Source organism: Cygnus atratus, chromosome 9 (genome assembly GCF_013377495.2).
Source record: "Cygnus atratus isolate AKBS03 ecotype Queensland, Australia chromosome 9, CAtr_DNAZoo_HiC_assembly, whole genome shotgun sequence".
In the NCBI taxonomy this organism is placed as follows: Eukaryota; Metazoa; Chordata; class Aves; order Anseriformes; family Anatidae; genus Cygnus; species Cygnus atratus.
Window position 1 is genome coordinate 24,245,220 of NC_066370.1, and position 114,419 is coordinate 24,359,638.

At 47.4% G+C, this 114,419-nt stretch overlaps 3 protein-coding genes across 11 annotated transcripts; 2 read left to right on the top strand and 1 right to left on the bottom strand.

The window, feature by feature from the left end:
• The first annotated feature begins 7,271 nt into the window (after nt 1-7,271).
• PPM1L (protein phosphatase, Mg2+/Mn2+ dependent 1L) lies at nt 7,272-94,204 on the top strand. Of its 5 annotated transcripts, none has more exons than XM_050712641.1 (4): nt 7,272-7,756; nt 67,647-67,817; nt 81,655-81,816; nt 84,593-94,204. In XM_050712641.1, exons 1-4 carry the CDS (start codon nt 7,354-7,356, stop codon nt 84,937-84,939), a joined length of 1,083 nt encoding a protein of 360 aa, XP_050568598.1. In that variant the 5' UTR covers nt 7,272-7,353; the 3' UTR covers nt 84,940-94,204. The 5 variants fall into 5 exon arrangements, with proteins under 5 accessions (XP_050568598.1, XP_035413065.1, XP_035413066.1 ...); XM_035557172.2 differs by lacking the exon at nt 7,272-7,756 and adding an exon at nt 54,936-55,081 and having other exon boundaries at nt 67,643-67,817; XM_035557173.2 differs by lacking the exon at nt 7,272-7,756 and adding an exon at nt 62,709-62,821 and having other exon boundaries at nt 67,643-67,817.
• On the bottom strand, nt 91,554-113,760 carry B3GALNT1 (beta-1,3-N-acetylgalactosaminyltransferase 1 (globoside blood group)). 5 transcript variants are annotated; one of them, XM_035557178.2, is made up of 3 exons: nt 113,685-113,741; nt 110,196-110,356; nt 91,554-96,229 (listed from the first exon to the last, which is right to left on the bottom strand). In XM_035557178.2, the coding sequence occupies exons 2-3, from the start codon at nt 110,219-110,221 to the stop codon at nt 95,179-95,181; spliced, it is 1,077 nt and encodes a 358-aa protein (XP_035413071.1). In that variant the 5' UTR covers nt 110,222-110,356; nt 113,685-113,741; the 3' UTR covers nt 91,554-95,178. The 5 variants fall into 5 exon arrangements, 4 of the variants coding, with proteins under 4 accessions (XP_035413071.1, XP_035413072.1, XP_035413076.1 ...); XM_035557179.2 differs by lacking the exon at nt 113,685-113,741 and adding an exon at nt 111,395-111,437; XM_035557183.2 differs by lacking the exons at nt 110,196-110,356; nt 113,685-113,741 and adding exons at nt 97,634-97,719; nt 99,504-99,634.
• Nucleotides 99,819-102,651, top strand: ARL14 (ADP ribosylation factor like GTPase 14). The gene is made up of 2 exons (XM_035557185.2): nt 99,819-99,967; nt 101,841-102,651. The coding sequence occupies exon 2, from the start codon at nt 101,986-101,988 to the stop codon at nt 102,568-102,570; it is 585 nt and encodes a 194-aa protein (XP_035413078.1). The 5' UTR covers nt 99,819-99,967; nt 101,841-101,985; the 3' UTR covers nt 102,571-102,651.
• Nucleotides 113,761-114,419: the final 659 nt, after the last annotated feature.

Consider the following 114,419-nt stretch of genomic DNA (forward strand, 5'->3'; position numbering starts at 1 on the left):
CACAGCGCTGGGCTCGACGGCAGCGAGAGGTGACTTAGCTGTCTCTGGTGCACAGACGACCCCAGCGTGCTGGCATTTTCCGTCCTGCTGCCCCTTTGCTCTGCTTTGCAGCTGGAAGCTGTTTGGGAGAGCAGAGATGCTGACCAAAGCAAGGGCACGATCCTCTCTGCGAGCTGAGCTCAGACCTGCTGGTGTGAGTGGGTCTGCCAGCTGGAAGAGGTGGGATCTGCTGGGCTGAAATCGCCTGGTTGTTGCATTCTGGGGTTCTGTAGGAAGCAGTGACCAACTATTTCAGCCTGGAAAGATACAAATCCCTGTTCTTTATTTGGGTAACATTACTCATGGATAAGGCATTGCACAGGCAACTGAGAGACAGAGCCCCTGAATAAGGAGCTGACAGTACAGGCAACTGATCAGATTACCAGCTAAGTGTCTTCAACTCCCATATAAAATAAAGTTGTGTTTATTTTCTTTTCATGCACGAGATTTACTGGTTATTCTGGATAACACTAGCTAGCAACAGCAACCCGTAATGACAATGAGGTTAAAAAAAGCAGGAGATACAATATTTTATAATGGGTTCATGATTTAACAATGGATTCCGCTGTGGGTTTTTTTTTTTTTGGTGTGCTTTTCCTTTTTTTTTTTTTTAATTCTGGTTAAAATTTATTTCAGTTACTTGGCAGAGAAGGTTTCCTGACTGTCAACTTAAAAGTAAAGGTCGGCAGAGAACAATGTTTTTGGAGAGGTCATTAACTATAAATAAAGCGGTTCGTAACATCTGATAAACAGCCTCCTGCAAAGGGATCCGTGAAAATACATTCCAGTCCTTCTGTGTGCTCCCTCATCCTTTGTTCGCTTCTTTCTCCTCGACCGAAGGCAGCTGCCAGTCATTGTGCACTCTCTAAACAGACACTGTGATTGTGGCAAATTTTGTGAGCTGTGAGGATGCTGAAACCACGGAGCTTGCATTTAGTGCTGCCTTGCTATCACCAGCTTTTCCCATACGCACGTGCAGAAATGAATCCTCGACGGCTGGAAGCAGCAGTAGGGAAGCCCGCAGCTGTCTGAAACTCATTTTCCCATCTGGTGTCAGCTTCACAGTCTGGTGCCTCAGGAGACTTAGGATTGATGTGGGAATTAGCGGGAAAAAAAAGTAGCTATAAAAGAAAATTAAAACAGTCATAAAATTCTCTTGTAGTCAAATGATTTTCCCCATTAAAATACAGCTCCTATGTGGCAAATCTGCATCAGGGTGAAGCAGATGGTGCTGTGGTGTGTGTATTTCACCAAGTGGGAAAGAGGAGAGACAGTTCTGACAGCTGAAGGTACCAAGCCATGCAGCTATTTTAGCACAAGCTGTGCAGTTCGGATCTTACCAGACATATTGCCCAGGAGAAGATGGAGAACAAACAAAAAGAAATGGTTTTCACTGCAGACACACACGTAGAATAGATAAAACATCCTGGAGTAGGAGTTGTGTTCAGGATTGTTTTTGACTTTTCTGACTGCACCCAGTTCTTATGAACCCAGGCTTTCCTGTAGGATTCAGTGGAGTGTGGAGATCTAAATATCTCAAAGTAGCTTATCACTAGCACCTAACAGGATTTTAAAGTCTTCTTTTGTGAGTATCACTCACAATTAATTTCACTGTTGTTGTTCTTTGTTTGTTTGGTGGTGGTGATGGTGTTTTCCCCTATTACTTCTGTATTTCTTGAGCTTTTGTATCTCTCTTGGAGGAGGATTACGGCTGCGTCCCATGGACATCAGCAAGGCTCCTTCAGTTTTCTGTCGTGGCTCTTTAGAGGAAGTCTGAGTCTCTTCCTTCCCCCAGCACTTACACAATACACGTCCCATTTGAGCCCCAGGGGTACGAGTGCTTCAGCTTGATTTATCGAACCCACCTCAAGCAAATTCCAAGCACTGGGCACAAATTAAAAAAAAAAAAGTAATTTTAAAAATCGTGAAAGTCTTACATTCTCTGTACCCCAATAAAAAAAAATCAGCTGAGTCCACAGTTAATCTTCACTTCAGAATAGACGCAAAAGGCACCTGTAACCTCAGTTCACCTCTCAGTTTTGGTACAAGCCTAGCTTGGCTGACCTAAGGATCCGCTCCAGACTGCAGCCCGTAATGTTGTGCATACAAATATATCCGAAAGAAATGAAAATGCAAACTTGGAATTGAAATGTGTAAATCAAATTTGTAGTCTCTTGCTTAATACAAATTAAATGGTCTACAACATAAGACAAGAAACATCTGCTAAACTGAGTAAAAATTAATGAAGAAGAAAATTAAGGTTCCTTTGTTATTGATTTTTATCAATTTGTGTTCAAATCTCAGAAAGATTTCATAAGAAGGCTGCCAGTTCATCGCTAATTCAAAGTGATTCTAAATTGCTTAGTTTCTATTTATATTTTGCTTGCGTATTTTGGAGTTCTTCAAGAAAGCGGTAAGTTCGTGAGGCATTAATCTACCAGCGAATACTTTACAAATATTTCCAGATATATCTTCAGCAAGCAGCGATGCAAAGTTCGGCTGCTATTTAAATGAAAGAACACTTCAGATAGCAGCTTTGGCAGTCAGGATCATCTTCAGCTTTATCTGCTGGGCTTTTTTGGCAATATTTCAGTCGTGCTCCAATTCTCAGTGAATTAATCTCTGGAAACTGACAGGGAAAAAATGTGGTTTGAATAATTATGATACAGAGGAGCTAACCAGGGAAACCTCGGAGTAAATCAATGAGAATTTCCAAGAGCATGTCACGTCCTTGGGAGCTGGACTCAGAATCAAAATTCTGGGACCGTGCTCCCACCGAGGTCCAAGGCAAACGCTCGCTGACTTCAGTGGGAACAGTTTCATCTTTTGGCCCGTATTTCATCGCTGCTGTCGGTATTATAGTTTCTTCGTGGGTATTTCGTACGTACCTGGATCATCCGGTATCTGTGAAATTACCCAAACCGGATTTCAGTATCAGTTAAAATCGGGGATTTCAGTTCGCAGGTTCTCTCTCTGTATAGCTGCATACATTTGACCTTCCCAACACACCTGAGATGGGCTTCAGCTGCGCAGCAGTACTCTGCTTCACTGCTCTGCTCCGGTGCGCTCTATTCCATCCCAGTCTTATGTTTAAATAAAAGATGTTGCTAAAACACCAGTCTGTTTTCCAGGAATCTCCCCACATCCTGTGGCCCCCATTCTCACTGACACGACGTTGCCGGGAAATAAACAAAGACCAGACTGTGCACGGGAAGATGTACTGTGTAGTGGGGAGTGGGAACTGAGAGTCATGGAAAACAGAGGAGAACAACTTCTGTGGAAAATTGCTATTTTCACTCCACATCTGCAAATGTTCCTCTTCAAGGGAGACGCGAGATGAGCAAAATTTCTATAATAAGATTTCTCCTGGGTTTACCAGAGGGAAGGGAGAATTTACCTGCAATGCTTGGCATTTGCTGCAACATAAAGCTCTGGAAACAATATTATAAAGTGTTGTTTACGTCAACTAAAAGAAAGGATAAAAAATTTCTCCTGACAAACTGGATCTTTATTTACCTCTTATCAAAACTACTGCAGAAAACAGTTTATGATATTTTTATACTGCTCATCCTCTGGAGAGCTGTGTTTGTCATGGCCAAAGAACATCCTGAGTATTCTAAAATTCCTTTCTTTAAAACATCTGAGACGAAAAGCAAGAGATACTTTGCTGCATTGCCATTTTGTTCCTCACATGCGAAAAAAGACAGTTTTGTAGTTATCATTCCTCCTAGTTTTTCTATCACGATGATATATATTAGCAGAAGAAAAGGGAGCTGACTCTGTAGGCTTCGTGGAATATTCTGGTACGTGTCCTTGTTCCCACCTGCAACGAGAGGACTGACCTGCCACCAGTTACACCAGTGTGCTCTTCTGAGCTACTCCAATAGTGCTGTTTGGATCTGAAATTCCTGAGAGGGCTTTGCAAACAGGCACCACAGTGCAGTAAACAATAACAGACACTTGTTCCACATTTTAGCATCCCAGATGCTACTACAAAATAGAAAGTTTGTAGGTTTGGGTAGTATCTTTACAGGGAGATTTCCATCAAACAAGACCCTGCACATCAGTGAAATTATCTAGTGGGACTGAAGAGCCAGTCATAGTCATATCTTCACTGTTCTTGCCAAGGGTAGAGTATTGGTAAAATCGGTTTGCATAAAGAGTAAATGAAATAAATTACTTTTTTTTTTTTTAAGTTGTCCTTGCAAGTATCTTCCTATGAGGCTTCTTGCAACCAAAACCATTGTTTTTCTATCACAAGCAAGAAGTTATAATGCTGAGAGTGTTGGTGGTGTATAAGCTAACAAAGAGCGAGTGCTTTTTCCAATAGCTTACTCTGCATTTTAATTCTGGGTACCATGAAAATTACCCGTGAGTAAAAGTTGTATGTTGCTGGTTTGCTCTGGGCCCAAAAGAATTTCCCATTTTATTCCCTGTCAGGCAACACAAAACCATTACCAGCGTATTATACCACTAAACATACGATCAATACCTCAGCCGATAATATCAGCCGATGATTTGTTTCTGTAGCCCTTGCTTGAGACCGAATTATGCCTTCATAGCTTCATGATACATGGCAGCAGTAGGAGGAGCTGTTGAGCAAGATATGGTTTTTTTCTACATGCTCGACTCATTGGACAGTGTGTAACCTAAGTTCGTTTGTGAAGCACTCTGTGGTTGCTTTCATTTCTTTCACAAGTGAACAAATGCCAGAGCTCTCCCCCCAACAAAAACGACGCCTTTCAGTAACAGCTGATATGCCAAATGCTTCTGAATCTTTTGTTTGGATCTTGAAGTTCTGCCCTTCCCCTGGGAGATTTGCTGGCGCCAACAGTGTAGGATTCGGCCATGCAGTGCATCACGAAACCCTCCAGTGAGCTCCTTTGCTCGCTCTGGATCTGACTTTTGGGTTGTCTCACTGGTGCTCAGAACCTCCTCACTGTGCATTTCTGGTACCTTTGCGCAGGACTTGTTCATAGTATCTGCATTGCTGACATTTCATCAGCAGTCGGTTCCATTTCAAGGGTTGAGGGAAAGGAAATTCTCTGCAGCATTTATACGGGTTGCTTGGAGATGGCTCTGTCAGAATGACGGCTGCTACCTCTCGCATCTGTTCGGCAGGACAAGATCTCGCCCATACCCTATTGTTCCCTACTGTTGTACTTTATCTTTCATTAAACGTAAAGTTAAATAGAATTTTTAAAAAGCGATAATACAATTGTCATTAAAAACAAACACAGTCATTCCAGAGCAAATTTTGCTTAGTGGCCACATACGGCTTCCAGCCAGCGCAACAAATACCTCCGAGGGGAGCTGCTCTAGCAGACACAGCAAAAAGCCAGGGAGAAGGAATTAGCTCTAAGGCCACATATACAAATTGACTGTGCAGAGGGATCTGTGCTGTACCGCAAGTGTCCCAGCCTCTCTAAGACATCACTTAGATAGAAAAAAAAAATAGCAGAGGCTTTGTTTAAACTGAGAAATTTTGCAAGAAAGGCTCTGATTACAAAATGGGGACCCAGCCTGACCGAAAAGCTCCAGTGTAGGTGCTGTTACAATGTTTGCTGAACGAGCAAAAATAATTCATTGGTACAACATATTTCAGCCTCTGTTTGTCCCAGTTAGTCCCAGGTTTCAGGAAATACTCAGTAAGTTAGCCATCCAGTTAGCATCAAACGCTTCCAAGCCTTTGCTGTTACCGTATTACCGAACTCATGTGTGTGTGTCTTGGCCTTTCAGGTAACGGGCTCACGGCTCAGCTCAAGGGGACAGCAGCACGTGGGACGATAAAGGTAAGAGAGTTTCCTCAGGCCTGAAACGTTCAACTTTATATAGTCCTTTAAACTCTTACTGAAGTGCCACATACCGCTAAGATTTAAAGCAGTGTCACTGATATTTACAACGTGTCGCTAACTTTCCTGCTTTTCAGAGTTGCTTGTAAGAATCGGACACACAGAGACAAAACCATTGCCTTTGGGTTAACCAGGTTTGGGTCTGTGCCATTTATTTAAGTTGATCTTTGACAAACTAGCGAAAACTAGTTTATGTATGTTTACATGGTTCTGCATTGCCTAACGCCCTAAGGAAGCAGAGCGGCTGGGAGGCAGGTGCTCCAGCACCCAGCATGGGCTGAAAGGCAGTTCTAAGGGCGCGTTTTTCTCTCAAAATTTCAGGCAGTTTTTGTCGTTTCCTAATTCAGGCTCAACCCCACTCCTACGTGCTTGACCATATCGCCGCTCCGAGGCTGGTGATGAGCTCTGGCAGCTTTCAGAGCCGGGGCTGCCCGCTGGCTGAGCACCGCTCCGCATCACCTGCAGCTCGGGCAGTGTGCTGGGCGGGTTTAGTCCTGGCAGCTTCAGCTCATGCTGTCACAGCTTGCCATTTCCGTCGATTATTGGTTATCAGAAAACAGCCTCCAGAGGTGGGGCAGGGAGAGAGGAGCCCCACTTGGAGTCGCTTATTTATATTTTTCCTTTAAATGTCGCCTGGACAACCTCTAGTTGAATATTCGGGGCTTTCCGCTTCAGCTCCTTGACGTGGGTGTGAGGTCCCCGTGCCCGTGCCTCACCACCCCCACACGGCAGCGGCTGAGGCCCTGGGGGCGCGGAGCCGTTTCCCCGTCCCCTCCCCGCCGCGGGCTCCCCTCGGCGGCCGCCCAGGCCCGGCCCCGCCGCCCCTCCCGTCGAACTACGACCCCCACAATCCCCCGCGCCTCCCGCAGCCAACCCGCGCCCGCTGCATCCCCGCGCGGGGGCCGCCGGGACTCGTAGGCGGGCGGCGGGGCCGGGCGCGGCGGAGGCGGCGGCGCCCCGCCCCGGGGGAGGGCCGGCAGGCTGCGGGGGGCCGGGGGGCGCGGGGCCAGGTGCGGCCGCTGCCTGCCCGCGGCGAGCTGCCGGAGCGCCGGCCTCCCGCCGGGCCCGGGGCGGAGCAGCGGCCTAGGGGCGGGATCGGGCGCCGAGGGGAGAGCGGGGCCGGCGGACAGCGACCGCCCGCACCGCGCCGAGCCGGGCCGCGCTGCGCCGAAACGAAGCGAGGCGGGCCGGGACCGGGACCGGGACCGGGACCGGGACCGGGACGGGGCCGGGACGAGGCCGGCTGCGGGAGGAGGCAGCGGCGGGGAGCGGGGCTCGGGCTGGCCGCCCGCCGGCTGCGCCCCGGCCGAGCATGCGGTGAGCCCCCAGCCCCCAGCCCCCGGCCAGCCGCAGCCCGCAGCCCCCGGCCCGCAGCCCCCGGCCCCAGCCCGCCGCCCCCAGCCCCAGCCCGGCCGCCCGGGCGCGCGTCGCATGGTGCGGGGATACCCGGTGCCGATAATAAATGATAGAGGATACAATGACTTTGCTGTCTCTGCTGGGTCGGATCATGCGTTACTTCTTGCTCAGACCGGAGACCCTGTTCTTGCTGTGCATCAGCCTGGCCCTGTGGAGTTATTTCTTCCACACGGATGAGGTGAAAACCATCGTGAAGTCCAGCAGGGATGCGGTGAAGATGGTGAAGGGCAAGGTGGCCGAGATCATGCAGAATGACAGGCTCGGGGGGCTAGACGTGCTGGATGCAGAGTTCTCCAAGACCTGGGAGTTCAAGAGCCACAACGTGGCTGTCTACTCCATCCAAGGCCGGAGGGATCACATGGAGGACAGGTTCGAAGTAATCACCGACCTGGTGAACAAGACTCACCCCTCCATCTTCGGGATATTTGATGGGCACGGAGGAGAGGCAAGTGCTCAGCTGGAAAAAAAAAGGGGGGGGGGAGGAGGGTTACAGGGCAAGGGACACAGACATGTCCTTGCCTGTGAGATTTCGGGGTTTGTCTCAAGACATCGGGGGGTTTGTTCCTTTCTCCTTCAATGGTAGTGTGGGGGGGGAAGATTCTCTGAATACAGAGAGAGAGATACTCCATTTGCTTTCTCTTTCATTACCACTTCCGCGATCAGCTTGGTGTAAATATGTTTGCACCCCCTCTGCCCATTGCAGTAGTAAAGGTTTAATTGAAGTAAAAGCCGTTGAAGGTGGCTCTTACGTGCATGGAATAACGATGATGGGCACGAACTCCCTGGAGGCATCTTTTGTTACAGCGAAGTGTGGTGTGATCTGATTTTGGCAAAGGGCTAGTCTCCCCCTCCTGTCAGGAGCTGTGCTCATCCGCCGCGTTAGGAAGGAGCGTCCTCTCAAAGCAGGGCATGTGTGCAGCCTTCCTTAAAGCTGGCGTGCGTGCGTGTCTTCTCCGCAATTCACCCTCCCTTGAAGACCAGCAAGTCACTGAGGATGAGCATTGTGTTTATGAATTGCATGTGGTTTTAACGTAATTATAACTGTGCTGGCATGCTGCTCCCCTTCCGAGTGGGAAGCCGGGAACGCTGTCATTGGGAAACTTCGGGTGTGTAACCTCCAACTTCTCCGGCAGTGGTTTCCTTGAGGTTGTGCTGTGGAACGAGGGTTAGAGCATGAGGGGGTACCTCACTCATTTCAGATGACAAATGTTGAAACTCTAGTTTCCTCTTCATTTAGGAGCGTGCCACTTAGCTTGTTGTGTAGCACAAAGCACATCCTTCATAACTGTGGCAAAGAAATGCCGAGGAGGCGGCTCCCTGTCTGACATGTTAGCTCCAGCATCCCTTACGCAAGGTAGGAAATTACCTTCGGGCTTTTGCTAGGATGACGGGAGACGGAGAGGAATGGGGAAGTTTTACACGTAAGTGCTCCTGCCGAGGAGAGGGGTGAGGCTGCGTGTGCTGTACAGCACGAGAGCTTGGGTGTTCCTCCAGCTGCTTTCACAGATCAAGCAGATAAAGTCCTTCCCGAAACAGCCCTGGCAGTGACCAGATGCTAATGGAGCACAAGGATGGCAGCTGCTGTCCTTCTGAACCTCTGGGTGCTGCCTGAAGGATCCAGGCCTTAGGCACGTAATAAAAAAGCTTCTCTTCTGTCGCCTGCGCAGTTGTAAAGGGAATCATCTGTGATACTGCTGTCCTGCAGTGGCTAGCATTCCGTCCCCTTTAAAATAAAGCAAACATGCTGGACGCTGGAAATAGTCAACTTCCTAACCATTCTGGTTGTGTTTGAACCCTGGTTTCCTTTTCGGTTGGGACACAGTTGTGCCAGCTCTTAGTGGATCCGGCTCTCGTGCCCGATCACTGTTCCTTGGCCTTTGAGGAATAGTGGTAGAAATGTGTGTATATATATCGCAAACTGAGACGTATCTGCTCTCCAAGGAATATAACCTCTGCTGCCTGTACTTGGTACATCTGGCTTTTCGGTTTTCGGAGGCTTTGGGAGGGAAGGTGCTCGTGTTCTGTCTTGTGCTGCCTTCCCCGTTGTTTAAGTTGTCAGCTTTCCTTGTCTGAACTGATCAGCCAAAACAAGTTTGCAAGAGTATCCGTGTCATGTTTTTCAGCGATATTCTGAGATGGTTACAGATAGCGGTACAACATAAACACTTAGACTTTGGCGTTGTGGAGGAGCGATCTTCTTTATTTTATTTTGTATCATATGCGTATCTGCCCCGTACTCGCGTACTCAGGATATCAAATAACCCCAAATTAACACAGAATAGCTAGATGACGAGCATGTGCTCCCTCTATGTGTATGTATATGTATCTGTATATACACAGAAATGTTTTGTTATGGAGCTTGGAGTCACATCCGTAAAAGCTGTTACAGTGTTAATACCAGACCCGTGGAAAGCTCAATTATCTTCTGTATTCCGAATCCTCAGAGAACTTGTTCTGATTGATTCAGTGGCAAAGTGTGAGGCTTTTAGAAGAGGCCTGTCATTTGAAGGGCTTTGCAGATCTTTCTCCAAATCTTACTCAAGTTCATGTTTTTAAGATGTAAGTTGTAGCATCCCTCGTTTATGTTTCTCAGAAAATCTCCAGATGTTCTTAGTGGCCTTCACAGTCACTGAGAGATAGGTGTCTAATCACCGGGGACATAACTAGTTTCTACTTTTAGATTTTATGCAAAACTGATCAGGAAGGCATGAACCGTGTGCTTTCCGTACGGCAGAAACAAATTATGGAAAATGGAGTTTTATCTAAGCAGGTTTTATAGTTTCCAGTAGGAACGAGGGGGGAGAAAAGAAAGACCAGCACTGAAGAGTGTTATTTAACCCGCAGTACACAATACTAAACTTCAGGCCTCCATTTGAACTGGTTTTCTGGATGTCTTGTTTTATTTTTATCTTTGTAAAAGAGATAAATGACTCTGTGGAAGGCTTTACGTTCATGTGTAGCAAAGCCTTTGTAAAGAATAAATTTTCACTGCGCGCTCCCATTAAATGTCTCTGTGTGTAGATAAAGAACAAAGACCGGCTAATCTGCGGAGTAGCATGTGAAACAAATTGTTCTATATGTGGAAAAAATGTTTTCCAGACGGACAGTGCCGCACATGAGATGCTAAATGAATACTTCCCAGCGACGTGCAGGGGAACGTGTCCTCATTAATGAGTTCCTGCCGTACCGGGGTGAAGGGGAGAGAAGCGTGATTCAAATAATACGAGTTACGGCGTCGTGCTAACTTTTGAAGACTTCGGGGGGTTGCTTAAGTACTGCCAACGTTTTGCATAAATTCTACCCTTCTCTTATGTCATTTGCTCTCCCATCTTACAATTCCATCTTGAATAGGTTGGCAGCCATTTACTTCAGTTTGTGGCTGCCTTGGTAAAGTGATAGACAAAGGGAATTACAAATGCTCCGTGTTCAGCTAAGAATCTGACGAGCTGCTGCAATTACTTGTTACAGGGAATCGTGTTTTAGAGGTGAAATTTGATGCATGGTGCATAGCGCAGGCTTCCTTTCTTACAAAGTCGGTTTGTCTTTTCCTTGAAGGTTGGGCAGTACCGACGTGGTGCAGGTAGAGGGCAAAGAAGCAGGCTTGGGAGGAACGAAGAAAAGTTTCTGCCTGTTGTCTCCCTGAATGATTCTGGTCAAAGGAATCTCTAAGGTGATGTGACTTGGAGTCAAATCAGAAAGGAATAAAGCATTGGGCTGTTATCTCATCAGCCTCTTTGTCTTTTTCCTTTCTCTATCTAGAAGTCTTGGGGCTGTCTAGAGTTGGAGAAGTAGCGAACTAGATAAATGATAAAATAAAACCCAATGAGCTTGAAAGCTGAGCAGCCAAAGGGAAGGGATGCTTAATCAGAGTGATTTAACCACGTTAACTAGCATTTACCGCGGGGTCCTCTTTGGAGATATTCAAGGCTCAAGCACCGGGTTGAACTGAGGTTTCAGTATTGGACGAAGTAGCTCAGCTGCCATCTGCGGTTTTATGGCTGTGGCTACACTGCAGATCGTTTTATCAGTCCCACGAGGTGAAGACTTCTAAAGTAATGCTACTGACGGTGCCTTCTGTGCTGCCTGTGCTTGTTGCAGCTGTAAACTGACGTGGATCATCACGGTGAGAAATTAAAGATGAGTAATTGGCTCATAAAAAGTGCCTTGCTCTTTCTCGTAGCCTCCATAGGCAGGGACGTGGCAAGGCTTGCTCCTTAGGAACCCGCGCACGTGGATTAGGGCATTTTGCCTGATACAGCCGGTTTCAGAGTTGCGGATATGGTGTTGCAGTATGGGAAATGCACCTTTTTACTCACGGTGTAGGGAAGCCTAAATGTGAAAGGAGAGAATTTGCTGTATAAATGGCTCAGGTTTCTGACTGTACAGAACCTTGCAAAGTCTTTTGTGCCGCGGGGCCTTGAAATCGGTAGCGCCAACCGGTGGCAGAAGGCTCTGGTTACTGATTAACTTACCAAAAGAGAAAAAAAAAAGGTCAGAAGATAATGGTGAGAGCCCTTCCTAATGTTGTCTGGGACTATGGAGACGAGAACGCTGAGGTAAAGCCCGGAGCAGACGGCACCGCTCCAGCCGCGTCGCAGCGAGCCCGCCGCGCGCCCGCCAGGTGGGTGAGGTTAGGGGAGAGCTGAGGAGCCCCAGGTCGTCCTCGCAGAGCGCGGCTGCGGCTCCTCTTGGCTCCGCACGCCTGCGAGTCGCTGCTTGTGTTCCTACCAGCGCACGGGGATTTTTCACCCTTCCCCGGATTGATGACCTGAGCTCTCACGTGCAGAGGCCATGCTACGATGAACGTCGTCTTTTCAGGCACTGATGGGGGGAAATTTATTCTGCTTAACTGGAGACGGTAGTTGCCGGCTGGAAGGGAATGCTCGCCTTCTACCGAATATGAATTAACAACAAGTGAACGACTTTATCTTTGTTTGTTTTTTTCTTTGTTTTCTTTGTTTTGGTTTGTTTCTGATCCTAATAGCAAAAGGTATTTATGCTGGGAAGAGAAAGCTGAAAATTCTGTTCTTTTTCTTTTCTTTCCTTTTTTTTTTAATTCAGGATCCTTTAACTAACTCAAAACCCGTTCCTCTGACACTGAACTACTTAAGCAAACTTAGCAGTGAAAATGTGTCTGTCGTACTTCTGAGCAGAGGCCATTGAGGATTAACGGCTTGATATTTAAAAAAAGAAACATAAGAATAAATGAAACAACAGCTTCGAGGTTCTGCGGATGTTGTAGCCTCGTTGTAAAGGTGAAGTCTTTGAAGCTTTGCAGTTTTAAAAAAGACACTGCTGGGGTTACTGCTGGTCTTCCTTTTGGAGTAATTTCTTTCAGTTTCAGAAGAACGCTCTGCAAAGCGCCCAAGCGTTTGAATGGATATTTACAGAGGTGAGGCCATGTTGATACACAAGTTTCAGATCTGCGTGTAAATTCCACACAAGCGGCCTACAATGTAAGCCAAAATGATACATGGGAACACTTCCGTCATTTTGCTTACTTTATCCAAATTTTGATTCTTGGATGTCGCCTTACAGGGTTACGATTTTCACCCAGCAAGACCACGGTTATGTAATTTTTAGATCTGCTCTATATTCTTGTTTACTTTGCAAAAATGTGACTTAAAATTGATGAAAATGGTGTAAAAACGTGTAATTGGAAGCAGGGAGTCTTCCCGCTGTCATTCACGGCTGTATTACTGGGCGTGGAATTGAATCTTTTTCAATTTTTATAGAAATCAAAAAGTCAATTCATCTTAAATGTGGTCTGCCAGCTTAGCTTGAACCGGTGCTTCCCCGTCTGGGCACGGAGGCCGCCAGCTGATCGCCGCTGATTTAATTACACCAGTTTTGATCCATAGATGCTTCTAGATCATGAGCAGTCGTTTAAGTTTCTCGGTGAGCTGGAATAAGGGGGACCGGTCCGTGGGAAGTGTTCGTGTGCGTGCTCCTGCTCCGGGCTGAGTGCTCAGCAGCTTGTCCATCGCCACAGCTGCGGGACGGGGATGTTCAAACAGTTTTCAGTGGGCCTGATGCTTTTTAACTTGAGATCCTGCAGTAACGCTCCTGGGCCCGCATCCGTACACGTACAGGCAATGTCTAAGCGCAGAGCAAGGCTCAGTAATGAGCGGTGTCTTAAATAGTTTAAGAATGTGCTAATTTGTACTACAGATAGTGCTTGCTATGCACCACAGGCGATGGTGAAGACTTGCTGGCTCGTCCTGCTTATCCCAGAGTCCAGCCTGGATGGATTAGAAACAAATGGCTCTGGAGCAGTGGGAGTCTGGTGGAAGCAGTTCTGGATGCTTTTGTGTTTGAGTGCGAGAGGAAGAACGTTGACGCTGGTCGTGGGGGTTGGTTCCAGCAGATCGCTTGGTCCGCACTTGCCTGTTTTCAGTAGCGCTGTCAGACCGGAACAGCGTTTCTCCTTCCTCCCTGATGTTAGGGAGATCCAAATACTTACGGTGTAAATTGTATCTTAAAGCTGGAGGTGAGCTCTGGAAACAATCCGGGCGCGTGGATGCTTTGCTTTGCTGCCGCCCAGTTCTTCCCAGTCCTGCAGCTCGCTGCAGCCGCCCTGGCCCTGCAGTAAGGCCCCGTGCTGGTGGCTCTGTTCCCATGCACTCGGGCACCTCTACTTTTTCCCTTGCTCTTGAGACCCTTCGGAGCCGTTCAGCTTCATCTGCCCTGCTCTGCATGCTTCCTCAGCACGTGCATCGTGCCTTCGGCGCAGGGAAGCTGCAGGCAGTAGCTTGTCACCCTCGTGTCTTGAAGTGCCTTGCCCTGGCACCAGCAGCCTCTGAATCAGATCTTGGGAATGGTGCTGGACGAGACCAGTCGTGTTTTGTGACCCAGAAGGCATTAAAAAGGTGTCTGGCACTAACAGTTTTGGTCCTTGAACCTCAATGTTCAGGGCTCGCCCTTCATTTTAAGCACATCACAGACACCGATGGATCCAGAAAAAGGAACAAAGTGCTTATATTCCGTGAGCTCTGGTTTGAATCCGCGGCCTTCAAATGAGAGCTCCCAGAACTAGTTTAAGGGCAGCAGCTGCTATAATTATGCACTGAAAGTCATTCGCCTCTGGCTCCACTTCTCTAAAATTCATTAAAGCCTTAAGGTTGCAGTGAACTCGCCAACCCAAATTCTGCCTTTCGGACCCTACTGCCACCCCCTGCTCGAGGGAAGCATCCCGGCTCCCGCTCGCCGCTCTCCAGATAACCTTGTGGCCGTGCCTTTGTCCCACGCGTCCCTAGCATCCCGTGAAGCTTACGCCTTCACCCGTTTAGGGGATGCTGTACCCGTACTCTGCCCGTGGCAGCGACGTGGGGCCGTGCAGGGGCAGACCCCGTGCGTGCCCTGCTGCAGGACCGGGCGGACGCGGGAGCAGCTGCGCAGGGGCCCTCAGCAGTCGCCGCTTTTGCCGGGGTGCTCGCCCGCCCCCGGGGCAGCGTGCCAAGGTGAGGCGAGCTGCTGCCGCTCATGCCACGTGGCACATCCGTGCTGCTTGACGTGATCTGTGTGTTCCTAGAAGCGCCTCGATGCGCGAACCTCCGTAACGAGCTCGGGAACGCGTTCCCTGCGTGCCTTGGCAGCCAGGCAGCAGGTGACAGCGAGGCTCTTCTTGCTCAAAGCCGGCTTCGGTGCCTGCCGTCCCTTCGGCTGCTGACCCCTGCTCGTGTTCGCGGCGTGATCGTGATCGATGTTCCCTCGCCAGCCCCGCCGCTTCGCTAGCAGCCCCGCGGGACGGACCAGTTTCCCTGGCTGGTGGCCAGCTCCCTGCCCAAGGGATCTGCGCTGTAAAAGATCATCGCGAGGATTTAATGGCCCTCGGTTTTTGTTAGCCCTGCGGAGCTTCAGCTCACCCTGAACGTAATCGTGACAACAAAGACGACGTAAGACAAGTCCAGAAGGAAGTTTCCGTGCTGACAAAGACGTACCTACAGGCAGCTCGTGATCTCAGGCTGCTAGGAGTTGTAGGCAGAGTCAGCAGCTGCTGCAAGCCGGAGAGTTTGTGGGTTGGGCAGTTGGTGTGCTTTCACTCCTGTCATTTAGCTGAAACACTTCAGCTAGTGGTTTTATTCAAGCAGCTTAAAACTTACTGCTAAACGGAGAGATTTATTTGAAGGCTGTTTAGCTTAAAAAGCATGTCATTTTTGTTACAATTTGGAGGAAACAAAGGTTTGGAGGTGCCAGAATAGTAATAAATACTTGAGCCAGGGTGAGTAGGTGACACTGGTGAGAGTGCAAAGGGTAGCTGAAATAACTGCCCTTCTGTGCCAGCGTTGCCTGATACTTAGGTGGCAGAGCTGTTCCTGACCTGGTCCAGGTGAGCTATCGTGATCACACCCAAGAAATAAAAAGAACAGAACATACTTCTTGAGACCAGGCTTTCAAGTTTAGAGTCACGTGCGGGCTATGAAATAATCTGCGTGGAAAATCAGACTGTTTTCTGCTCTCGTAGAAGTGTCACTCCAGGAAGGCAGCTGACGTGTGGTTGCAGCTGGTGCTGAGCTGGGTGCAGCGCAGGCTCTGGGCAGCTGAGCGCTGAAGCAGAGGACAGGGGAGGAGGTAGCACCGCTGTGCCCGTTGGGTGCCGTAGCGAACTTGAGGGCGCAGCGTGGCAGCGCCAAGTTCCAATCCCGCTGCTGCTGACACAAATTGATTATGATGCTGAAACATTGCTGGCTCTCATCATCTCCGACCTTGTCTGATTCACAGCTGTGTGAGCAGCTGACATCGCCAGCCAGACAATCGAAGGACGTGTCTTAACTGCTAAACCGAGGCGCAATTATCCGCAGCACGTCATGTCGGCAAACCTCAAAGCTCCCCTGGAGAAATGAACATTTATTTGCATTTACTTTCGGTGTTAAAATGTTATCCCTTGCAAATTTTCTCATTGTCATAAATGTTGAAAAAGCTTTCTTTTTTTTTCCTTTTTTTTTTTTTTTTGTTTCCCAAAGCCCCCTTCAGGGGTAAACACTTGATTTTATTAAGTTCTGCTATAATAGCTGAAACTGTCATACAGTAGCGCTTTCAATCAATACACTTTTAAATGTAATAAATCTCTTTACTTTTTCATTCGCTACCAGACAGAAAACTGCTGGAGGGCACGAAACATTTCTTCCGCCAAGTGAAAGTGCACGGGCCGTAATACAGTTCTCTGGTGTGCCACGGCTCACCTGCACTTCTTTAAACTTGCATTTTAAACGGGAACGTGGTTTATTTGCAGGTCGCGTACGTGTGGACTGCAGGATTGCCTAAACTTTCCCTGAAATGTGCGTTTCCCCCAGACACCTACTGAAGCGGAGGCATTGAGAAAGGGAGAGCAGTGTGTGTGTGTGTGTGTGTGTTTGCGTCAGCCTGCCCTAGCTGCAGGTTGCTGTAGGGCTGGGTACGTTTAATAACACACTCCTAGCACGGCTGTCAGGCAGCCACAGGAGAATGACTCTCACTTTCAGTTGCCGCTATTTCTATGCTGCCCGAGTTCCAAAACCTGGGAGATGTATGTGTGAGAGTAATTTCGGGGGGTTAGGATGAATGCTCTTTTCTCTCTCTCTCTTTCTGTGCATGTTTGAGAGGAACAGAGAACACGAGTGTGCGTTTTGGCTGCGTTTCTTTATGGCTCTTGCAAGAGCACTAACAGTTTTATAACTCTGGCTGCTCTGAAAACTAAACTTTGCCCTCTTTGTTTCTGCCGGTGGTCATTGGTTTGCTGGCATGTATTGAGAGTCCTTATTGCTCAGGACGTAGAGAACAAAATGTGGGACCAGCTGCCTGTTTCGGAGTGCCAATTGGCACGGAAACGCCGGAGAAGAGCTCCAAGCTGCCCCTCCTTTTGCTTACGTTTCATGCATAAATAGAATGTGAGGTGCTGCGTTAACTCGCAGAGAGATGGATGTGGCAAACTTTTCCGTTTGGCAAAAGATAAATGTTGTGTGCTTTCATACAAAATGCATCACCCAAGTTTGACTCTTTGTTTTTAAAGGGGGCTTGTCTCACAACTACTATTCCAGCAGTGGTTTTGAAAGGCAAAGCAGAGTGATTGAATTCTCAGTGGATGAATGTTACATAAAAGATTTCCAATCTTTGGCAATTAGAAAATTGTTGCCGAGGTTAATGACGATATTATTTTTAACATTGAGGGCAGGAGCAATCTCCTGCCTCCAGGATGGAATTATTTCAATCAGTGCTTTAAATGAGCACTTTCTGTGATGGTTTTAATTGACAAGCATTTAAATCATCAACTTGAACTCTTTTTTTGCTTTAGTGTTTATTTTAGCAATTACATCTCCTGATATACTTCTTCACATCATCTGTATCTTGCATTGTTTGGGAAGAGGGGAATGGTGCATGCTATCAATTTCTTCTTTGAGATTTTTTTCCCCTGTTTTTGTGTGGATATCATAACTGTAAATAGAAGCAGAAGAAAAATAAGAGACCAAATAATGTATCTGCATTTGTTAGGAGTTACAGAATGATTGCTAATAGAACTAATTGTGTTAAATGTTTTAATGCCGTGGAGCGTGAATTGATTTGAGACATACTTTGGGGACTTTAAAGGTTGATGTGGTGTTGGAGGTGTTCTTACCAAGCATCTCTTCCTGAAACCTGGACTTTGTGGCCAGACCGTGGGTTACGAGGTCAGGCAGTGTCTCCTCAGGCTCCATTTCTCAGTCGGATTACAGCAGGACAGATAAGAATTGGAAGTACTGCTCTGCAGTCAAGCTAACCTACCACCTCTTCAGAGAGAATGATCGTAAGGCAGCCAGCAATTTCAAAAGCCCCAAACATTTTCCTGGTTCGGAGAACCTGCCGTCCCGCAAGGTATTTGCTGGAGCATTGGTGTGAATCTGCTCGAAGGCTCTGTCCCGGTGGCTCTGGTAGAAGGTGGCACCTTGACACTACGACCTCAGTAACCGTTCTTCTCTCTAACCTTCAGAGGCAAACATGTACAGTTCATAACCTGTTATTTCAATTAGCTGTCTAATTAAGGCGATAGTTTCTCTTCTCAAGCATGTTCTCAAACCAGAAGAGCAGCGCTCGTCTGCCTGCTAGCGGTGCCCAGCCGGGCAGGATGGCAGCTGCGTCCTGGCCCAAGTCTGCATCTCACTTCACTGGAAGGATGTTCTGAGTAGCTCAGCGTCGCTCTTGGGATGTGTTGGCTTTGCTCTCCTCGCTTTAAGTTCCCCGAGCTGGAGTTTGTATATTCTAAAGTGTTCATGTAAACTTTCAAGCCTGGCAATTGACATAGCTGCTTCTAATAAACTAAACAAGGCTGTAATGCCAAGGCAGAAGAGCCAAAAGAGAGTGTATCCAGCTGCATATTGGAATTAGTTGTTTCAAACCTAAGTTTTAAAAGCTTTTTTGGCATGTGGGCTATGCATCCCTTATTAAGGGAAAACCTGACTGTGAAGGAAGATGAGAATCATGTTGATGAATAATAGGAAAGGACACAACCTCAAACCTATTACGGTGCAGAGAGATTTTTACTGGAATGTTTTGTTACTGAGCTTCCCAGCACTCCCAATTGATTGGGAGAGCAGAATGCAATTTGAGTGACAAACGCTGTTTAACGTTAATTGAGATTATTTTTATATACAAGTTGCAAACTTAGTAGTTTGTCTGTCCCGGCGGCTTTAAGTTTACCTGGCTGAGCTTCTGATCCAAAGTATTTCAAAAGTATATCGGGAGAAAACATTATACCTCTGTGAACAGGTGTTTTCGGATCGCTTTACAGGCTTAAATTTCTGTTTATGTCCCTTGGCTGATCTGCTACAAGTCAGCAATACAACTGAAAATAGAACTTTGTAGTCCCCCTGCTTTTCTCTCCCAGGTGCAACTGAGCCTTTTTGCTCTGTCAGGCACCAACATCATTAACTGTGTAGCTTCCAGGTTGGTTTGGTTTTTTTTAATGTAACCTGCCTGCTGCTTTTTGCAATCTTCAGCTTCTTTTCTCTTAATGTGGTTACCAAGAGAATAATGGCGCCTAAGACCTGGGAGCGTCAGTGCTTTCTCCACATCAGCACCACGGATTGTGAGGGTCACCTTTCATACCAGAGCACGGTGCTGCTGTGTCCCTGCCCTGTGAGCAGCTCTGATGTAAACCTGGGGCTGCCCGAGCGGGCTGGGGCTTCTCGCCCGGCACCGCTCAGAGCCTTAGCACTGAACTCTCGTCGCCACGGCTTGATTTTACAACACAGAATGAGCAGTACGGAACAGTGTGAATAAGCAGGAGATCCCCTCCTCTGCCTGTATGCTAACACTAGTGACGTCGGATTAAATTTCCTGAATTGTTCTGTCTAGACAAACAAGAAGAAAATACTTCAAATAAAAAAGGAATGTTTGTGAAATGCCAGAACATTTAATTTTGTCGTATTTTAAATGAATTCTTTCAGCGTTTTGTTTTGAAACGGATTTTTTGGCGTAAAAACTAATGGAAATAACAAGGCACGGATGTGCGAAGCTGACCGGCTCCGTTAGACGGGACGAGGGTGAGGAGCGCAGCTGTTCCTCTGTAAGTGAGCTCCCAGCCCCCTGGCTGACTTTGTAGCTCACAGTGGGTCCCCCGAACTCGTCCCGTGTGGGAGCTGTGAGGCTGGCACCGTACCGGTCACTTCTGGAGCTAGAGGGGGTCTGCCTGGCAGTGTCAGGGGCTGGGGTGTAGCTGCCTGTAATCCCTGCTACCTAACTGGGGTGGCTCGCAGAGCTCCCAGGCCTTCTCTGCGGTGCTGCCTAGGGGGAGAAGCTGAACTGCACCGTGGTGCTCACCTGCTTCTCTGGAAGGGAGCCGCGCTGTTCTCTGTCCTTGCCAACCCGAGTCTTTCAGTGTGGGGAGCTGATGGCAGGGCTTGAAAACTTGGCAGAATGTGCTCTCTCTTGAGCAACATAAAGGAGAGTCGCTGCAAGCAACTGCACTGCTTGCAATTTAACGACTGCAGGTGTTGCAGCTTGGGCTCCTGAGGCAGTACTCCTCCTTCCCTCCAATTTTCTGGTGCTGAAAGGAGAGTTAAATAAATGCCCTGCAGGAGTAACATCTTCTGGAAGCTGCTGCTTTTGATCCAGGAGACCAGCTTCCAAGAGCCTGGGTTGTGACCGCAGCAGCAACGTGGAGCCTGGAAGGAGTATGGTTAATGTGATCTATTTGGTTTTGGTTTTGGCTTTTAGTTATGTTGATAAAACACTCAAGACTGACCTGATGTTTACTGAATTAAAAGTTCTTTATCGCAAGAAGATCGCTCTAAGCAGTGAGGAGGGTTTCAAGGAAGAAGGATGGGTTGAGAACAATAAAAGGGAATTAAATTACAGTTGCGGATGAGGGTCTCTGCTCTTATCATGCAGATAAGAGCATGCATTCCTCCATATAGCATTCCCTCCTCCATATAGCCACATGAGGAGGGAAATCAAATGAAGCAAATGACAGAAGCATGCGTGTATCCCAGCTGATCGGGGCTCTTACTGTTCCTGAGGCCCCTAGCTTGAACAGCTCCGTGCCAGTGGGAAGAACCTGCAGGTGTTGGTTGTGTGCAGCCAGAGATCAGTGAGGTACTGGGCGGGAGGGAGGTTGAAAGAGATAACGAGGGCCTGAAAGACGCAAATATATAAATATTTTGTAGAGGGAAGTTGTTAGTGGCCTGGGCTGTGGGCTGCCAGGCAGTACAGATGCTCCGCTACACAGCTTCAGATTGTCCCACTGCTGCCGTGTCTGCTTCCAGCATTAAGCATCACGCCGTTAACACCCAAGAACTTACTTAAACGGTGGAGTTCAGGAGCTCGCCATGAAGCTGTCTTTGTGAAGATGAGGCACGACGCTCCCGGGAAGCTGTTCTCACTGATGTGTCTCTGCAGAAGCGGGGTCCTGCAGGGCACGGCTCCCAGCGACGTGCTTTAGGGGTCCGAGCACCTCCTCGCATCCGGATTTTGAACGCTCTGGCCTCTGATTCACAGCGGCGTGCACAGGTGCCCAGACGCCTGCGGGGAGCTGTAGGAGTCTGGTGGCGCTGGCAGTGCTCCATAAGTGCTTTGCATTTTTGTCCTCCAGCTGTGGTGCCGTAGGTTGACAAACTAGGGAAGAGCACGGGCTGCCTTGGGAGCTGTTGGAGCTCCCTGCGCGTCAGGAGGGCGCTCGGAGCCCCGGGATCCACAGGGGCAGCTCGCCTCCTTGATGTCCAACCGTCCTTTGCTGATCCCTGTTCTGGGACATTCTTATTGCACCTGCAATAATTTCCAATGTTTGAGACAATTTGAACCGGTCGCAATTAGTAAACATGTTAATGATCTCTTATTTGCATGAACTTGGAAAAAAAAAGGGGAACTAATTAAATGACAGCTGAGTTACAAAGGGACCAAAGTAACGATGGGCTTAACTGCGTGGTGCGCGGCTCGCGCAGCTGTCAGGTACGTGGGGAGTCACAGCTGACGGACCTGAAAGGGGAGACATAAATGCAGCCTTTCTTATGGCCATCTTCCTCTTTCATTAGGAGAATTTACAGCGTTGTGGGACGCTATTCATAGCTTAAAATCTCAATATATCGAAGAACGGGAACTGAAGATCTCATCGGTCCAAAGTGAGAGTTGAGGGAAGGTTTAAAAAGTAAGTGAAACAAGGCAAGTTTTTTTCCTTTCCGTCACAGAGAAAACCAGTCCATTAGCTGCTTTCTTGATTCATTCCAGCGAGGCTGAGAACATCTGTTCCAGCTTGCAAACAAAGGTTGGAACAAGGGTCAGGAGAGGACCCTGGTGCCGAGCCAAGTTACGGACGCTGGCTTTGCTGTGCACTCGTTTGTGTGCGGAATCACCGTGGACACCGACTGCTGCTCCTGCCCCCGCACCTCCCGAGGCCAGGCACCACAAAGAGAAGTTTCTGAGCTTTCGTAGGCGGTCATCAGTCCTGCTTGTTTCCCTTGCGTTGTTTCCGAAGCTCTCGATGTTGAGCTGTTTGCTGTTTGGGCCAGAAGTGAAGAAGGAAGGACGACTGCTCTGTGAGCAAGATGCATTGACTTCTAATATCGTTCTGTGCGTTACTGGGTATTTTTGGGTTGCGCCGAGAGAGGTGATACAGGAATGAGATGTAAACATGCAGTTGCAGAGGTTTCGGTATCGCTCATCTAATCGCAAGGTGCTGCCATAATGTACTTAAGGGGCTGCACAGAGCCAGCTCCTGCTTTGCTGTGCGAGTTCTTAATCGGGAAAAAGAGCATCTTGCACAGAAGCCTGAGGCAGTAACAGATCTACCACTCATCTTAAATCGTTCTTAAGAAGAGGAGGAATACTGCGATGGAATACGCGGTCGTATCAGGTTACGGTGGTTTGGAGACCACAGGCACTGCTGTGGCTGTGACGTGTGTTAGCTGCTTTGAACTAGCCTGGGCACCGTGACTTGTGCGGCTGCCGCGGCGCTCTGAGCCTGAGAAAGCTGCGCCCAGTTAGCCGCAGCGGCTCTCCGTGCTACAACAGGCACACGCTAGCAATATGCAAAGAAGCCACTTAAAATTGGCACTTCGGTGCGGCAGTGTAGGTTATCTGCGGTATAAATACTTCTTCTGTCTCCTCCAGACCTACTTCATTCCCCGTCATTTTACTCAGCCCCAAAGTTGAAATGTTTAACTGCTTAAATAAAATATTTGATAGCTATTACAGGGCTTAATACTTGATGTTTGCGCATGAAACCAGATCGCAGCTCATTAGGGTGAAATGGAGATTTCTAGCTAATAAGAGACGATAAAAGTGCTGTTTTATGTTCTGCTGTACGAGAGAATTTAGTGCTAATTTTTTATTCTGTGGGCATTAGGTTTGTTATTTTACATACAGCTTTTAAAGCACAGACTTTAAATCCTGACGTCCTGCCTTGAAACTCGGTTTCAGTCTGAATTTGACAATCTGGATTTAGGCGCTTTTGGAAGCCAGAGAGGCTTGCAAAGCAGTAGCTAGCACTATATCTGGATTTCATCAGTGCTAGTAATTCCTCCCGTTTTTCTGGACAAGAAATCTGCATACGTACTCGTTCAATAAATCAGGCGTGGGCAGGAATGCACGGCGTGGTTGCCCATAGTGCACACGTAAACAGCGTGAGGTCAGACTCCAAAGTGCTGCTGCTCTGTTTAAGTTGAAAGCAGATAATAGCCATAAATGTTTTATACACCGAAAGTATATTTAGTGGAGGTTTTATTAATAGCTAAAAGAGGTCATCTTTAAAACAACAGCTCTCGTTACGTGCGTGTATGTTTAAGACCAGTGACGTTCTGCTGTCATTGCTTATGGGTATGCAACTTGGTGATTTGACTCTGGCAGCTGGTGAGCTGTAAGCCTCGGCGTCAGTGCAAACGGGATTTAACGAAGGAGGAGGTTGGAGAGTTTGTTGGAGTAACTATTTACTCCCGCTTTAGAAAGGGTGCTTCAAACTGCCCTTAAAGAGAAGTTCATCAATTTTTTAAATTGCCCATCCAGTAAAAATTGCAGATTTATGTTGGCTGAATAATTCATCGCTCCCTGGTTGTAATCCTGGTGTGACTGCTGCCTTTCCAGCTGCAGATTAACGTTCTCGAGAGTTCTTCAGTTGCCTTCATCTAGATGAAATGGAAACTGAACTTTGAGACCAGAGAGAAGACTTGCGGTGTACGAGCCTGTAAAGACCGAGATGAGGAAGAACAAAAAGAGGGTAGGAATTGTGGCGTTGTGCAGCTGTATCAAACTCCTTTTGGCTTTTTGTTAGGTTGTCCAGAACTAGCGGGCTGTCCTTTCCTGATTCTCCCAGCTGGTGTTTTCAGCCCTTGCTCGGCTGCCAGAAGACGACTGGAATGACAGCTGTTTGTTGGGGCAGGGAGCGCCTCGCTGGACAGCAGTCTCGCTCCGCGGGAGCCGGTTCAAAGACTGTTGAACTAATGTGCACTACTACAGGAAAACAGCCATGAAACCCACTTAAAGTAGGAGATATGGCACAATTTTAAAAGTTTTATCCCGACTCAAAGAAAAGATGGAGATTTCTTTAGCAGAAAGATGAGAATACTTGAAGGAAACATCCTGACATTTCACAATCTGAAAAAGAACAACATCTCACTGGAAATCTGCGGCTTGAGGGCTACAGCCGCTCGTCTACAAGATTTGTCCGAGCTAAGTGTCAAGAATGGAGTGGTCAAGAAAAGATGTCTAGAGGATGAAGATGAATCTGAGAGCATTACTGGCCTTTGGGTCTTTATTAGACAAGAGGCTCCTGAAGATTTGTTAGTTTAGATAATTCTGTGTGAAAAAATAGGAAACTTTTAACATATCTCTGTCCTGTGTTAGAAAGTATGTCAGAGCTTGAGCATCTGTTGTGTAAATTGAGCCACAGAAATGGAGCGGTGATGTACGAAAACTTGTTTTGATAATTCTTGCATTGTGGAAACTGCATTCTGCTTACAAAACATTTTGAGTGTCTATTGTAAATGTGCCTTTTAAAAGGATGTTTGTGTTATTACTGGATTTATTAGTCCCATTTAAAGTTAATCCCGTCTTAAGAAAATTACTTCTCTTTAGAGAAGATAATGCTGTTTTAAAATCTGGATCCAGTTATATTTGTGCTCTGTGGTTGTTTCATTTTCCCCGGTCCCAGCAGATGATTGTTTTCCACCGTGATGCTTCAGCCTGCTTCGGAGGTAACGACCATCCCGTGGCAACCACTGATTGCATTAGTGGCCTCCCGAGTTCAGCGAACGGTTTTGTTTTCAACAGTTCAGTTTGAAAATCTGGCTTACATCTTACAGAAGGCAGAAGAGGAAATTTTGCCCCAGGCTAAGGGCTGTTTACCCCGAACAACTACAACTTTTCAGTCTGAGCCTGCTTGTCGTTCATTGCACCAAAATGTGTACGTTTGTAATTTCGGAACCACTTGGCAGAAATCAGGCACCAGGGTCGTTCTGGTTGGGAGGCTTTGGATGCTGAAGGTGAGACCATTTCTTTATTTTACCACCTGAGCAGCTTTATTGCAAGAAAGCATGGCTGTCTTCTAAGGTTGTGAGAGACAAGAAAAGCACATCTGGGGAATGCCCGCTACAGCTGCGCTGCAAGCTGCAGGATACTTGCTAGCAGAGCAAGTGTGTCTGGGAGAAGAAATTAAAGTAGTTTGAATTCATTTTGTTGCTCTAGAAGAGAAAAAAGCAGTTGAAACGGAACTCATCTGTAATTTGACGATGTTTTGACTGGTCACAGGCAGTTTTCTTCAGTGCTCTACGGTTAAATAAAGAAGAAAAAATAGTAGTCATGTTCCAGGAGATCTCAAAATATTTTCCATAGCTACAACAGCGAAGAACCAATAGGCACAGCATAATGATCGTACAACACTGAATTCCAAATAGCCAGTAACTGTGCAGATTTTTTTCATGCATGCTTTTTTGTTTGAACATCTTCCCCTCCAAGCCTGCCTCTAGTCGCGTGAGATGACCGCGGCAGGACAGCTCTCAGGGGCGGTCAGCTGCCAGCCTCTCTTGCTGCCTGATGTAACGTGGCGTTAACTCTCTGTCTGCTTTTTCTCCTACGTCAAACAAACAAACAAAAACCTACTTTGCACTCGAGTTCTGCTTATAATCAGGCAAAAATGTCTTACTGTGTTCCGGGAACGCGACTGCACAGAGGGGCAGGACCGGGGGACTACGCGCTCGAGTGATTGGCCTGAGCAACCGTGCCCGTGGACTACCCTGCGAGGAGGATGGATTTTCTTTCTTTGTGACGCATGGAGCTCCAGTTGGTATTCTTAAGTATACAGGAAATTAAATATACATTTCTTCCAAGGCAGGATTTTATAAGCGTTTGGACATGTTTTCCAAGAAATGGTCCTCCTTTGCCTTATCGGAAAGGCCCCAGCTATTATATGCAAATGGTACAAGTAAATGGCAGCTAATCCTTCCTCTGTGACAAGCCCTGTACGCGTGCAACCAGCCTTTCCTGCCGCTAAGTTAGAGGTGTGTCGGGAGAGAAGGAGCGTCCAAACTGGAGGCCCTGCTTAAACGTCTGTAGCACTAGAAGAAATTCATTCACCAGGCAGCTTTCTTGGGACACGCGCCTTTTGATTTAGTCTGCTAGCAGTAACAGGAGCAGGACGGGTTAGGTATTTGTATTTGCACACGTACACACGGGCTCAGTATTGTCAAGTTTAAATGCAGAAATAAAAATCCTCGATGTGACATTGGACGCTAAATGTTTGCATGAGACTTCATCTTAACGCATCAGAAAGTGGCAACAGTTCGTGGAGATTTCATGCTGAGTTCCGGTGCCATTTTGGCAAGAAGGAAATACAGCAAGCTGTGATCGCACGGAGCCCTGGAACACACCAGAAATGTCCTAGAGGCACAGTGGGAATTCTCACGTAGCAGTTCTTGGCCCCATTAAGCGGCTGGGAAACAGAATCAAACTCTGCGGATTAAAACTTTGTGAAACAGGTGTTAAAAGTTTAATAGGTTCTGATTAGTCCTAGGGACTGGGGGATTAAAAAAAAATAATTGACCAAATGGTTCCTGAGTTACATATTTCCAGCTGATCAAAAACTCTGCACTAGACCGTTAGCCTGTCAGAGATGCCTCTGTGGAAGAAAGGCAGATGTGGTAACCGCCGGCATCAAAGAGCAGAGAGAGCTCAGGAGTCGTTTGCTTTTCGGGTGCTCGTCCTGGTATTCTCTGCCTCTGAGAAGGAGAAACACCTGCAGCAGGAATACTTTTATAATAGGAAAAAGAAAGATGCCCTAATGGGTCCGAAATGTTGTCTAAACATTTGTTGAAAATCTCTTAGAAAACCTTCGATGTGATCAATACTTTTTTTTTTTTTGACTATTGTGTGTCTTTTTTTTTCTAAAAAAAAAAAAAAAAAAAGCAGAAAACAATTCTGGCAGAACATTTCAGTTTCTGGACGTGGTTAAAAAGCACTGATCTCCGGTGAGTGATGGAGTGTGAAGTCAGAGCGGGTGTTATCAGGAGATTTGCCATATGTAGTTTCCTGCTCTTTCTTTTCAAATTCATCAAAACCAGCTCGAACCAGGCTTCCCCAGGCTGTAGTCTGTATTTTCTTAGTGTTCAGCTGTATCCAGAGGTGCTGGCGGATTGACATTTACTTTGTTTGCACTAAATTACTTTACACCAACATACAGGTCCTAAAGTCCTGTAGGGTTTCCTGTTTCACCCAACCCAGTGCAACAGCGAGCTGCCAGCAGGAGGGGAGCTCCCGGTCTCTGTGCTTCTCCTCCCTCTTCCCCAGGTGTTTTCCGTGGTCCTGGGGCCACACAGCCGCGGGCTCCTAAATGTCCCGTGGCCCTGCTCTTCTGCCTGACACCAGAGATGCCCAGCCCCTAAGGGATCAACTCCTTTTGTTCGGTCCCAGCTGCTGTGATTTTAGCAGGTCCTCAGTTGTTGCACCTACCTTTTAACAGGCATCGCTACCTTCTGCTTACCTCGCTTGTTTTTGTCTTTTTCCGGACCCTCAAAACACCGCAGGTCGAAGTTCTCTGCCTCACCGTTAGATGAGCTCTCCGTGGACTTTGTTTCCTCCACAGTTTCACTGCTAAAATAACCAAAAAAAAAGGACATTCCTAATTGCACAGCTCCCCGGAGGTGCTGGCCTAGTAAGGACTTAGCAGCTTGTCAGCTGCGCAGACTGAAACGAGGCTGCTCCCTGCAGCTGGGCTGGTGGTACCTCCCCCAGCAAAGCAGCCTGTGGTTTTGTGGGGTCTGCTTTAATCGCTAATAGCCTGCTCTGTCCCGGTAAACAAATACCCTGCGGAGCTTCTCCACCGAGATGAGCGTACCTCTTCTAACAAGCTTTGTTCTTTCCAGCGAAGTAGCCAACGCCAGCCGGCGAGTTCAAAGCCGCCGTCCTGTGTTCGTCAGGATCTGGCCCCGGGGAAGAGCCAGGCAGACCAAGGCAGCGTGGTGCTGGGCCCAGCCGCCTGCAGCTTCTCTTCTCTGCCGTCGTGCCCAGCTGTGCCTGTGCTCTCAGCTGCTGTGCCGTAAGGTGCAGAGACGGTCGGTTATTCCGGAGGAAGACGGAGCCTGGGAAGGTGGCTTTTAGTTCTCCCCCAGGCACGTGTCTCGCAGCTCACCCGCTGAATGCTGAGGTGCTCAGCGGTAGGAACCAGGATGCGGTGGCAGGGTGGCGGGCTGATCTGAAGGAGGCCGTTTCCCCCTGCTGCTGGCCCAGACCTTGCCTTCCTCCTGCCCTGACACTTGACTGACTGTCAAGAGCGGCTTCAGGAAGCTAAATGGGCAGAAGCTTTCTTTTTTTTCCCCCAGCCGGTGGCTGCAGGCTTGAACTAACGGTAGAGCCAGCGTGAAGGGAGGAGAGGGAACGTGAGGCAGGGACCTCTGGGTTTCTCTGTACAAAGATTGTACTTTCAGACACTTGCTTTTCTGTGCAACCCTGGCAGAAAGATCCTGCTTTGCCTTCTGAAGGCAGTGCCTCAGGTTAACATCCTTGTGATAAAGTATTTCTGTGACTCATTCTCTGCGTTTCAGCACCTGCTTTCTACCCCACCCAGTCTTCCATTGTATTTTTTACACCTGTGACTTGTTGGTAGTGTTTTTCCTATTCAGAAGCTTCTTTTCCAACCCCTTCACTGACTCCAAGGGTAAGCTTAGCTCCTCTGGCCTTGGTGTCCTAACTATTTGTTGCTGCCCCCCGTTCTCCTTCCTATGCCTGGTTTTGGGTGTTAACCTGCTTGTGGTTTTGAGTCCGTCTGTGAAACTATGGGAGAAGTAATTGTTCCTTTAGAAACATTGCAGAGGTAGAGGAGACAAGCAGTGGTGCTTTCCTGCACGATTTTCAGCTGCGGCAGCGTAAGCCAGCCGTAGTTTGTGCCTTGCGGAAGAGCACGTTTCCTGGGAAGAAGGTAGGATCGGTAATTAACATGGTGCTGGCACGCACGGGCTGTGTGCACCCATTGTACGGGGGTACAATGAATTCCTTGTCTCTGATATGGTGAACTCTTACTGCAGGTTTACAAGTGCTTCAGAATATGCTAGGGGTAGTAGAGACAGAACAAATCTCCTCTGAGGCACTATTAATATTCATTGCGGAGTTAACAGCATCGCAGCGCTCCAAAACAGACAGAATACAGAGAGGAGAAACTTTGTGGGGGCTGGATCTGAGGGCTCGGAGCTAAAAGTAGCTGCTGCACTTTTGGAGCTAATGCGCGTTGGCAGCAGGAGCAACAGCACTGCTCCTCTCCTTCCAGCCATTAAAAGGCAAGTAAAATATAGCTTTGCAAAGCCTTTATATTTGGAGCTCCATAAATCCAACTGGAAGAGATACGCGGCTCTCTTGGCACCGGCTCTAGGCTCTGTCAGGGAAGCTACAGCAACTCCGGTGACGTGCCGCAGCCTGGCACCTCTGGGGTGTCCCCGAGCTGGCGTGCCGAACGGCTTCTCGGTGAAATGCCTCCCTTGGCGCGTGTGCCTCTCCTGTAGCGAGCTAAACCCCGTGTAACGCAGCCGTCGCTCTGCTAAGGAGAAAGCTGTGCTCGCTGTTTGCGAGACGTGGAGTTCGTGCAGCATTCTTCGTGTTAACAAGCGGCTTATTCTTAGCACTGCTCTTGCAGAGAAAGCAGTCGCGTTTTACAGACAGGAGGCGGCAAAAATGGAGCTACGTGCTCCTAGAAAAACTGTGAGGTTAGAATAGAAAAGGGACTGACTGCCCACCTGGGACTGGAATAGGAGTTACTTGGCAGAACTTGGTGGTGTTGGTTTGGTTTTTGTTGTTGTTTGGTTTGCTTTCCTGGATGTGACACTGCGATACACTGAGGTAGGAGCTGAAGCTAGAGATCAGGTGCTGCCTTCCTGTGAGCCAGCACTTCCCACAGCAGCAAACTTCAATCTTAGCGAGATTACGTGTAGTTAGATTCCTTGGGTAAGGTGGCTCCTGTTGTCTTGGCCTCGCTGACTGCATTTCACAGATTCTCGGTGTTGTGATTTGTTTTCACTTTGCAATTGGAACCGTGTGCGATTCCAAATTGGCTTTCGTGCAGCTTGACCTGCCTGGCATCCTCTCAGCTGCAGTTATGAATTTCTAATTCCTTTAACGTAGAAGCAGACGTTCCGTTTGATGTTTGCTTTGTGTCGCCTCTTCGGCTTAGCAAAACTAAGCGAGAGAAGTCAGGGATTATCTAATAATAGCCGCAAGTTTTAGGAATAAGGCCACAAACAGCGCATTGCCTTGCACCACGGGAGGTGGGTTAATTGGTCCGCTCCTCCGCGCCAAGGGAGCGGGGTGGTGGGTGGCAGCCAGCTCTGCTCTGCTGCCTGCCTGGCTCAGGGGACCGGGGCTTTCGAAGCATTGGTTTGGGGGTTGGTGAGTTTTAAAGCAAAAAATTGTCTGGGCTGGGTCTGGTACGGCGCGGCCTTGCCTGTCCAGGTGTGGTTAGTGCGATCTGGCTCTTCGCTGGAATCGGTCTGAGCGTAACGCAGGTCCAGGAGTAACTCCAGAAAGTTTCTTTAGACCAGTGCTGGCACTTCGTTTTAAACCCGTGGTGACAATGATCCAGCAAATTTTGTAGGCTGGTGGTGGATTATTTTTCCATACAGATTACATTGTCTGCCTACATTATAAATGTTTAGCTGAGGGAGCCTGGTAGGTCTGGTTCAGACCACTCGTCGGTCCACAAGTAAGTATTAATGTAACTTTGAAAGGAAAAAAGGTTGCTTGTCACGTTCATGAAAATAAAGGTGAGTGTCTCCTCTGGCTTTGTTTTAAAAAACGCAAAGACAGACCTTCTGGGATGAGCGTACCTGGGAGTAGCACTTCATCACCAGCTGATTTGGAGGAGAGCTTGTGGAAGTAGCAGGGAACGCGGCAGAAGTGACTTTGTGCTTCCATCTGTTGAGTTAGCCACAAAAGAGGTGTCTGGTGTAAAATCCGCATTGTATGGCAGAAGGCATTCAAGCTGTTAGAGAGAAATAGATAAACAAATTGATGAGAATTTCTTGCATGCACTGAAAACAGCCTCACATGACAAACTTGAGGGCTGAAACTCTGAAGATGTTGCAGTTATAAAGGCTCAGAGAGATTTTAGAGTAGCAATTTTCTTAGGATTCATTCAACCTGCTCCGAAGGCAACATTTTGAAGGGGTTAAGACAAGAAACAGTGAGCCTGTAATTTTAAAATTGATTCCATGCAAAATGAATTATACTTCAAAGTACGCTATTCTAGAAATAATAGCATGGTTTTGTTATCGTTGCTTTAGAAGTTTTGTTTCCAGAGCCTAAAGAAGCTATTTTATTTTATTTTTTTCATATAAGCCTTCTAGGAGTCTAGTCCTGCTTTTAATGGGTTGCTTGTCAATAAGGATTATCCATGTGGTAAGCATATAATTTTATAAAGAATTTGGAGAGCGAGGGATTAAGCTGCGTTGCTGGAGAACCAGAAAAGAAATAGAGACAGTGGACCGAGGAACTGAATTAACCTTACGAGAACTGTTTTAAATTAGTTCTGAAAAAATCATGAATGCTATAAATGGATCTGAAAATCTCAGCAGAGGAGAAACTGTTCCCAGCGCTGCATTTAGATTCATGTGTTTGTCATCCATTTACTTGTTAGTTTGGGTGGAGCGTGCTGTCCTTTGGAAGGAGTGGAAATCCTAATGTGTAGAACTGAAACGCTGACTGTCTTTCGGAAGCCTGTTTGCTTTTTTCAGGTCTCCTTGGAGCTGTAGCATTGCTGTGCTGGGAAATGGCATAAAACAGCCCCCGACGCGATAAATAGGAGTTGGTTCTGGCGTAGCTCAGCCAGCCAAAGCTGGGTGCTCCCCCTTGCGAGTTACCTTGTCCCATCCCAGCATTGCCTAGAACAATTCTGGGACCTGTCTCTCACTTAAGCAGGAGGTGATGCCAGGTAGGTAAATGCCGATGTCTTTGGTGCACCCGAAGAGCTGTCCAGTGCCACCAGCGCTGCTTGGTTCCTTCGTGCTGAGTGCCTTTCTCCGCCTCTATTTTGGCACCAGTCTATCACACTTGAGTCACTGATGCTCCGCATTCCTCTTCTGTGCCTCAGCAGACCGAGGGGTGCTGTTCGTAAGGTTTCAGAGGACACTCTGCACCTCCTGCCTAGCAGTCCCCCCAGGCCCTCAGATTTGAGCTGCCTTCGAGCTGTACCCACAAACTCTTTGCCCTTTAAGTGGGTTGATACTGACATAGGTGCAGTCCCCAACATGAGAGGAAAAACAAATCCGACTTCTTTGCCTTTAGCTTTTCTTTGCCGTTATGATCCTTTCTGTAGCCCGGTCTTGATACAGGCGTTTTTATGGCAAAATCTTATATTCAATTTCAGTGTTCTCATTTGTGTTTTTATGCGAGATTTGCGGTTTATCACATCCTTGACAGCATCTTTCTTCCTAAAACTTGGGGCTCTCTGGTGTTCTTTGTAGCTCTCTCATCCTATGATCGCGATTGACTCAGACTTCCCAGTGTTTTTTGTCTCAGCCTTTCCTGGGCACTGGTTTATCTTCTTCCTCTCCTTCGTACTCCTTTGTCAGCACCTTTTTGTCCCATCTTTCTCTCTGTCCACCTTCTGGGAGAGTCCTTGAAAGCTGTCCTCTCCGCCCTTCTGTTTCTCCCTCTAAGCCTAAGGTTAAAAAGTACAGTTTTCTCCCTTTGTTCTCTCTGAGCTAAGCTGTCAGTGCCCAGGTCCCCATCATCTATCACCCCTACTATTATAATTTCCTTGACTGACGGTCTGTACACCCGAGGTGCTGAATTTTGCAGCACCGCGACACGCTCATCAATCTCCTCGTGCCAGTTGTGTCTCGTCTTTCTGGGGTGCTGTTTCCAAGCCAGTTCATAAGTAGCACTGCCCCAAACCAAACAGAGAGGCGCTTTCTCCATCCCGTTCCCAGTCGCCAATACCCCTTTCCACTGTTCTCCAGATGTGTTGTTTATTCGGAGTTATTCCACGCTCTGGTCAGGCTGCTTGTGAGGCTGCCAGCCTTGGGCCTACACTTGGCTCCTAGCTCATGTCCTGTCCTGCTTTCCCTGCCGGGAAGGAGTCCCAGATTCCCCCTGCCCTGTCTCCCCTGCTGAAGGAGCAGCAGTGTTTTTACACAAATCATGTGGGTTTGGGAGGAATTTTTCTCTTATTTTTTTTTTTTTCAAGCGAGTAGTGGTCTGTGATCATACAGGAGGAGCACGTAGCCTTTCAGAGGTGTTGAATGCAATTCACAGAACAAGGCCAGGCACAGAAATAGGTACGAACAATAGTGAAATAAAAAGCCACTGCAAGACATGTTCAAGTATTTTCCTTTTTGGTTAGCTTTGCATGTTAACTGTTCACCATTAACCATGTGGCAGCATCCGACTTCTTATTGAGTTCTGATTTATCCCCTTGCCAGAAGAGCTGTTATTCAGTGCCTGGCTAGATTTCCCCTACCGGTTTATCACTTAAGCGATACAAATGCGGAACACAGCAGGGGTTGGGGGAACTGTAGTTAAATTTGCCGTTTGTAATGCCAAATGAGTAAATTCCTTGTTTTGAAGCTATTTCTGAAGCCCTCTGGATAATCGGGGATCTGCCCATGCCGTGCATCCAGCTGTTTGATGGCCAGCAGCTCACATGGGAAGAGCGAGGAGTTGCCTGACGGTGCTCTGGCACTTTGTGGAGTCCTAACTAATCTCCTGTAAAAGTCGTCCGCTCCAGGTAGCGTTCTGCCAATTTGCTGCAGTTCTGGGCCCACACGTAGCCCAACAAATACATCTCTCCGCAGAAACCGCGGGTGCTTCCCCAGCAGGCAGCACTTGTGCTTGGGCGCCGTGAGGAAAGGGCGAGAAAGCAAAGAAGAACAACGCGTCGTGTGTGGGAAACAAAAACTGGTGAAAACCCCAATCCGCCTGCTTCGCATCGTGCCTTGAGAGAAGGCAATTGTTCCTTGCGAGGCTTTTGCTCTCTCGGGCGCCTTTATTCTTCCGCAGGAATGTCAGCCCACTCTGAAGCAGGCTTGGCTGCCGTGACAAAAGAGCTTTCTGTTTAGTCGTCGGTGTTCAGAAAGGGGCTTCGGGTGTTCGAGAAAGCCTTGTTGAAAAGCTCGGCCCGGTGGTGTCTTTCAGTTGCGTCCCCAAATAGCCCGATGCCATCTGGTGAGCTCTGAGGAGAGGTAACCGTGCAGCGATGGATTTGCAGCGTCTCAGAAAAACAACCTTTAAATATTCTGGCAGTGCCAGGTAACTTCAGTGAGCGTCTCGCGCCTGGGCCAGCCCTGCTGCTCCTCTGGTCAGATCCATGTCACGGGGATCGGCACCCCTTGCAACTACTTCGGGAACCTTCCCCTACTTCTGTGGGGGTTTGGTCTTTATAATTCAGAAAGTCTGCGAGCCCGGTGAATTGGGCCCTAGTCATTTCATAACAGATGGGCCCAAATTAGATATCACGGGGCTGAGGACCGTGTAAGCATCCAGCTAAACGTTTAATGATACCAAATATTAAAAACTAGCTTTCCCATAGGCAGTAAAAAACGAGGATTAGAAAGCTACCTAGTGACGTTTAATTGTAGCGTGAGTGGCTTTGGGATGCGAAGAGCAAACACTGTGGGGTTTATGTGGTGTAATAAAGCTCCATAACAAGTGCAGGGCTTTATTTCCAATGTGGGAATGAATCCTTTCATAGCTCTCCGCTAGGATGCGGGTCCTTTTTACTGACAGAAGATAAAATCATCCGCCTGTGATGCAGGCGTGCGAGCAGTTCCCCAGGAGCTGCTAGGAATCTGAAATAAATGATCACAGGACCATGTCTTTCTCTTTCATATGATTCCCCAGTTGTATCAATTTAGGCTTTCCCTTCTTAACTAGCACTGTGCTGTGAGCACAACGCACTTCGTTTTTAATTTCTTGGCTCTTGAGGCAAAAAAAACAGAAGTAGCCATAGTTGGATGGCTTCGGAGAGACATCAGCATGGATTAGCAGGGTAGCCTCTGCCTTTGCCGTTCGTATTGGTTAATAAAAACCTACCTTTCCTCCTGAAATGCGTGTTCCTGCTGAAATGTTTTGTTGTTTTTATATTTACGTATCAACTCATTTCCCTCCAAGCTTTCTAAGTAAAGGAATTAACTGTTTAGGGAAAAATCTTTCCCTTCAAATTGAAAATCCCTTTCCAGCTGGTCCGGTTGCCCGGTGGTCTGTCCTTGATTTGGGAGCAGGACCTGGCTGACACGATGAGCTTGGATAGGGATAGGTGCAGCTGATACCTTTACAAGTGCTTCAGCTGCTGTTGGGATAAAGCCTTCAACTGAGGGCAGTGGGGGCTTTCAATGTATGCTCCAAAATAAGGATTGTTTTTCTGGAGTTAACTTAAAAACTGATCTCTTTAGGCCTAGTGAAGTACATTTTGGTATCAACTTGAAATTGGTTCCCTTTGGGGACACTTGGTTTGGGGCTGCTGAACTGAAACTGGATTAATTTTTCCATGAGAGCTGTTGGAGATACTCCTCTTAACGCCTGGCAAGTGCTTGGTGCTGGAGGGAGCTGTAGCTTTGGATCTGGCTCCTGGGCTTGGTGTCTTCACACGTCAATAGCCGTGTGGCCAGGTGGTTTGTATTGCGTGCTGCTCGGGGTTCTGTTCTAAAATACCCTTAAATTGGTGGAGTAAAGCAATGGAAATCCGTTCTGTAGGAGGTGTGGTAGACACAATGCTAGACAGTCCAACAGGGAACTTAATGACAAAATATCTTCGGCGCTTACACAGCCACAGGTGCTTCTGGTTATTTTTTTCTAAGATTTTTACAAAGTGACTGCATGCGTAACTTTAATTACGTAACATCTCAAGTTAAATGAGCTGGAGGCACCCAGGCGCTTCAAGTTTCTGGAGTCTATCTTTTGGATAGCTAATTGTTCACTACAGAATTGATTTCCATGAGTAACTGAACACCCTGTAAGTCTTGCTTGCTTCTCTTGCTGTTTCGGATTTAAACCTTTACACACTTTTCTGTTACAGCAAAACCACAGGCGTGCAAGGTAAGTTCTTCTGCTCCCGGTTATGGAGCAAGAGAAGAGACTGTGGTTTAATAGTATTTGATCCGTCTGTAATCTGTCCCTTTGCATTTATGTATTTTTATTAGGCACTCCAAAGTGACATCAAAGTGTATGATTATAGGGCAAGAGAAAGGAAAATCAACAGCAGTATGGAATAAAGTTACTTCTCCTCGACCATCGCCACCAGGAATTAGTTAGCAGAGCTGTGTAGTCAAAGGATTGCAGGTTCTGTTTTTAGAGCTGTTTCGCTGAAGAGCCCCAGATCCCCGGTGTTCTCCTCCCCAGCACCGCGCGGTCTCTCTCACCTCTTTGGTTTGGCTGTGCCGCAGCCCAGTTAGCGGCACGGAGCTGGCCGTGTTCGCTCCTCTGTGGCCCGAAATGGCGAGGAGGGGAGTGAGTGAGTTATGGTCACGCTTAGAGAAAGTTTAGTGATGTAAACGTAACGTTTTGTAGGAAGATTGGCAAATTAAAGTCTGTTTTTCTTCGATTGAGATTAAAATTTTAAAAAAGGGATAAAAGCTTTAAGAAGTTGTTTGACAGAAACTGCTGCGGAACGCTTCTAGAGGTAGCTGGCGTTACAGCGCCGTGCCGGCTCTAGCTTTCCTTGTTGAGGTAAGGATGTAGGTTGCCTTCACGTCGCACAAACAGCGCGGTAAATACAGGCTGCGTTAACTTGCCTGTCCCGATGAACGGGGTTTCAGCTTCTGCTTTACAAGTTGCTGGGGCACAGCGTGAGGAGCTGTTGGAATAATTGGGGCCTTCATGAGAAGGGAATAAATGAGAAGAGAATAGCTCTTTAAGATGGCTGTTATGCAAAGACTGGGGGAAGCAACGTTGCTGTGATAGTCCTTGGTGCCTCCGGTACGTATCCGCTCGGTGTTCTTCAGTTTGCTGTGAGCGGAATAACGCGACGCGCTGGTGCTCACCGCGAGCTCGACCACGTCGTGGTGTGCCGGCCAGGAGAGAGGTCACCGCTTGCGACCCCGATGTTCCTGTCCTAACCAAAAGCGGGCACCCAGGCGGGGTTTGGTGAGCGGCACCCGACGCGATGCTCCTGCTGGCAGCACCGCGGTGAGTACCGAGCTCCAGGTATGACGCCAGCGGCCGTCCTGCTGCTGCCACCGGGTCCGGGGCCTCGGCCCCGAGCTCCTGCGTGCGATGCGGCGCCGCACGGCTCCCGTCCCTGCTATTTATAGGCCCTTCTGAGGCCGGGATGCTCGGAGCCAGAAAGTTCTGTTCTAAATTACAGGCTCTAATGATAGTTTTTTCCTGTCCAACTTCACACGTAAGGAAGCAATTAAGCCCTTGGGCAATTAACTGTCAATTAAAGCATGACTCTTCCTAAATTGCCTCTGAGTAACTGTGAGTTAAGTTCATCGAGATGAGAAAATCAGCAAGTGACACCGGAGGTACATCTTCAGAGGGCCCTTGTTTCCACAGTGGTCAGCGAGAGGAAAGCCGTGTCATTAGCTGTGCCTGGCCCCTGCTTAGAGCAGCTCTCCAGCTTCATCAGCAGTAATTGCTATGATCAATATGCGGTTAATGCGAGTAAAACGAGTTCCTAATTAACTTGGTGAATCAAATGCGTGTCCAGGCCTCTTTCTGTCCCTTTTAAGTCGGATGAGGTTTTTCCAAGACTTTTTGTCTATGATGTACTAAAACAGTTATGTTTTGTTTATGCTTCTGCAAAACGATCCACTCTGGATTTGGCGTATGTGTTTACCTGGCTCCTCTGTATTGAGAAGCCTCTATTTTTTATTTTGCCCGTGCTACTTTATGAGCAGACTGAAATACAAAAAAGTTTTGGATGAGGCATCTGGAGTCCAGGAGCTTAGTGGCCACAGATTTCCCAGCCACTTTTCGTTACGATTTCAGTGCAGTTGCGAATGCTTTCTGTCTTCACAGACTAAGCTGTACTGTCTCAAGCTGATAATCTGCAAAAGGCAGATACCGAGAAACTATCACGGCTCAGCTCAAAACCTTGAGGCTCAGGTCACGCTAGACAAGCCACGGGGGCTGGTGAAGCCTGGAAGTGAGACGGGGTCGTGCCTCCTGGCTGTACCACGAGCCTCGGGCATGGCTGGGAGGCAGAGGGGTGCTGCTGGGCAGAGAGAGCCTTGGGCTGGCAGGGCAGGGGGCAGCTCCAGGGCTCGCAGCGGCATTTCTGAGCTGGGGGAGATGGCTGAGGGGACAGCAGGGACAATGAAGGGTGACCCTGGCTGGTGGAAGCGGCTGCTGCTGCTGTCTCCTTCTCTCGCAGCTCCTCCTCCTCTATTATGCCGGTCTCAGCTTGGCAGCTCCGTCGCCTGTCCCTTAAGGACACGCCTGGCGAGCTGGGATTATCCCCGTCTCTGTTGACTTTGGGTGTAGTAATTGGCAGGTGTAAAGATATCTGTGAGTTATGAATGGAAAACACCCCCTTGGTAGCCTTTATGAATATGGATGTGTAAAGTATGGCATCGCATCGGGAAAGCAAATCAGCCTGAAGAACTGAAGAATGGAGCGCTGGCAACAGCGCTATTAAGAGCAAACGGCAGCGGCTTACCCTCCTGAACAGAAGAGCCCTGAGCAATGTCATTTGTCCAAATCGCAGACTGCGCAGTCTAAAATTTAAAAGGCACTTCAGTATTCCTAAACTGAGGAATTATTCATAGCACAGTGTACATCTGAGCTATTTTTAGAAAGTGCGAACGAGAGACTATTCATTTTACATTTACTTGGGGATTTAGGCTGTCTTATAACGTGTGGCGTGGAGTGCCTTCTCTGAAAATGTCTGCTCGGAGGAGGAGGAAAGCAGAAAGTGCTGTGCCTGGCTGCTGCTTTCAGACCATACGTTGCCTGTTACGAGCATAAACATCATCCTCGCAAGCAGGTACGTAGCAGAACCGTGCCTTGAACAAATTACCGGTGATTTCCCCTGCGCGAGCACTCAGGACACACGAACGCTGTAAATGCTTTTCAGAGGCACGAGGAGGATCCTTTACTCGGAGTGTAACGTTCATTTCAGTCATGTTTATTTTATGAGTGGAGGTTCCTTAAACTCTCATTCAGGGTAGGACAGGATCCGGCCGTGATCCGTCCCGGAAGCAGGAATGTGCCTGGGGGCAGAGCAGCGTGGCCTGCAGGAGATGCGGGGCGGTGCTGGCAGCGAGCAGGATGTGTCGGTGGCCACCAGTGCCCAGAGAGGTTTGTGACAAATGGCGCTTCGCTTCCTCAGAGTGCCCTTGTCACGGAATGCACAAGCACCAGGCCTATTTTTATGTGAGCTTTAAATGCGACTGAGGAGAAACCCAAGCAAAAACCAGCAAATAGAAGACAGGATTTGCTGCAAAAAATATTTTAAAGTACTTATTTAGTTTAAAGTAGCTTCAGAGGAATCACTTGAGTGTTTACCCCATGCTTTTTCATTAATATTTGTCTTGGAGCAACTGACGAGGCAGCAAGGCCTTTCGGTGTTGGGCCATTAGCACGGGGGTGAGGCAGCAGAAGCAGAGGCAGAGCATTTGCTGACAACACAAAATGCCATTTTCAATAATAGAAATATAACTCTCCTTGTGCTCTTCAGGGAAGCGTTTGTGTTAATGGCCTTCACTGCAGTAAAAGCCATGGCGCGGCTTCTGTCGGGTCTTGTGACCATTCACGTTTGGGATTTGGGAGAAAGAAAATGTCTTGCAGCTTGCATTGAAGCACCGCGTGCAAGGCCAGATTGCTGTCTGAAGGCTCACCCTGCGCTCAGTGTGGAGAAGTTGGCTCCTGAAATAGCCTGTAGCTGGTTGCTGGTGGTGGTGACTGCCAGTGATGAATGTCACGGTTCGTTCTGCAGCCAGAGCTGTTTCCTTGAAGGCTGCTGGTGTGGATATACAGAGAATAAACTTTTCTGGTATGTGCTGACCAGAGCTGAGTGCAAGATTAGAGCAGAAATTCTTCTCTTCTTCGGCTCCCCCATCCTGGTAACAACATTGAGCAGCATCCCGTGGTTATCTGTAAATAAGCGGGTGCCCTCCTTTCTGTTTTGCTGGAGAATTGTTTCCACTTGCTGTCTCCAGTGGAGGTCTGTCACAAAGTTTCTTGCCTGACGTAAATACAAAATGCGTCTCGTGTTCACAACTGAGGCGTGAGGCTTTGGTGGCGATCCAAATACACTACGTTATTAAGGTGTTTTCAGGAGGTGTACCCATAAAACAAGTTTATGAATAACCCTTTATCTTTCCCGCACGTTTTGCAGGAAAACGTCTTGTCAAGTTGACTCTGATGGATGGGCTTTTATTGTACGCTGCTGAATGCACTAATATATAAGGATCTCTATAAGCAAGTTTCTAAGGGAGGCGGCAGAGTATTACCCAAACTTAAAATCCACAAGAGTGGCTTAAAAATCCCCAAGTTTCACTGAAACTATTACATCCTTTAATTTTGGCCTTTTAATTATGATTTTGGTTTCCTCATTCCTCCTTTGAGCGGCTGGCGAGGGACTGCTACGGTTCGCCAGTCTTACAGGTCAGCGGAGCGAGCTGAGCTGGGACCTCCTGCGGTAGAACCACCCGGATTTGTATCGCGCGCTGTCTGGGCGGGTGGAACTGACACAGTGCACGAACGTGATGTTAGCGTGGGACCTGCTGCCTTTGCCTTGAACCATCCTGTCCCCTATCCAGCAGGAACTGTGAGTTCTTCCCGACGCCTGCGTGTTCTCCCAGTCTCGCATCTCCTTTTACCACTTGCTCTCATCTCTGTCTGTTCTCTTTCCAAGGAAGAGGCTTTTTGGCTGTTGAAGCTTCTTACGCTCCCCAGCTCAAGGCTTCTTTACTTCCTACGCCCCTCTTCGGTCTTACTGGCACAGCAGGAGAGGCCAGAGCTTATTCTGCCCGTCTCCCCAGCAAGGGAAGCAGCAGAGCTGCTCCGAGCCGTTCTCTCTCCCGGTGCCCTCCTTTCCTCTTCTCGTTGTCCTCTCATCCCCTGCCTGCCTCAGCATTGCTCCTGGGAACGAAAGGGGCAACCTTCCTTTATTGGTAAGGTCTTGTGGCAGTTTGCAGTCTAAAATTCATTGGAGCAGCTATGACAGCTCACGCTCAGCAAAAATCTGCCCTTCAGTAATGTTAATAATGTAATTTTATGTTCGTATTAATCAGCCTGACAGCTTCCTCCTAGAAGGACAGCTTCCCCCTGGAATGGGAGCTGCTGCAGATCGTCACGCTTCATATACAGCGACAGGAGTAAATTATCAAGATTTAAAGTTTATAAAAAGTGGCTTAAAGAAGGGACTTTTTTTTTTGCTGTTGGCAAATCGTCAGCTCGGCGCTGTCAGCAATTACAGCAGTAGTTGTCCCCAAAAACGCCCGCTGCTTGTCGGCACGGTAGTGACTAGGTGATACCCGTTTGAAAGAGGTCTCTGCTGCTGGGCCGCTTTTTGGGACCCAGAAGCAGCTGCAAGTGTCCGGGCTGCGAGGTTCGGCGGGGTGCTCGGAGGCTGGCTGAAGCCTGGAGTTGTGCAGGAGCACGCGTCTTCTGCTTTGGAGCAACTTTCATCCCAGAACCACGGCTCGGAAACTTGTCATTTTCTTGGCACTCTGTTGGCGCTCAGACTTCTCAAAGTGTGCTTCTGAAGTTGCTCAGCCCGTGTGCACGCACTGCATGCCGTACGAGTTCCTGAACTCCTTGTCCTAGCTGAACTGCAGCTGCGTTGCGTTAAGGTACGCAACATAGCTCATTTTTCTTTGTATCGTTTTTCCAGGTGGGAACTTGTTTGTGCAGCGTGGTGTTTGCTTTGGTAGGCTTTCGCTGTGAGATGGACACTTTAAAAAAAAATGTGGCTTTCTCTAACATAGGAATAAGAGGGTGTAAATCGAAGTAGCTCACCTTGGGACAGAGTAAGTTGTGCAATATCCTTCAGCTCTTGTTAGGAATTTGCTTGTAAAAGCTGATGGGGGTGAAAGAAAGCATGTGTCTGCACAGAGGACCTGTGTCCGTCTGGGGAGAAGATTGCGTTTTGCCTAAGTAATTGGTAAGGTTTCCCATCCCGAAGCTTGAGGTGGTGGACTCGTCTCGGTGCTTAGTGGAAAGGTAAGGACTAAGATGATGGAACTGATTTCATTTACGTGCGTATCTTGAATGCTGAGGTGATCAAGCCCATGCCGGACGTGCGCTGATAAAGAACTTATTAAAACACATCATGTTAATGTGGGCTCGTTATACGCGAGGTTTGTCACTTTTATATTCGGTGTACTGACTTCAGAAGCTGCTCAGGCCCCTTGTTTGTTTTTGCATTAACAAGGCTGCACGCGTACCTGCGCAGGACACTGGTGCAGATGGAAGGCTACCAGTGCGTTATGTTTCTCTTGGCCACTTCAGAGACGTGCGCGGAGCAGAGAAACGTACGTACGTCGTCACAAAAAGCTGGGCAAATGCAGCAAAGAAAACTGTCCTCCTCCAAGTGATACTGGCAGCGTTTAAGGGTGAGTGTTGTTCCTGGGATAACAAACCAGCTCTGTGCTGTTCCCAGGCCTCAGATTTGCATCAGCCCGCGATGACGGCAGAACATCAAGTCTCCTAAAAGCACAGCAGCTCCCACCCCTCGCTTCCCCAAACAAATCTTCTCCTTCTCAGTGCTCCTGTGGTGTCAGGAGCAACAAAGAAAACCCTTCAGGTTTCTTGTAAGAAAAAAGCAGGAAGAGTGCGTTCTTGGACTTCCTTCTCCAGCTTTTCTGGGAATGGCTCTGCATTATTTATCTTTAAACCATTTTTTCTCTGATTTCATTTTTTTAAGAGACAGCCTCAGAAAAGAAGATTTTGTTGCATTGTGTATAAAGCAAGAACTTGTGTAGTGCTTAGCTAGCAGTTTTTATGCTTACAGCAACATGTATAATATATAAAAAGTGTGCGTGTATTATATCTCCGGATGTGTTGCTGTCTAAAATACTCCAGTATCGCCTCAGATTGGCAGCCCTGAATGAATTCCTGGTCACTGCGGATTGCCAAGCAACACGACCTGTGGTTATGTTGGACGATCTCTCTACCAGAAGTACCAAAGCCCATTTTCTACTTAACTCGCTTGTTGTCGACGTCCTCTGGGGAGCGTGTGTCGCTGCGCGGTACATCCGCGTAGCCAGACAGCGAGCTGAACTGCAGCAATGCTTCTGGTTAACCTGAGGAGAGCCGTGTCCCCTGCGTGTAAGCTGTGCTGGGGGTCCTCCGTGCTTTATGGAGCCGGACCCGTTCCCCGCTCGGCACGCAGGCTGCCCAGCCCCTCCTGCCGTGGATAATTACTGAGCTAAGAAAATACCTTTAAACGCGGCTGGGAGTTGGAAGCCTGGCAAAAGGTGCTCGTGTTAGTGACGTGCCCTGATCTCAGGTCTTCCTTAACCCAGGAAACCCACAGAGCAGCCTTAATGCAGGCAAGGCTAAACAAAATAAAAGCTTCTTTTCACTGCCCTGTAATTACCTGGTATTGGTACTAAATGGAGATGGCAATTTGTGAAGTTAGCAGCTACAGAAAGAGGAGGGCTTAGGCTTGAGTGATGACCCAGATGCAGTGAACCCCTCTGAGTGCAGGCAGGCTGTTTCAGCGGGCTGATTTCACAGTTGGCATCAGTCCTGCTGCGGTGGAATTTTCAGGTTTCATTTTGGGATTTGCCAGCTAGAATTATCGCTTCATTTCAGCGCATTGAGCTTCCTATTCTCGTCTGGGGTCCTTGGCACAGGTCTCCTTGCTTTGGGGAGACCTTGATAGCTTGGTATAAACCACCGAGTGTGAATCTCTTGGGTTTTCCTTTCCCCGTTCAAAATGTTACTGTTCTTGGTAGCGCGCTTCCAGACGTCTCGTCTTTCACTCTGGAACTGAAATTTCACCTCGTGCTTCTTTTGTTCGCTTGTCGCACCTGCTCCTGGGTGTGTAGCTTTCTGCGGGCTGGCTCTTCCAGCTGGCCAGAGCTCCCTCAGCTTTCCTGCCCTTCTCGTCCCTCGTTCCTCTGCCTTGCCCTGGGGCTTTCAGCCCACGGGGGGGGCTCAGTGGTGCCTACAGCTGTTAACTCACCCGGCCGTGGAGGCGGCGTGTCCTACCCGCCGAGCAAACGCCTCTTCTGGGCCCGTGGGCAGGAGTGAGCGTGGTGACGGCTGCCCTCTTGCTCTGCTGCCACCCCTCACAAGCCATCCCGGCTCTCCCTCCCCACCGTTGCTTTTGAGCTCTGGGAGCAGCCCCACCGCGGCTGCTGAAACGTTTCCAAAGCAGCCTGGAGAAGGCCGCGCCGCCTCTCGCCCGTGCTCTGACGTGCAAATGGGTTTCCCCGTGACTAACCGCGGGTGGCGGTGTGACTGGGAGGCGACTGGAACTTCGGTAGCGTGAAGGATTTCTAAAGCAGAAGCGAATCTGTTAGGTTTCCTTAAATACTTCTGTAGGCTAGCAGCAGCGGAAACAACAGCCGTGCTGCTGATTCTTCGCTTTGCGTGCTCTCTGCGTATTAACATTTAAAAATACTGCTTAGACATTCAGTCATTAGAGTTCAAATTCGGCAGCGTAAACCGAGCTCTGACTTTCACCCACAGCAGCTGCAAATCGTTGCTCGCGCACAGCACGTCTGCCGAAACCTGGGGGCTCTTCTGCAGCGGGGCCGGCCCTGCGCAGCCCCTGCTCCCCAGCTCCGTGCTGCCGAACCACGGGCAGCCGGGAAGCGTCTGTGCTGCCAGAGCGTGGCCGAGATGCAGGCAAGGAGTGGATTGCGAATCCAGGGGGCTTTTGATAAAAACGGGGTTTTCTAAATTACCTTATGAACTTGGGTTTTTAAACCTTTTCTTCGACGTAGTGGAAGGAGGCGGCCCTGTACTTCTGAGCTTCGCCTTCAACCGTCTCGCAGGGTACCTGACAGCAAAATGCTTGATTCTGTATTCACGAGCGATTTCCATTAACATGAGAAGCAAAAATTACATCTGAAATTCAAATCTTAACTCTATTAGGGCATCCTTTAGTTGCGAGCTGAGGTTTTCATTTGGTTTCTGAACTGTATTCGTTAAATGTTTACACCGTGGTGAATTTAGGGAGCAAAACCTGACATGTGAGCCGTGCGCCAGCAGCAATTCGGCCACTTCAGCTTCTGGAAAGAAAGAACCTGGTGATCAGTGACTTCAGGTACTGTACAGCACATGTTCTGGGAGCCATACAACAGGGAAGAAGTACATGCACCCACAGACGCAGTGGGCATAGAGGAGCACCCGTTCCTCCGCTGTGGGGTTTGCACAGAGCCCCCGAGAGCGCCGGGCGGGCAGGGCCCCACGGGGATCGTTGTGTCCTAAGGTTCATGAAGCGCACGCTCCAGCAGCACTAAAAGAACATTCTTCAGGTTTTAATCTTAAAAGTTCAACGTCCTGGAGTTAAGTTCCTAGTCCTTGTCGTTTGTACCACGTTCCCCCCCATTTTCAGTTTCTGTGCTTTTAGTTTCTGTGCTGTTCCCTGCATCAGCTGCAGCTTTAGGTTTAATTTGCATCTTTTTTTTTTCTTTTCTAGCGGTGCTTTAATGGACAATGCGATGCTAATTTGGAGTTAACAGCAGGAAAAAAAATAATTTCATCTGATTAAATTAAAATGCATAGCTGTGATTTCATCTGCAGCCCTGAGCTCCTGAAGGCAGCACTTAAGGTTTCTGAGCTGTTCAGGGAAAAACCAGTCCCTCGGCTGCTTCCAGAGAGCTCCTCTGAGCTGCTGCTTTGCCCTGACGCCAGCCTCTCCCCGTCCGCGGTCCCTCCACGGATAAAAACTGCAACCTGAATGCACGCTGTTCAGGCCAGCGTCCTTCTAAACGTTACATTCGATTCAATTTACTGTGCCCCTTGTGTTTAAACACTCATAAAATACAATAGGTGCCTCGTGGCACCGCAGCAGCGCGTGTTGGAGCTCTGTACCCAGCGGGAGGGATCCCAGCAGCCCCTTTGGTGCAGTTGCGGGGCGTGGGGCTGAGCTCCCCGACCTGCTGTGCTTATTCCGTTCTGCACCGCGTCCCCGCCAGGCGTTTTGCGGGTCTGGGAGCTGCATCTTTCGGTGCAGCGTCCCGGGGCTGCTGTCCTCCTGCTCCCTGAGCACCTGGGAGGGTGCCCGAGGGCAGCTCAGGGACCAGGCAGGTCCCTCGCCCGGCTGCTATTTCACAGCGCGGAGGGCGAGAGCCAGCGGTCAGCAAATCACAAAGTGGAGGTGCTGCCACTGCACGAGTCAAAATTTATTTCCCCGTGTTGATTGTGGGTCAGCCCTTAGGTTTGTACGTAAAGTAAGCACTTAGTAATCCTAACCTTTGCCTGGATTAAGGAACGTCTTGTGCCAAGCTGTTTGAATCACTAGAACTGCGGAAATTAAAACGCAACTGCTGTACCCTCTGGTACGTGAAAGCAGTCCTTGGCTGGATGTAAACAGCAGTTACGCCGCCGTTGTTTCCCTTTTATAACAACCCCTGTTTAATGAAGTGCAGAGCAAGTAATAAATACCAACTGTTCGTAGGTCTGTCTCCTGGAAGCAGAAGAAGGTGTAATTGCTTTTTAGTCCATCAGTGCTCTCGTTGCTGTCGTTAGCCAGGAGCCTGGTCTGAGCCGCGCACGACGTGCCCGGAACGGGCACTGCTGGAACCGCGCGGCTCCGCGGCGGCGCCTGAGGTCCCAACCAGGCTGCACGTCCTTCTCCAGCCTGTCACCTCCTGGCCCGGAGCACGCCATCCAAGAATTCAGGATTAAACGCCTATTTCACGTAAGCAAGTCCGGACTTCTAATAAATTCAAAATCCTTTTCATGCAGTCAGATCGTTAAATTTTAACTTCTGCAGCCTTTTTCTAGAAAGGCTCTAAGCGGGATTTTCCCTTTACCAGGAGAAATCACGTTTCTCTGTAGCCGCTGTGGGTTGTGGTGTGTTTAAGAGCAATGTTGCACGGGTTCTAAAACTGGCAAGCAGTTTTATATTTATTGGGTTAACCTCTAAACTTTCTAGTCTTAAAAATACCTCAAAGCATCAGACACGAAGCAGACAGTTTTGGTTTTTTTTTGTCGTTGCTTTATAGCTACAGTTTGGGTATAATTTACTTCATTTGTCATCTTCTGTAATTATTTTTCCAACGCCCCATCTACCCCGGAGACAATACACGCATTTCAATAAGCTGGGAGAGCTGTTCAGGAGGGGAATGACAATTCAGACATGCGGAGATAGTTAGTCGCATTCATTTATTTTTAAATAGAACTTTCTTTATCCTTTTTATTTTGGTCCTTTGTTACCGACAGCGTCGCAGCTCTTCCCCAGACATCGCCTTCGTGTGCGTGAGCTCTGCAGACAGCAGCACTTTGAGAGCAATTGCTTTCAATTAGCCCGAATTAGCTAAAATGCGTTAAAGTAACAAGGAAGTAATTGAAGCTGCTAACCTGAGCTCCAAGCCAGATTCCTCCTCATCGTACGCATTGCAGCTGAAAGAAGAACGGCCGCCTTCCCAGCGCAGGGAACTGTACTTAAATTAAGAGCCTGCTTGGTAGCAAACGCCAGTAAGACTTCAGTCTTATGTATGGACCCGCTCGGGGTGGTTTCTGATGCGTCCCGTTTGATACTCTGTGTGCCATTTCTAGACAGGTTGCATTTCTGCATTCCTGAATTCCCTGAAGCTTTTTGCTATAAAACTTAGGGCGCAGCCTATATAGAAGACATTCTTACGATTGTCTTTAGCTTACTGGCTGGTCTGTCCTTCTGGTTGCAGACTGGATGGCTTGTACCCAGCAATAAAGGCAGCTGCAGAAGCACGAGGCTTTGTGCTCGCCAGCGAGTTCTCTCCTCTCCAATTTCAAATTTTTGCTGGTTTTACAGCCCCTGCCATGCAGAGGGCTGCCGGGAGGACTGCGGTCCAGCTCTGCGGAGCCTGGCTGCTGCTGAGCCGGGTGTTCTCGCCTCTCCTTCCGCTTGTCTTTGCTGGCTCCTGAAACCCAGCGAGGTGACCGGCTGGGCCTTTGTCTGCTCTTCTACTTAGCGACCTTCGGAACTCTATCAGATGACTTCTTCTTCACTCACTCATGAATCATTTCCTGTTCTTTTATCAGATTTTTTTTCTTTGCTCTTTTTTTCTTAGTGCAGAACCTTATTTTTCAGGTGTCAGCAGCTGTTTGAAGTATACCGATGTCACTTCCCCTTAAATCCTTCCTGCTAGTGAGATAACTGTTTCTCAACACCTCCTGATCTCTTCATATACATACGGATGTATGTAGACCCTATTTCAGACCCCAAGTCTCTGGTCCTGTATTTAGGAGAAACGCAACAACTCTTGCGTTAGCACAGGCCTGCCGAGCACCTGCTTTATAATATCCTTTGCTGTTCCTGTCCTGCTTGCAAGAAGAGAGGCAGCGCTTGGTGGATGCCAGCTCTGTGAAGGCGCCGTGTGGGTACGTATGCTCCGGGCAGGGCCGTGAGCTCCGGGCAGGGCTGGGCTGCTCCCCCTCCGCTTTCCCAGTCCCTTCCCACTGAGATTGTGCAGAAGAAGCCCGTGACTTCTCCTCCTGCCCGCTGGGTAAGGACTATTTTTCCAGTTTCCCGTGACTCACATGACTGAGCCGCATTCCTCGCTTTCAGGGCTGTTGGGCAATTTTGCTCTTCTGTGTTTCTTCGCCTTACCTCCCAAATCCCAGAGGCTGCACTGAAAGGAAATCAAGGTGACTTGTGTGTGCTGTTGTTCTGTTCTCCTCAGCTGCTGGCCTGCCTTCCCTTTGAGTTACTTTCGTCTCATGCCACATGTTGGACGTTGTCAGGGTGTGCCGTATAATGCAATTAAGGAATAACACAGTTTATTAAAATAAAACAAACCCCTGAATTCTGCACATATTCAACAGACTAGCACCTTGAAGAAGCACCAAGCAGCAGTGTGGTGTTTCAGCCCAGCTAGTGCTCGTCTGGAGGCCTCCTTGGTCAAGACAAGCACTAGCAGCAGTGATGGAAAGTCTGAAGTGCTCTAAATGCGCTGGCGGCTAAATACAGAAGCACGAAGGCTCCTTGAGAGCTGGCAGGGCCCTTCCTGGTGCGTGGTGGTGTTATTAGAGAGAAGCCTTCATTAAGGGATATTTGGGTTCGGTGTCAAGGGAAATGAAGCTGAAAAGAATCCTTGGTGCTCGCCGAGCCGTTGCGCTACGGGGAGCAGTAGTGATAACGGGGGCCTTGTTAACACAGCTCTCGGCACCTCCGTCATAAGGAAAGATGATGAAGAACTTATTAATGCAGAACGGAATTAGCACAGAATCGATGTTTGTGACGCCTATCTTAAAGAAAGAAAATGTGGAACACTTAAAATTCTTCCAGAGAGAAATAAATGAGACGGGAGAGTTTCGAAGAACAAACAAACCGACCAGCTTGCTTCCCACCCTGACCGGCAGCACGGGGCGCTCCTCAGGAGGTGTCTGAGAGCAGCAGCAAGGGCCACGCAGAGTGGGAGAAGGGCAAGGAGGAGGACGGGAAGGGGATGAGGTTTATGAAACTGCGTAACGTGTAGCACGTGAGGCAACTTGCCGGTAGTTGTCCAGCTTTAGGTTTCAGCATTTCCGAATTCGGGGGAAGCAGCTCAGCGTCCTTGGTGCTGGGCTTCGATCGGTTGGTGGCCGTTAGCAGCACGTGGGGTGATCGGCCCCTGTCTTCCTTCCCACCTCCCTTCTCCCGAGCTACCTGCGGTTTGAGACGTCCCTGGCTGCGCGGTCACTTGGGGTTCGTTCTTTTCCACTCTTGTATCAACAGAACTTTTTTTTAGCGTACGTTGTGCCTCTTCCATGAACACTTCCCAGGGCCCCGGCCGTGCCTCTGCGTGCCTGTGGAGCGCGGCTGTCAGCGAGACCGAAAATCCACCAGAGGGTGGGTTCGGGGCCAGGAACGGGTTTTTCCCCTGGTCATCAGCTGAGTGCTCGTCCAATTTCTCTTCTGGCAGCTCCCCTGAAAAGCGTGTTTTGAACATCAGGCGCTGCTGGTTGTTCCAGGACACAACAATTCCATTTCCAAATACAGAACGCACAAACATCCTGTTCGCTTCTGGGATGAGCACCACTTCCAAGGCGAGCCTCTTAAGATAATTCTAAAAGGGATACATCAAAGGGGAACCTTGTAAAAAATTTTCCCCCCATCTAAAATAAACCTGCAAACAAAGCCCTGGATAGGATGTTGGTGTGAGGAGGGTTTTGTGTTGCTTCCTTGTTGACAGAGAACCTGTAACCTTAGGGTTTGTTTTTTACAAATCTGTTTATAAAGCAGTTTATGCTCCCCAATGTAAATGCAGAGGGTTTTGTGGTGATTTATGAAGGATCCTTAAGGCAGAGCGCCTTGCTGCTTTCTCTTCCTTCGGTTCTCCGCCTAGCTGCTGCCGCCTGCACACGTGCGGTTAAGAAAGAATTAATGAAATTTTGCTACCCGTAATTATTATGCTGTTCCCTTGAACGTCATCCCACCGGGAATGCGATTCTTCAAATGCTTTCTGTAGAAAATGCATATAAATTACTCCCCAAAATGTGTTTTCAGTGGTTTGTTGTGTTATCTGCAGCACAATGAGGAGGTTTCTTTGCCGAGGGTTAGGAGTACCTCAGATATTTTGCTGTTTCGCTCATTTCTCCGGAGACGGGCACACTCCGTGTTCCTTCAGCCGCACGGTGCCTCTCATTGTGCCCACCCACCGCGCTTTTTTACCGGGAAACTTTTGTGCGAACGGCGGCTGTGGCTCAGCCGCGCTGCCTTGGTTGCCCAGGTTTATCATCCCGTGGCCCGACGGGGCTCTGCAGCTCCTCGGGACGAGGCAGCCAGCGATCCTCAGAGCAACGCGCTGCAACACGAACCCAAACCGCACAGCCTTCAGTGGGCCGCAGGATTCCATTTCTAAACCTCTGAAGGCTTCCTGCGAGGCGGAAGAGGCGGTGGGATCAGCACAAGGTGTGTTTTATTTATACCGCGTGTAGAAAGCTGGGGCTTTCTTTGGGATCCGCAGCTGCCGTGACTTTGGTGGGGATTTAGGCCTGAAAGTGGGACTCTCTGAGTAGCTGCAGCGACCTGCTCCTCGGAAAATCCCTTCTAGTCTCTTCGTTGGCTTGGTTGTTTGTTGCAAGGGAATAGGTAAACGCCGCGAAGCTGTGGCTGGCTGAGGCTATGCGGTTGTTCCTGCGTGTAAATACAGAATGCCATTTCACAGGTTTCTGGCTGTCGCCACGTTCGTTTTGTTTCCTCTGGCAGGCTCCGTGGGGAGAGCGGCGCGCGTGCTGCTGCAGCAGGGATCTCCCCGGCTCCCTCCCGAAATGGCCGCGTAGCCCAGCGCCGGGGCACGGGGGGCCCTTTGTCACCTGTGGTATCGCTGAAAGGGCTGCAAGAGCCACCAAAAACGTCAGTAGGTTCAATGAAGTTGTGGAAATAAGCAAGCAAAGCTTTTGGTTCCCTTTTTTATGACTTTTTAACATCGGGTATTTTATTAAAAACTGGAAATGCCAAACCTGACACGAGTTCTTATGCTAACCACCTGGAACGAAAAGAGGAACGGCCGCAGAACTGCTGGAGAGCCAAACGTTAAAGATGTAATTTGCCCTGAGTTCCCTGTCACATTTCTACCTCGAGTCATTTTCTGGGTGAATATTTCATCACTCGGGTAGAGCTGCATGGAAATTATTTCAGTAGGTCCCTTTCAAAGGCGAGGTGAGTGTTACTCCGTGTAAAAGGAACAATCTGCATGCAACAATTGCTGCCTAAGTCCTGCCGAAATGACCAGAACAGAGCACAGGTTCTTCTTGTAATTGATTTAATTACAAAAAATATGCGATGCTAAAGCAGTGAGAGACGTTATTTGAACGGATGGGCTTCTAACCTGGTTTTTAGGTGACAGCAGGGGTATTTATTGACCACCTGATTATGGAAGTCTTTTAACGGCTTTCTTGCTTGGCACAAGGGCTGTCCCTTGTCACGCATCTACCAGCAACGACTTCTCTATCGAGTGCATCTCGCTGGTGGCCGTGAAGTGCCGTCTGAGGTGACCTTACGGGGCTGCAGTGCCACCCCCAGCAGGTTTTAATTTCTGTTTTATTTCCGAGCAACGGAGTTTGTTGCAAACCTTTGAAAACAACAATTCCTTTAAAATGCAATTTGAGCGTCAGGAAACATCAAGCGTTTTGTCATGATTACCTTGTCTTTGCTCCCGTAACTTTGATTTAGCAGTTCACTAAGCTGCTCTTTCTGAAATTACTGCGTCCCCGTGCAAGGGGAAGGCAGTTTGTGGGCATCAGGAACGGGCTAAGTTCAGATGCAGCCCTGATTAAGTTCTCTTGGGGTTTGTGATTACGTTTCTTGTTCTGACATTTTGGGGAGCCTCTTAGATGGAAATGAAATGAAACGCTTCCTTAAAGCAGCACTTTTGTCCAGAGAAGCAGCCTTTTTGTCTAGAAAAGCAACACGTGCATTCGGTTTACTTCATGACCTGAATTTGCTCTCAGGTTCGTGCATGCTCATTCTGGACTAACTCTGTTTTTACATCCAAGTTTCTGTAGCTCTTTAAGGTAAGGGTCATTCTCAGTATTTATTTTGCAGGAGATTTTCTGCTTTCTGCAACGGGACGGATTAAAAATAGCCAAGATTCAGTCAAAAGGCCAAGCGAGGCAGACTGAACTACTTCGAACTACCGAGCTGGCGCACGCGCCGAGGGCTGGATTGGCTCCGGGTTCTTGTTTTGCTGTGCAGCTGCCGGAGCCGCCTGTAACGCAAGTCGCTCTCTGAGCAGAGTCCAGCTTGGCGCTCTCGTCGGGCTCGTCCCGACCAAGTAACTGTTCTCAGGAAGCAGGCACTCCACAGGCTCTGGGTTCACGCGGTGCCCTGCTACCTGCCGGGGCACTGAGCAACGCCCAGGCTGGCGGCTGCCTGCAGGAAGCCCCCCCGAGGTCAGCGATGCTCTGAGCAGCAGCGTAGGCAGCGGGTGCTGGGCTCTGGGTACCGAGAGCACAGAGCCCCTGTAACTTCTTTCGACTTCATCCAAACTGCCCCTGAAGTTGTCTCTTAGAGCTTTCTGTACTGAGCTTTTTGGAGGTTGGGCTCCCTTTTGTCTCCCCTTCTCTCCCTGTGCGTACTTCTTCCCAAAGCGATCTCATTTTCCTTTGGCTGCAGCACCATACCAGCATGTTGGCTCCCAAATCGGTTTCGCAGTCGTCTACACGCTGCGTGGCTGCCAGGTTTTTTCCCCACCGTTTCCTGTTGGTATTTTATTTTTCTCTATTTAGGTTAGTTCCTGTCACACCCCCAGCATTCCCAAATCCGGTTTTATCCTTCTTTGCTCGGTGTTGGCACCGTCCCCTTCAACCGTCCTCAGCGCGCTGGGATTCTTTGCGATTTTGTTTTCCCCTTCTCTGTTTGTGTCTGTCTCAACGTCAGCCGCCAAGAAGCAGCCCACTTGCTGGTGCGCAGAGCCTCGGCTCCAGCAGCTTCCTGCTCGAAATTATTTGCTCGCATTTTTTGTCCTAATCTGTTGAGACACTTCAAGTAGCGTATTTTTTCGCTTTGTTCTTCTCTTTTGGTTTCCCCCCAGTCCATCCCATTGCTATGTATTTCTTCTCAAAGCAGAGGCTGCGCCGCCGTTCACCTACAATTTTGCCATCCTGCTCTACGGAGGTGACCCTTCCCTGCCTTAGTATTTCGGCACCGCGCAGGAGAGTTCTGGCCCAGCGTTTTGCAGTCCCTGCATCTTCTCTGAGTAAAAATGAGTCTAAGATGAATGAGGCGTTCCGAAGAAAAATAAACAAGCCTGCAACACGTGACTTTACAAGTCCTACCTGTCGTATCTGCTGCTCAACAGCTGCAGAGGGTTATTTTGGCAGACGGCACTGAGGGAGAGACCTGGAGGCCAGAGCATCAGGTACGCTGTGGATTTTCGGTTGGCACGGCTGTGGGAGCTGCAACCAGCAGCGTTGTAGATGTACAGCACCGTAGGGGTAGCTGTAGAGTACAGCACGGTGTTTGTAGATGGTCTGGGAGGATCGAGAAGGCTTAGGCATGGTTCAGGTATCGAGTACAGCACACGGAGCCAAGCCCGAGTTAGCGCCTCAGATGGGTCTGTGGCAGGGAAGAGCACTGGGGTTCTGCTGGTCTCCGGGGTAAGAGGATGAGAGGGGGACTTACGGGAGGGGATTAAGAGCTGCGCTGACACCACTTTATCCTGCAATCCTGTGTGAATATCCACAAGTAAACGCTAAAGCTGTCGGACTTGGATTTCAGTTCCGAAAGCTCTAGAGAGTCGAGGGAGATTGGCAAGTCGTCGGCATAAAGACTACAGCTGATTGAAGTGAGCTTCAGCCCCGATCCTTCCCTTGGACAACCACTGTGAAACTCTCCGACAGTAACAGGTGGGATGGGAGTAGTTCTGTGAAAAGGATCCAGGTGGAATAATTAGCAGCAGGCGGAAAAGAGAGTGCCGTTAAAGCGGGCACGGTTTCAAGGAAGCAATGCTGGCAGCGGTGGCAAGTTCCTGGCAGAGAAGCCAGGAGGTGTCTGGGCACGCACCGGTGGTGGACAGCTCAAGCCCCGCCGCCTTATCGGGGCTCACCCCCTGTCTCTCTGCTTCTCAGCCTCCTTGGGCTCTGTTTTCTCCCACAGCACCTGCGTGTTTGGAAATTGTACCTTGAAATGCATCTGCTCCTTCACGCCTCTCGGCAAACCTGCTGCTGCTCTGCAAGCTGCGTCTGGTTTCTCCTGCCTCCAGCTGTCCCAGATGGGGCGCGCAGGCGGGGCGCGGGGTGTGAGGACAGCGAGCGGGTCGGTTCGGTGCCAGCGTTCTGCAGGGAAGGTGTTGGTGTCTCCAGGAGCTGCGAGGAAGAACGCGGCGGGGACGGTGAGTCTCGGGAAGCCTCGGGAGAGCAGGCAGTGCTGGTGGTGCTCAGCGGGGTGCTGCTCGTGCCCTGCTCCCCGCCAGGCTCTGTTAGCAGAGCCTGTCTGCAGTACGGCCCCCCTCAGGGAATTCCTTGTCAGGAAAGAAACACTGGAGCTGGGGCACGGCACCGGTTTTAAAATCAGCATCTGATTTTAAAACAGCATCTGGCTAGAAGGCCTGGAGCGGACGTCCAGTGCCTGAGAGTTTGGGAGAAAAAAAAATACAGAAAAATAGAAATCAAGAGCTGAGTGACAGCAGAAGAAAGGTTTCCTACCAGCCCTTTTTGCTGAGAAAATAATCTTGATCTCCCAACTTCCAGCCCTGTGCCTCAGAGGCCGGCAGGTAACTGAATCGGAGAAACACGAGCCGTTTGTTCACCAGAGGCAGGTACTGCATGGGGCTCTGAAAGAGCAGCTGTGAGATAAGTTCCCTGTTAGCCTTGCTAACGTGGTTCAGAGGGAACTGCCGCACCAGCCTTTGCTGTTGCTTTCGATAAAAGTCTGCGCCGTGTTCTTCTCACGAGATGCATCGTGTGCTGGAGGGCTGAAAGGAGGGGATCCAGAAGATGAGGAACGTTTCCCCGAGTAAAGGGTGCGCAGCTGCTGCTGAGCAGATGACGGCAGAAGAAAAACTTCGCTGCAGTCGGCCTGGAAGGGGCTTTTCAGTCAGCTCTGGCCTTGCACACGTCGAGGAGGCCAGGGGAGATTGCTGGGGGTCTGCCTCTTCGCTCGGCTCCCAAAACGCTCGCTTGCTCCATGCCTCATATCGAGGTCAGGACAACTCACAGGTCTTCAGTCAGGGTGCACGCACCACAGGTTTCGGCTCAGGATGTGAGAAGCGTGCAGAAAGCCCCGGGGAGTGCTCCCAGCCCTCCCGCAGCACCCAGGCAGCAAGGAATGCCTTCGCTCGGGACATGGGGGGCTGCCGGGGCTCTGCCAGCGCGGCCTCGCTGCTGGTGAAACCAAACCATGTCCAGCCCTTACCGTTACCGGGCTTCGCCAAGCTGCAAAAAATCTGAAAGCCGTTTGTCTTTAGAAACGTTGGCTTAGGCTTAGTTAAATTTCTGGTTAACCTCGTGGAAGTTAAAGGTTGAATATTTCTGGGAACTTTGCGAAACACAAGCCGCCGTTGCGTAAGTCGCTTTGCTACGCGTGCTCCTGCTGCAAGGTATGTGCTTTCTGCCGTCTCCAGGCTCACCGTGAAATCTGGAAACTTCAGGCTGGGCCCCTTTAATACACAAACACGCTGAGCAATACAAAAGGCTTAAAATCAAAGTTGTGCTCTGTTATCTCTTCAGACCAGGAGCTTTTTCAAGGAGGCTCTAATGCAAGAGCAGAATAACTTCCAGTTGCGTCTTTGAAGTTTTTTAGTGTGGTATCGTGGGCATTTAATCCGTGCTGCGGCTGCTCTTAAAAATAGGGAGAAATTGCAAAGTGAAGCAGTAACAAAAAGGGGCTGTTTGAACATTTAATCAGTCCCGATTCCCAGCGTAAGCTGGTTTGGTGTGGTGTGGAAGGAAACCTGGTCACGGCTGTAACTCTGCGTCTGCTGCTGCTGAAATGGCTCGGTTTGGGTGTAGCTCGGTGTGATAATGTGTAAGGGTACAAAACCCACTGAAGCGATGACTCCAGCGTGCGCTTTTGTGTTGTTCCAAGGCTGAGAGTGTGCGTTTGTGGTCGGAGCTGACGAAGACTCAGCACGTCTCCAGCAGACCCTCGGATCTTACCTGCATGTATCTGATTTTTGGCCCGTTGTGGTTTGTGGTTTTTTGGGTGTTTTCATTCAGCAACGTCACTAAATTCAGGTGGCTAACACACAGGAAGGGGTGTTTGAAACACCGACGTTTCAGCAGCACAGGGCTTCAGCACCAAGTCGTTTGGCTGAATAATTTCACTTGCTGGGCCCTCGTCCCTCCCTTTATCCAGGGATGAAAATAGCCCGAAATCTACTTGACCTTCTGCCTTGGTAATAAGTGCCATTAACAGCCCCTTGTCCTAACGAGCTAGAGAAACAAAATTACTTTGTAGTATCATATTTAATTAAATTGCATTTCAAGAAACTGTCATTTAAACTCTAACTTACAGCTCCCTGGCATGGGTTTTATCTGTCCTTTTCCTAACCTCGTGGCCCGGTAATTACTGTTCTCTGGACTCAGTAAGCCAAGAGCCGATCACACGATCAGGAGAACTCTTTCTAATTCTTCAGTCACGTACATTTTTAGAGGGAAGAAATGACAGCACCCAGGCACTTGTGTTTCCCCTCACTGGAGGCCTGATTTCTGCCTTCCCTTCTCTCAGGGGCACTGCTTTCAGCATTCACGTAGAGAAGTGGCACTAGGGGATGAACGTGCACCGGGACCCTTACTTATGAATGGCAATTGGCTGCGTTTCTGCTTAATGAAGTCCCCGTCTTTGAGTCTGTGCCATGTAATTAAGTCTTGTGTACGACTGTTCGCTGTCAGTTCTTTCCACTCGGGAAGGTTCGTGTGTTCTTACTGAAGAGGATGTTTTAATTTTTATGAGTTCTGCATATCTGCCTGGTAAGTACGGAACTTGAGAGATGAAAGAGCAAACAAAGGCGAGGAATCCCGAGTTAAGGACGCTTTCCGTAGCAGTGGGGATTGAGTTGAGTGGCTGAAGCCATGCTTTTCCTCCTCAGTTCCTGATCTATCAAAAGGTTGTCAAATTTCTGCTCTCTCTGTAGCACGTTGCAGTCGTAGAATCATCTAGGTTGGAGAAGACCTTCAAGAACATCAAGTCCATCCATCCCTCAGCCTGGCCTGCCGGGTCCCCTCGCTGATCTGCCTCGTTAAGATGAGTTCACCTTAGCTTCGGTAAACTGAGACAGCTCCTTGCTTCCGCAGCCTTTGGTGTTTCTTGTTTGGTTGTTCGTTTTGTCCTTCCTCCTTTAGACAATCTCTTGGTTCTTGAATTGTAGGGATAAGAAGTAGACGCTATTTGCCATTAACGGTTCCATAACCACCTCATTACAGCCACATTCTGCCGCTTATACCTTGTAGGATCGCAGTGGCCTCTTTAAACAGCGTTGTGCCATGACCTTGTGCTTCAGCCCCTCTTCACCCGCATGACCACAAGGTCTGGCGGGCAGGAGAAATCTTTTTTTCCTGGCAGGCTGGCGTTACGCTGGGACACACGGGGAGGAGACAGAAGTTCACTCTTCTCGAACGGCGTCGGATTAGTTTTACGTGAACGGTGAATGCGGCACTTTCCTTGCTCGCTCCTTACTCAGTCTGTGCAGCCTGGGTCCGTGCAGCAGCCTTTTCAGATCCGAGGCGAGGAGAGAACAGAAGCGAAAGATCCGTAATTGCATTTAAACAGAGCTCATTGAATCTCCAAGTCATTATCTTCACAAACTTTCATTTCCATATACATGGCTAAAGGAAAATGTCAGCGGGCCCGTGGTAAATCGTTTACAGGACTACACGGCCACATTTTCCTCGTTAACTGTTTGTGAGCGCCGTTTGTTACAGCTTTTGAAGAGGCAGTGGGGACTCCGTAAATACGGCTGGAACAAATTGCAGTGCTGTCATCTATTCATTAATCTCCCGAGTCCCTGGGCGAGCGGCACAGCAGAACACATCCACGGGTCTTGGATTAACCCGTAGGCTTTGCGGCTTCAGATACTTTTTTTTTTTCCACAGCAAAGTCCTTTATCTTAATTCGTATCTCTTTCTCATCGCGGTATCGTCTGTATCCTGGGGCTAATTATTAACGTGATTTCTTAATGCAGAGTGAAAGCTTAAGGATTGCTTCCACCGTTAGGCAAATCCAGGTTGGTACGAGCCTTGGTGGTTCAGGACTTGGCTGTCGGGTGTCGTGGGCAGCGCCTGGCCAGAGCTCTTCTGCACTGCTCGAGTCCCTGACTTGCTGCCTGCTGCTGCAGCTCTTTGTGGTCACGGGATCTCCAAGGTGCTTTGTGACCACGTGAATTAAAATAGTAGTGCTTGACGTTACTGGAAAATTCCTGTCCGTTCTCTACTCATTAAGCTTTTTGCAGTTTTGAAACTGTACTGGAATTGTTTGCAGAAATATTTCAGGAGCACGGGACTGGGTGTTGTGGGCAGGAGCAGTGGGAGCCCTGCAGGTACTCTGCTTCCTGGGGGAAAATGCGGCCAGAGCAGCAGCGTGGTAACCAGTGGGTGTCATCCTGCGCTTCCCAAACGTTTCCCCGGTGTTTTTTTAGAATGCATTAAAAGCAACCCTTGTAAATCTGCTTCTCAGCACGCCCAACGTGTGTCCTCCCCCACAGTTAGGACGGCGTAACGCGGAAGGGCCGGACTTCCATCTACCCCGTGCTGCAGCCCGAGCCCTGAGGAGTGCCTGGAGGTTGGCGTCCGTGCACCTGGCCTGCTGCGTGGGAGCCTGTAACGCAGAGCAGCTCCGCGCGAGCCCCCTGCGGGGGTGACAGCAGCCGCGGTCAGGCAGGTGAGGGAGCGAGGTGGCGCCGAGCAGCCGCGGCGCGCTCTGGGTACGGGCTGCACGGGGTGAGGCGTCCTGGGTGCTGCTCTCGTTGTGCACCGCCGGGCCTCAGCACCCCGTGGTGGCCCAGTGGTCTCGCTCCTGGCACCCAGGAGCACCCCGTGGGTGCTGCCTCCTGCACGGGCCCTGCTCGGGGTCAGCTGCAGCTGTTTAAGAAGGGGGTGCCAGAAGGGCGGCTGCTACAGCGGGGAAAGCAGCATCTTGTTCCTTACTGTTCTCTAGGTGAACCGGATTGCTTTGACTACTTTTTTTTTCTTTCGTACAGAGTAAGAATCTAAAATAGATTGTAAATTTCTGACCAGATGGTGGAATTCTGGTAAAATTACAAGCAAGAATCTTCTTGGTCTCCTGCATAAGGAGCTAACTCGTAGAGTGTTTCAGCCCAGGCTGAATCTTTCTAATTCTTGTGATGATTTCTGCTTGGCAGAAAGTGATAGCTTCAAATCAGGAGAGACCATTTAGACTGAAATATTCCTCTGTGCTCACTCTCTCTTTGCTGGGAGAAAGAGAACAATGTCATAGAAAGAAGAAAGCCTCTTGCTATTTAGTTGTGTCTAATAGGCTATAAATACATTTTTCGCTAAACTAAAGCAGCAGAATGAAAGGCTTTGGGTAAAACTGATTCTCCATAAAGCATCTTATATCCTACTGCTATTTGCAAAAGCATCTGCACAGAAATACCTGGAGAAATCCTCTGGAGCAGTTTTAAGGCACTTTCATAGCTGACGAAGGCATTCATTTCAGTGTCTGTTCTGATGCAGGGTTACAGTCACCAAGTTTTAAACACGATTTTCTCAGGGGTTGCACAAAACAGCCTTCATTTTGCACAACTTTTTTCTTTTTTCGCCTTCTGTGTCGAACTTGATGAGCTCAGTAAAATACAAAATGCCGTAGTTTTCGGTATCAAAGAAACATTTGATGCCTAGCTTGCAAAATGAGCAGTTCGATACCCTCGTAAAGTTAGTTGTTTTAATGATATTTCAGCCATTATTTTCAGCGTTATCTCTGCTTCTGTTGCTTCTGGGTTTTATGCCAACATAAAAAAAAAATTGATCCACCGTCGCTTAGATTTGATCATAGTAATACAAGAAAATTTTCAGTTCTTCTGGGTTGGATGAAATCCTTCCTGGCAGGTCTTCAGCAAACGCAGTCCCTGCTGGTGTAGCTGTATAGGCGTTTATATTTAGTAAACTCTTCTGACCATAAATTGCAATTTGGGACCCAGATTTTCCTGCAGCATTAACTGGTAGGAGATGAGCATTTTCATGCATTTCAAAACCTCTTTGTTTTAATTGTTTCTTTCTTTAATATTTGGTTGCTTCCATGTTCATAGCGGCAACCAATTATCAGAAAATTCAGGCAAAGCCTTGACATTCCTCCTTCATTTTTAATAATTCATTCAAACATTTTTGCAGTGTTCCACTAGCTCAATCATGCCTTTTGGCAAATGCAGATATTATATGCCAAATGGTGATGTCCTTTAGATATGGCCAAGTGGACGTGGAAGTTGTAATTGTTTGTCTCTTGTGTCTCTACCTGTGCATCTTCCAAGGTTTGCAAAACACAACCCCTTCACAGTAAGCTTCAGCTTCTTCTTGTTAAGACTAGCAGGAGCATTAGAAAATCACAGCTTTGTCTGGGGCTAATTTTCAGTTTAATTTCCCTCCTCATTTTAATTTTTCTCCTGAAAAGGACATGAGTAATAATTGCCTTCCTAGCACAGTTAGGATTCAGAATTTGTGTCTGCTCATATGCAATTTCGGTCCTAATGCATTTCCTTTTATTAGGGTAATAGCTCCTCTTATTACTCTTAATATATTTACTAAACATTGCTTTTTGGTGCATGTATGCAGTTGTTTAAAGAACCAGAAAAAAACCTTCTGGTTTTTATGACAACCAAATAAAATGGGTCCAGCCTTGCTTGGATTTCTTCTGGCGGCGTGTCATCCCGCTGAGTTACCTGGGAACATTTTCACCCTCTCTAAGGGGCAGCACATCCACCGTAGGATCGACCACGAGATCAGAAAAAGCACACGCTGACTTGACATAAAATAACGTGCCCTTCGAGGAGCTCCATCTATCTGGTTTATCAAGGGGAGGATAATGGGGCGATGGGATCAATCTGCATGTATTTACATGAGAAAGAGCAATGCAGGTGAGCAGACATTTCACTCGATTCGGTGGCTGAAAGTCATAGATAATAGCAGATTCAGACTGGAAATGATGTGAACGTTTTCTGTGGTATGTGAAATTACCCGCTAACAGGAAGGGTAATTAACTTCCAAGGGCAATGGAAGATCCTCTGGCTCCGAAATAGAGTTGAATATTTCTCTCGATGACTTATTCAAGCAATGAGACAGAGCAGTGTCCTGTGGTCCTCCTGGTTTGAGATGTCAGACGAGATAATCGTAACGCTCCCCCCGCTTTGATAAAATTAATCTTCTAATTAGATGTCCTGAGTCGGAAGCCCTCCTTGTGGCTCTGCCGACGACGGTGTAACCTCTGACAAATCCCTCCCTGCCCCGAGTTGCGTTCCTTAGCTGTAGAGTGAGTGACTGCTTGGCTGTAGCGCACAAGTGCTTGGAGTGCTTCTTGGTAATTGTAATTAATTAAAACTCTTCCTTAAAGAATTGAGCAAGCATTTCGCTGTCCCTTCTCCATTTCGCTGTCCCTTCTCCCATCGGAAGATGGAGAATAATCGTCTTGCATTTATCCTCGCCTCTTCTGATCCACGTCCTGGATCGAGGAGCCCCATGCCAACGCCAAGTGTGCCCCCCACAGCCCGATGCCTCTCCTTGCCTAACGGAGGGGGAGTGGGCGGCAGAGCAGAACGTGTCATCTCCGCCTTGCACATCTTGTTGCCTCACTTGCTGCTCGTTCGAGGACGTTTAAATAAGTCTATTTAAGAAGTGAGTGACAAGCGCTGTCTTAGGGAAGAAGCTCAAATGCATAATTTAAAGCCGTAAATCGTCGTCATTTCTCATTTTTATTTTTACTCTTTCTGTTTGGTGCTGTGGTTGTTTGGATTGCTCGTAGCCATAAATCCACACAGGCTGCGTGTCAGGAGATCGAGCTCTCCGTGCTCGAAGCATGAAGTCAGAGCGAAGCTCCACAACAGATGGCCTTTTCTTTCCGTTTCGTGGGCACCGGTTCTCACTGGGCAATCCATTATTTTCTACAGTGGAAGCAGCTGTGGATTACTGTAATTACGGATTTCATATCTCTCTGACAATCCGGGGTGAATACTAATTTGAACTTTATGCATCTCCTTGGAACCAGGTTAATTTTCTCGTGATGACAGAGCTGCTGATTAACTAAAGATGTTTGTGAGGCTAATATTTTTCCTGCTGCGGAAATGTACGGTGCGTGGATTGCGAAATAATAGCGGGGGGTGTAGTGTTCGGTCTCGTCGAAATTCCCGGGAGAGATTCCTGAGTCCTGCAGCATTTCTGGAGGCGTGCTTTTGCTACTAACCTTGCTTAAAAACTGTGAGCTCGGCTTTCCTGGGATCCGGACTGATCAATAGCAAATTATTTGCTTGAATAGTTCCTTTGGAGAAAAAGACACTTGGAAATAGAGCTGATAGGCTAATTGTAGCAAAAGTTAGATTATGGGAAAACATTACTCCTGAGTCTCTTTCAACCTGTTTGTTCTTTAAATAGCTCCTGGCTTTGGAGGGCAAAACGTTCGTCCTAGCACCATTGGTAGATCTTGCATTATCCTCTCGAGAGTAGATTATGTTTTGCTATCGTGTTTTCCTTTTGAATCGCTATTAATAGCTTCGTGTCCTTTTTCCAAGGGGTTTGCCTTAGCAAAATTCCCCTGACTTCAGAGGAGTTATTTGTGGTTCGTGCTGATGAAGGAGAGCATCAGCCCTGCGAGACGCCAGATTCGGGCCTTGTGCCCCTACGTTCCCCTGCGCTCCGGTAAGGGGCACGCGTGGGTCCAGGGGCAGAATTTTTGGATCTCCTTCAGCCACCACCAACCTCTCCTGCGTGGCCACGTGAACAGGCTGAGGAGGTGGTTTGCCTGCGGTGAGTGCAGCTCCCATCCACAGGAGTGCAAAAAATATTCGCTGACCACTTCCCTCCTGCCGTGAGCGCCCAGCAGAGGACCGAGGTGTCACGAAACACCTCTCAAAGCCTTATGGCTGGGTAGCTCCATGTGTAAAGAAGGTGAAGTGGGAGTGACAGGCAAAAAACACAGCTGGGCTGTGTTTAAAGCAGCAGGAATCTGCCCGTGAAGCCGGCCTGGAAGCGGGGTGAGACGTAAATTAAGGGCACTCTTCTTTGAGAAGTGAGCTGTGGGCGGGTGGTTGTGTGGTTGGGTCGGGTTTGAAGATGTAAGCCCAGAAACATGTCTATAAGAGTATGCGGAATGTGAAATCCCGAGAGGGATCAGTACATATTTCACATTCCTCTGGTGGAAATCGTTTCCATGACCATAAAACGATTGAGCTTGGAGAGGAGCGAATGAGAGGCACGCGGTGGTGGTGGCAGTGGCACACCCACGGGGGCTTCCCCAGGAGCGCCCAGCGCACCTGGCGGGTCGGAAGGGGTGCTGGTGATGCATCTTGGCCATGGAAATCTCTGAAATGTTCGGTCTGTATGGCATTCAGCATCCCAGTTTACATGGAAGGCTATTTCTCTGGGTTCCCAAAGCTGTGTCTGGGCTGATGACGTATCAGTGGCGCTGAGACTTTTGAGCAGAGGCATGCTGCCTGCAGTGAGCAAAGGAAGGTTTGCTCCCCAGACTAGAGTTGCTACGAACCATATTGATGTCTCCAGACACCCCAAGAGAACCACCTCGCTCTCTGTGGCTTACAAATCTTGCTGCTTCCTCATCCTTAGAAATCAATTGATCTTTTGTTCCATTGTTTAGGCACCGAAGTTGAACGGACTGGTCTGTAATTCTGTTTCTCCCTCATTATTCTATTTTAAAAGGAGCCCCTACATTTACCCTTTCCAAACAGTGTCTTGCCATCCTCTGAATTTCTGAAGATAGAGGTTGGCAAGGAACTTGTTCCAGCCAGCCACCTGTAGCTGAATTAATTCCGTCTGGCCCAGCCAGCTGGAAAATACCTGGTCTTGATAAACACTTCCTAACGTGTTCTTCCCCTGTTCTGTCTTGAGATTTTAGTTCTTTGCCTTTGGTATAAATTGCCACGTGAATGCAGCAAGGTAAAGCTAGTGAGTACTGTAGCCCAAAAAAAAGACATGTTTTTCACGGGGACCTGGACCTGCTGAGCGCTTGCTGTCCTAATTCATGCACTTGGCCACCGAGCACTTCGGTCACTGCCCGCGTGCCCCCAGAGGTGCCCGTAGGAGCGGATCTCCCCTGGGTGCTGCTCCTGCTGCCCCTCCGAGCTCTCGTCACGAGGTCACTGCGTTGCTGTGCTGGCTCCTGGATGGGAAAGGGCGAGCAGGTCGGTGATTCCAGCTGTGAGACGCGCTGAGCTGCAGCCTGCAGGAGGGGATGGCACCCACCGAGGATGTAACACCTCTCCGGAGGTGCTGCTTTCACACACCGAACGTTCGACTTTTCTGCGCGAGGCCTGTCCTGGCTGCCTCTCGGTGTTACTTTACGAGGGTTCTGCTGAATGTGGGGGTATCAGCATTAACGTGGGGGTATCGGGATTAATTCGGGGTCGTCTGCAGCCAGGGGTATACCTACGCTTAGGGAGGCCACTCAGTTACAGTAGGCAGGAACAGGAATGGAAGCCAGCAAAGGTAGGTGATGGCTGTGCAGGGTTTTTGAAACCTGCAGCCCAGGAGAGGTTGATGCAGGGGCTCTGCTGCCGTTTTCTTCAATTCCTGAGCGTGGAAAGCCATCTCGAAACCAGCCAGGGGAGCTGTGTAAAGAGACGGCTTCGGGGAGCGCCGCCTGACTTCTGGGTGGCTTTGTGAAGAAGCTTTTAATTAACCGGTTTAGACCTTTCCTTCCCACATCCGAGGGAGCTCCCAGAAGGATACACTTCGGAAAAGCAGAGCAAATACTAGCAGACAGCATAAGTTATAACAGTTAAGTCCTTTGAATGCGTAGTCCTCGTCAGTTAAGAAACATGGGCAAGTGGGGCAGTTACAGAAGGACGGGGGTGCTTGTGAGGTTTGGGTTCCTGCACAGGGAGGGATTTCAGCGTCTCCTGATGTGATTTTTGTTTTGTGCAGGCTTTTTTTTTTTTTTTTTTGTAACTAGAGAAAAATGTGATTTTTTGGTGAATAAGCTCTGCAAGTATATTACCTTGCAGGTACATAACATATAATAGTAGCTTTCTGTGGCTGAATGAAATACCTTAAAATCAACGGAGCTATTAAAGTCAGCCTTTTGTTCAGTTGGAGAAGGGAGCTGCGGAGGGGAAACAGACCCACAGAGGATGCTGCCTTCTCAGCTTTACCAAAGAACCAGGGAAATTTTACTCTCTTGTTTCTCGTGGTTTTTATTAAGCATGAGCTGCCCCAGCTGCTGAGGGCACAGAGCGCAGAGCCCCCTACGAGAGCAGGACCACGTTTTCGTTACATTTTCTCAAAATTGTGATTTAATCCTGAAAGTGACTTTGCGGAAAGGCCCTCTGCAGGGGGTGGTGTGTGGCAGCCTCCGTCCCCACTGCGGCGCCGGTGAACTCGGGCTGCAGGTGTCCCGTGGCGTCCGGCCGTCCGGCCGCCGTGCCGCCCTCGCCATCCCAGTGGTTTCCCATCTGCTCCTCTCCAGCTGCCCCTTGACTCTGCCTGGGCTGCGGGACCTCTGGGACAGGAGCGGAGCTTTGTCTGCCCTGTGCACGGCCAGCGGTGGGCGCATCTGCACTCGAGGGCACGGGATGGGTGCCACAAAGTGAGTGTGTGCAAAGCCTCAAACCCTCCTTTGCTCTCTGCTCTTTCGAACTGCTGCAGTGGGAGAGCCCAAAATGCCCCCATGCAGAGTAAAACCTCTTCTCGAAGGAACGTGAAATATAAAGACCTGCATACGGCGCCTCTTTTGGCCTTCCCTGGGAAGGAAACACAGATTGAACTGTAACGTCGGCTGTGTGGTACTCGTGGGGAGAGCTCCTTCGGTTTGCCTACAATAATTTCATTTGTCTCACATGGCTTAGCCTGCAGATAAATTGAACACAACTTCGGTGATATTTTAAGGTTGTAATTTAATCAGCAATTGACTTTGGAAAACTAAACATAAACCCAGGAGAGCGTGCTGCTGAGCGGGGGCAACTTGTGGCCGGTCCCTGGAATAATCTCACCTTTCTACCATTTTTTTTTTTCTCTCCTGCCTGGGAGTTGGCAGGAAAGCCGGAGCACGGGGCAGCAGAGCAGCCTTCGCTGCATCCCTCCTGTCCAGGTAGGTTTGTATCGCTGGTGGAAAGCCAGAAAGGCAGACGCTGCCCGGGGGCAGGAGCTCTTGGTGTTCACTGCCCTGTGCATTTCTGCATAAGACTCCCCAACATTGGTACAACCATGCCACCTTGTGTTAACTTCTGTTTGCTTATGGCTTTGAGCAGTCACAGAAAAAAAATAGGAATAATTTTCTGTGTTTGGATGTATATCTGTAGGTAGTTTTTTAATGCTATTAAAGATTTATTTTGGGCTCCCTGTCCTAGCCTGGTTATGCATCCGTAGCAGGAGAAGAGACTCCTATTGATCATCTGATATTTAAAATTAAAAATAAAGGCATTACGTGTTGTAGTTACGTTTTCAAAACATGCTTATGGTGAAGAAAGTTCAGTATTGCAGTATGTGTCTAGTCAAGCGTGGTGAACTGCTTTTGGCCTGCCGTAACCTTCCTGCTGGAGAGCAGGCTTGTGCCCCCGCTGGAGGGTTTGGGGCTGTTGTATCCCTGATTCCGTGGGAGTTCTGGGCAGACGGGTGATTTTGGCAGAGAAACCACCTGTTGATTTCACACTCTGGAGTTGGTAGTAACGAGAGTATTTTATTGATTTGAAAATGCTTTAAAATAAAATAAATGCTATGGATATGCACAAAGCATTTCAAAAAGAAATGGTCCTGACGAAACCTTTTGCTTCTTTTCTACATAGTCAGCAGCAGAATACGTGAAGTCCCGGCTGCCTGAAGTCCTAAAGCAACATCTTCAAGACTATGAGAAGGACAAGGAGAACAGCGTGCTATCTTACCAAACCATCCTGGAACAGCAGATTTTATCAATTGATCGAGAAATGCTGGAAAAACTGACTGTATCCTATGACGAAGCAGGTATGGTTTTATTTCTTCCTAAGTTACGTTTTACTGAAAACAAGTTGCTCGCTTCCAGCCTTTCTTCAGACCAGTAAGGCTTGTGTTGGCAAATTGAACTTTGTCCTAGAGGTTTGAGGTGTTTCAATGAAACATTTTTCTCCTAAAATCGGGTCGATTTAGGAGAAAAAAAAATCCACTTTGGTGATTTGCATACTAAGTAGCTGAAAGGACAGTTTCTGTACCAGCTCTTGGTTCTTTGTAACGTACAGATGTTGATGGTCTAGCCATGTGGTTTGCGTTGTCTCTGCGAGTTGTGTGACCAAGTCACTAAATACAGTTTGGAAGGATTTTGAAGCCTGTTAAAATGTTCTTTTTAAATGCACGTCCTGCACGTTCCTGGGTTCTTCTTCACAACTTATTTTTGGACTTGCCTAGCCAAGAGTGTACTGGGTAGTCACAGAATCAGATTTTTAACTGGGACGTGATGGGTGTGGGCAGTCAAAAATAGACAACTGGTAGAGTGTCGGAGGCATTTTAGTAGTGCAGTTATGGGGTTCTTCGGTTTTGATATTTGTGTCTTGATAGTCTAGATATTTGGTGGCTTTCTTAGGTACAGCTAACACTTTCTACTGGGAAAAAAATGTTTTTACTATGAAAAGAACAGTTAAAAGTTTTACTGCTCGATTAATATTCATGGTAGCGAGTGGATTTTCTTAGTCGCTGGTACTTTCTTGTTTTGTTTTCACTTGACTGTAACTGGCACCACGGTGCCCCTTGGGAACCATTCTGAGCATAATTCGAGGTTTTTCTTCCAGCTGTTTTGGCTAGAATCCTAAATCTCGTAACCAGGTTTTTCATCCCATTTAGCTCATGTTTGCCAGATACCCCGCCAGGTGGATCACTGTTTTGTTTGGCCCTTGCTAGATGGCACTGCCAAAATCACCGTCGTCTGAGTTCATCTTTCCTACTCCTCATCTTCCCTAGTCCAGCTCTGGAAAGCCAAGCACCAGCAGGCCTGTATTATTTTCTCCTATTACTTGGTACTTACGCTGTAGTGGCCTGAACTGCTTAGCATGCTTGGACCACTTATCAACTTTGTTCAGACTCCTACGCACTATCAATATCATTCTCCTAAGCTACTTTGATCTCAAATGCTCAAGCAACTTAAAATGCCATTTGCAGAGTGTATGCTCTGGGTGCTTAAAGGACTGTGAGCTTTAGGAACTCGAAGTAATTACAGTGCTCTCGTCCTTTATCAACCACATTCGCGCTCTCCCCCGGTAAATAAGCCTGATTCTCTTAAACTACTTTGATCTCAGGAGCTCTCGAGCAGCTCGCAGTGCCATTTGCAGCCTACTCGTGTGCTCCTGTGCTTAAGGAGCTCGGAGTCGTGTGAGTTCTTGAAGGACAACGTGGTTAAAAGATGGGCGCGGGTTATCTTTTTCATCAGGTACCTCCTGTTTTTAATGATGCATAAAAAATAAGCTTTGGAAGTTGTTGCTTTCCGTTGCTTCTGTTTATACTTTAAACACAGAATTTATCAGTCCAATGGCTGGTGTAGATCTTTCTCAGTCACGCTGATTCGGTCACTTTATTTCTCTCGTCATTTTGATTGATAGACGTTTGTTAGGAAGGGAAGAATACAGTGGAGAAAATTACCAGTTCCTGTCTGGAGAAGGAGAAGGCATTTTTCTTTGTTGACAACTGCATGTTAGTGCGGAGAAAATAAAGATTAAGCTGCTCCAAACACACATTGGGGATTTATATCTTGCAGTAAAACAATGATGTAGAAGTGAGGAGCTACATAAATACCAAGTTTCGAAAGGTCTCGACGTACACAAACGCCCAGAACAGCGAGTGCACCTCGCTGTAAATAAAAAGCCCGAATTTGAGCTGGCTAATTGCTCAAAGGCACGCTGCTGGGTGTTGTGCTTAGGTGCTGTGACTGGTGCACTCGAGGGAAAAGCACTTCTCAAATGGGTCCGAACTGATTCCTCCTGTTACTTGTCCTCACTCCGTCATTTCGTAGGCCACAAACGCCTTTTCTCTGTGTAGGATTCCTCTACATCTGTTCGCCAGGTGAAAACAGAGCTGCACCAAAATGGCCTGGGCTTTTGGTACAATTGTGCCTGTTAATTGGGCCGTTAGAGCACAGCGGGCGATATTAATAACGATGTGCAGCTTCGGTGGGCTCCGCGTCATACTGCCGTCCTGTAAATCTTCCCTGTCAGGAGCTCGGTGTCCCGAAGCTACCAAACACCGTGAGTTCATCTAAAAATAGTCAAATGTTGACAAGATTTTTAGTGAAGTTTGACTAAGAGAGCTTTGTAGGATGAAAGCAGGCCCAGCGTGACAGATGGGTACAAATCCTCTCCTAATCCCTAAATCCCTTAGTTTAAAAAGTGGCGTTCTTGGCTCGCTAAGGCTGGGTTGATTTTGTGCAAGGATGTTTTCTCCCGCTGAAGCGTTGTTGGATGTAAATCCTGATCCACCTATCTACGGCATCTCTCCTGTCTGGGGTGGCCAGCGACTCCTGCACAAACGAAATTTTGGGATATTTGAAGGCACTTTGGCGTGCCCGTTGGCCACAGCCTGCTAGGAGATCCACCGACACGTTCGTGCTGTGGTCGTAGGGCGTGCCGTGATGGAAGGCCGCTCTCCCCGCGTGACGAAAAAAGATGAATTTCATTTTTCCTCGCCATGAAGCGCTCGTGAGAGATGTTGATATTTAGGCACAGTACCCAGGGCCAGTTGTCAGCCCCAAAAACGTTTCCTTAGCTGGTGTTTACCAGCACGTCCCACCTTCCCTGGGGCCACCTGCACCAAGGGGGCTGCTGCTCCGCACGTCCTGCCGGAGGGCACCAGGAGCTCGTTCGTGGCTACCACCAGGGCTGTGCCTGGCTCTAACGAAGCTGCCTGGGGGGGGTTGAGCAGAGGACGGAGGTAGGGAAGGATGCGGCTGCCCCGCGCCTGCCGGGGGGAGCCAGACCCTCCTGCAGCCCAACGCCGGAGCCGGGCGCGAGACCCCCAGCCAGCTCCAGCAGCCTGCGGGCGCTGCTCCCCCTGCCCGTGGAGCCGAGGGGCTCGGCCAAACCCCCAGCGAGGGGGCACGGGCACTTCGTAGGGCTGGTGCTGCCCTGGGGCTCGCACAGGAACCTGCGGCGAAGGGCAGGAGCGGTCTGTCCAAAGGGAGCCAGGGAATCCGTCTCGGCAGACAGGAGCACAAACAGCTGTCCCCGCAGTCCTTGTCGTGGATAGCTCCATTTTCAGTCCTTCGCCCACCTTCTCCTCCTCTAAGCCATCTTTCAGTGCCACTGAGTAAGTGAAATTGCTCGTATCAGCAGTTCGTTTCCGTGAAGAGTGGTTTTACGCTAGCAGATCGCGTCCCAAATTGCCCGAATGCTCCGATCTTAGCAACAGAATTTATTTTCTGCTGAGATAAAACGCGTCCATTAGCACGACAACGTGCTGCAGCCCGTCTGTGAATGAGGTGGGGTCTGTGCTCTGTGCTCGGCCTGCACCCAACGTGCCCGTGTGCGGTGCTCTCGCCGGGAGCCGCGCGGTCCTCCCAGGCACGTAAGGTAAGGCTCGCCGCCCTGCAGCCCTGCAGGGTTTAGCACCAACTGAGTGGATAACGAAGTCAATTGACTCTCCTGCTCAGCCTCTATCCCTGCGCCTTGCAGAAGACCAGGCTGGGTTTCTGCAGCTCCTGGTTTCTGGGACAAGCGGCTCTGAGCGTAAATCCGGGGCTCGGGATTCGTTCTGGCTTCGGGCCCTGCAAGAAGGCGCAGCCTGGCACAGGTCTGCCCAGGTCCCGTCCCAGGAGCTTTGGCTGCTTCTGGCAGGTGGACAGAAAAGGAAAAATATCCAAGGTTAAATTTCACCCCAATAGGGTGGCAAATCCATTTCTCTCACACACATGTCCAGGCTAGTGTGGGCGCTCTGGGAATATGTGCTATAACTTGGGATAATAACCACCTTGCTGGGGAAACATCATTTTTTTCCACTGCAGGAGGTTTTATCAGGTAAAGCCCTCGTCGTTCCACATCGCAGCCAAACTGCCCTAAGTTATCTTCGCCGTGATGTTTATCGCACGATAGCTCGTGCGCATTACAAATGCAGGAAGAAATCTGTTGGGTTTGCTACAGCCACATTCTTTTTTAAAAAAAAAATGCCTTAAAACTCTGGGAGCGTGCTTTTGATACGTGTTTGGCTGCTCCTTGACACGTGGGGCTGGCCTGTGGGGACGTACCTGAGCACAGTTTCAGCAGCGGTGACTCCCCAGAGCTTAAACCCCTGCCTGACCAGGAGCCCAGCACTTGCGAAGGCGGTGGGTTGCACCGAATGTGCAAGAACAAAAACAGGGGAGCCGTAAAGAAGCTGCCAGGAAGGGAGAAGCCAGAAGCGAGGCCCTTTGGGGAACAAAAGGCATGTCCAGGCGAAGGATGGTGGTCCAAGTGGCACTTGTATTATCTCGAGGGATGTCAGTGGGATTGCTGCGTGCCGCGCGAGCACCATTCCCCGGCGCTGCAGCAATCTGGTACATTTATTTCCTGACCTGTTGCAAACCCACTGACACAGCAGCCGCGTACCTAACAAGGCTCAAATGTGTCGGGGACAACATTTATTGCTGCGCCAGAGGCGTTCGTCTGACAAGGAGAAAAACACCGCGGCCTGCAGGCCGCCGCAGTTGTTTGCTTTCTCTGCAGCTCGGGTTGGAGTTTCAATGATTTTTAGGTATTTAATCTCGAGAACACGATCTGAAACAACTCGCTTCTCTCAGCCGCCAGTCGCTGCCGTGAGAGCTCAGCCCCGTGCCTTCTCCGAGGAACGCGGTAAGAATTGTTACCCCTTACAGCCGGATGATTACCACTGAACGTATCCAGCCTCTGCCTTATGCTCAACACCTCCTTTGGCACATTTGTTTCTTTTGCACATGAAAACTGCACTTTCACCTTGGCCACCACAAACCCGTGCTCTGTTTTTCAGCAGAGGGCCGATAGCTCTAGGAAAAGATCACGGGGCATGGCCCAGGGCAGGATTTCCCTGCTAACCAGCTGTGTTTGCGTTAGAGACATCGCGTCCTGGGCCACGTCTCTAGAGCTCTTCAGCAGTGAGCAGGGGGAACTTCGTGAGCAGTGAACGGGGAATTTCCAGCATGACCCTGACTTTATTTTAAGCGTGCACTTTGGTGCGTGAAGTCCCATCCTAAATGTGCCCCTTCCCTCTGCTGACCAGGGGCTGGCTTCCGCTCCCAGGTGGTGCAGGGAGCTGAGAGCAGCCCAGACGGCTCCGTAGGCGTACACACAAAATCATTTACATTACGGTTGGTGTGTGGCTCCAGCAGGAGCCACGTGGCTCTCATTTCCCACACGGGGGCTCCCACAGCGCCTGCGGTCGTCCCGGTTTCGAGGCTCGTGGCGGCGTTTGTACACAGCGGGCTTACACCGAAGTCTGCCCGAGTGGGTTGCAGGCTTTTCCTCGATTAAAATAATTTTTTATTATTCGTATGATTATCAGCTCTCAGCAGAAGCTCAGAACAAAAATAGCACTGATAGCAAAGTGCCTACTTGCGTGTGAAATATTCTGCCCTCCCGATCAATTTTTAAGTAGGCAGTTAGGTATGTAGCTGTGTAAGGCAGGCAGCTAGCAGCTGGGCTTTCCAACACAAAGCTAGCAGTGCTCGCGTCCGGGGGCTTCACCAAATGTCCGACTGCTACGAACGTCCCACCAAAGGAGAGGAAGTCAGCGTGGTCCTGTACGGTGCGGGCATTCAGGAGGGTAACAGGGAATGGGGAGAGTTATCAGTGGTTTTGAAACCACTTACACAGCAATACGTCAGGGATCTAACTCTTACGTTTCATGGGGTGGCTTTGACAACTTCATGGTGGAATTGCAGGGGCTGGGCTTTCCTGTGAGGAGGGCACGTGGCAGGGTTGAGTTCTGTTGTCTGCATCCCTAAAACCACAAGGAAAGGAAGAACGGCCAGTGGACAGCTACAACTACAACTCTTGAGAGCATTTGGGCTCCAATTCCTTTCTGTTTATACTCACCAATGAAGTCTGGAGAGTGTCTTAAATGCAAACGTACCGTTAGGTGCTTGCTCAGTTCGTCCTAAGCTGCGGTGGGGTCAGGTCTGGTTTGTGCCCGGTGGCAGAGCAGTCGCCTCTCGGCATTGTGAGAGTGCCTGGCAGGGTTTTTCAGGGACGTCGCGTTACCACAGCCTGACCTTCCCCGCTGCCTCCTGTCTCTGTCTTGGGCCTGATGAAAGACTTAAAAACGCGTAAGCTCTGGATCGAAGAACTGTCTGAGGTTTATTTTGTGTAAGTTTGTGTTGGATTTCATTTGAAGACTTCAGATTCAGCTGATGCGCTCTGTTGCTGGAGGTGCTCACTATCAGTACCACGGAGTTTTTCCTCAACATCGCGTGCATGCGTGGTGTGATTACAGAGGGCAGCATGGATTTTTCTGGGTTAGGGTTTGTTTTCATTGATTTATTAACAAATATTAGGCACAGCGAGCACTTCAAGACGTTGGCTTGCTGGAGGTTCAGTGGAGGCAGAGAGGAGAACATCGGCTGCCATCCATGCACCCCGAGTTTGTCCCCCGCTGACGGGAGCAGAGAGCAGTGCCTGGAGGGTTGTGTGAGGAGCACTGAAGGCAGGCAAAGCTTGTTCTGCCTACGCACCTGGCAGGCCATTTGGAGAGCCTTATCAAATTCTCCTGCATCGTTACCCAGACAGGCACAAACGGCACCGCTGGAGCAGGAACGGGCAGCACGAAGTCACCGCCGGCCGCGCCTTCGCAGAGCCCCTCGTTCCACCTGCAGCCGCTGATTTCTGCATTCAGATGAGTCTCTTCGGGCTCTCTGCTCCCCGTATTGCCCTATCGCGTACAAAAAGTTGATATTGAGGTTCTTTTGACAACATTTCAATAGGAGAGTCATCGAGAAGAAAATAAAGTGTAACCGTGTCAAGCACACGCACAGAGATTTACGATCCAAGGGTGTTGCTGCGTGTGCGGACAGCGCCTACCCTCCTGCAGGCGTCTCTGGGCCGTGTGTCCGTGTGCTCTCTACGTTTGCAGCATTGTGCAGCCCGTGCTAATCCCTGCTTTGCACGCACAAGTGCAGTGCGTGCCCCCATCGGTCACTGTCAGCCTTTCCATTATTTCCCGGTGTTTGAATTACCCGTGGCTCGACGCGGGAGGGGCAGGCAGCAGCAATAAAGGCCGGCTCTGTTCCCGACCGAAGCTTTCCTAACAACCCGATCCATAACCTGTACCAACCCGTCGGGGTGAGGAAGTTGTTCACAGACAAGCAAGCCCCTCTCTTTGCAGCTGATACACCTTCCTCGCAGGGCAGTTGCTGTGTTTCAGTGCTCCCCGTGCTTTTTGCTTCCTCCGCGGGCGTCTTTTCCCCGCAGCTCTGCAGTTACGGGGGGCAGCCACGGTCTGCCCGCTGCCCTCTGGGGCCCGCTGCCGCCTCCGTTTGCCGACCTCGTGCAAAAGTTCCCCCAAACTGCTGCTTGCGCTCGGCTGCGTGCTGGGAGGGTGAGCTCAGAGCGCCTGGGGCTGGCCGAGCGATGCGGGGATGCGCGGAGCGTCTGTAAGCGGGCTGCTATTTACGGTGTTTGTGCAGAACTTGCTAATTACGGGTCTGGCGTTAAGGTCGGTGCCTTCCCGCTGGTGCTTTATTTACAGCTGCTGCTTTAAAGCCGGTATTTATGGCTCGGGCACCTCAGAAAAGTGCAGGTCGGTGCCCTTGGTTCAAATGAAATTTGGCAGCTTTGATCCTTTAGCCATAAACCCAGCACTATCACAGGGCTTTGTCGGATGCTTTTAATTACTTCGAATTTGTTTGTAGACGGGATTTTCATTTTGCTCCTACTTTTTCCTCTTGCTCACAGCTCCAGCTACCCGTTAACGTTGCTAGTGAAAGCCCGTTGAGTACCCAGCACGAGATTTCCTGCCCCAGTAAGGCCGGTGGTTCCCTCCCCCAGCCCTGGGGCAGCCTGTCGATGGGTGCCCCCTGCCACCTGGCCGGTCTCACGGCTTTGCAGACGGAGGAAGGAGGATCTTGGATATATTTTGGCACTCGACTCCAGCCAAACCCACGACGGGGGTTGGTTTCTTTGGCTTGCCAGCCCCTCCCGCTGCCACGGTGCTGCTGGTGCCACTGAGCTCTGAGCTGCTCCCAGGTATCGCCTTCACCCGGCGCCTGCAGCACTGCACGAGTGTGGCCTGACAAGCAGCGACGTGTGGGAGATTAAACGGGGTCTTCCTTAAATATCTGGTGGCAGCTACAGGAGGGACGGCTTCTGAATTACTTGGGAGCTGACATTTAGCGGGCAGCCTGGTACCTGAAGGACATGGGTGGCGTGAATTCCACAGGGCAGCCCGATGCCTTTCTTTAAGTTGGTATTATCGATAAAAGTCATACCCGAAACTCAGTCACCTTCCTGCATGGCAGCAGGAATCGTGCAAACCTCTGTAACGCCCTGGGAGACTTGCAGTGACTCCAGACGATGCCGTGGAACTGGAGACAAATCTTAGCAAAGCAGGCTGTGCCCGTATCCTACAGTAGTGTCGTGTTAGCTTTAGTTTGCTCTACATGTTTGATCCTGCTCTTCCTCGGAACAGTTCGGTGCTGTTCTCTTCAGGGAATGCCTTCGTCTTTCACAGTGAAAACCTCACAGCTCCGTCCTGAGCACTCCCCGTTCGCGTTAATGATTTTTGCTGCTGATGACGCCAGGTTTTGGGGGGTTGGAAGGGTCCTTGCATCCTCCTTTTTACATATTTCTCCTTCTGATGCATTCAACCGCTGAGTGTGGTGCAGAGGTGAAACTAAATATCGCAGCACTGCCAGGAAATCTTTAGACCTGAAATAGAGAAATTAATCCCTCCTGCATTCGGATGATTTTTCACAAGGACAAGGGATTCATCGCGCTGCGAAGGAGGGGTGCTCCCCGCCGCCTCCGTGCGTCGATGGGGCAGCATTGGGGGTTGCCCCGGGGGGTTCCAGTTTGCGGCAATTAACTCCTGCGACCTGGCACACAAAACTTCCTTCCAGCTGCTGTTCTCCTGCCTGGAAAACGCTTTGAGGGATTTTAGCAGAGCCGAGCTGAACATCCACGTGAGTCTCTCAGTCTGGGTGCACATCCCAAAGCGCTGTAGATGAGCCTGGTGTGGTCGGGGTGAGCAGCACCGAGTGCTGGGTACCAACTTACGGCTTAGTCGAGAGAACAGGACAGAGCTGACTGGGAATGCAGAGCAGTTCTCTGGTGTTTCAAACACAAAATCGTGAAGTGGTAATTGCGCAGGCAGGTAGGGATCGTCTCATGGTGGGAATTAAGCTGCGATCGTAGAGGTTGAACGTGAAGTGATTTCTGTGTATTTGTAAGAACGGTGTTTCTTTTAATCTGTTTTAAAATACATCAGTCTTCTAATCTCAGGAAAAAAATGTTATGCTGAGATGATTAAGAAACTATGAGACCTCGCATTTTTCAGAAAGGCTATTTTTAGGTCTGTGCTTTACAGCGCGGATTTTTGCAGAACGATTTATTTAACCGCGCGAAGAGGCAGGCACCGCTCACTCGGAGGAAACACCAGCGCCAAGGGGACTCAAGGACAAACGCCTGCGTGATGTGCGCTCTGCTCGGCCCTGGCTACGTGGCAAGAACTTTGAAGAAAAGGAGTCAGGCACCTTAAAAACGCACCTCTATCTGTTTCTGAAAGGCGTTGTGAGTGGTGGCGGTCTGTGTCATTCCCGGTAATTGGGCAGAGCTGCGCGGTGTTTTGGAGATTACAGTAACGTTTTCTCTAATCCGTGTGGCTTTTGCTAAAAGCAATTGTAAACGATTTAAACACTTGAACGACCTCTAAAGGAGCAGTGGGCGAAGTAGCGCTAATGAGCGCAATTAGCTTGGCCTGCCGCAAAATCCTTGACGAAGGCTGGGTGCCGTCGGAGAGGCCAGAGCCGCGCGAGGGGGTCAGACGGCAGCCGAGGAGGAGGCGCGCGGCTTGCTGCGGGGAGCGGCCCACCCCGGCACGAGGCTCTGCCGCTGGGAGCCGCGGGCACCGGCGGGCTGGGATCCATTTTCCCCGTCGGAGAACTGATCGCAGCACCCACTTCGTGCCCGCTTCCCACGCAGAGCACGGGCAGGCTGCAGCCGCAGGCGTTGCGCAGGTCTCCTCGCTGCCCCAGTGCGGATGGCACGTGAGTGTCTGCTGCCTGTTTTATCTTCCCTTATCTGATAGATAAGCAGCGGAGAATTAGGGTTATTTTTATGGCTTCGGGTTGCAGTTGGTGGCTCATCCGGAGGGCACACAAAGGCGGCATTACATGATCTTAGCACTGTAACCGTGCTTCTCCTGCCTCCTTGTAACCCGCTCCTGCCTAGTGGGAAGGAAGCGACCCCCCTGCCCTCCTCGCTGCCTTGTCTCACGGCCGTGAGTCCACCCCGCTGCCCTCCTGCGCTGAAGCGGAGCCGCACAGTGACAAAGGGGAAAGGCGTGTGGGACCAGGACCAGACAGGGAGTGCAGGGGGACGTGGCTCCCCGGGCTCTCCAATCCCTTTAAATGCGTTTATCAGCTCTCGTTTGGACGCTGTTGACTTTTCCGTTCGCTAAAGCAGGTGTCCGAAAACCTGCCGGTAGCTGGTGCAGCCTTGGCTTTCACAGGGTACCTGGGCTGATACTAAAATCCAGTGCCAATAATCTTACCTGCCTCAGAAAGAAAAAAATAAAAAAGCAAACACAAACCCACCCCATCTCTGCAGGCAGCGTGCTACAGGTTTTACGTTTTCTGGTGATTTTCCTTTTAAACTGCCCAGCGGGGCGTTATTCAGGCAGCTGCTCCGGGGGCCCAGTCCAACATGCGGTCTCAGTTCTGGACCCTTTCTGCTGGGAGTTTTCCATTGTGCAATCGCATTAAATCTGAGGCGACTGACAAGAGCGCAGCGGTCCCTAACTCTGCACAAGGTTAAATGGCTGAAATAAAAACAGACGGAAAAGGAAACGCGGTGAAATAAGCTGGCTTCTCGTGTACTGGCAGGCGGCACCGGGAGGTCAGGGCCTGGGCGCTGGCCCAGCCACCAGTCGGGGAGCGCGGCGCAGGCCGAGCGGCGCGGGCTCCGTGAATCACGTCGCAGGTTGGCTCCTGGCTCAGCTTCTCGTCCTCTTCCGCGCACACGCATGAGATGCGCAGGCAGGCTGCATTCAAAGTCGCCGTTTTTAATAGCGCCTCTTCGTGGAGCGTTGTGCTGCCCAGACGTGGGGGCTCTGGAGTTTCTCTCCTGCCTGTACGAGCGGTGCGCCTCGTGCTGCTCTCACCGGGAGGGGGAGGCGCCCTGCAGGGCAGCAGGGGCACCTTGCACCTGCAAGAGCCGATGAATTTGCAAAAGCAAAGGGGAGGGCAACGCTTCAACAAGAATTTTGTTTTGGAACCTCTCAAAAGCCGCTTCGCTGGGCAGAGCCTCGCCCTGCAAAGCAGCAGCAGGAGTAACAGTGACCGCAGGCAAGGCTCCTGCTGCTCTGCACACGCGGTGGGGCTGCTGTCCTGTCGAGGCGTTAGGCTGCACCTGCAGGGTATTATTTTGTCCTTTTGTTCTCCCCTGTGCTGAGGGCAGGCGGTGTAACCTCCTCGCCCGGAGCACGGACGCTGAGTGCCACGGCCTCTGCCCTGGGAGCAGCGCCGTTCCCAGCGAGCAGCGCTGGCGCGGGCGTCCCGCCGGCAGGAGCCCTGTCCGGGGTGCCTGGGGACCCTGCCCTGGAGCCCTCAGCTGGGGCAGTCCTCGAGCAGGCGCCGAACCCTGCAGGGCTCCTTGGGTGAGCCCGGGGGACGGGTTCCTCGGTGTCCTGTTGTTCCAGGAGCCAGTAGGTTGTGCAGCTAGCAGGGTTTTGAGGAGAAAAATGGGAAGCTGTACCCGTCGAGGTCTGCGAAGCGTCAGTCGATCGCACAAAGTAACCTATATATGCGCCTGTGTTGCGAAACGGTATTTTTGGTTTAAAGCTGTGCGAGACAGACCAGTAAGTTAAAAATAAATCCCCAGAACGCAGTGCATCTAAAAACAAATTGTTTATTACTGGCTATTATATTTATACCAGCCGTGGGATATTCAACTACTGGCATGGGAACAGCAAAACACAGTTCTTAATTCTCGTTTTGGGCAGCAACGCAACAAGCTGCAGCCGTGAGAGTTCGGACTGAAGAAAACAGAGCATGGACTTGGGCCCCTGCGCAGCTCCCTGGGAGCAAAACCAGAGGTCAGGCAGCCGCCGAGGGCTGTGCTGGCACGGCCTGGTGTTGGCGTTCTCGTTAAAACTGCTTCTTGGTCAGATTAAACCACACACACAGAGACGCGCTGCTGTACAGCACGCTGCTGCCTGAGGGCTCTGCTCGGGCCCTCTGTGCCTCCACAGGAATTCCTTTCTGCCTCCCTCCTGGCAGAGCCACGCAGACAACAAACAAGTCCGTGTCGGAGCCGTTTTTCACATCCTGCCCGTCTCCATCTCTTGCCCAGCTGGTGCCATTTTCCCTGTCAATCTCTGTTATGCAACAAGGGTAGATGCCCCATGTTAATGAATAATTAGATGTAAATTAACAACAGAGGTGAAAACTCAGCCATGTGCTTCCCTAGATCATGTAAAAGGAAAAGAAAGCAGCCACAAAATGAATTTTATTTACTGGTGAAGGATGCCGGAGTGCCTTTTGTAAGGATTGTGTAATAACTTCAGGAGTGCCTTGTCATGAAAACCAAGTGTCAGGAATGTTCCCTTTTAATGTTTGCGAGTGTATGTATAAAATCTTAGTCACTTGCCATCTTTCTGTTCTAAAATACAAATGAAATTGCGACACCTGGTCCAAAGCTGGTGCAGGAATATTTTTAATAGCTGGAGTTTCCATTAATGCAGCTCGTAGCACACTGGCTACAAGGGCAAAATGTACAAAAGGCATGTTCTTAACGGGGTCTGTTCTGCTCAGCGTCCACTCTGCTCTGCATCAGCCGAATGAGGAAAATAAAAACCATGGTGTCAGTACCTTGAACACAGCCCATTCTTTCCAGTGTTTTCCTGCCGCTTCAGCTGACCGTACTGTGCCTGTGCTCAACAACTGACTAAACGCTCTGTGTATTTCAAGGTTAAAGTAATTAAAAATGTCAAATCATTTTCTTTTTTCAGTAGAACGTCCTTCAGGTGCGTAGCCTTCCTACCAGCGGCAGTTGTAGCAGGTTTGCTGTCTCCTAGCCGTGCACGCAGCGCGTTGAGCACACAGCCACGCGCAGTAGTTTCCGTTCGTGGAAGCTGCGCGGGGGCTCTGCTGCGAGACACGCTTCGGTCTCCTGCTGCTTTTCTTGTCCGCTAGGAAAAGGCAGCGCTCAGAGACTGGAAACCACTCTCCCCCCTGAGCCCCTCCCCAGCATCACAGATCTGAAGAACGCTTCCCTGCTAATCGTTTTTCCTACCTGAGCATGAGACCGCTGAGTTTATTTTCAGCCTCGCCACCAGTCGCCTACCTGCGGAAGCAAGGCAGTGAACGCCGAGATAAGTGCCCGCCCCAGCAGGACTCAGGGTAACGTCTGTCCAAACAGCAACAGTGTGAGATAGCGTGAGTAGGGAATGACTCGGTAAAACCAGCTGATAAGAGAGAAAATCTAATGGACTTAAGTATCATTAGAAGAAAGCTGTCAGGTGTGATGACAGCCTGCTCCACGGCACTGCTGCTCAGTCAGGTACGCGTACGGCTGCTGCTCCTTACAGCCACCGACAGCAACCACAGAAAATTTGCTGCGTAACTGCAGGTATTTGTATCCTCTGTAATTGTTTCTGCTTCCCATTCCCTTCTGTTTTTCCCCAGGTACGACTTGTTTGATCGCGCTGCTGTCAGATAAAGAACTCACGGTGGCCAACGTCGGCGACTCGCGGGGAGTGCTGTGCGACAAGGACGGGAACGCCATCCCCTTGTCCCACGACCACAAGCCCTACCAGCTGAAAGAGAGGAAGAGGATTAAAAGAGCTGGTGAGTTACAGCGTTTGTGCTTCGGATTGAAGGTTCATCTTTATTTTCTCTCCTCTGTCAATAATGCAGACTTTTCCCCTGTGAGACACTGAGAGCACCAGAGCGAGGAATCAGCAGATAAAACCTTCCATTATTAATACAGCTCTGTTCAGAGGGGTTCGTGGTGCAGACAAATGGAAGCTCCCTTAATGAGGCGGTGTCAAAGTAAGAGCAGCCTTCATCTCCAACAGGCAGTGCGCCGTCCTGGCCAGTTCCCCTGCGATCTCTGCGGGGAGCACATTAACAACCAGCAGCAGCACCCTTACAGGCGCCTCACGGCCGCATCGTGGCAGCAGCTCTCGTCTAAGAGGCTGGGTCTGAAGCTCAGCGAGGTTTAGTTTCTAAAATAAGCAGACGTGAATCTAATTCATTACAACTATTTTTCGTTCCCATATAATGACTGTTAATGAGCACAAAGGTATGTTGTAGCAGGAGTACAGAGTCAGTAACCTTTCCACAATAAATCTTCCTAGCTTGCTTACCCTGTCACTTCAGCGACCCCCTGGGCTGGAAGTTACATTTTGAGCATCGAGTTTAATAGCCAATTCTCCACGAGTTTGTCAGAGCCTCTTTTGAACCCATTTCTGTTTTGGCTCCCACAGCAGCCTGCAGCAGGGAATTATTTGATAAAGAAAAAAGTGTTAAACCTACTGATGAGCGTTGCCTCTAGAGATGCATTGTTTCTCTGCTTCAAATTCTTCATCTCTAAAGTGGAAATAACACATTTTTCCCTGAGCGTAAAGCATTTTTAAAACCTGCAGGTTATCCGTATGCCCACCCCAGTATAAATGCCTGTACGTGTCAAATGCCCGCCTGCTCAGTTTGCTTTTATCGCTGAGGAAGCGTGAGAGCAGTGCGATTCTTCCTGCTGCTACACAGAGACCCAAGGTCGTGTAAGCTCCCCAAGGGGAAATAAAAAGTTTACAGATCCTAAGAAGAAGGAATAGGAAAATCTTGGCCTCCCTTTGCTTCAGCTGCATACCTGGGAGATGTATTCATAAAAACTGGAGAGTTTTCCATTTAGCAGTTCAGGTTCCTGAGGCCTCCTTTAACAACATCATCCGGGTGCTCAGTACAATTGTTCACTTAGAGAAGGCCTTCACTTACTCAATATTTGTTTATTTTTTATTTTCATTGTTTATGTTGAAATGAGTCTTTATAATACAGAAACATGAAAAATGAACCTGGATTTTTGCAGGAATTTCCAACTTTGGAATAAGTTAATTTAATAGACAGGTAAACATTATAATTACCTGCAGCTGAACAAGAAATATTCTAGTGAGCGTACTAACTTAACGAATTTACTTACCTGTTACCTACTGAAAAGTCACTTTGTACGCAGCAGCACCGCCTGCAAAGGCTGGCGTAAGCGTGCTGCAGCGGGTCAGCAGCATCAGCTCCCTCCTCTGTAAGCCCAGTGACGGATGGCAGCAGTGCTCTCCTCTAATTGTGTGTGTAATGTGTGCTTAAACTGCCTCTGCCTAATTGCGTTTTGCTTCCCCTGTCATTCCAATACGTACACACGGTTACACTCCGGGTTACTACAGCTCTAACCACTTCTGAAGAAAAGCCCTGTGCTGGTGAATAGGTGGCTGTGCAACGGACAGCTCAGATGCCCTCCAAACACGCAGCAGCAGCTGGACAGGGCTCGTTTGGCTGCCTGGCTGAAGTGGAGTCACAGTAGGGTAAAATCGGAGCTGAAACCACTCTGATAACTACAACGAACAGCCGCGTTTCTAAGAGCACCAAATACAGATACAGACACCAGTTCGTGTAACCCGGTTGTGTTTTAATGCTCCATGTTGGGCATTTCACAAATCAGTTGTCCTCAAGGGACTCTGACTTTTGATTCGTGTTAAGCTGGAGGCAATCCTGCTGTGCATCGCTGCAGACGGTGGCACACGAACGCACAGACGTGAAATTGAAGGTGCTGCCATTCTGCTGTGACCTCGAGGCCCTGTGTCGTTCCCCTCCTAAGGCAGTCGGGCTGTGTACCGGCCAGGCGCTGGCTGGATCAGTCATTGGTGTCAGTGCAAAACCCATCTTGCTATGAGCACCCTCCAAATACTGTGACACATTTTCAATTGGAAGTAGCCTTAATCGTGGTGATGGTCAGTCAGTCAGTCAGATCCCACCCTGCATTCTTCTAGCCTAAAATTTTGTGATTGCTTTGTTCACAACATTTTTCTGGGTTTGACACACCTCATTTGGGGCAGTTTGCTAGAAGAGCCTACAAATGTTTTTGCACTTGCTTCTTTCCTAACGCCTTAAGTGAGATTTGGGTCCTGCTGCAGGTGTTGTCACTGTTATGTTTCCTTCAGGGATCTTCTGAGGTGGGGAAACATGAGCTTCACTGAAAAAGGAGGGCTTTACTGACACAAGAATATAAAGACTCGCTTTCAGTGTTTTCATTCTAACATCGCCACGAGGCTTGCCGAGCAGTAACTTGTGCAGCACAGGAACACCTGTCTGCGTTCAGTACGGTGCAGTCTCACTGGGGACTACAAAGCTGCTTCGCTCAAAAGCACAGCCACTCGTGTGCTCCAGCTGTTCCAGCAGCACGAGCAGGCGGGCACAGTCCCGCTCTTTGTTGCAGCACTGTGGCATTTACTGAGGACATCTCCTGTTTTTTGAGATATGTAACATTGATGTACCTCAGGACACCACATCTCGAATTTTTGGGCGGATCTGACAGCGAGCCGGGGAAGGTTCTAACAGTGTTTGTGTTTCTCTCCAGGTGGATTCATCAGCTTTAACGGCTCCTGGCGTGTTCAGGGGATCCTGGCCATGTCCCGCTCGTTGGGGGATTACCCTCTGAAGAACCTGAATGTTGTCATTCCTGACCCCGACATTCTCACCTTTGACCTGGACAAACTGCAGCCAGAGTTCATGATCCTGGCATCCGACGGTCTGTGGGATGCTTTCAGCAACGAGGAGGCTGTCCGATTCATCAAGGAACGCTTGGATGAACCACACTTTGGTGCCAAGAGTATAGTTCTACAGTCCTTTTACAGAGGATGCCCTGATAATATAACAGTGATGGTGGTGAAGTTCAGGAATAGCAGCAAAACAGAAGAACAATAATTACCAGTGGTTCTCTGCCTCACGCTGAACTTAAAACAAACTCTTACATTTTAAACATAGTCGAAGGCTCTAGTAAATACCGTTAAGATTCTCCACAAAAAGAACAGATCCCTCTGGTCTTTGTTCTTTGCTTAACAGAAGGAGCAATACAACAAACACATTTTGAGTGATTATAAGAATTAAGTTCGTTCACACATATCTGTCTCCCGTGACCTTGCTGCTCCTTAGAAGCTAACTGTAATCTTCCATTTCAGAATTTTCTTTAAAAATCCTGCGTATGCTTTTCACTTGATTTTTTACCTCTCATTTCTAATAGAGGTTTGTTGAGATGCACAGCGGGGCAGGGCAGCGCTGCTGCTAATAGCAGGTGGTAGGAGTGATGGTGCTTTTCACTTGTAGGTGTGACTTTTCAGAACGATGCTCTAATGTGTCTCATCTCTCTTCTTTTTAATCTGCAGTGATAAGGTTGTGTTGGAGGAGGTCTGTGATTGTCGGGCTGTTACTGGTACAAGGAGGATGAGGAGCCAGCTGTCACCCGCTGTCACACAGCTGGCTCGCGCTTTGCTCCCCCTCCCACCCCCCATTAAATAAACCCCTGCCGAGCACGTGGTTAGGTGTAGGTACTGAGCTACCCGAAGACACGTGCTTGTTCAGTCCGTGCATTGCTTTACTAGCATTTCTTCTATGCCACGTTGTTAAAGTCCAGCAGGATACTGGCGGTCTGGGGTCTGTCACCTTCTCTATCAAAAAGAAAAAAAAAAAAGCTCTGTTGTGCTAGCAGCATGACTGTCATTCGCTGAGACTCACCTTTTTGTTATTTTTTTTGCATGGACTTTTCATAGGCGTGTAAGAAAACAATGCAAGATAAAATTCATTTCATTAGTGACTGTTCGGAGAACTAATCAAAGCAGAAGTTCCTTAGAGCTACCTAGGTGGAAGTCACGCCTCTTAAAGACTTCTTTGTAGCACCGCAGATTAATTTGTGGTTTTAATCTGGGGGAAGGCCTCCATAGAACGTTTTTTTGGTATAATGTATTAATGCCAAACAGTGTCATCGCACTGTTGAGATGAAAGTTTGTGATAAATCTAGATAAAATATTTTTAGATCTAACTTTAAATATTTAACTGTATTTTGGAATCTGTGACTGTTGTAAGTTTAAGCAATGGCATTCTAAGTGTGCCATCTGGTAACTTAGTTGGCTGCTTCATGAGCAACTGGCAGCAGTGGCAGCATGACAGGACAGCACGCGTCAGGGGAACAGAGTCGGGGCCCGAGTCAGATGTTAGTGTTTTGGGTGGCTTGCGTACCTGTATCATGTCCCCTGGGACTCCTCCCTCCCTTCGGAACGTGCTCCTGGATGATCCGCTGGCGTCTCTTGCCTTGGAGGTAGTGGAAGTTCTCCATACTTGGTCCCTGGGCTGAACCAGGGCCATCGGCTGTAATTATAGAGCGACTAACACTGTCTGCTTCTTGGGTGAGGATACAAGAGTAATTAGACAAAAAGCTATCGCCCTAAAGCATGTTCTGGGAAAGTGGCTTGCAGGGCTCTAAAACGCTGTGATCTGTTGTGGCTGTGTTAGCAGGTAGGATGTCTCTCAAGACAAAGATGAGAGCACAAATTCTGCTTTCTGTGCAAGAAGGAATTCCCATCTTGGTCTTTTCATTTTTATTCCTAGGTTAGCTCTTTCCTACCAAACTTCCATTCTTGAGTTTGTTTGGAGATAATCACAATTTTTAGCTGGATATGTTGCTATTGCCAGTGCTCTCCAAATTGTACACATGGCCTTGACCAGCCTCTTCTCGGTCAAAGCTGTGAGTAGAGCCCCTTGGCTCCGAGTAGAGGACAAAGCGTGCTAGTGAGGCACAGAAGGACGGAAGTGTCCAGCGTGCTCTGAAACCAGCCTGAGCAGCCCTTCCCCAGAGGATGGAAGGTTTCAGGCGTTCTTAAACACTCGAACAGGAAGAACAGCTTTCAGGGAATTTTAAATGCAAGTTTGCATTTAAATTGAGTGGGTAACAGGAAATGCTCGTAATCGCAGGGTACCTCAGTTGTTTTATTTTGAAGAAGTACTCGGGGTCAAATGCTGTGCAAGGAAAACCTTGTGTGATATTTTCAAGGGAGTGCTTAATCACATCATAATGCTACAGCAGCAGGATCGAAACCGGGCTCTAGGCAGAGCTCATGGTGCATGGAGCATTTGCCTTTCCTTTCTCCTTCACAGGTGATGGTTCTGTTATGCTGGCTTTTCTGTGTAGAACAGAGACTGGATGTTTGTCAGAACAGCTGTCCAGAGAAAAGAAGAATTGGACCTAGCAGTCCACGGAAGTCTAAAGCAGAGAGGCTTGTGCAGCAGTGACAGAGCTACCAATCCTTCACGGGCATTTGAGAAGTTGCAAGCGGAACAATGGGCAGCTCCAAAAAGAAATTTGTAGACTACCACCACTTCAGTGAGAAGCTTACGGCTGCCAGGAAACCTCTCTGCAGCGCACGTTCTTGAGGCTAGCAAGCATTGCTGAGGAATTCCAGACCTCTTGAGCACGGCTGGCTTTCTGGGTGCTCTAGCACTTGAGATAGCTGGGAAATGAGGTGGTGGGAAATGCGTGCCTTCACAGAGTCCCATAGCTGCCATAGGAAGCTCTGGGAGGGAGTAAAGCAAGCTCTCACATGGCTTGCTTGAAGGATTTAAGAAAACTCGCAGCACAATACAGAAGCGTCCTGCAGGCTTGCTTGGATATTTATGCCAGGATTCACTCACACACGTGGCTGCCCTGTCAGCTACTGAATCGGCTCTATCTCACCCTTTCAGCGTTTGCAGTTACAGCAGTGGTTGCTCCAGCCCCTTCAGCTGTCTCCGTAACACTCCCGCCCTTGTAGCAGCTCCCTTCCTGGCCACAGGTGTTAAGGCAGGGATCTCTGGTAAGGCTGTTGGCGTTTGTTGTTTTGTCTTGGTTTGGTTTACTTTTAAAAAACTGGTAACAGCTGCTTTAGGTTTAGAGATGAAGGACTAGTGGAGATGGAGGCTTCGTGCAGTCTTCCTCGTCCAGGCGCGGTGCCTGCCCACGTTCCCTGCCAGACGTCTCCTCAGTTTGCTAACCCAGCTGTAGCTCTCTGCAGCTTTCCGGTCGTGCCGATTTGTGCCAAATTCTGCTGTGATACATGCAGCTAGCTGCTGGATGGCCAGATTAAGTAGTGTACATATTGCTTACACAGCCTAAAAGATCTAGGGCCTGATTCTCCTGCCTTAATCATACATCCTGTATCTGGAAGGAGCTCCCAGCCACGTAGCCAGAACCGTCCCCGCGTGTGCCAGAGCCGTGCAGCAGGACGTGGCACGGCAGCAGGACGTGGCACAGCATCGGGGCGGCACGACCACCCCCCGCCACCCCGGCTGCTGCCCAAAGAAGGGGCCGGGGCGCGCTTTGGTTAGAGCAGCCCGCAGACATCGCAGAGCTCCCTCCTTGCCTTAGGTGTTCGCGGACGTTTTTTGTCAGTTAAGCTCCATCAGCGACATCTGTTCGTCAGGCAAGAGCATCTACTGGCAGGCAGCTGCTGTGTTAAGTTGCTGCCAAAGAGCATCTTTTGTACGGTCCAATATGAAAAGGGTACCTGTAATCAGCCAGGTACGTAATTATCCAGTACGTAAGTTATTCAGGCTCTTCCCAGTGCTACTATAAACTAGCAGTTTGATCCTGTGGTATATTCTAAAGACGCTGCCGCTCAGGGGACCGTTAGACACTGGCACGGTTTTAGACAGGCTGCTCACCGTGCCATCGTCACCCGGCCGCACCCTCGCCGTTTGCGGCTCCTTGTGCACCGCGGGAGGCCCAGGGCCGGGGCCATGGGTGCGGGGTGGTCTCACAGCTCCGCCTCGTGGTCGGCCCAGGCGCGCTGCGGGCACACGCGGACGGGATGATGTGATTTAAGGCTCCTTGTGCACGCTCCCCGGGAGGCGAACGCAGGCCCATTCTCTCAGGCCGCCTCGCCGCGCCGCCAGAGCAGCACAGGCAGGGCTCAGCATCACAGACAGGCCGGTGCTACGACGGTGCCTGAAACAGTTTGGCAGAGCAGCATCGCGCCCCGCAGCCCCTGCCAACTTACCCCGTGTGGTAACCTCGTGTGTGGGTACCCTCACGACACCGGTGGCCGCGTTGCCAGTGTTTGTCTGCGGGCTCCAAACGTCTGCCGGAGTGCAGCTCGCTCAGACAGCACCCAGGCTTGGAGGGCTCCAGAACTCATCGCTAGTCCCGCGTGAAACGCGTGCCGCTGCTTTTGGTGGGCACCCGGTGCTGGTGGCAGGGCAGGGCCATCCTGCCTCGGGGGACGGATGGTCACAGATAACGTTCTGGGGGCTGCAGCAGCACTGGAGGCCTAGCATTTCTACCAGTACTAAATCTGAAACGAATGAATCCATTTTACTGATCAGTGTTTAGATAAATACAAATAAAGTAAATGCCGTCTAACGTAATGAAGAATCGTCTACTGACTTGTAAACATAAGGTCAGCATCAAAACTACTGGTAGTGTTATTACAGTGTTATACCATTTACGCGTGGTAAAATTTAAAAAGTTGTGAAGATTTTAGGATACAGAAATTAGTACAAGAACACTGCATCAGCTTGAACTAACAGTGTTTGCTATATCACCACTAATGCTGAATCTTGAAAAAAAGGTTTTGTTCAGCTGCTTCTCAGAATAGATGACATTCTGGCTTTATATAGTATTAATATATTGCAAAAGTATGCAGAGAAACATTTAGTAAATGATTATATCAAAGGAAAAAGCCACAACTCATCAGCCTTTCATTTTCTAAAGTAGTTTGTTCGGCCTCCATCCTGAGGTCCGGCTGTACAGAACTGCACGATTAGGAAAACTAGAACGTGCTGCTCAAGTGTGACAGCTGTACGGACCAGAGCTGCTGCCCCTCAGCGTTATCAATATGCTTATAACTTAATCTTTCTAAATCTGAGGGCTCATATCTAATAAGACATACACAGTTAAGGTAATATTGATTTGAATTTTGAATTACTTGTATTTATGTAGTACTGACAGGCTCAGGTAAGCAGCTGTTTTAAATACCGGTTTCCCCCAGGTAGCCAGGGGTCCCAGGTTTCAGTTTGTCCCCAGTTACACGTAACATTGCAGACTTACTTTGCTCTGTTAAGCAAAACGTGTGCAATCAGAGCAGCTGGGGCTTGTCTAAAACCATAAATAGAGAGGCTGACATCAAGAGCAATTCTGGACTAAAGTTTTGAAATCCACTTTTATGAGTGTGTCAGTTCCTATATCTGGCATTAAGGACAAACTGAGGTGGTTGAGCAATAGGGAACTAAAGCTCTTTCGTCCTGCATTTAAAGGACCAGCCGTGTGTTCTTTTAAGCCTGTGCAGACCCATTAGTACCTCTTGGGACACAGGCGCTCAGAAATCTTTTTCAGCCTGTATACAGCAAAGCTAAATAAGTAATCAATGATAACGCCTTAGAAATGAAAATACAGGACTGAGAAACCTTGCTCTCTGCCCATTCCTACACTGTGTTCAGGGGCGTGAGGGTAATGCAGACAAAAGTGTACTTTAACTGCGTGTGCTTTAAGCTTGGTAATTACGAGAACAGTCACGAAGTCAAGCTGTGTGTCAAATACCTGCTCAGCGCCCCCCAGCAAGCAAGGCTGTGCCTGTGCCACCACGCTTCCAGGCCCCCCTGACAGTCAGTAGGCCAAAAGCAGCATGAGTTTGCTCCTGTGCCTCTGCCCATGCGCTCACTTGGCTTCATCTGCCGATGAAATCAGACTTTCACACCAGAACTGCCAGAGTCCCCATGTGATTTTTAAACTTTGTCCTTCGGGTAAGAAAAAAATGAGTTATGCTAAAGAGTTGCTTTTGGAAAAAGTTCTTTGGAGTTAGTTCCACTCTGTACTGAGCCATTACACTGCTCCTTGATAAACTGTTTCTTGCAGTGGTTAGCAAATACTGGATTTACAAATGACGTCCATTTTTGTACATTTCAAATCCGCCTGCCTTTAACATGTCAAACTGTAACAATCATGCTAGCCTTAAGGACAAAGCTAACAGGGGCAGGGGCTGCAAGAACAACTTTAAAGCCGTATCGCACGCGTATTACACTGAGTGCCTGCAAAACCACTTCTACCCAAGGCATTTGGAAGTGCTCTCAAAAAAAATGACCAAGAAAAAATCATTATCTCATTATGAAAATGAACTGCACAGTGGGGGTTCTGTACGGGTAGCGCAGATGTTTATTGGAGAACAGCCTACACAACACACAAGATAAAACCACCACGTTTAAGCAATTTGTCCTGCTGAAAGACAGCTTCCATTTAGCACAATGTCGCTGTATTCTCTTAGATAAAAGCCTCTTCAGGCTTCTGTTTTAACATTTTTTTCTCGCAAAGACACGTGTTTTTGAGATTGCATCTTTACTGCAAGCTCAGGAGAGGCTACACTTCCCTCTTACTTGAAGGACCACCACACAGCACTACCGAGAGGAGCACTGAGGACAAGGGCTGTGTCACCCCAGGTCAGAGAGCAGATTGGGATGCTTATGACATCTACGCACCATCGTCACTCGCACTATATAAAACCTCATTCGGGTCATTTGGATTAATGTGGCCTGGAAAATGAACGTGCTGCGTAGCAACTGTGGGAAGGCCGGAGGTAAACAGTGCTGAGACACAGACCCGCTCAGGAGAGGTCGCCTGGGGTGAGCGCTGTGTTCTTAAATGCTTATTTTATAACAAGAAAATTAAGTTCAGTCCCATAAGTGCAGGTGAGACAAACTGCCCTACAAAAGATAGAATGTTTCCTCGTACGAGTTGCAGGTGGACAGGGCCTTTAGCTAAGACTCACGGAACAGCAGTGTCTCAGACAGACTGTGCTTTAAGTCCTGTGAAAGAAAGCGTCTTTATGATTTTCAGAAACCCAATATATTTTTTCTGTTTGTTTTTCCCAAGTTGAGGTTTCTTTAAAATGAGGACTCAATTGCACGTAACGGGCAAATAAACCATCTGCCGTGCTCCATTTTAACTCTGTTTGCTTTCCTTCCTACATGGAGCCCTTTCATTCAGCTCTGGCTTACAGCTTAATGTGCAACACCCAGTAACTGCATTACAACTTGACCAGCTTAACAGTCAGACTGCAGAAAGCTTTCCATCTCTTTCCCCAACTGTAAGCAAATCACAGCAAACTTAATAAATGACCAAAGCGGTACACACTGGTCAGACAAAAACAGATGAAAAATAGGGAGTAGAGCTCTGCCTCCCCACCGCCTTCACCATCGCTAACATACCCATACCTGGTAGGCGCATCAGCAATTCGGTGTCACTTTGGTCGGTTAACCTGCAAGCAGCTTCTAGTTTAATTTTTTTTTAAAATATGATGAAATTACATCATTTACTGTACATCCATTTGTGAGTTACTTACCGCTTGCACGGACATCTTTTAGTACTAACTAGAGAGCATACCATAAAACTTAGGAAGATGTGCCCACCTGTCTGTGTGCTCTCACACTGAGCTGGTTGTAGAGAATAACGCCTCCGAATTTGCAGCACACACTTCGTGGCTTATACTGAACTTGTTTATTCTAAAACGCACACAACACACAGAAGCATTTTGACTTAGGAACTCTCTGAAATAACGTACGGGCAATACCGGCTTGAAATGCCAGACTGTAAACCTTTTGCTGTTCACCCTGAAGTAGTTCCCAAACATCTTTGACCAATGGATTATCAGGCTTTTCAAAACAGAAAGCCTGACACTCTTCATATCAACATCGTAACTGCTTGGCATTTTATGTTAATATGGCTTTCTGAGCTACCTGCGTGCACGGTAAAAAGAATATTAGGATTTGGAAAAATCTTAGCCTGTGGTTTATGCATCATTTTCAGTAAGCAGATGCTATAAAATTTGGGCCCACCACTGATTTAAATGCTTGTATTAGTTCCCAGTGTTAAGCTCTTTTACCTGTTGCATGGCTGCTCACACTAGAAACTCTCCCGATGCTTGCTTTAAGCAGAAACATTAGCTTAGTTGTGTGTTTTTCCAGCCTTCTAAGCAATAATAAGGTCAGACTCAAAGACAAACTAGATTTGGAAATGCGTTTCAGAAAAAAAAAAAAAAGCAGAATCGGGACTACTTTGCAGTGCAACTTTCTTGCAGAACTGATGTTCCCTTTAAATGACAATTTCAGGTGGCATAAACAGATCACTGTGTGATAAAGCTGCGTTTGTGAAAGCAAAAGCCTTGTAATCTATGATCAGCATTATCATCCTGGGGTGCAAATATAAAACTACCTTGCTTGGTGACGGTCACAGTTTTACTGCAGCACTGCACAGCCATTTATCGCGGGTACTGGTTTTTATTCTCTCACCAGGAGCACTGTCTGCTTTATCTACCCAGTTGCTGCAGATTGCATAGTCTTTCATAACCACATTTTTTTGAAAAAGCAATACAAACTATGCTGTAGTATCAGTGTTCTTGTGACAAACAATTTATTTCTAAACATTTTACCTGGCAGGCTTAAAAAAAAATGCTTTTTTTTTTTTTATTTAGGGGTATAAACAATCAAAGAGCAAGTTAACCGTTTCTCACAGAGCTCTCAGGATCTGACCACAGTTCTACAACAATCAAATAACGGATCCTAAAACAATAGGAATAGCTGTAGTTTTACCTCTGTTTCGGGAGCTACAATAGCATTCTTTTCTCAGTTATGCAATGCAGTATCTTTAGCTATTTGGTTTAACAAAAATATATATGTATTTTTGAAAAGCTTTGACCCTCTTAGCATACATTCTTAGAACACTGAAACCTGAAATACTTGTCTAGGCAGTATTTTCCCCAATACATCATTTTTATATATATAAAAAAAAAGTCCTATACTTCCATCATAAAACTATGTACAGTTATTGAAAAGACAGCAGAATTCAATACTGACCATAACCACAACGTAACAAAAACATTGGTGAAACCTCAGTCTTGGTACCAGAGGCTTCTGTACCTCTTCTAATTTGTCTCTAAGAGACTATCTGAAAGACAGCCAAATGTAAATATGTCATAACACGTTAGCTATAGTACAAATAAAGTGGCAGTGCTCTGTCATTCTGGATGTACAGGATGTAACTATAGTCTCCGCTGTGTAGTAGATGTGTCTAGAATAATTATGTTAATGTAATTGCAAATTCTGTATTGTTGTCTATTAGAAGTGTAAACTACTGAAACCTTGGTCTTGCCGATATGAATAAAGTGATTAGAATACCCATCTTTACAGATACAGTACACTTTGTCTTCTTTACGTTAGAAGCCCAGAACTTCATACTGCTTTCATTTTAAAACTTGAAGCAAGAAGACTATTTCTGAAATGGATATAAAGTTTTGAATGGATGTGAAGTGTGGTTCCAGTACCCCTCGGGATGCATCAGCACACAAGCACATACACACATGTACGGATATCTGCGGTACCTGATGATGCCACTGCGTTAGGGATGTCTCGGGCCCAAACTGCACATGGAGTATTCTGGGGCCAGACCTCTAATGGTCTGTGAACGTTACTAATGCTACTTGTAAGGCACCAAATCAATTCTGTTTTACATGTATATAAATATACACACACATGCACACAGAGTGCATCCCATTTTCAGACCTTCCCCTTGGCTTCTGCACACCCTACAAATCCAGAGCCCTGTAACACTCAGAACGATTACAGAGGCGGTATGTGTCAATAAGAAGGTAGCTCCGAGTTTCGTGCTGGGCAGAGAACAAATACCTGAAGGCAGCAAAGGATGATGCAGTTCACAAAAACAACAAAAGAAATCAAGTTAGGCAGTACCCTGAGAAGCATCTTCCAAGCTAGTTTCTTGGCATAAACATAACTCCTGTGACATTTTATACATTCGAGGAGATTCAGGCAGAAATCCCATGGTTACAGCAGACAGCATGCAGAAGCATCAGAGCAAGACAGGACAGCATATTCCGAAGTATCCTGCATGCATAGGATATACACATGGAAAAGTGCTTTGCGAATTCCTGATATTTTCACTTAAGAATATTAGAATGTCCCAGGGAAATGCTGCCATCGCAGCTTTCCCCCAGCAGCACAGTTGTCCTTCAGCCAAAGTCAGCTCAACAACCGTGCTTTTGTTTCGTGTGGCCCTGTGCGTTAGTTGAACACTTCTGCAGTACAATTCAAAGTTTAAGACGGTACAGCTTTAAGCTCATGGACATTTATACAGAATCAAAGGCAAGTAACTGAAGTGTTGGATGACAAATCCTGCCAAAACTGGATCATTTCACTTGGCTTAATGCCATGTACTGCAATCAAATGCCTATACTTACAGATATCAAAATTAATTTTATAAAGAAAGAACCGTTGTTCTTCTGGAATGATGACATTCACCTTGAGTATATTCAAGCAAATTCCAACATAAACATCCTCAAATTTAATAGGTTTGATATGATTCATCATTTCATAAACCCTCAGAGCCAGGTTTCCGTCCAATATATAACCCATGCCACTGCAGTACGGAGGATAAAAACTGAAAGGATATTCATCGTAAGAGATGTATGTTTTCTTGTAGAAGCCTCTGTAGGCGAAGCTACCTATAAAAGGATAACCAGTGAAAACAGTTTCTGAGGAGCTGAGCTTCAGAAGAAATTTTACTAAGTTACCCGTGTTGATGAAGACGTCAGAATCAGTCTTCATGACGAATCTAGCATTTGGACAGAACTCAGTCACCCATCTGAATGCCATAATTGTTTTCAAGGTAAGATTGTTGTAAGTGTCCATAAAATCTTGGCTAATTATGTCACCGTACAGGATGCTTTCATCTTCTACTGACAGTGCTGCAGACTTGTCTTCTCTTTCAGTTGCCTGACCCAGTAAGAACAGGGTTAGAATCCGATGTCTCCACCAGAAGCTCTGAGATCCCCATGTTATCCTTATGGCCTGCCTTGACTCCACATCATTAGGTCTTGAAGACACCAAGATGACTAGAAATGGCTTTATGTCTTTGCATTTCAAGTGTTCCCGTGACGTGAAGAGGTACGGTTGCTTGTAAACTGGTTCATATTCATAGAAATACATGGTGTTTGTATGTTCAATCACAGTGTTTGAAGAAAACGTGATGTACCACATTGTTATGACTGAAAATATGAGAAGAAGCAAGAAAATCCATTGTAACAGTCCCACATACATGACACTTACTGGAACTAGGCAGTAACTGATTTGTAGAAGTACATCAGTGGCCTTCCAAATCTGCACCACAAGTTCTGAGGCACATTTCTTACTGAAAAAGAAATGAACAGGTTGTATTCAGAAGGCTATTGCTCAAACAGTATCTTTTTCTTAGCTTGCCAGCTAGAAGTGTGCTATAATATAATGAAGACACATCCAAGATACATTGGTCCAGCTGTCACGTGCAGCATCCCATACGCCATAAATCAACGCTGCATCCCAGAAACAAACATGAGCAGAATACTGAGCTGCTGCTGAGTACGCTATGGATTGAAACCTCTTAAGCTTTCACCCTGGAAATTTCCCTTACATAAACCACATCTTGGCAAGAGATCACTCATCAAACATTTTGATCCCAAAGAAAGCCGAAAGCTCTCAGCACAATGTCTTCGACTCATTTCAATCTGGAGGAAGGAATACAGACCACAAAATCTAATGGCTACGAAGCATTTGTCAAATGGATGTTCGGAGGCTTCAGAAATGTGTAGTTTATTTCAAGGAAGGGAGGATCTGCTAGTTTTCATGAGATGGAGCAAATCAGCCAAGACAGCAGGTGAAGAAAGAAGTACAGGCAAATAATTCATCCATCACCTCAGGCTGAGCCTGAAGTGGAGTCCATGCTGAAGGTATAAGTACGGTACCAGGACTAGGTACTCAGACCACTACAGCTTTCTACAGCTACATTTAAAAACAAAATCCCACTCTTGTGCCCTCCATCCAGCAGTGCTTACCTTTGCCATATTTCTTTAAGATTACATACACTGTGAACATGTATTAGGTATCTTTAAGTGAAAATAATTACTATGTCATAATGTGGGACTTCCAAATCATTTCTACCCTGTACTGTGAAGTACCCGCAAGGACACCGTACGGATGGTGGAAGGTTCAACCTCACAGCACAATTAAATACGTTAACCTAGCTTTGTGAAGATCACTGCAGAGCTTGGAGTTTTCTTGATACAAAACATTTACCAAAAAACCAACGTAACATGCTAGAATCTGGGTTGATTTGATTTGCCAGAGCCCACCTGCCTTCTATTTCTGTGTGACTTGACTTGAAATAAACCTTCCCTAAAGGAAGCATTCGGACTCCATTTTGTCAACGATGCATAATGCACCACTTACAATGTACTAAAGCAATTGTATACAAAAAGCTGTTAAATGGAAGAACTTCAGACTGATGCCTCTCAAGGACATATTACCTCCAAACCGCTACGTGCTACAGGAGCCGATCCTTCACTGAGGGTACCTCACAGAGCTGCAGGTGAAGAGATGACTTTTATTAAGGACTTCCTAACATGATGGTGGTCTTTCCCTAGCTTACACAAACACAGAACCTCCGAAGTTTTGTGTTGATTCACTTCTGTTTCTCCACATGGATTAAACACATGCAAATAAAACAAAATTGAAGTCTGGCAAGCGCAGAGGAAAGAATCATCAGGACTGTTCAACCTACCAGTAGCTTAGGGAAGTTGATTCGAACCCCAAAGCACTCCCATTTCCCTTTCTTGTATGCGCTCCAAGCTGGTATTACCTGCCCAGCTTTATGGGAAGAAAAAAAGAAAGGTGCTGACTTCTTTTCTCTTTATACACCAACCTACCACCCAGGTGGAACATGCAGCTGCACAAGGGAGAAAAGAGGACGGGCAGCCAGAGGCGAGCTGCTGGCTCCCGCGGGCAGGCAGCGATCCATGGCAAGGAGAGGGCAGCAGCCAGCTGGTGCCAGGAGCACCACCAATGGCAGAGAGCATTTCTGGACATCCAAGGTCGCGTTCCTCCAGTGACACGCTGACCTCTTTGCAAGCTAGCACAGGTGCACCACACAAGGCTCTCGTGATGGTCAGGGGTAGAAACCACGCACCCCAAAGCATCAGGCAGCTATTTCTGTAGTGCTGAGAATCCATAATGCAAGCCAGTCATCCTCCAAGCGTGTTTGGCACAGAACTGTGCTTCAAACTCATGCAGCAAAAAGGGCAAATTAAAGAGGAAACCCTAACTGGACAGAAAAATCCACTTCTATTCCTAGCTCAGATGCTTAAATGACAGTATGTTCAGGATTGGTCCTTCCAAGGAAATGGTTTCATTTCTTTGTGAATTCACAGCTTCCTGGCAAGACTCAATAACGTTTTAGAGCATGCTATAGAGCATGCTCTATAGGAATTTTAGATACTCGTACTCTGTTATAGCTGGGTTATTATTTAGTGTGGGCGTTTTTGACAGGAAAAAGGCGGCAAATTATTGTAATAATTAAATTCTAATAATAACAGTGATCAATGGATAGACCAATTTAAAGGTTAAAAATACCTGCTATAGTTATAATGCCAGAATGAATAACAAAATTTTTTTTAATCAACTTGCAGAAATCATTTGCAAATGTATTTTAAGTTTTTGGCTTCTCAAGTTCTTCCTGTGGCTTACTACCGATAGCAACAAGAGGTATTTTTGCAAGATACCAGGCTATCCAAAACAACAATACTGTAAAAAATACTTTAAATCACTTTTTAATGACTTGCTATTGCTTCAAGTTGTCCGAGCAATCTTAATTTTCTGTTCTAGGCGAGCTTTCAGTAAGTGAAGAGCTTGCAGAGGTAGCGGCCCAAAGGTAGAATCCTTTAAATCTACCGTCCTGTGCAGGAAGAGTTAGGTTACTTTCATTTTCATACTAATAAAGATAGTGAGGCAGGATTTTGCATTCAGACCCGAGGCTCGGAGACGTTACCTGCTCGGGCCGTCCTGAGGTCAGCGCCCAGCTGCGGGGCAGAGGAGCTGCGGGAGCCGAGGCGGGGAAGAGGACCAGCACCATCGCGGCCCGCTCCCCGCGGGCGAGCGGCCGCCGCCTCACAGCAAGGCCGCCGCGGCGAGCCCCGGCCCGGGGCGGGGCGGGGAGCGGGAGGGGAGCGGAACGGAGGAGAAGGGAAGGGAAAGGAAGGGAAAGGAGCCGAGCCGAGCCGAGCCGAGCCGCCCGGGAGCGGGCCCCCACCGCCGTTACCGAGCCGCCCCGCCGCCCGTGATGGGTGCCGCGCGGTCGCCTCAGCCCAACGGCCGTTCCCGCCTCAGCCCAACGGCCGTTCCCGCCTCAGCCCAGCGGCCGCTCCCTCAGCCCCAGGGCCTCAGCGGGTCCGCGGCCGGGTGCCCCCGCTGGGATCCCCGGGGGGCCGGCCGCCCCCCTCTTTTTGTTTTATGACCCCGGGGTTTTAAACTGAGCGTGCCCCACAAGCGAGATAGCCTCGCCCCGGCAAAGCAAACACACCTTTGGACAAATCAAAGGTGGTTTTCGCAGCGTCCCAAATGCTTGCTTTCCTGGGCAAATGCAGACCGCTGCTTACCGGGCGTGTGTACAACGCCAGTTCGCTCCGGATTAGCGCATCGGGCTTCACTCTGCATCCACAGCTGGAGGCTGCCCGTGGCCCTCTGAAAGATGTGAGTGCGTGTGGTGGATGGAGTGGCGTTGTACCCTCCCAGGATGCAGCACTCGGATGCGTGTCAGCACTTTGCAGCCCTGCTCTTTCTGTAAGTGAATTAGGCTCAAGCCTGCGGCCCTGCCCGCAGAACCTTCCAGCCGCAGACTGCTGGATGCCGGATGCTGGATGATGGATGAAACCTGCAGTGCCACTCGGCGGGCCTCCTGCTAGCGGGTGGAGAGGCCTCGCCATGGTACACCACGTGCAGGTGACCGCGGCTCTGCCGGCATCGCATACCGCTGCACGAGCTGCTAAGGAGCACAAGAAGTCATCGGAAGTGGCCCTGAGTTACAAAACCTTTCTCTGAACCAAACCAGTGCTTGACTGAGGTACAGTTTACAACTGTGGAAACACGCAGTCCTCAGAAAGTAGCTGTTCTGTCCTGGAAATAAGTTTAGTTTGCTTGTAAAAAGTCAGACGTCGTTTAATTGCTTCTTTAAAGTGATAGTCAGATTTAGTAAAATAGCAGTTGAGACCATAAATGTCGAATAGAGTTGGAGGAAATGTACAGGGCAGAGAACTGTAAGTAATCTTTAAATCACAGCACTACCCAGGGATACATCCATCCACGCTGTCACAGCTCACGCAGGAGGGAGGTTTTGCCCTTTATCAAGATAACCATATTTCATGGAAATGACATGCTATTTTGCAGGGAATTATGATTCATTTGACTGTGCTAACAATGTGTTTTGCATAGTTGCCTCTCTCCCCATCTTTCAATTCATATACATTATTTATAAAGAAACAACAATACTTTCTTCCATGGTTTAATACTTTTTTTTTCCTGAAAGAAATCCTATACATAATCTATGTATGTTATTAAACATGAAAAATGTACAAGAGTGAGTCTGTCACTGTCATCTTTTGTTGCCCCCAATTAGTTCTGGTATGACCCTTTTAGCTTCAAGAGAAACCAGCTTATAACTTGTCTGTCAAGACTGACTTTTTTTTTTTTACATAATGTGTAATATCCGGGGCAACTGATGTCGTAATTACCAAAATGATTACCCTATCAGTCAGCAGCTCATTTGGCCAGAAGACCTTTACATCTATTTGCTGATTATGTACTTTCTGAAGCAAAGACAAATGATACTAATAAATACTAGTTATCTGACTATAAGGGCAAATAAGTACCAAAGGACTTGGTATGCGTTGGACTAGCTCAATATAGATCTAGGAGCTGTCAAAAAGTGGAGACCTAACATGAATTAAATAATATTAGACTAATTAGACTAATTAGACTTCTCTTTTTTAATCTACTATTTAGAATGTTAGTATAAAAATAAAAATAATAAAAATAACATCTTTTGATTGAGACTCAGTTACTACCACCTTTCTTATTCCTTTCTCAAAGGAAATCTTCATCGTAGGATCAGCGAGAAACCACAGAATAGATCACAATGAAGCTAACAGAAATTCCTGATTTCAGGTAGCTGAATCTCACCAATGACCAGATCATAAGACCTGTGTTTATCTGTCTCCATCATGCAGGGCGCAGTTAGACGTGTTCATAAAAACATAACTCACCGAGTTTACAACAGCGTAATCAAGGCAGACAAATTCACACAGGAATGAGCAGGAAGGGAACTTACTGAGTCAAAGGGAGACAGTTTCAGAGCAGAGCACATCTTTAAGTGGTCAGCATTTAAAGCTCCTGTGCTATTATGGTTTGGTTGAGTCCATGTACCTACGTAGACTTACATTAGAAGCCTCTTGAGATTAATATATTGCTGGGAGATGAGATACACTGATGAATCAGGTACCTCGTCATTTCACAGATCGATAAGTCCGGACAAACCTATAAGATTTCCCCTCCTCACTGCCCGTGTTGATATTAGGTTTCTTCTCCAAAATGGATGCAGTAAATATGCAGTTTTCTCTGAGCACACACTGAAACAGTGGCAGACAGGGGGTGGTGCCCCGGACCGTAGGGCTAGGGTGTATAATCAGATCACAGACAATTTTTACAACGTAAAAAGCGTTCTTGAATTCTAGAGAAGGATGGTCATCTAAGTGTGGGTCAGTGTTCAAACATGTTCAAAGACTGTAACCTTTGGGCTCCGTGACCAATCGGTGCGTTACTCAGTGTTCCACCCACAGGCTTGGCACTGAATATTACACCATCATAAACACTGTTTGCATGTTATCAAGTTGGTAAAAGCCAGAGTATATTTGTTCAGAGCTTTTACTTATTTTTCATAGCGCAAAGCTGCTGCTTCCACTTCCTCTTCCTTACTCTTTGCGCTTCATCTCGTGGAGGAGGGAAAAAGTCTTACTGAAAAGCTTCGCTGTACAGAAGACAGCGAATACCACATTTAAAGGTTTCATACAGGATACCACGGCACAGATGGGCCTCCAGAGCACCAAACACTCCAAAGTCAAACAAGCTAATATACTGATGTTAGGACTTGATTCTGCTGGAAAATCTACGTTGTTGTACAAGTTCAAGTATAATGAAGATTTTCTAACAATTCCAACAATTGGCTTTAATGTTGATATGATTGAAACCGGCAAAGATTTTACGTTGACAATTTGGGATGTTGGAGGACAACAAAAAATGAGACAGCTTTGGTGCAACTTCCTGGAAAACGCAGAAGGAATCATGTATGTTGTGGACAGCTCTGATAAGCAACGTCTAGAAGAATCAAAGAAAGAATTTGAACTCATTTTAAAGAACGAATCTATAAAAAACGTACCAGTTGTCGTGCTAGCAAACAAGCAGGATTTGCCTGGAGCTTTAAATGCTGAGGAAATAACCAGGAGGTTCAACGTGAAGAAGCACTGCTGTGACAGAAATTGGTACGTACAACCCTGTTGTGCAATCACAGGAGAAGGCTTGTCAGAAGCTCTCCAAAGACTAACCGCGTTCGCAAAAAACTACATCAGATCAAAGGAGTTTTCTACAAGTTTTAAGGAAAATGAAAAACTGTAAGAATTTCTAGCATCAAATTTTGATGAACATTACTCGAAGTATTTTGTGGGACAGACTAAAATATTTGCTTCTGGAGAACTCTTATAAGTAACTATGTATTTATAAAGCACTTTGACTATTTTAAATTATACTGTTTTACCTGCAGATGTTTGTGAGATACGACTGTGCATTATTTTATTAGTGACAGTATACTCGGGGTTATTCAGCTTAGTGTGTGTTGAATGATAAAAAAGGCAGAGTTGACCATCTGAATTTTTGCAATTGGAAACAAAATAGATGAACCGTGCTTAAAATGTCTACATCAAATATTTTGTCAAAAAGTAAAATAGCCAAGTGGTTCGTTCAGCAAGTAAAGCATGACATAAATTGTCATTTCGTAAAAAGTGCCCTGTGGACATATTTCTCATGTAAAAATATAGTCGGTTTAGAGTTTAAACTCTTAATTATGTATAAAAGAACCTAAGAATCTTAAGTATTTGTTTGGATATTATTGCATTCCAGAACCAATTATTATGAATAGATTTTAACAAACAGGATCTGCTCCTCATCAGGCCACAGACAAGACTGAGATCCCTGCTGTGTGTAAGGTGTAGGTCTGATGTCACCACTACCGGTTTCCATGTTTGGATTTGTTCCTGCACTGCTGTTTTGCTGTCCATAGCCAGCAGTGGAGCTATGGAAGACAGCACGGCCTCAGCGCTGCAAGGCGCTGGTTATGTATGTCCCACTGCTCGCAGGAATCATGGTGGTGGGGGAGGAATGGAGGGACAGGCTGCTTGGTCAGTTTTTACAGATCTTGATGCATCCTGTCCTGCCTGTACTGAAGCCACTTTAAATTTTGTTACTGATAAATTTAGTTTTGTTTAAATCTGACACAAGGAGTGGCATAAAACTACAATTTCTACTACAGTTTGGAGAGAAAAATTTCAAATGAAATTTCCATTGAGATTTACTGATTCATGGCGGAATGAATTAGTATTCTGAATGCCATTAAAGCAACAATGGATTGTTAACCAGAAGACTAATTGAATGGTATCAACCATGAGAAGTTTAAATGCTAAGGCAGAGAAGTTAATAGACTTTGTTCTTCTAAAAGCAAGAGAAAAAAAGACCATCTAATTATTGGTTATACGGTCCCAGAAAATCCAACCCATTTATTTTTGCCTTCTTGAGCAATGTCTGCAGAGGTAGCATGCTCCATTGGTTAGGATGTTTACTTAGATAGTTGGATTTCTTTTCCCCTACCTCTGTCATCATCCTTGACCATAAGCAAGTCATTCAGTCACCCTGTGCCTTGGCAAAATGAACTTCCCAGTTAACGCTCTTTGAAAAAGTTGTGGCAAAGGTCAGCTCGTGTGCCTCTCTCCTGCGACAAAATGACCATGTCGAGCAATTCACGTGAGAAGTTTACATTTAGTCCTTACTAACAAACAGGCAGGAATTTCAAGTTACAGAAGGGTGAAGCAGCAAGAAAAGCACCAGACATACCCTATTGTCTCATGCATACATTATTCAAAGCCAAGAAGTCATCAGGTGAATTTGCTGTAATAGTGAACAAAGGAAGCTTTCCCAACAGAAGCTGTTAATACTGACAGTAATTACTGTGGGCTAAATCCTGAGTCATGTTGAGCCTACGTTTCTAAAAGGGGAGCAAGTATTTAGACTCGCCATTGCTTGGTCTGAAGATTTATGGTCAATATAAAATATCATCTTCTTGCCCAAAAAAGGTTTTGAAAAAGTCCGCAACAATGGTAATGTTATTTTTTCTAAACCCATCAGTTCACTGATAAAAAATGTGTTGTTTCAGAACAAGAAATTTATGAACGTTTGCATGTGTGTGGTACATTTAGTTCTCCCACTAGTTTAATTTAATCATGTGTCTGTTATAAATCTGAGTCTAGTTCACTGGCCTCAGGACTTCCTCAAGGAGAAATACCCCTTGAGAGATTTAATGAGTGCACTGGGGTCTCTAATTAGACAAGAAGCAAGTTCTGAAGGGAGAAACAACATATAGACCAGCTGATACAGCAAGAATAGAGAATAAGCTTTCAGGCAAACAGTTGCTTCTTCAGGTTATCAAAATAGATGAAACAACGCTCACATTGATTTGAAGAAAATCTTATACATTACACTCCAGAGGAAATGGACTCTATTCCATTCACTTTACAGAATATCAAGAATTTAATTTTTTTTTCTGTGAGCTTTCCTAAAGACGAGAAACCATAGCCATTTTATCTGCCCATGGAGCCCCCTACCTTTTTGAATAGTTTTTAAGCCTTAAATATCAATCAGCTTGGACAGAGAGAAGGATTCTCAAAGGATTACATGACTGAAAGTTTAATTAAAAAAATCAGTGAGATAGAGAAAAGTGACCACACCAGTGCCCTCGGTGAAGGCAGGGCTGATAAGGTACAAGAGACTAATCTCTGTGGGATAAATGTTCCATTTTAGCCGCAAGAGAGCCAACAAGAGCACATAAATCCACAGAGCCCAGACTTAATTAGTTTGTCTGCTCCTGGAGATAGCTGGTCTTTTCCTATATTGTATGAATAAAGAGCGTACCTGGGGGCTTCTTTAGGATGAGGAGTTAGTGGATAGAAACTCCACTGCTTAAAATTTCCTTCCTGCACCTGGAGCAAAGCATTTCCGTGAATATCCAGCATGTTTTGTGTAAAGGTCCTTGGAAAGTTTTATTACATGGATAGAGAGGTGCAGAGGAAGTGCAACTTCTGTCTGAGCTCTGCAGGAATACAGAGCAGAGCACAGCTGTGCGCGCTTGGCAGCCAGTGTGGCATGTTGCCCTGGCCCACAGCCAGACGGGCTCATGCTGAATGAAGGTCAGTTGTCAGAGGCAGGGAGCAGGACCCCCCCGTGCCACTGAACACAGCATCTGTGCCTTCTGCCCTTGTGCATATACTCACGCCAAGGCACTGTTTTGTCCCTGCTGGAAGCCTGGAAATTGTTTGATATTTGATCCCATCGCACATTACATGGTGCAGTCAATAGCAAGGAAGTTATCAAGGCATTTCGCTGCTTCATCCTGCTATGGAGAGCTTTAGATCCTTTGACTGTGTAGCTGAAAAATATAATGTTCCCTGTAATGGAACAGGACTGGAAAGGGGATATCATGTCTGAAGCTGTTATTTCTTACACAAAGTTGGCTGTAACTGTTTGTTTCTGTTGACAGAACAACCATCCCTGAATAAATAAATGGATTGTGAAACACAACGGGCAGGATCTGTGAATCCTGAGGCACGTTGTATCCTGCCCCTCTCGAGAAGTTTATCCACTGGGCCACGTTTGGGTGTGACAATTTTTAAGTTAACAAATCCAGAATATGGGGAATAGCCCTTCTGACCATTCACTGATAAGATGACCCTGGTATAAAACCACGATGAGCTTTCTGAGTTTTGGAACAGCTGTCAAGGAGCTGATTGAACGTAATTCCTATAGGATCAAATGCTGTTTTAAGGGAAGGCAGGGAACAGCATAAGAAACCACGACAAATTTGGATAGTAACACTCCCTCCTCCTTTGTGTGGGAGACCACTCTCCCAGTAACCGAATACTCTGCGGAATCAAAGGGAAGTGTCATGTAGAAGGAACGCAGGACAGGGCTTTTTCAGTGTCAGGTAATGCAAGCTTCTAGAGCTGGTCGAGTTACTCCAAACACCTCTGTCGCTATCTCCTCCTCATTTCTAAGAAGTTAACTGAAACAACTGAAGGAAAGACTTTCAAATATCAAATATTAGTTCTAAGCCTAATGTGTAGAAAAACAATATTTAAAAGCCCCGTATGCATATTAAACTGCTTGAAGTAGGCTTTCTTGCCAAAGTAAATGTCCCATGCAGAGTTCTGTGCTGCTACAATTAGACTTCTTGCACTTATAATTAGCTCAAGTATTCCAGGCATAAGGATTCTGGACATATATCTCATCAGATCACACAATAGATTATTTAAGCCTCTGTAATTCAGGATGCAAATTCTTGTGGGTGGAGACCCTACTTAAAAAGCACATACCAAGCTGCAGGTAAAATTTGCAATTATAAATTCATGAACCAGTAACAATTACAAACACACCTTATTTTGAATGCATACAATTTTAACAAATCGTGCTTTATCTTGTGTTTCAGTTTCTACAGTACTCAAACCGTGATGTTCTTGAACCACTTGTACTGGTTCACAGTTTGCAATGCAATCGTACCACGTCTAGAGCTAAGTTGGGCTGCCATCGAGACACCTCCCCTCACCTGTCTCCTCTGTGCCCCCCTTGCCAGTGACACTTGCAGGTCTTTGCACAGCTGATATTTTCTCACTTTCCCTGTCCTTCAATAGCTATCAGAATGGTGATGACAGTTTTTGTGGTCTTTTAATTAGATTTTCATTGGGTGTTTTTGTGCTTGCTTTCATGCTGCTCCTTATACTTAGAAACAATAAACCAAACACATTTACAAAATTGCTTCATTGTTTTCTTCCAGGTCCTTCCTTAAAGCACTCCTTTCCCATGATGTATGCAAAAAACCCTGACAATAGCTCTTACACTTTTATGATAAGGCCCTGGCCCATATTTTTTTGTAGACTGTTCTTTTATTATTTCCTTGTACTCCATATTTTATTCATCCATTCCCTTTTAGCCTTAGAATATGCTGTCTTTGGTCCAAAGATCATCTTTTTGTTGTGCCTGACTGATGAGAAGAGTTTCTGGACCATATACGACTGCTATAAGTAGCCCGAATCTTGTGGAACATTGGCTAAAATACGTAATTTTGTGAGTTTAAATAAATCATCTAGCTCTAAAACCTGAGCCTTTCCTTTTTAGCAAATGTAATTGGAGAATGCAGCAACAACTTCATTGATCCAAAGAAAAGCTAATCTCCCTAACAACTGCGCTTGGCTGTTAAAGGGTAACTGTGCCTTAATCAATAGTTTTCAGTTACTTTATCTAAGGCATACACGTTAATCATTAAAGAAAGCCAGTCTTGCAGCCTTCTCTTAACTGATTCATAATTCTGAAATGTTCTAGTTTTGTTTAGGACCGTCATAGATTCATGCTAAAATCCCTCTTTTCATTTTGATACAAAGCAAAATGGAAAGGCCTTGTGTGAACAGTGTAACAGCTCTCTGAGAGATTAATGTTACTCTCCTTATGGGCTGGGTATAATGCCGGGGCTCCACCGCTGGCTACTATCATTGCACGTATCCGCAGCACAATGCAATGGCTTTTGACTGAATTCACGTGTTTTTTCCGTTGTTAAGGCTTTACAATGAAAGGTTCAACGTACCTAAAATGTATACAGCTGTTCACAATACAAATGCTTTTGTATTCATCAGTTATTTACACATGCTGCACACCGGCATGAGCGCATACAAACACAGCTTGAATTATTCTATTTTATCTCCTAATCTAAGAAGGTAAAATAAAATAAGAAATAGTCTGCTACAGAGAAAGTATATAAAAAGTTGAGCAGGAGAGGAAGTGAGAAAAGATAAGCTGAAGAACACAATGGGAAAGGATAGAAAAAAGAAAAATTGAGAAAACTTCCCATTCTGCTCTTGTAATAAGTATGTTAAGAAGCCGTTTCTTATTTTTTTCTTTTTTTTTCTTTTTTTTTTCTTTTAAAATAAACATTTAATGGAGGCAAGCATTCCTGCTTTTGTTCATACATGTAACTACACGAGCATTCTCTCTGAACATATATTACATGCAAAAGACATTTTTTTCATAGATTTTAGTAACATTAGGCCCCAAAGATAATGTCACCTTAGAGAAAATGTTATACAGTCAACTCCCTATAGCAACCTCAAACAATATTAATCCTGTATATGATTAATTAAAATATGTAACATCTTATTAAAATCAAATGTGGAAATGAAATATACTAGTTAAAAATTGTTTTTCCATTTAACCTACATAGGAAAACATTCATGTTTCTCACCTATCACCTGCTCACTCAGGGCTATACTCTCAGCCCTTCCTTTTTTAAAATTAAGATTTTCCAATGAGTCATTTTGTTCATTAACCATTTAAAATAATAATTTATTGCCTCTGCTAATGGGTAAATAGGTATCCACTTCTCTTTCTCATGTGCTACTAAAAAGCCCCTGTTGAGTATTAGGTAAAACCCAGGCCAAATACTGGAAATTCTTATCTAAATTGAGTAATATTGTAAAAGTACTTGTATAAAGTTTAGTATTTCTGCACTGAGACATCTTGTGGCACGTAAGACATACTGCAGTTAATAAAAATGAAACTGATTGTAAATTCTAATGGCAACAACATGATCTTGAGATCTCTCTGTTTTGAGATGTTTAAGTCACAGATCTGTACCTCACTTTTTCAACCCAAAGTTCCTAATTACAACATTGATCAGACATTTTCAGACATGAAGTATTTACAACCCAATGGTGACAATTTCTTAAATTCTAATTTCTGCACTCTAGGAAATATGTACATTTCTTTCCACATTAAGATGAATGTTTCAAAGCTACAGCACTTTGGAGAACAGAAACTTCATAACAGCAAGTGATGTCCAAATTACTGTTTTCTCAAAGAAGTGTGTCAAAACAGAGAAATGCGTATGCTTTAATACTTATTTGATCCCAAAAATGCTGGTTTAAGTCCCTTAAAATTTAAATATTCCAATTCAACTCGAAACTCTATAGACTCAAATGTTCAAAAAAAATTGTCAAAAAATTTCTCTAAAGATAAATTATTTTGAGGAAATTATTTCTGACAATTATCTCATTAACAAGTCTTATTATTCTGTTGTTTTCTACTTCAATCTTTCATTTTAAAAAAAAAGGCAAACATTTTTGAGATGAGCTATAGTTAAATCAGTATTTGTAGCTTTTCTCATAAACTTGTTTAGCCAATAAATACAAATAGTATCACACACTGAAAGAATACCATAATGTGAAAAAGGTACCACAGCAGTATAGCCTCTGACCTTAACTGTTTAGTTTTTTGGATCATCTCCTCCTTTCGCAGTATTTCCAACCCATAGTACCACCAGCTAGGGAAAGCTATAACCAGCGAGGGAAAGACTAGCACCCAGCTGCCAAAAGAACACCCTTGGAGACAAGGGAGACTCTGAACGTGATGATTTGCAGCAGTAACACAGGACCTTCTTCTATATGCTTTTTCATTTGCTTTGGGGGGCTTGTTATTACCAACCTCACTAACCCAGCGGGCACAAAGATATTGCATATTTTACTGTAATTAAAAGTCCATTAAATATGTTAGCAATATAATTCATATATACAGCAAATTGTATTAAGTTCTTCATACTTGCTTCACAGGGTTCTGATGTATTTACAGCATATAAATGCTGAGAGGATTAAAAACAGTGTTTATATCTCGTGGGAATCCCTCCTGCAATCTGTTCCATAGAAGAAATAGTGATTTTCAAATCAAGGATAGCTTACGATGAATAATGAGCTAACAAACAACAAGCCTGACATTCTTTTGAAACATCTTTCAAAGTTACAGAGAACTGAAGATAACTCTGGAAGAAACTCCACTTACTATTTGACTACTAAGCTGTCGGTATGTGGTACTACTTCATGTTAGTAACTTCAAGAGCACACATCCCAACCTACTCCCCCCTCCGACTGTACCAAACTTACCTCCCTAGAAAGAAACCTTGTCCCATCACTCTCACGGCTGTGCACCTACAAGCCCCGAATGACTGTTGGGGTGGGTTCCAAGGGAGGCAATGTCACCAGGGTGGGAATCACCTAGTCTTCCCATCCTTTTTCCATTTCTCAGTTGTAGTCTTTGGTTTACGCTAAGGGGGGGGAGAAATAGACAATAGTCATTTAATATTCGATATGCATTACCCAGTAATATAGATGCCAAAGCTTAACAACCCATTAGTGTGCAACACATGCTCCCGATTAAAGTGTGCTCCTGTCTGCACCAAGAGCATCAAAGGCAGGAACAATCAATAGGGGGTTGAGTGGATCTGAATGAAAACTCTCTCATTTCTACAGGAAAGGTATTATGGGGGAACACGCGCTGCGCTGTAGAGGAGCCCACGGGAAGCAACTTGTCTGCAGACACCCTTGCTTCTCTTCCTAACTGGCTACTGTGAGGTTTTCCTTTTCCATTCTTCTTTCCCTCTCTCCTTTTTCTTTTTGTTTTTTGTTTGTTTGTTTTAAAGCAATTTTTACCATTAGAGTAAAACGTACACCGGCAGCTATGTACTCAAATCCTCAGGCAGGTAAGTCTGCCTCAAAGTCTTCCATGCAATAGATGGGAGTGCAACCAGCTTTACTTCAGTTTTCTGTTTCCTAGGTTGTGGGCAAGTATTACTCATAGTCTACTAAAATACTGAAAAAAAAATATTCTGTTGGCCACTACAGCATCTGGGACTGCCAGACCGCCATTCTCCCAGCCCCTTGTCACTCCTCAGCAGTTTCACTTCCTCTGCTTCCTTCACTGTGCCAGCAGCATTATTCTCCTGCAGGAACTCAACGATATTCCACCCTGTCTCACAGACTCTGAATATCATGGTGGAGAAAGGACAATAGTTACTCCCCAGCTTATTAGATTATAATGATGTGCTGCTAAATCGGAATTGCCATTAACCTTAAAATGAATTTTCGCATGAAGGAGGTAGTGATTTATAAGAGCCTTGAATTACAGTTCGTACCTAAAAGGAAATTTTAATATAAAAAGAAGTAATGAACATTAAGAGAAAAGAGTTGATCTAGGTGATCTGACAGGTGTAGAGTTCTTAAAGGTACTAAAACTCTACGTATTTCGGGAAAATTATGTGGCCATTATCCCCCCTCCAAAAGAAAAGCTGAAACAGAAATATTACCCCTTATCAGACATCAGAAAATCAAGGAGAGATCAGTCTCGAGTCCTTATGAGAATGGGCCTCATTAGTGCTGCTGCTCAGAAGTACTCATTTTCTTCATTAGAGTTTAACAAAGAGAGATGCATAGTTAGTGCATTTTCGCATCTCTACTCAACATCAATCCTTCAGCCTTCCAAAATTCCTAAGTCAGTTATATTTTCTAGTTTCCTTGCAAAATTAGCCTGAAACACAGCATTGAAAATAGCAATCTGCATCTGGACATTTACATTTTTGTTGCATAAAAGAGGCATCTTGGATCCAATGCCATTTTATATGCTAAATTCTGCTCGCTGGCACTGTTAACAGCCAGAAGTAAGACAGCTTACAATTTAGACGCTCCCATAAGCATCTCTATCTCTGTGATCCTTTTAGTCACAGAATCATAGAATACCCCGAGTTGGAAGGGACCCACAAAGATCATTGACTCCAACTCCTGGCTCCATGCAGACTGGCCAAAAACCAAACCCTGTGTCTGAGGGCATTATCCAAATGCTTCCCGAACTCCAGCAGGCTTAGTGCTGGGACCACTGCCCTGGGGAGCCTGTTCCAGTGCCCGAGTGCTTCATGTACAACGTGAAACTCATACTACCTAATACTTCATACTGGTATTTAATTAGCTAACAATATTGTATATATTATTTTTTAAAATACGGATCTGAGTATCACCCTTCCGTCTGAAAGGCCGAGAAACTAAGAATATGTGACCTAGCCTTGCTGCAGACAGCCAGCCTTCAAGGGGAACAGAATTCAGAATACTGAAGTTTCCAGTCCCGTGAGCGGATATTAGGGACACTGAAACACCTCCTTTAGCCAACTGTTTCTTCACTTTTTATTCCAAATGAAATCTTCTTGCTTTGCACTTATTAGGAAATTGTTCTGTTTGAAAGGTAGAGCTGCTAAGACAAAGACAGGAAATGCAGCCCCGCAATCTGCTGATTCATGCTTGATTCCTGTTCTTTTTTGGCTGTCTGCAGCTGATGAATTTTGTGATCAACTCCAGCTCCAGCACCAAGAAACTTCTTTAGCAAGGGTCAATTCATAATCTATAAGTTTGTCTCCAAATGATCCGATCTAATGCATTAAGAGCTGAATGTATATAAGCAGAACTGTAGAAAAAAATCACCAAGGTAAATCAAAAGCAATCCTCAAATAAAAGGTTATATTAAAGTTAAATTAAGTCAGAATAACTAAGATCAGACATAGGTTCATGTACTATTTCAGAGATAGCTCTGAAACTCTGAACATAAATTTTAACACGACTGCCTGCTGCTTAGCGTTTGCAGTCATGTGGGAGCCCTAAGTTTATTTTCTAATCGCAAGAGCAGATGTTCTGCTGATGTGAATCAGCAAACTGCCACTGAAGCCAGAGGAACTACCTTTAATTTGTACCATCTGGGGATCTGTTTTGCAGGCACTCTTTTGGAGGGAAAATAATATTGTGCATTATCTTATAACTAATCATGCAGTAGCTTCCAAAAAAATGAAAAAGGAAAATATCTAGAGCTCTTTGACTAGAAAAAAGTGCTCATTAACACAGTTCGAATTCAAACAGGCCATGTAGGAGGACATCCTCAAGGCATCTATAATGCTTGGGTCCTAAGTAAGCACAGAAAAGAAAGCCTGGTGAAGGACAGTGTCAAATGAGTGAGACCACTAAAACTAATTTGGCACAGTGATATCAACAAGCCTCTGGTTTCATGAACATCTGATATGGGCCATTACTGAAACCAAGTTCAAGAACATCTCTTAGTGATTTTAGTGTACTGTACAACATGATTAAAGTGTTATAAGTGGAAAGGTGTTGAATCCTACTGAGTTTTGGACGTATTAGAATATTTTAGGCTGATTTTCTTTTTTGGTTCTGTGCAGTTCATTACTCTGAGTAATTGTGCTGTTAGAAAGTAGGTTTCCAAGTACCACTCCAACTAAAGGGTAGTTTTTATACGTGTAAATACATTTTTTTTTCCAAAATACAGCAAAGCTAAAATACAATATAAGAAATAATTCTAAATCCTGGTTGTAAAATGGACACCGAAAAATAAAGGAGACACATGTGTGGGAACTCTGCTTTTGAAACAAAAGCTTTTGAATACAACAGAAGTGTCCCACTGTGCAGGAGAGTGACCCCTGCATGAGAATGAATTTAGCCCAAAGATATGAGAGCTGCAACTACTTGCAGAAAACTACCTAAAAGTTCTTTCTGTTCATGCTCTAGAGTAGCACCTGTCATTGGTTATATGGGCTGTATTACCTTTCAAAGCAGGGTAAGTCATTTATCTCCCAGCCCTGGCCACGGAGCAGCACTGTGATATCTTTCTAGGCCTGTAAGGAACAAAGACACTTGTCAGTGGTATTTAAATTTCAAAGCATTAGACTACTGTACTACGTATTATGTGTAGTCAACAGTTTGTGGTCCACAGCTTTTCCTACCGTCATGCAAAGCACTTAAGCCAACTTCCAACAAAAAGCAACTTAAAACTGTTAATTGTTAGGGTAACAATTTGAAAAGTAAGTAGAAAAATAAGCTGAAATGATTGCGTATCAATTCTTTTTTTTAAGTGAGAAGAGAAGCAGGGCAGAATGCTGTATTTAATTTTAGGGTTAATCTGTCCAAGAAGACGGCAGCTCAAAAGGGATGACACGCACCCACACCAGATGTGTCTTCAGTGCACAGTCCGTCACACTGCTGTTTTCGCATGCCTCTAGACAATAGCAAGAGTAAAGCAAGGATAGCAGAGTCAGCAGCGACAGCAGAAGCTCTTGTGGATTTGCTGTAGATGCTGCAGATACTCGATGTACGGCCTTTCACCGCAAAATGGCTTACAACTGGAGCAAAGCAAATTTGAGCAACTAATAAAGAATCAGCTAACAAAGCAATAGTCCGGAAAAGAACTTCATGCTTGTGTGAATGCTTTCTAAGAGAGAAAAAATTGCAGTCTGGCTCAAACAGTTCAAATGGGTAAAATAAGAAAACAGCAGAGGTGAA

Coding starts and splice junctions, on each gene's coding strand:
- B3GALNT1 (XM_035557178.2), bottom strand. CDS start 110,221: ATGGGACAAGGTTTCTTTCTAGGGAG. Junction 96,230..110,195: donor CAAGGTTTCTTTCTAGGGAG/GTAAGTTTGGTA, acceptor TTTCTTTTTCAG/TAAGAAATGTGCCTCAGAAC.
- PPM1L (XM_050712641.1), top strand. CDS start 7,354: ATGATAGAGGATACAATGACTTTGCTGTCTCTGCTGGGTCGGATCATG. Junction 7,757..67,646: donor TGGGCACGGAGGAGAGGCAA/GTGCTCAGCTGG, acceptor CTACATAGTCAG/CAGCAGAATACGTGAAGTCC. Junction 81,817..84,592: donor GAAGAGGATTAAAAGAGCTG/GTGAGTTACAGC, acceptor GTTTCTCTCCAG/GTGGATTCATCAGCTTTAAC.
- ARL14 (XM_035557185.2), top strand. CDS start 101,986: ATGGGCCTCCAGAGCACCAAACACTCCAAAGTCAAACAAGCTAATATA.